At 37.9% G+C, this 143,153-nt stretch overlaps 10 protein-coding genes and 1 pseudogene across 13 annotated transcripts; 3 read left to right on the top strand and 8 right to left on the bottom strand.

Annotated features, from left to right (window-relative positions):
- Positions 1–1,195: 1,195 nt before the first annotated feature.
- On the top strand, positions 1,196–9,256 carry LOC104603648 (putative cinnamyl alcohol dehydrogenase 6). Its single transcript, XM_010267726.3, has 6 exons — positions 1,196–1,648; positions 1,852–1,965; positions 2,066–2,293; positions 8,065–8,353; positions 8,495–8,648; positions 8,781–9,256. The coding sequence occupies exons 1-6, from the start codon at positions 1,554–1,556 to the stop codon at positions 8,984–8,986; spliced, it is 1,086 nt and encodes a 361-aa protein (XP_010266028.1). The 5' UTR covers positions 1,196–1,553; the 3' UTR covers positions 8,987–9,256.
- Positions 9,257–13,107: 3,851 nt separating this feature from the next.
- On the top strand, positions 13,108–15,239 carry LOC104603649 (UPF0496 protein At1g20180-like). Of its 2 annotated transcripts, none has more exons than XM_010267727.3 (2): positions 13,108–13,299; positions 13,756–15,239. In XM_010267727.3, exons 1-2 carry the CDS (start codon positions 13,239–13,241, stop codon positions 14,841–14,843), a joined length of 1,149 nt encoding a protein of 382 aa, XP_010266029.1. In that variant the 5' UTR covers positions 13,108–13,238; the 3' UTR covers positions 14,844–15,239. The 2 variants fall into 2 exon arrangements, with proteins under 2 accessions (XP_010266029.1, XP_088744660.1); XM_088888534.1 differs by lacking the exon at positions 13,108–13,299 and adding an exon at positions 13,337–13,682.
- A 4,452-nt stretch (positions 15,240–19,691) lies between these two features.
- On the bottom strand, positions 19,692–28,505 carry LOC104603650 (uncharacterized). The gene is made up of 5 exons (XM_010267729.3): positions 28,169–28,505; positions 22,291–22,409; positions 20,625–20,682; positions 20,400–20,477; positions 19,692–20,045 (listed from the first exon to the last, which is right to left on the bottom strand). The coding sequence occupies exons 1-5, from the start codon at positions 28,380–28,382 to the stop codon at positions 19,852–19,854; spliced, it is 663 nt and encodes a 220-aa protein (XP_010266031.1). The 5' UTR covers positions 28,383–28,505; the 3' UTR covers positions 19,692–19,851.
- Positions 28,506–30,791: 2,286 nt separating this feature from the next.
- Positions 30,792–37,122, bottom strand: LOC104603651 (Single hybrid motif superfamily protein). The gene is made up of 6 exons (XM_010267730.3): positions 36,684–37,122; positions 36,527–36,575; positions 36,310–36,436; positions 33,893–33,963; positions 33,709–33,781; positions 30,792–31,347 (listed from the first exon to the last, which is right to left on the bottom strand). The coding sequence occupies exons 1-6, from the start codon at positions 36,877–36,879 to the stop codon at positions 31,234–31,236; spliced, it is 630 nt and encodes a 209-aa protein (XP_010266032.1). The 5' UTR covers positions 36,880–37,122; the 3' UTR covers positions 30,792–31,233.
- Positions 37,123–39,863: 2,741 nt separating this feature from the next.
- LOC148791189 (putative ubiquitin-conjugating enzyme E2 23) lies at positions 39,864–41,957 on the bottom strand (annotated as a pseudogene).
- Positions 41,958–44,283: 2,326 nt separating this feature from the next.
- On the bottom strand, positions 44,284–46,034 carry PER64 (Peroxidase superfamily protein). Its single transcript, XM_010267731.3, has 4 exons — positions 45,658–46,034; positions 45,355–45,543; positions 44,993–45,155; positions 44,284–44,890 (listed from the first exon to the last, which is right to left on the bottom strand). Exons 1-4 carry the CDS (start codon positions 45,859–45,861, stop codon positions 44,496–44,498), a joined length of 951 nt encoding a protein of 316 aa, XP_010266033.1. The 5' UTR covers positions 45,862–46,034; the 3' UTR covers positions 44,284–44,495.
- Positions 46,035–55,374: 9,340 nt separating this feature from the next.
- Positions 55,375–57,132, bottom strand: LOC104603653 (expansin-A11-like). The gene is made up of 3 exons (XM_010267732.3): positions 56,740–57,132; positions 56,272–56,593; positions 55,375–56,142 (listed from the first exon to the last, which is right to left on the bottom strand). The coding sequence occupies exons 1-3, from the start codon at positions 57,062–57,064 to the stop codon at positions 55,836–55,838; spliced, it is 954 nt and encodes a 317-aa protein (XP_010266034.1). The 5' UTR covers positions 57,065–57,132; the 3' UTR covers positions 55,375–55,835.
- Positions 57,133–60,398: 3,266 nt separating this feature from the next.
- Positions 60,399–75,135, bottom strand: LOC104603655 (putative 26S proteasome non-ATPase regulatory subunit 3). 2 transcript variants are annotated; one of them, XM_010267734.2, is made up of 9 exons: positions 74,995–75,135; positions 74,385–74,478; positions 74,099–74,289; positions 64,163–64,300; positions 63,866–64,002; positions 63,701–63,755; positions 63,510–63,620; positions 62,712–62,951; positions 60,399–61,094 (listed from the first exon to the last, which is right to left on the bottom strand). In XM_010267734.2, the coding sequence occupies exons 2-9, from the start codon at positions 74,461–74,463 to the stop codon at positions 60,579–60,581; spliced, it is 1,467 nt and encodes a 488-aa protein (XP_010266036.1). In that variant the 5' UTR covers positions 74,464–74,478; positions 74,995–75,135; the 3' UTR covers positions 60,399–60,578. The 2 variants fall into 2 exon arrangements, with proteins under 2 accessions (XP_010266036.1, XP_019054372.1); XM_019198827.2 differs by having other exon boundaries at positions 74,385–74,995.
- A 4,455-nt stretch (positions 75,136–79,590) lies between these two features.
- On the top strand, positions 79,591–94,367 carry LOC104603656 (pre-rRNA-processing ESF1-like protein). Its single transcript, XM_010267735.3, has 7 exons — positions 79,591–80,293; positions 80,462–80,536; positions 84,360–84,577; positions 85,660–85,822; positions 86,401–86,529; positions 91,974–92,683; positions 93,549–94,367. Exons 1-7 carry the CDS (start codon positions 79,676–79,678, stop codon positions 93,886–93,888), a joined length of 2,253 nt encoding a protein of 750 aa, XP_010266037.1. The 5' UTR covers positions 79,591–79,675; the 3' UTR covers positions 93,889–94,367.
- Positions 94,368–97,114: 2,747 nt separating this feature from the next.
- On the bottom strand, positions 97,115–124,965 carry LOC104603657 (uncharacterized). The gene is made up of 14 exons (XM_010267736.3): positions 124,824–124,965; positions 123,928–124,567; positions 115,655–115,736; positions 115,488–115,544; positions 114,074–114,129; positions 104,399–104,633; positions 100,420–100,506; positions 100,268–100,342; positions 98,743–98,826; positions 98,353–98,417; positions 98,024–98,273; positions 97,855–97,943; positions 97,577–97,691; positions 97,115–97,466 (listed from the first exon to the last, which is right to left on the bottom strand). Exons 2-14 carry the CDS (start codon positions 124,497–124,499, stop codon positions 97,425–97,427), a joined length of 1,809 nt encoding a protein of 602 aa, XP_010266038.1. The 5' UTR covers positions 124,500–124,567; positions 124,824–124,965; the 3' UTR covers positions 97,115–97,424.
- Positions 124,966–135,294: 10,329 nt separating this feature from the next.
- On the bottom strand, positions 135,295–140,755 carry LOC104603658 (aspartyl protease family protein 1-like). Of its 2 annotated transcripts, XM_088888410.1 has the most exons (11): positions 140,291–140,755; positions 139,977–140,115; positions 138,472–138,707; positions 137,844–138,068; positions 137,587–137,722; positions 137,429–137,502; positions 137,225–137,342; positions 137,074–137,131; positions 135,930–136,001; positions 135,584–135,828; positions 135,295–135,549 (listed from the first exon to the last, which is right to left on the bottom strand). In XM_088888410.1, exons 1-10 carry the CDS (start codon positions 140,593–140,595, stop codon positions 135,599–135,601), a joined length of 1,593 nt encoding a protein of 530 aa, XP_088744536.1. In that variant the 5' UTR covers positions 140,596–140,755; the 3' UTR covers positions 135,295–135,549; positions 135,584–135,598. The 2 variants fall into 2 exon arrangements, with proteins under 2 accessions (XP_088744536.1, XP_010266039.1); XM_010267737.3 differs by having other exon boundaries at positions 135,295–135,828.
- Between the last annotated feature and the right edge of the window lie 2,398 nt (positions 140,756–143,153).

Raw genomic sequence — 143,153 nt, 5'->3', positions numbered from 1 at the left:
GCATGAGAAGTATTATAACACAATGGTGTTTAGAAAATTAAAAGGCTTTTTCTGTCTATCGAGATAAAAATCTGATAAAATTTGCCTCTGCGTCCTCTCGTGGGTGAATCACGAATTTTGTCTCCCTTTGTCACTCGGAGTAAGTTTGAGTGGAAAAGCCTATTGCAGCTAAGTGCTGCCTCTGTTTTTTATTCGATGAGTTTCAGGGGTCGAAAATTGAAAAAGGGGAAAGAGGACCGAAATTGATGATTCTAAGTAAAAGTTTATTTTAGTAAAATTTCATGTAAAATCATTTATTGAAGGGTAAAATGGGTATTTTAATAAAATAATCCGTAAATCAAGCATTTTCTTTATGGATTAGTGACGGAAGGGAGGTATGTATTAGGTTTTTTAAAAGTTCAGGGGAAATTTTTGATAAAGTGAAACTCGAGAAAAAAGTTGCCAATACTTGGATGGGACAAAAATACCTTTTTAATAATGGAATTTGTATGACTAAGATTGTCATTGCCTTATTTACATGGAAAATACAATAACATGGGTAAATGTACTTGACCAAATAAGTCTTTCCTAGAAAACACTTATAAGTGAATAGGGCATAAATTATAAATCTGATTTTATTGGTCATCATGTAGCAATCCAGATTTTCTACTCACTTTTTCTACTGATGCACTACCCACTATATATTGCAGCCTGCATCTCACACAATACAAGATAGTGATGTGTGACACTGCAATTCATGGCAGATAGAGTGTGGGTAGAGAATAGTGGACAGGAAATCCGGATTTGAGTCCGAGACAAGCTACTTTGTGCAAAAAAATCTAGAGCAAGTGGAACCCAAGACTACTAATCAATTACCCCTTCCAAGACTTTAGCGACTGGGACCCCATTGCATAAATACAAAGGGTTTTTACGGTCCAATCCAACCCCTAAAAATCTAGAACTCCCTAATCCACTCTAGGGGGGGCAGAATGAATCCTAATCATGGATTGATGTTAAATCTACGGATTGCAGTCGAAAAATCCCTAAATATAATATAATGGCGATTAAAATGGGTTGGCTGGTACCTTCATGTATCCATCGGGAGCAACCCAACCCACAGGTCCCACACTAATCAAAGGCTTATGTCCTGTAAGTTTTCCTTTTCACTATGTAATAAAAGTATATCTATATGAGTGTGAATTGGTCAATTAAAACAGGGAACAAAAGACTACCTGAGTTGGAATTACAAAAACTGTTTCCGCATGAAAACATGATCTGTGACTCTGTGTTCTCAAATTTACTGAAACCCACCATGTATCAGATGTGTGGAAATAAATCATGTTAAAAGGTGTTTGAACGGTTTTTTTGTTGAGACTTGGGAGGAGATCCGGACTCAGACTATATACCAACTCCGATCAGTACTCACTACTTCTTATTTGGTGGGATGGGCCAACTACTCCATCGATATTATCGATATTAATTTGTTATTGTTATTAAAAGCTGGAAGGAAGGAGACGTTGGGGCCAACTGCATCGTTCCTGATTGTTTGTGCTGCTGCTCTCTCTGTCCAAAGAATGGCTCAAACTACCCCAAACCACACTCAAACTGTCTTTGGATGGGCAGCTCACGACTCCTCTGGCAAGATAACTCCCTTTACATTCAAGCGAAGGTAATAGAAAAGAAAAAAGTAGCAATCTTTCTCTTATATGTATATTTTTTGGTTATTTCAGTTGAAAAGCTCTGTTTTTCGGTAGTCTGTTCCTCTCTCCCACACAGTCACACACGGCCATGGCCCATAGGCACATAACCAGTGCCATCATCCATCAACTCTCTGAACCGTTGTTAAACAAATTGATAAATTAAATTGTTCAGGGAAAATGGCGTTGATGACGTTACGATTGAAATCCTGTACTGCGGAATGTGCCACACTGACCTGCACCATGTGAGGAATGACTGGGGGATCACCATGTATCCTGTGGTCCCTGGGTAAATCTTTTCTCTTCTTCTCCTTTCACTATTGTTCATTTGCTCAAATCCTTTTGTCGATCAGCTGTGTTTCTAAAAAATAAAAGTTTACGGCACGCAGACATGAAATTACCGGTGTGATAACCAAGGTGGGGAGTAACGTGACGCGTTTCAAGATGGGGGACCGAGTCGGTGTGGGATGCATTGCAGCGTCGTGCCTGGATTGTGAGTTCTGCAAGGAATCTCAGGAGAATTACTGTGACAAAGTTCAGTTTGTTTATAATGGCATTTTCTGGGATGGAAGCATCACCTATGGAGGCTACTCCAAAATGCTCGTAGCACACCAAAGGTACACCACACCCGTGCACCTTCTTCTTCTTCTTCTTCTTCCCTGTTTCATGTGTTTCTAATGAATCTCATATTCTTTTTCCTTATTTGATGCGTAATTGACACCATCTCTTGAATCTGTTCTCTTCTCAAGATCTTGAGAAGAGGTAGGTTCATCTTGAGAGCACATGTGCTACGACCGTGGTCGCATGACTCCCATGATGCACTCCAATTAAAGATGGACAGTCTAGCAATTGATTTTGTAAATAAAAATAAAAATCAGTTGGCGTGGCTTGAACCGCAGTTCGCGTGTTTCATGCTTTCATTGGAGGGTCGCAAGGAGTGCTGCCATCATAGTCAGAGTAGATGTGAGAAAATATAAAGAAGTTAATGGCTTTAATTATTCTCTTAATGAGTTGTGGGGATCCATCCACTGCTTTCCACCGAAGTGTGTCCGGATCTCCTGGGCAGGAGGCAAATACTTTATTGGTAATTAATGCAGATGATATCAAAGGGTTTCTAACTCAAACAAGCGGAATGATACTGTTTATCTTCTTTCTCTACCCTGTATTCATCCAAATACCCCGGATCTGATCCCATCAGAAAGAAAGTAATCCATCAAGGTTTTGGTAAATAGAATTATCCATTCTAATAGCCAAGTAAGAACCAATCCAAACTGGCCGAGTGAAGAAAGAATTTCAAATTACAAAAACCTGATGAATTGATTGAATATAAAGGGTCTGGAACACATCAAAGCGGGCGGTGCTAAGAGGTGAAAATAGATATTAGGAGGGTTTATTGAGATAGATGGACGCTGTTGAAAAGGTAAAAGATAAGTCAGGCCCAATAACTTCTCATCCGTCGGATAAAACCGGAAGCCCGGCGGCAACGCTAACTGGGAAGTAGGGTCTCTCTCTGACGTCACCATTGGGGTGTTCTTCCTTTCCTCGAAGATTGGCTGGGTTTATCTCTGTTTCGGCAGCTAGAGGGAGGAACAAGGAGAAGCAAATTGATTATTTTAATTTCTTTTTTTCTTCTTTGAGACTCAAGCTAAGAGGGGTTCTATATAAGATTTCTAGCAGAGGAAGACGATGAACAGTATTATTGTCTTTGATATTTTAAAAAAAATACCTTATTTTGACTATTTTATAAAAATATTATTTTTTATTGATATTCTAAGCAAAAAGGTGCCCTTTGTCCAGACTGGGGAGTGATTCGATCCAGTCCCATCGGCCATCTCATCTTTTGGAAAACGCCAAAAGGGAATGTGCCTTATCTTTTGGAAAAGCCCATCACCCTCCCCCTCCCCTCAATCCCCTTCACATCTTGGCGCAGTGGGATTTGATGTCAGCTCTCCACCTTCTCCACCTCCAACGAGTTAGAGTGGCTTACTTTTGCTTACGTTTGCTTCATATTTAACCTTGTTTTTGTTTTCTCTAGTGTTTTCATTCTATCATTCACCTCGCTGGTTGAACCGTTTAAATTGTCACGAGTTAAGATTTCGGATTTGATTTAATATGAAATCTGTCATTTGCTCACGAGTTACCGATCTTCTAGGTGGGTAAATAATCTTCCTACTTAGGGAAAGCTTCCAACACTTGAATGGCATAAAAATGTCCCTTTTACTAGTAGATTTTTATGACTAAAATGGTCATTTCTTTTTTTTTTTTTACTTAGAAAATAAAACAACATGGGTAAATACACTTACCTAGGTAAATGTTTCCTTACCCGGGTAAATAACTTACCAAAAAGTGAACGGGGCTTAATGTATGTATAAACTTCTGAAGACTAACCTTGTCCTACTATTTTCATAAAAAAAAAACCTATTTTTAGATCTCAAATCACAATTTTTAGCATTTTATAAATAAAAAAATTAATTAAAAAATATGAATTAAACATAAAAATAAGATATATATATATTACATCTAAGAAATAATTATACATTTTTTATTGATAAAATACATGCTTTATACTATAGACACACATTATGTAGAAACTAGTGTGTGTGTGTATGTTATTTGATGTATAAATTAGTGTTAGGGTATATTGCATGCGTGCAAGTAAAAGGAAAAGGTAGATATGAGTTAATATTATATAATCGAATTTAGCTTTTGTGACATGCACAAAACCAACACAAGTATACGATTTTATAATAGTATAGATATTATAACATGACACTATAATATATATCAAGGTTCAAAATATCGATATGTATTGTATCGGGAGATTTTTGATACACCCCTATAGAGGGTGTTTTGGGGTCTTGACCAGTTCAGAGGGTGGACGAACTTTAAAGTTTAAACCAGCCCCTCTGAACCAGATTCGGAAAAAACTAAAAATAAAAAATAAAAAAACCTACCAATACTGCCCAGTATGCCTTTATTCGCATATCAAGCATATTGATATTTTGATCTTGATATATATTTTTTAATGTTTTATATTATATAATGTATAAAATACATTTTATACACATTATATGACATAATATAAAATATTATATATTTAATATTTTATACATAAAAGCTATTAGCTTGAAACCAAGCACGAGCCAATATCAAATGTGCAAAGCCTAGCTCAGCCTGACTCATGATCACCTCTAATTTAAGGCTGAAAGTTGAGTTGCCAAATTTGAAGAATTTTGCTGATTACATCAAGCATGCATTGGTGTTTGATGTATCAATTTTTCGTGAAGTATCAGTTTTCTAGCTAAGTACCTCGTCATTTGGTCTGTTTTCAAGTGGTCGATGACTCAGAGGCTGAAGTGGAGAACTTTTGATGGATGAGGACCTGGATGCCGGGTTAACCAGGCCGAGCTGGGGGCAGATTAGGTGCCGAGCTGGACAGGTTAGGTGCCGAACTAACAGGGCCGAGTTGGGTAGGTTAGGTACCGAACTGACTGGGTCGAGCTACATATTAGGTGACGAGCGGACCCGAGGGCCGAGCTGCATATTAGGTGACGAGCTGACCAGAGGGCCGAGCTGCCTATTAGGTGTCGAGCTGATCAAAGTGCCAAGCAGCCTATTAGGTGTCGAGTTGACCAGAGTGCTGAGCTGACCAGAGGGCCGAGTTGCATATTAGGTGACGAGTAGACTTGTTCATGGGCCGGGACGGGCTGGGCTCGGACTGGGCTTTTACTGTGTATTAACAAATTTTTTAAGGCCCGAGCCCGACCATCGGGCCTACAACTTGGGCCCGAGCCCGGCCCTCATAAAAAGCCCGAAGCCCGAGCCTGGGCCCGGGCCCGAAATTTAGCCTATACTATTACTATTATTAATGTTGAAGCGACTGAATAGAGAGAGAGAGATTGAAATTATAAAGAAAAGAATAAAAATATATATATATTAAGTTATAAATATATATTTTAATAAATATTATATTATTTATATATTTTATATAATATATAAAATACATATTATATATTTTATAAAATATATAATACTGAGTTGGGCCGGGCTGGGCTTTTTTGACAAATCCCGAGCTCGGCCCGAAACACAGTCGGGCTTACTGTGTTAGGCCCGAGGTCAGGCCCGTAGGCCTAATTATATGACCAAGCCCGGCCGGGGTGCGGGCGGGCCGTCGGGCTACCCGGCCCATGAACAGGTCTAGGGACGAGTTGACTGGGACGAGCTGGGCTAGTTAGGTGTCGAACTGACTGGGCCGAGCTGGGCAGGTTAGGTGCCGAACTGACTGGGCCGAGCTGGGCATGTTAGGTGCCGAATTGACTGGGTCGAGCTGCATATTAGGTGACGAGCTGACCAGAGGGCCGAGCTGCATATTAGGTGACGAGCTGGGCAGGTTAGGTGCCGAACTGACTGGGCTGAGCTGGATTGATTGTTGTGCTTCGTAGTTCTTTAGAGACCTGCAAGGAATCAATGTCAGAGGACTCGGGGTGGCTAACCCGGCGATGTCGCTCCGATGCTTAAGTCAGTACTCTCATGGTAGACTGCGAGCTAAAAATCATAGAGTATGAGAGATAGAATATGCTTACTTGCCCCCCCCCCCCCCCCCCCCCCCATGCGATTGGGGTTGGTGCCTTTATATAGGCATTGTTTGGCGTGGGCTTCACGCACCATATCCGAGATTTCCGAGATGTCACCTAAGTGGTCCGAGATTCCCGAAGGCAACCACCATGCACGTTGACCACCCTCCAGATCGTTCGGTACGTGGGCCAACTTCCAAGGATCATGGGAGTGTTGGGATATGCATGCTGAATTCGTCGGCGAGCACGTCTCGCAAGTCTCCAGGTCGGCGCCTGTGCCAAATCGACAGCTGAGACACCATCATCTTGGCTAAAGCAAGTTGTTGCCTAAATGGTTTTGGATGTCACTTACTTATTCCGATATACCATGTGTCACAATCTCATTGGAGAGCCAAATCCGCCTTTATTAGTGTTCAAATCCATTGAAAATTTATCCAACTCCCAACTCAACTCTACCCAAATTGCACTCTATTGGGTTGGCAAATTAGGGTTTTATTTTTTGACATCACTCACGGTCCTTGCTAAGGTCCATTTCAGAGTTGGTCTTAGTTTGGCCCCTAACCTATTTAAGAGAAAAGTAGGGATCCAGTAGGGGACATAAGATGTTAAAAACACCGAGTATTGAAAGAGGACCTTTAATAATTTAATTTTAAAAATAATTAACCATATATGTAAAAAATGAGAGTGATCCGTATGAAATCTGTGGTGAGAGGACCTTTGAACTCCCCCACTTTCCTCTTTCTAATATATATAATTTTAAATTCGAAGGATAATATGTTTTAGTGCACGCATGTGCATCGGTCCCTACTATTATAATGTTGATACTTTGCGCGGAAGGTTAGAAGACAATTAAAATTTAAAAACTTACATCCATTTCAATACGTGAAGAGACCACATCACGCTACTTACTGTTGCATCCGGGCAACTTAATTATCAAATCAAGTGAATGGATGATGCCAAGTGCCAACTACCCGGGGGCGCCCACAACGTCTCACAGCGCATCTCGCTGTATATTGGGAATATTTCTCGATAATAACATCTTCATTTTTTATATTATGATAAGAGATGTTTTCCAATACATCATAGGGATGTACTATAGGCCCCATAGAAAACGAGCAAGTTTTGTTGTTTGGTGAAAATTTTGGAAACCGAAATCAAACTTTTGGAATACCATTTATAACATAAAGCTCAACTTGAGAGATTTCTGTGTCCTTTAAAACGCAAAGCCCTCCCAAACGGAGCCTTAAAACTCAGGTTATTGTCAGTTCTTTAATAGCATATTAAACACTAACTTAGACCTTCTATTTGATTGATGTATCATGGCGTGGCATTTTTCTGATCCTAATAAAGAGTCTAACTACGTGTATTTCCAAGTTTTAATGGCACAATACATGAAAGCTTCAAACTATCACATTAAAAATGTAACATAATTTATTTAATTTTTATTTGTACAAGTATAACAGAGTGCGTTTCACTATGATGTTATTATTTTATCATTGGTTCATTTATGTTTGAATTATATATGTTATAAATCCACATCAAAATATAAATAGCTCATGATAGTTCACAAGGTCTGTGTAAGAGGGGATCGGATCTTCAGACTGTATGGTTGGACAGAATTAGAATCTCATTCACATTTCTGTTGCAATGAAATCTCATTTCAATTCTCATCTGAATCAAACAAACTATGGGAATAGATCATTAATTTCAATTCCAACTATGAATCAAATAGACCCTAAAATCTTAATTAGAGCCGATGGAGCAACGGTTATTGTTTTGGACTCTGTTAAAAGTTAACTTGAATGGGTGGGCAGGTTTGTGGTGCATGTGCCGGAAAAGCTTCCAATGGATGGTGCAGCGCCTCTACTGTGTGCGGGGATAACGGTGTTCTGCCCTATGAAAGACAATAAAATGCTGGAATCACCTGGGAAAAAACTCGGGGTGGTAGGGCTAGGGGGTCTTGGACACGTGGCTATCAAGTTTGCTAAGGCATTTGGGCTCCACGTCACCGTCATCAGCACCTCTCCCTCCAAAGAGAAGGAAGCTAAAGACCGCCTCGGTGTAGATGACTTTCTTCTCAGTACCAATTCTGAACATATGCAGGTATGTATGGACCTTTTGGTATATATGATCCATTGATCAATACTTGCAGCTGCTAGCTTTCTTTACATCAATGGTTTATCAAATAATAATCTTGAAGTCTTGTTGTACATAAATATATGCATTTACACTTTAGAATTACAGGCAGCGAGGAGGAGTCTTGATTTCATAATAGACACAGTATCAGCCAAGCATTCTTTAGGACCCATCCTAGAACTGCTTAAAGTGAACGGAACTCTAGTGATGGTTGGTGCACCAGATAAGCCCGTGGAGCTGCCTTCTTTCCCTCTCATATTCGGTAAGGATCCTGAGGTCGGCAGCTATTGAATAGTGTGTGAATACTACTGATTTAATTAATTTTGTTTGGGTTTCGTTGGTTGGTTAAGTTTGTAGGTTTAATTTGGTTGATTAGAATGACTCATGACTGCAGGCAAGAGAGTGGTGAAGGGTAGCATGATTGGTGGAATGAAAGAGACACAAGAAATGTTGGAGCTCTGTGCCAAGCACAACATCACCTGCGACGTGGAGATCGTCACTCCAGATAAGATCAACGAGGCCATGGACCGGCTTGCTCGGAATGATGTTAGATATCGATTTGTGATTGACGTTGCCGGTCGGACACCTGAAAGTCGTTGAGCACATCCAACCGGGGGCTGGATGGTGTGTGACTTTGATTGATGTTTCACATGTTTATTGCACACTACACAACACCGACCTGTGTGAGAAGAAACCAAGAAAAATAAATTAAACCCATTTATATATGTTGTTAGGAGAAACAAAGTAAAAATTGACTAAATAAGTGTGTAGTTGCACTAGAACTTTCAGTTGATGGATTGTCCTCTTTTCATGTATTAGTTTGCCGCAATGCGGGGTAAAAAGAAAAAAGAAAAACCCTTTTATAACCAATATTTTATGTCACCAGGCCAGAGCTGACTCAATTATATTTTTTAAACATTTTAAGTGGTATTACAATTATATTTTATATTAAAAATATATTAATCTTGTAGGCCTGAAACCCTGGCCAGGCCCATGATCACCTTACTGGGCTGCGTTTGTGGTCAGTATGATATAGAAGGCAGACTGAGGTTGAGTCAACGTTGTGCACCAGTCTGGGCCTGAAGTGTTGGGCCCAGTTGCAAGTCCAGAAACTTGCGGGCCAAGCTTGTCTGGACGTACGGGCCAGGATAGAAATGATCACCCCATAGCCCCTGGGGTTCAATGCAATCCTAATAATTAGCATGAGGTGACCCTAGGTCAAAACCCAGGTCTGCGATCAGCCTAGACATTGAAAATCGAAGAAGCCCAAGTTAACAAGAACCATATGCACCTCGGCACCTCCCTTCACAAGTTGGGTTTAGTGAGGTCAGTCTTGGATTGAGACAGCCCAAGTTCCTGAAATGAATGAATTTTACATATCTTAAGGTTTCATCATCACTATTTTTTGACCAAACACCCCCCTAAACCAACAAAAAAAGAAGATCCGGAATTAACAAAATATTAATTAATGCCTTGGATCTGTCACAAATCTTGTGATTAATTGTTATTCAATTAAAGGTCCATGAAGTGAAACATATGCAGACTTGCATTGTCATGCAACTTATAAATTACATTGAAGACTTGAAATTTAATGGAGTATTTGATAACTAAATAGGGTAGGCTGCGTAAATATTTTGCCATTCTGTTCTATTAAACTATGAATGCTTAAATTTTTTTTTACTCTAACCCAAATCCTTTTCACTCTGCCCCCTAATGGTGTAAATTAATATGGTTTTTTTTTTTATCGATTCCCCAACCTCATAAATTTCTATTTGATTTATATAATTGAAAAATGATATAAATTTCATCAAAAGGCAATTAATACTCAAATATATACTATTTTAAAATGGATATTTTCCTTGCTTTTGATGTATATCACAAAAGTTAATTAATTTTAATTATATAATATTAACTTTAGATTATATTTTTACCCTTTATTTACACAAAATTGGCGTGACTCTTGTGTTGCTGCTGGGTTTGGGCCTATATCTTTATTCTTGGCAATTCAAGCTGAAGCATTAATAGCTATCAGGCAAGGTATTTTGTTAGCCAAGTGCTGTAGCTTTCACTAAGGTGGTCCTTGAGTCCGACTGCCAGAATACAATCAAGAGCATGAATCAGAAGATCTAGGAGTTTGGTCCCAGAGTCTTTTTTTTTTTTTTATTATTTGAATGATATTTTTGATGTAGCCTCTGATTTGAATCTCTCTTTTTTTATATGTTAGTAGAAAAAATAACACTACGGATCATGTTATAGCCAGGAGAGGCTTGATTGTGCTGATTGGTTAATTTCTTTGACACTTGGCTAACAAAATACCTTGAATCCTGATAGATAAATAGATAGATAACAGATCCTGTCAGCCTCTCCAGAATCCTGATTTGGCCATGTATGTTGTTTCCGCGTTTTGTTTTAATGGAAAAGTCCTGCCTCTTTGATTTAAAAAATAAATAAATCCAATCCGGACAGATCTTTCCATGCATGCATGGGTATCATCATGTCTGTAGCGTGTGGACCCAAGGGTTGTATGGACATATATATCAAAGCAAGGGGCGACTCTGGATCTCCGATCCATCAGATTCTGCCCATGTTAACCCAAAGCACATTATCTTTGTATAATATTATATAGGAGGATGAGATATTCTTCATGTGTGGTACAGAAAAGATCTGGATTCGAATTTTGTAATCAGCAAATCTGGACTCGTCCAACGCACACCGCACCAGGTCCGACGCATTCATTCTCGCAAAGTCACAACTCACAAGCGAAACAGTAGCAAGTAGTAACCAAGAACCAGAAGAAGAAAAGTACGCAATCCGCAATGCATTTTGTGACTCCATTAATTATTTCATTCCAAATCCATGATGATCCATGCATCCGCGCGTGCACGCATCCTCCCCCTCCCGTCGCCTGGTTTTCGTAAATAATGCCCGGCGATTTGATGAATTTGACCCTTAGAAAACATATATTACATTTTCTCATTCGAAATTGTTTAAAATTCTTCACTATTTTTGGCTCAGTTTGGAAGGAGTACATGTATTTTGCAAATATATATAATACAAGATTTTATACTCCTTTCAAATTCTCAATTTTTCAAAATATCCAGGAAAACCATATTAATGGCTTTTTGTTTTCCAAAACAGTTTCATATAAATTCGTCACATCAACCTTATTAAAACATATTTTTATGATCAAATACTGAATGGCATATCAATCTTATTAGAAATATTTTTATGTCAGCCTAATTTTTTTATTTAATACACCTTTGTTCTAACTGACATTTTTTTAAAGTGGACGTTGGGTCCTACAGTGCCATGTGTCATCTTCTTGACCATAAATCTTTTATTGATCTTGGTTCTTGTTGCATTTAAAATTAAAAGGGATCGATAAAGTGACAGGGCGCTAGATGAGTTTGATTTGATCAGAAGTATTTTTTTTTTTTTATTTAAAGCTCTTTTTACTTAAATATGTAAAATGGGCAGATTTTTTTTAGACTGAAATATTTGAGATATGTTTTTATTGTTTTTTATCAAAGTTTTGCTTTATTTTAACAAAACAAAGGTAAATAGTAATTTAACAACATCCCGTCAGTTTATTTAATGTCAACTTACTGATATGGGGTTTCATGAACATTTTGAAAAATTATGATAAATTTAGAAGAAACGCTAAAAAGTTATAATGGGTTTTATACAATTTTTCTTTCGACTCAGTTTGGAAGGAGTACAAATGCAAATATAAAAGAAAAAAACCTTATATTTTTGTATATATTTACATTATATATATATATATATATATATATATATATATATATATATATATATATATTTCTCCAAAACTGAGTTTGTATATATATTTTTACCCAGCGCCCAGGTGGGTGATATCATACAGTGTGGTCTCTGGTGGTATATTTATCATCTTATTATTTATGGAAGCTGAGATGATGGCAGACTATTCTCTTTTGTCATTCATTATAAAGGGATGGAGACAGATTGTAGTGGAGTGAGAGTCCGGACTTCTCTGTTTTTCCAACCATATTAGATATTAGAAGTTGTATTGCTGGTGTTTCATTTATTTCTTTTCAATATGCATGTTTCCAGATGAAGGGAAAAGGAAATGGTAGTACTGCTAGCATTCAACTCTTGGGTTGGGTTGGGTGGATGTTCCACCTCCAATCCCATCCATGGTTATCTAAAAATCTAGAAACCCTTCAATCCTTGCTACTCTACAAGGGGAAGGGGAAATCAATTAATATCCCAAAGCTTATTCCCATCCAACGGCTAAAACTCATTCATGCGTTGGCTGGCACGATCAATTATAGTTGATCATCATCTTTGGCAAGCAAAAATAGAAAGACAAAATTTATGGCACAGACACAGTTAATGATAAAGAGCCACCTGGATGGATAAAATATCTCCACGTGGGACCCCAAAACAAAATATCTGCCAAATGTGTGATTAATTGCGTCAATAACGTAAACAAGTTATGGGCCTTCATGGGAGAGGGAGATTAAGATAGATGGATATTGAGTGGAAGTCAGGATCACTTAAGCAATAAAGCGACCATCTTTGGACCTTAACATTTCATAAATGATTTTATTGAATAATGAATATATACACAATACACATTCTCCGTTCTGCACAAAAAGGATGTCTAATTAAGGAAGGCATTACGCCGCGGTTCGGTCCCACAAATACAATAAGCCGACGGACGATGTATATATAATAAACATTTAGAGTTCCATGTGGCAAACGAACAGGCTTATTCTCTTCAACCCAAATTATAACTCTTACTTGATTAGAGACACAAACACAAACATGCTTGCATGAACAGATGGTCCTGTTTTGATTAATTTGCAATATGTCTCAGGTCATCAGAAAGATTATGTGGCCCAAGTTGAGATCATCTCTTACGAAGACAGGTACGTGAGTCTGATCATTGATTATTCAGGGGGATCAGTTTAATTTGGACATGGTTAATTGAAGGTTTTACGTTTCTTCTTTAATTTGTCGTTATTTCAATCGATCGAATTGCTGTAAAGGGTTCTTTCGGTCTTAAGAAGATCTTCATGGGCTCAAATGTTCAATTCATTTCTTTACAGACAGATTTTACTAGTTTTTAGAGAAGAATTTAGGGACTTGAAAATTATTTGTTCATGGGTTTGTAATTAATCCAATAAAGAAAGAATGAAAGAAAGAAAGAAAGAAAGAAAACTGCAGCTTAATTAGGTTATTTGATTGAAATGTTATACGGGATCTTGGATGAGGATGATAGAAATGAAGTTCAAGAGATTGAAGCTATAAGGTTTGTCTGTCTGTCTGTTCACTGTTCTATATTGAGTCCAGCTGAATTGGTTTAATTTTCTCTTTTCTTTCAGGCAGTGGGGCTCCAATAATGCAACACGTCATGAGCAGCGTGCGAGGCAAGTTAAATGTAAACGAGGAATACATGAAAGCCTTTAGAACACAGTCTTACATGGAAATATGGAGCAAAGCCCAAGTCCAGCTGAGAAAAAAGGACGATGAAGAGAGAGTCTCTTCTTTGTCTCCTGTACCTTCCACCCCACATCTCTCTGATTTCTTGCTCGAACCCCAGCAAGATATCCTAACCGACATGATCAAAAACTCCAACCTACACCACCTTCTCATCGACTACTTCCAAGGCAGCATAGAAGCAAGCAAAATATGCGAGTTCCTCCTGAAAAGCATCGATCAAACAAGAGTCAACTATTGCATAATTCGAAGGATCCTCAACGAAACCAAAAGGCTACCTGCTGGCTCTTGTGATTACAGCGAAGATGAGTGCAAAACTATATTCCGTGATCTTGATTCATTTGCCAAGCTCAATAACCCTCTCTCCGGCTTTACTTCGATGCAATTCCGTCTAATTCATGACAGATACGGGTTGATGCTCAAACAATTGAGAACAGCACGTAAAAGGGTAACCAGGAGAAAGAAACTGATTGGTGTAAGCAAGAAGGCTGTTGGATTAAGCCTGGTGATCGGGTGCAGTGCACTTTCAGTAGTCACGCTAGCTCTTGCGGTGCATGCATTGGTGGGTCTTATAGCCGCACCGGGGTTAATCAGTTTCTCTCTGGGTGTCATGAAGAAGCAGATTAGGTCTGCCCGAGTTGGGCTGAAGACCAACATGCTCGCGAGGCTCAGCGCACAGCTTGATGCAGCAGCGAAAGGAGTGTACATTCTGGACAGGGATTTTGATACGATAAGTCGGCTTGTGGAGAGGTTGCAAGATGAGATAGAGCATGGTAGGGTGATAGCTAGGATGGGGGTGAGGAATCGGAAGATATTGAAGGAGGTGGTGAGGGAATTCCAAACCCATGAGTCTTGCTTCCTGGATCAGCTGGGGGAGCTTGAGGACCATGTTTACTTGTGCTTTCTCACCATTAACGCAGCTAGAAGGCTTGTCGTACACGAAATAATGGTGCAGCCCCAACAAAACACTTGAAGATATATAGATTCAATTAACTGCATGGAATTAGCAATCAAACACTGACGGTACGTTCTGATGCATGTATTGCTGATAGCAATCAAGATTCAAGATCACTCACAACTACAATCAGTGACTAGTGAAGCTTCTATTTTAGTTGTAGTCCGCAGGCCAGAAGCTCTGCAGAATTAGCTTTCCTCTGAATTAGTATACCAAAACCCAAAAGATGATGATGCAAAATACATGTAATACAATAATAGTTTTATTGTTGTTTCATTGCAATTCCTTGATTTATTATTTTATCCCCCCTCCCCCAGTTTGGACTCTCTTAATTAATTAGGTGATCTCTTTTTTCTTGAATGTAATTGATTTTTGAACAAATTGATCGAATATATGGAATACGCATAAAACAAATATGAGTTTTCCAAATTCTAATGCTCACTGAAAGAGCCAAATAATGACTAGAAAATAGAAACTACTGAGCAAGTGATCTCTATGAAGGGATTACAGCTGGAATAATGAGCAAGTATAAAAAACAACACTGGCCATGTTCATGCATGATGCAAGCACTAATTACTCATACAAGACAACTCAGTTATTAATGCATTTCCAACATTATAGATCCCTAAAACAATTTGATATTGAGATTGAACAAGGATAGGTGGAAATTGATTCTTGCTTGCCTCCCAAGCAAGAAAGAGAGAAACTTTGACATTAAATGAACACATGCATTCGGTTACGGGGCCCCTTTACCCCAAATTTTGTTAGATGGAGCCACTGAGGTGTTAGTTATAGGGCAAATCTCTTAAACTATCTCTAATTCTAGGAAATTGACTTACTAATCGTTAAATAGAAAGATGAAAAAGATTATTTTATCCTTAATTTTTTTTTTAATTTTCAAAATAAAAATATTTTATATATCTCTATTTCTACCTTTTTCAAAATGGAAGGGATAGCTACGAAACTCTTAACACATAAATAACATAAGTCTGTAAGCTATGGACGAGTGAGGAATCACCTATTGCAATCAATACATGAATTTGATTGCCATAGAGATCCATTTGTAAGCTTTGCTGGAGAGCTGAGATTGATGAAGAATTCCAAATGATGGAGATTTCGACCACAAAAGGGTAATATTGGGTTTAAAAAAAAATTATATATGGCTCGGCATCACATGTGAATTGATTGTGATGGAACATTAATGGACACAACGGGCAGAAGAAGATTTAGGGGTATTTTAAGAGATTTGCCCTTAACTTAATTTAGGAGAATAAGTCAATTTTCTAAAACTTAGAGGTGTTTTAAGAGATTTTCCCTTAATTATATTGATCAGGTATTATCAAACTTGTATTTAGCTCTCTTTTATTATTAATTAAGCCAAGATTTCCATGCAACCTTGTCTTTATATGGCTTCATATATACACACCGGGTACCGCAGTGCGTAAACTTCTCACCAGAATGATGAGTCTTCATTAGCATTTTATAAAAACGTGCAATTTCATAAAACTTAGGGGTGCATTAAGAGATTTGCCCTTAATTATGTTGATCAGGTAGTATCAAACTTGTATTTCGCTCTATTTTCTTGTTAATTAGGCCAAGATTCCCATGCAACCTTGTATTTATATGGTTTCATATATACATACCGGACACCGCAATGCGTAAAGTTCTCACCAGAATGAGTCCTCACTAGCATTTTCCTGGAACGTGCCTAGCTCCTTGTTGGCGAGGTTCGTTCAGATGCAATTACAATGTGACCAATCTAAACTTTATTAACATCCAATAGAGAATCCACGTTTAAATTTTAACCGTTCATGTCAATCCTCTAGACCATATTGATGGCATTTGCCTGATTTGGGGAAGTCGCGGAATCATCGAAAGATCCGTATGTCTTGATTCTTATCCACCACCCGATTATAATCCGCCAGGTACTTTGAAAGCTTGTTTAACTGATTTGAGCGCAAAGCAAGTCCATATGAATCTCAATTGGACTGGATTTGGTCCAATCCGGTCCAGTCTAATGTGAATCCATTACAAATAGACCAGGTCCAATCCAATCAAACAAATATTCTGGACCATTTTAGACCAGTCCAATTCAATGTCTGGACCGTTCAATCTGTTCAAATTCGTTTTAATTTAGATAGGTTTCAATCCAAATCCAGTTCAATGGACCAGATGTAAATTTATTACAGATAAACCAGGTCCAATCCAAACTAATAAATAATTTGGACTGAATTGGTCTAATCCAATATATCTTATTGGTCCATCCAATCTATCCAAATTAGTTTTGGACTGAATAAGGTCCAGACCAAAACCGATCCATTGACACTCTTCTAGGTTCCATTACCATATTAGGGAAAAAACTAAAAGCACCAAAATTCAATACCCATCATTGCACGCATGTACACCCAAAAAGAAAAGGCATAGCAGCTTAAAAATGGAAAGCCATAAGAAAACTGAAAACCTCCTACGCTAGTCCAAAGACTCCAAACCACTTGATCTCTGCAAAGTGCAAACATACCCGAGTTTATTTGTTCACCTGCCCTTTAGAGAAGGGCCCTAAACAACCTTGGAAATGGCAACATTCTTTTTTTTTTTTTTTTTCCTATCCCCAAAACCCATAATCCCCTACCCCCCAATGGTGCAGGCAGGATTCTGGTTTTCATACTCTCGAAAGGCTTATAACTTAAGCAACGTACAAATAGGGATATGACATGGGCTGATGCTGGGCATGTGTACATGTGAACAGTCAAATCGGAGAGATGGACAAGACGCTGTGTTTGGTTGCAATGCAAATAAATTTGCACTGATGCAAAATTATAGCAGTGTTTGGTTGCAATGCAAAATTATAGCAGTGCAAATGATTTTGATATAAATTTTGATCTATTTTTGTATCAAATTTAAATTTATTTTATTTGATTGCAGTACAAATGAAATAAATTAAGACATATAAAAGTAGAATAAAATTAAATGAAAATTTACATTTTTTTCATTTACACTCTCATGCATTTGCACTAGCACAAATAACATAGCACTGCAACCAATAAGAAAATAATTCTCTTATTGGTGGAAAACCCTTATTGGTGGAAAACTGTTGGGTCTACATATGATTTGGGCTCCATTTATGAAGCTTCTTTTAAAAGCAACATTTTCTGCATCACCAGCGACATATACATGATACATGTGTAAAGCACATAGACCACTTAACTATTGGATTTTAATCTCATAAGAGATTAAATCCAATGAGTTTGATTGGTCAATTATATGAGAAATTGCACCTACACATTTGATTGGAAAATTAGTTTCTCTTACAAAACCTAGTTTTGAACTTGTCCCACATTGGAAAATTATAAGCTTTGTTTTTAGTATTTTAATAGGAGTTGATTTGCACTTCTTAAAAATAGTAGAAAAGAGTATGGGGGTTTGATACCTCGCAACGCACGCACGCGTGTGGGCAGCGCAATGAGGCGCTTTAGAGGTGCACTTTGTTGATCGTTGATCACCGTTGATGAGATCAACGGTGGCGATTCGATTGGGTGTGATCAAGAGGCACAATTCAAAGTTAACAATCATTAACTATTAACTAATTGTGACTATTCGAGATGCCTTCTCTGAACTAATACCACTTTTTCTTCATACCTCTTCATAAACTATTTAAGGAGCATGAATCAGACTTCGAAAACACACTTTCGGAATCCTCTCTCTCTCTCTCTCTCTCTCTCCGGTCTACTACAGTCTCATAGAAGGTTTCTTCGAAGATTCTTCAACTTTGTTGGTTGCAGATTCTCGCCCAAGGCTCTGTTATATCCTAGGAACAGATTTACCTATAACCCAACAGCAAACTCAGTAAAACTAAGTGGAGGCAAATAACGTTCTAAAGACAATATCTTCAGACACGCCTCAGAGCTTCTCCTCCAAAGTTACAATGACCCCATTTCCCAACATTAACCACACAATTAAACATTTAAACATAAAACACAAAATGTTGCGGCTATTAGGAAACGCCCCTAAAAAAAGTCAAAAGCAATTAGACCACTTGGTATGAACCAAAGAAACAAGGCACCAAATATTTAGGTTGCAATTTCCCACTAATCTCAAATAGTACACAGAAAACTTTGCTTGCCCCGGTAATGTACCCTACCCTGTTTTGATGGAACCGAAACCTCTAATTGTCAATTCATAGCCAACCTTAAGGCTGTGTTTGGTTGAAAGAAAATAAGAAAGTTCTTAGGGAATTTTACAAATTTTATTAAGAACTTTCCTTCAACTTTCTATTTCTCTTATTTTCTGTCAAACCAAACATAGCCTGATAGGACACTACTGTTATGATATACTTGGTCCAACCTATCTCAAACTTTGGAAAATCAAGCCCAAGCCCCAAGATTGATACACACACAAAGAAAAAAATCTAGGGGGCTAAGATAACTTTCATTGCTTCGTAAGAAAAGTAATGCCCCCTACCTCATTACAGTTCTGTAATACAGTTACGGATCTAGAACAACCAGCAAAACTGTAGTCCAATGAGATATATTTAAGCCCCATTTGGTTTGCTGGAATAGGGGTCTGGAATCAGAATCGGAATAGGCTATTCCGATTCTAACTGTTTGGTTGGACTGAATCGGAATCACATTCCCATTCCTGCTGAAATGGCATTCCCCCATTTGAGGGAATGGTCATTCCCTACCCCTCCCTTAGGAATGAAATGTCATTCTTGCTAATTCCAATTCTCATTCCCATTCCTGTCTGAACCAAACAGACTATGGGAATGAACCATTCCGATTTCGATTCCAACTGTAAACCAAACAGACACTCAGAGAAAACAATGAAGCAAAGAACCACAAAGATGGAGAACAGACAGACGAACAAAAAGAAAGGAAACCTGTGGGGAACATAAAGCATGCGATAGTATCATGTATCCTATAGATTTATAGATTCACAAAATGAGACTAGTAACTTTTTACATGGAAGTAAGTAGTAGAGGTGAGTTCTCTCGAAAAAAAAAAAGTAAAGGTGAGTAGAGTAGCCACACTTAGAGTGGCAAAAGAAGCACAGGACATGGGATGAACTCAGCCAAGAGATTTGCATCAATGTGTTTCGAGTGGATGGATTCCATGCTTATCACTACCAAATCCAAATTCAAGTCATCAGCAACTTCACCTATGATGGCAGTTGGTTTGTTCCCCTCCCCTAGTCGCTCTATCAACTGGTATTCCTGGAATCCACCTAGTTAAAAGAGACCAGTTTGGTGTACAATAAGTTACTAAGAATTTGATAATTATATCCAAGTATAGAATCTAAAGAGGATGGTATGCATTTTTTTTTATGAATGATGTTATACCGTATGCATATAACTCTTAAACAGCCACCGGTGAACAGAGCTAACCGATTTAAGGTAAATCAAAATCAAATGGCTCTTGATTCCTAATGACTAGACTGGGTCAAAGTTGCTTAGGTGAGAAAAGCCACAGCTTCACTAGAGATTGTGCCAAAGCAATTGGTATCCGATACTAAGTTGTTTGTTCAAGCACGATAAAAATAAGAGGTAAGATCAACATCAAAAGGAAGTAAGGAACCAACCTTGAGAGAGATGCCACCTGATGCTAGATAGTTGGGTGTCATGCTCTGGAAACAATTCTTTTGGCTTTTCATCAATAACTGCAATAAACACCAAGTTTCCATATCTACTGAAATCCTGCACTCAAAAGGTCTAGTAACCAAAACAAGAAGTACTTCTACAGTTTATGTTTCATGTTTTCCATAACATGAAAGAGAAAAAAGTGCAGAATGAAGTTGCAAGTATACCAACTACTGTTATGTCTGCCCCATATTTCTTTGCCAAAGCAGCAGTAGTTGCCGTAGCCTGGCAACAGAAGATTGAAAATTATGGTAAGAAAGCAGTAAGAGTTATATGTCTAAAGGATACAGATCGTGTGGATACAAGTATAACCAACTCTAAACTCTTACACAGATAGTATATGTAAATCATAGACCTATTGTGTACACACTTTCCCTATGTAAATCATAGACCTATTGTGTACACGCTTTCCCCCAAATAGCAAACTCACTTGTTTTGAAAGTTGTCAGCACCAAACATGTCAACATATATTAAGACTATCTTCTAATAGGATTGCAAGTGTGCAACTTGGGTGGGCTTTGGTTGAGCTGAGTATTTGTTAAATTTGATATCATCCCCTCGTCTATACCAGAGAACTGTCAAAAGAAGACCTAAAAGATTTTTCGTTCTTTTTTTTTTTTGGAAGAAGAAGAAGAACTAAAAGATTGCTTTTGAAGAAAAAAAAGACCTAAAAGAATCACTCTGCTATTTCTTTTTTATTTTAGGCATTTTTTTATAAATATTTATTTTAGGCATTCTTATTCCATGCACCATTACCTAACCACATATGATCAGATATGACAAAGCAACTGTTGTTCATAACAATAGGTATGCCCACAACCGACTTATGGGTATTGATCAACTAGTTACTTGTGCAGTAGGTGTGCCCCTCAACTGACCAGTCAATTGACTAACCACCTTCTTTCCCGATGGTAGAATGAAGCTCTAAAAAGCATGGTTTAAAATGTCCATAAATTTCCTAATATTTCCACAATATATTTCCATTTCTGTGGATAGGTGACATGAAATTTTATTTGAATTGACATATTCCCCAATGAACACTACCAACACTATTTTCGAGCACAAGAGACAGTATTGTAACATAATTTGGTGACAATATTGTAGATATGTAGCGTAGCAATGTTATTACCTGCATAATGTACATAAGTACCACTTTGATCCAGCTCAATATTCATTTCAAACATGTTAAATATTAGTTTTTGTTTGTGTAATAGATTATTTGGTTGATCTATAAGAATCATTTGCTTTTCTATGAGCTTAAACTTTGCTTCAACTTATCTTAAGGTTTACAGGGCAACTTCGCAATGTATTATTTTGTTTATAACCCTATTTTTTAGCTTTGTTTAATGATTTGGAACAAGATAATAATTTAAAAGTGTGTCTATGCTTCCTTTACCATTTCATAAAATATCATCTATATTTTTGCATATTACCACCATGTCTATAATTTTTACAATATTTCTATCGATATTTCCAACATGTTTCCTATATTTGGATGACCGACATTACCACCAATACTGACATTTTAAACCTTGCTAAAAAGTAAAGGGTGAATGAAAATAAAATCATTTCATTCCAGGTGGCATGCAAACAGACTCTAAGTAATTCAGTTAATCATCTTCTTTAACAAGAACTTTAGGGAGATCCAAAATGTAAATTGGGAAGGAAAGTGCTAAAAAGATATATAAACTCAAATTTCATGGATAATGACAAACATCCTTCTAACAGGATCCATTTTTATACCAAAAAAAAATTAATTTTTTGATTGAACAATAGCAATTTACCAAGTAAAAATAAATATGACAGAAGCTGTGTTGATAAAGAAAGAAGCACCTGTCTTGTCCCATCAGAAAGATATGGATTCCGGTCAGTGATTGGAAGGAGCAGATGCTTGAAATTAGTAAAAGCATCTGCAGCTAAGCTTGTTTCAGATTCTTGCTCCTTTGCCCTTGCTGGAAACAATTGAAGCAGAGGGTGTTAGAAACAAGTCATTATTCAAGACAGAGAGTGCAATCACCAATTATTTATTTATTTATTTATTTGAGAAAGGGTAAAGTAACTTTATTAGAAAATGATCAAGAGATTACAACAGAAGTCCCAAAAGAGGAGCCAAATATACAAGATCAAAGCTCTAAATCACATTACAATTCTAGCAGATTTCTGGTCCTCAGCTGAGCCCCAAGAACTGAGGTTTGGAGAACTTTTGCAACCGCAATCCAAGAGACCAGCTTGCCAAAAGTATAAGAAATTAGACAGTCTGAATCTTTAATACTATTCTGGAAAATCCTTCTATTCCTTTCTGTCCAGATACTACTAATCACTGGTGCAGGAATAGCCAACCACACTTTTTGCCAGCTTAAACCTTGGAGCTCCCAACACCATAACAGGTCCAACACAGAATTCAGCATGACCCAAGATAAGCCCAAGGAAGATAAAAAAATGCCCCCAAATAGGAGAGGAGACAGTGCAATGGATGAACAGGTTATTGCAAATAAAAAACAAGGAAAAAGAACAACAAAGTTCAACCTGATAGGAGGCTGAGCATTGTAAACTACAGGTGGAAAATTATCTTTGCTATAATCTGTTTCATTCACTGCTTTTGACTCCATAAGTGAGATCAGAAGTTCTAATTGTCAACCATTCTCAAAATTAGCTGACCAAAGTCAAAATGAAATTTCAAGTAATGGTTGTATGCTAACCTTACTAGATGCTTAGAGCTTAAAGATAAGTTCTTTCAACATGTCGTTTTGCAAGCATTAACTCTGACTAGGAAATTTTGAATCATTTAGTTATTGTTACCTTGAATAAGAGCAATGCCGGCAATGTACCAAGTTCTGTCACACTCTCTTACCCCCATTACAAGTAGCCACAAAAACCATTATACCAGTTTGTTAGCAGCAGGGAAGTAGCATCAGTCAACCAGTATTGTAAGATTCAGACCGGACATAAAACCAGAATGCTCACTGGGTCACGGTTTTAACAGTTAACCAGATGGTTATCATGAAAATCATCATTTAACCAGGACCCAGAAAGGTCACTGGCTCACCAGGTTACAATTCAACTGTCCAATATGGTCTGAGTCTTACAACATTGCTAAAAACAGCTTTACTAGAGATGCAATCTCGTTTTTTGGAAAAAAGGTAATGTAATTTATTCAACACAAAAAAAGAGAATTAATACAGCAAAACCCAGACCACTAAGACTGTCTGGGTACAAATCAAATTACAAACTCATCCAGGACTGAGAACTAAACAAAAGAGCCAAATTCTGATGTTTGAACTCCTCAGTAACCGACACCCAAGAGATTAACTTGCCCACAGCTCTCTGCACTACTTCATCCGGACTTTTAAATTTACTACAGAAGATTCTGTTGTTTCTCTCAGCCCAAATGGACCACAACACAGCTGCAGGAATGGTACTCCATACAAGCTTTCCTTTCTTTCTGAGGCCCTCAGTTCTCCAACAGCCCAACACTCCTTCACCGATCTTGGCATAACCCAACTAATATCCAAAGCCTTTAGGAAGTGCCCCCAAACCATGAAGGAAATTGGGCAGTGAATACACAAATGCTCTGTAGTTTCTGCAAGAGATCCACACAAACCACAAGAAGGATCCAGAATCTGAATGCTACCCCTCCCCAGATTAGCTTTAGTCAGACATTTATCAAGAGCCATTGTCCAAACCAGAAAATTAACCTTGGAGGGACTAATTGGGTTCCAAATCTGGTTGGCAGGGAAATCCAATTGACCTGAACTGTTCAGCTTAAGGACCAGGGACTTTATAGAGAAGCAGCCGTCTGAATTCCATTTCCAGCTCCATTCATCCTCCAGACTCATATCTACTTCTGATTTTGAAGTTGCCCCAACAGCTCCACATACTCATCCAACTCCCAGTCAAACAAACTTCTCCTACAAAGAGGGGTCCAAACAATGGAACCACCAGAAGAATTAAAATTCTCAGCTACTGAAGATTCTTGATTCACAGAAATTTGGAAAAGGAGAGGGAAAGCATCTGCCAAGGAGCCCTCCAAAGAGATCTGCCCCAGCTTGGATGAAGTTCCCTAGATCTCCAATCACCCCACTCCACCGTATACTTCGCAGCAACAAGGTTTCTCCACCAAGCATTCCTTTCAGTAGCAAATCTCCATAACCATTTACTGAGAAGGACTGAGTTAAATTTCTTCAGATTTCTTATTTCCAGCCCACCAACTTCCTTAGGGAGACACACTTACTCCCACTTTACAAGGTGAATCTTCTTTTCATCTTCCCATCCCCTCCATAAAAAGTTCCTCTGAATTTGCTCGAGCCTATTTGCTATTTTGTTTGGGATGGAGAAAAAAGATAGAGAAAATAAGTGGGGAGGTTAGAAAGGGTACTCTTAATCAACGTCACTCTACCCCCAAATGACAAATATTTTGCCTTCCAAGAAGCCAATTTTTTTTTCTCCATTCTCTCAATAATTGAAACCCAAGTCAAGGAGGAAGAGCATTTTGCCCCGAAAGGCAGCCCCAAATACTTTACCGGGAGGAATTCGATTTAACAAGCTATCACTTCTGCACATTCTTCTAAATTTGAAACTTGGCCCACTAGGATAATCTGACTTTTACTTGGATTGACTTTGAGACCAGACACCACTTCAAACCAGCTCAGAATTCCAAGCACTGTTTCCAACTGAACCGGAGATGCATCAACAAAACATAGGGCATCATCTGCAAATTGGAGGATATTGACCTTTTCCTTATCAGGGGAGATTGCAAATCCTTCCCAATAACCAGAATCTGTTGCCTTCTTGCTAAAAAGAGTGAGGATTTCCAATAACACAGATGAACAACAAAGGAGAGAGGGGATCACCCTGTCTCAAGCCTCTGGAACTACCAAAAACCCTGTATTGCCCATTAATTAGGATTGAAAATTTAGGGGACTTAATACAAACTCTGATCCAGTTTCTCCATTGCTGCCCAAAATTCATTTTTAACAACACAAGATCCAGGCAATTCCAATTGACATGGTCATAGGCTTTCTCAACATCAAGTTTACAAATCACACCCGGAGTTCCCTCACTTCTTCTGGAATCTATCAGTTCATTAGCAATGAGAATTAAATCTACCATCTACCTCCCCGGAACAAATGCACTTTGGTTATTAGAAATTATACTGCCTAACACCCCTTTCATTCTTTCTGCCAAAACTTTAGCCAGGATCTTATAAAAACTGTGCAAGAGGCTAATAGGTCCAAAATCCTTGATATTCACAACCCCTTCAATCTTTGGAATAAGAGTAATAAATGTGGCATTCAAACTTCTTTGTAGAGAGGCATTTGAATGAAAAGCCTGAAACACATTCATCAAGTCTTTTTTCACAAAATCCCAGCATTTTAAGTAGAAAAGGTTTGTAAGACCATTCGGCCCTAGTGATTTATCACCTTCTAACTTCTTAATTGTTGTCCTAACTTCCTCCTCTGTGAAGGGTCTCTCAAGCCAAAGTTTTTGATCTTCACTCAGCTGCTTGAAAGGAAGGTCTATAGGAAAGGGTCTGTGGGTCCAATTTTCCTTATAGAGATTTTTTATAAAAGGATGTTGCCACTGACTTAATCTCTGCGATTGATTCCCCACTACTACCTTCCCACACCAGCTTGTTGACTGAGGAAGCTCTAAACACTGAGATGGATTCAATATTCCTCTTAATATTGATATCATCTTACTGAAAGTCCTAATTATGAATAATCTTGGATTAGGTTAGAAGAAGGCATGATAATCAAGACCCAATAATCACTACTGCAAGGGCCATTACCCTATATATATATATATATATATATATATATATATATATATATATATAAAGAGAGAGAGAGAGAGAGAGAGGGAAGTGATTTTACCCTATTTTTAATCTATATCTACCATATATGTACCTAAAAAAAATAGACCTTACCACTTGCCCACTAGAAAGCCTAAGACGATATGATCAGGTTTGACAGTCAAATAATCCACATGCAAGGGCTCTTTAACCTACATATGATGGAAGGCAAACTTAATATAGTTTCTAAAAGGCCTTAAATAATCTAAATAAATCATTTTGTAGTAAGGGGTTAAAAACAAGTGTCCCTTGGCAAAACTTAAAAGAAACATAGAAATGAGCCAGCATTTCCTTTTTTTCGCTTCATGGGGCTATGGGTACCCCATCCTCCATACCCAAACCTCCCAACCTGTGGTGGCAATGGGATCCGCTACACCAAGCCAGAGACCCTATCAACTGAACCACCGTCAGTTAGTAAAGAAATGGCCTAGTAGGGAATTAATTCTTACTTGAATCATATAAATTGTAAGCTCCATGAATCAAATGGCAGGATTCAAATAAAAACCCTTTGCATTCATGATGCAAATCATAAAATCATAAAATCATAAGATTTTAAGTAGGTTGGAAGAAAGATATGCGCATATTTTTAAGCTCTTCTCTCAACTCAAGGAGATGGTTCTAGGGAAACAGCAATCATGCACTCTTTGGCTGTCTGTCCACAAAAATTTTAGGAATATTGAGAATCACACTTTTCCTCTTTTTTTTCATGACACTTTTTTCAGCACAGAAGATAAAATTTGTTTTGAAATACCACAGTACATAGATTATCACCATACATGAGCTATACTTGCTCTTTGATATATTTCAATAAAGGGATGTCCTAAAAAAAACAACAACAAAAGAAAAGAAGAAAAAGGAAACATGAACTGTGAGTTTCTAGTCATAGATCAGGGCATGAAAATCAATTAGCAGACTTATAAACCCCAAAATTTTTCACTGTTTGCAGTAGATAATCCAAACGCCACAGTTTTTAAGTTTACTGGAGTAACTTTAAACTTAGAATATTCGACATCCCAAATGCACCACGGTTTTCACTTTTCTGTAGTATCTTAGTAGTTTGGATCAGCATCCGCTTGGTTTTACTAGTTTGAATCAACATTCGCCATTTTCAATTTATCTAAACAGTTCTGTCAACAAAAAGCAAGTGAAAAGTAGAAGCAGAAAGCCCTTAACTTTGGGACAATATGGCATTAAAGAGAACGGAATGGCGAAACAGGATTCACTGTGAGTTTCTAGTCATAGATCAGGGCATGAAAATCAATTAGCAGACTTATAAACCCCAAAATTTTTCACTGTTTGCAGTAGATAATCCAAACGCCACAGTTTTTAAGTTTACTGGAGTAACTTTAAACTTAGAATATTCGACATCCCAAATGCACCACGGTTTTCACTTTTCTGTAGTATCTTAGTAGTTTGGATCAGCATCCGCTTGGTTTTACTAGTTTGAATCAACATTCGCCATTTTCAATTTATCTAAACAGTTCTGTCAACAAAAAGCAAGTGAAAAGTAGAAGCAGAAAGCCCTTAACTTTGGGACAATATGGCATTAAAGAGAACGGAATGGCGAAACAGGATTCATGTAGCCGACCCCATATAGTTGGGATAAGGTTTGGATGATGATGACCTAAAAACCATTTCAAAGTATGATCAGAGGCCTGCCTAGTGCCAACCATTTCAACTTAAACCCACACTAATGACATAATACAGACAAAATCATGAAATCAAATCTCTAACTTTAAAGAACAAAAGAAACTAGCCTTAACTACCTCCATACATTGAAGATGAAACAGAAGATGGACAGTCCTCAGTTAAGAAAAAGACGAAGGAAGAAACGTGGTTACTGAAAGAGAAGAAGAGTACCTGCTGTAAGTGCGATTTTACTGAACCTAGAAAAGAGTGATAACTTGCGTTCTTTGGTCTTTGTCCGAAGAGAAGAAGAGAAATTATTCGAGAAGAGAGAAGCAGTATTGGCAGTGGAAGAAGCTGAATAACAAGAAGATGACATGAAAATCGATACTTTCGGAGGGTTTGAACCGTCCACGGACATGGCGAGTGAATGATGAGCAAATGCCATGGCAGAACCGGAATGGAATCTTCAAATGCTATTACTCACTAGTCACTACCACGAGAGAGAGAGATTCTCTGGTATTTTTATTGTTTTAATAACAGAGGAAGAGTGAAGACATTTCGAGAAGTGGGTGAAAAGAATTATTGTTTAAAGGCCCAGGGGTGCGTACATGCTCAAATGAGGATGTCGCATCTCGCAACTGGCATTGTCGCTGCTTTACAGTTTAGATACACGATTCCGGGCTTGGGCTTTAGGTTTCGTGGCTAGGCCCAGACCGTGCCAGGCCATAAATATATTATATATTGATTTATTTTTTTAATTTAGGAAGAATGATGGTTCAACCGAGGGTCAAAATTTGTAGGTTCAAAGTATATTTGGGGTAGGTGTCAGTTCGAAATTGATGTCAATTTACGGGAGGGTATGAATGCATAGAGTGTGGGTTTTAGATATTTTTATTGTTTATAATTCTGCAGTAGAAATCAGAAATCTGTATTGAATCTGTTCGCACGTTTAATTTAACTAGTAAATTATTTAGAATAAATTACAAAAAACCCCGCATACTTTATCATTATTGTTGGCACACAACAATAATTGAAAAAATATCTAATTTTCTAGACATATTTTTATGCTTCAAAGTAAAAATTAAGACCCTCAAACTCTGGAATGATGATAGAAGGACTTATTTATTCATACATACATATATATATATATATATATATATATATATAAAAGTAACTTTTCTTTATGATAATTTTCAGCCATTTTATAGGATAAAATATATTTTTTCTTTGGCCTTTTGAATTTATGCTTCTCCGGATTTGCAATAATAAAATGGGGACCATATTTTGAAAATTCCCTTTTAAATACCATTAATACCCACAAACTTATATTTTAAATGACTATTAATCCCTTACAAATTTTTAAAATCTGAATTAACCCTCCAATCATTTGTTAGTACTTTAAAATGACTAAAATGTCCTGAGTACTTCCTAAACCCAAATTTGTCCACTTGTTCCCATTGTGCTTGTCCATTTACAATAAAAATTATCCACAAACAAAAGCATTACCCATGGATAACTTTTAAACTATCAGATTAAACACTCTCAAACACTACCCAAGTGACACATCCCTTAATTACCCAAACAATATATTATATCTAATAAAAATTACGAATGGAACAAAGAAAAAAACTGGAAGCTCTTCTTTCCACAAATACATCACCCGATATTGGTCTCTTCTTCATCAAAGGTCATCCTCTTCAAACTTGAAATGGGGTTGACATGAAAAGAAAGTCAAAAGAGGCACCAACATCATGCACTGCCTTTGAAGCTCTTCTCCAATGTGAATTTTTTTCCCTTTTCGCAAAGTTCTAAAAACAAAGCAGAAACAACTGGATTGGATGCACATTGATTTTCAAAACAAAATTACAAAAAACATGTTATTGGTTTGTTTGTGTTTTTTGCTTCCATAAAATCATATTTCTATACTACTACAAATTTGTTTTTGTTTTAAAAACCATTATCTTCATAGTTTCAAAAACATGTTTTGTTTAGGCTTTGTGCTTTAGGGCTTCAAAATGCTTTGGCTTCAGATTATGATCGTTTTATTTTACATAAAACAATTCTGACAAATGAATGTGGTCTACAATGTGATTTTTTTTTTTTTTTTTTTGTTATTGTTGGTTTAAAAAAAATCAAAACCATCTTGCTTTAAAACAAATTGTTCTTTTTGTTTTCAAAACTAAAACCAAAAACATGTTCTTAATCTGGTTTCCAAAACATGTTTTCATTCATTATTCAACATCATGTTCCATAAATCATATAATCTATACTAAAAAAGTTGTATAGTCGTCTAGATATCATTTTCATTTTCTGTTCTCTTCTTTTTAATGCAGCTCCATTTGGTTTGCACCTAAGGCTGTGTTTGGTTGCAATGCAAAATTATGGCAGTGCAAATGATATGGATGCAATTTCTGATTTATTTTTATTTCAAAGCTTACCTTCTTTTATTTGATTGTAGTACAAATAAAGTAAAATAAGATCTGAAGCAGAATAAAGTAAAACCAAAACAAAATTAAACCAGAAATTGCATTCTTTTCATTTGCACTTCTTTGCAGTTGTGCCAGTGCAAATAAAATTGCACTGCAACCAAACACAGCCTAATGGGAAATAAAAATGAAAGATTTGTATAGTGCTTTCTTTTCTGTAATTATTAATTAAAGACTTCAGTGTCGGGTTTAATATAAAATGGCATTCGAGGGGTTTAATATAAAATGGCATTCGAAAGTTAATGCTTTTTAAGAAAATGAGTAGCGCCAGCGGTTGTAAGAAAATGATATTTCTTATAATTTTCCATAAAGTAAATTTTCAAATATAATGTTGGTCCTATACTTTTAAACCAAACAAGCAGAAAAACTAGGAAAATGGTTGTTTTCCTTCATTTCACATTTCACATGCAATTAAACACTGCCTGCGGTTGCCCACTTCATGCCACGTCTATGGAAAGTAAGGAACTCATAGAATACAACTTCCAAAGCATCTAAATAGAAAACAACGCAAGCAACATCAAATAAAATACAAACTATGAAAAGACTCCTAAATGACAATTCAAAATGGATAGGGGAAAGGTGAGTGAGACAGCATGAGAATTCCTGTAAATTTTGAGTTTTAAGATGAAACAGATTGTTGGAAACCAGGGATCAGAAATCAATTTTAAAAAATGGTTTATCCAGATCATTTAGCAACTTCAGTCAGATCCTTTATTGTACTCAACTCAGGATACTTTTACCCGAGCATTCCAACCCACAGATAGGTGAACCATTTATGTAGTGGTAGAGAAAATAACATCATCCGATTAATCAGGAAAGATCTTTCAACTTCTCGTAGTCTTCGAAGCTCAATAAAGAAGACTTGATTTTTGGCCAATCTGTTGGCTTCGGCATGATAATTGCAATGTATCCTTCTCTGGATGCCTGTGATGCAAATATAAAAATGCAGGAGAAAGTGAAACAAATGATTACCACTAAAACGTGAAATGATTATCATTCTAAATGGCTAAATTATTGTAATGCCATTCACTAGCTGGAAGGAAAGACAAAAGCCAACCCCTTGGTAGTGTCAAAGCAAGGTATACATGCAATGGGATCAGGATTTGGACATCAGAGAATTCTCCACTCATAATGTAGCAAGGATCCTGTAGATATACAAGGGGAAATAGATTCCATGCAGCCACTTCCAACACCTATTCTTAAAGTCAGTTAAGATTTGAGCCAGAAAAGTACAATGCACCCACTGCAGAATTCTGAATTCCACTGCAGACTTACAACAATTCAAAATGTCAAACCCCCCAGCCTAAACACCAATACCCACCCGTGTATTGGCATCAATTCCGAGCTGGCACCTACCCCAACTGTACAGTGGGGCTAAGAATTCTGATGGTGGGCTGAACAGTCATTCTCCCTAATTTCTTTTCACCACCTTTCTTTGGTGCATTCACCATATATTCTGAATCCTCAAAAGCACAAGCCAAATATTACTAGCAGTCTGACCTTTTTGGGTATATCTCGATAGATATGTGAGCGTGTGAAGAAACTATATTTATGGATAAAAAATATTACAATTGTTTTGGTCCTTTTTACTCTACAATAGTGATATATGACATGATGAGCAAAGTTCAAAATTTCGATACAATACGCCCCGTATTGGGCGTATCGTATCATATCGGTAGCTGTCCAAAACCCCAAATAAGGGGTGTTTTGGACTTTGACTATTTTCAGGGGGTAGGCATGCTTAAAACCGACCCCCTGATGCAATTTTGAAAAAAAAAAAAAACTTAAAATAACAAACTTATAAAGTAACGAAACACCTGATACACCTGTTCGTGCGTATCGGGTGTAACAATACTTTAAACCATGTTGATGAGTACTGTTCTGAGATAATGGTGTTATGTGAAGACCTTAATATCTATCAGCTGATAACTTCTTCTGTGTGTGTGTGTGTTTTCTTTCTTTCTTTCTTTCTTTCTTTTTTATTTTTTGATTAGTAATCAATCAATAACTTCTGATATCACAGTTATGCAATAACAGAGAAATGATCTCCATATGGCAAAGTTTGTATCTAGTATTAAGTCTGAGTATTTGAAGGTGGGCCTTTGCGCAACAGTTGGGTCGCTCCATTGCAACCTGGGTGACCAGGGTCCAAATCTTGGAAAAAAAAAAAAAGCCTCTCTGTATGCACAGGGGTAAGGCTGTGTACATCTGTCCCTCCCCAGACCCCACATTGGTGGGAGCCTCATGCACTGGGCTGTCCTTTTATTATGTCTGAGTACTTCTAGGTAGACCTGAACAGCCATCTACGGATGATGTTTTCTTGCAAATGTTAAAGAAAAATCAACTCTTCAAAGGAAAACCGTCCAAATTTGTTTCCAAAAAACAAACCATAGGAAACTGTGAGTATCTTCCAGCATTCCCAACACTTCTAAATGGATAATCCAAATCACATGGTCCCCCCCAAATGAACAGCTGAAGAGGCAATTCAAACAAATATAAGATGGGGGTCATATGGAGTTAATTAGGTTGCAATGCAATATTAAAAAGTTCTCTCTGAGTGAAAAGCCACCTAATCAATGTTGGAAGATTTGGACCATTTACCAAATGAGAAAGGCCATCAGGTCACAGGTCAAGTGGTCCGAACACTAGGTTGACGTAGTGACCCATGATGTCATATATATAAATATATAATATATTATATAACTTAACATGTATATTGGTTGTGGTTTAATGGTTATTTTTCTGATTTCCATAGATATAGATATTCTTTTATTGGTAACTTGTCAGCATTTTATTGATGTGAGAGAAATAATAAATTTACAATACAAAGATACAAGCAGGACCCAGCCGTTCACTACTACAAACAGCTTCCCCTTACCCAACCCTTCAGAATAAAAACAAATGGTGTTATAGCTTAATGGTAATATACAATCTTTTGTAAATAAGAGGTTATGAGTTCAACTCTTCTCATTGTCATTTTATAACATATGATGAAGCAGTGATCCGGAAGGGTTGTTAAGAACTGGCTAGGTTACTAAATAAAGGTGGTTTGCAAGGGTTTCCCCAAGTTAATAGCAGGTCAAACGGGTTTTGAAAAAATAAAAAAAAAAGTAAAAAGCAGAGCATTAAAAACTAAATTGCCCACCAGTTCTTGAGTCTGATGGTCCAACCATCTGTCAGTCTGATTGTTACAACACTGCTCCTGATTGAATTAAATCCATACTTTTTTGGTAACAAATTGAATTAAACCCATATGTTTATATGCATATATTGACTAATTCTTACCGATGAGTTAAGCAATCCAGGTTGCTTAATTAGCCTTTCATTCACTTCCAGTAAAGAGCCTTTTACACAACATCTGAAAAAAGCCACCAAAATTATTCAACATTAAAAACAACTTTCTGTCCCACTTTGTTTTTCTTTTTATATTTTATAGGTAAAATGAAAAGGAAAGAAAAAAGTATCTAACCTCACAATATAGAAATTATCGTTAGTACACACTTTACACAAAGCTGAGTTGGGTTCAAAGTGTTGTGCATTCTGCATAAGAACGTATCTATATATTAAGACCTCGTGGATGTTGAAATAAGGTTTCAGATCATCCATATGCATATAATATCACCAAAAAGTTGAAAAGAAAGGCTGTTAAATGATATCATGTCAAATATGAAATATTATTCTTTAAAACATGTCAAGCTTTCTGAATGCAAACTACTTCCATGCTTAACTCTACCATGTGCATTCATGTGCAATGTAGGTGTAAAAGTAATTAGTAGATGATATAGATCTGGCACAAAAATTTTGTGAAGACAAACAAGAACCAGCATCAAAAGAGACATGGAATTATTACAAAATGATCCAACATTAGTTATTAAATAATACATTATGAAAAAAGTGGCTCTCTAGATCACATGATAATCTGCAAAAGAGATTCTGGTTAATGGGATGGTTATAATATTAAAGTACATTCATCAAGGTCACAGCCTGTATCTCACTAGAAGGATACAATAGATGGAATTAACAATTAATCTACATCATTTTTTTGATAACAATGTTTCTTCCAAAGTAATGCTTATGCATAACAACTTTCCATCCTTGTTGCTCCAGTAAGGCCATGAAGAAAGATTTACTCATGGGTAGGCAGACTCATGCATGCTTTCTAAGTGATAATGGTCCTCTAGGAGACAGATTTTCCTTCAAGAAATAGTAAATGATATATACCCATACAGCATGATCGCTGTATTTCACTCAAAGTAAACGAAACTACCAGATTCTGGTTTCTTATCAGTCAAGTATTTCACTTTTGCTTTTGCTGTTAGGAAAAGTTAACACACTATGCCCATACAGCATAGTCGCTCCTATTCAACTTAATTGGAGTTATTTGAATAGGAATAAAATCAGAGATCAACAAAATTGTAAACTTCATTTCATCATGTATACTCAAAAAATAACAATTAACAAACACCAGAATCTGGTATTCTATCCTCACAACCATCAAATAATCACAAAGAACAAAAACAAAACTGTTTCAGCATGTAAATATCAGTCACTAACCTGTCCAAATGAAGGAGCAACATTCCTTTCCAATTGTAGATAAAAAATTTTAGCAGAAAAACTGAGTAATCACCATTCTCACACGTCATAATCTGCATAATCATTGTCTTTCTTGACTCATAACTAGCACATCAGACCAAATACCTCAATCCCTCTTTGTATTAGAACAAGGAAGAACAATCAGTTCACTATCACCTCACTTTGAGAGAAGAAAAACATCAAGAAAAATAGTGAGAAAACACTCACCATCACCATCATCCAAGCCTTGTCCCAACTATATGGGGTCAGCTACATGAATCTTGTTTTGCCAGTCCATTATGTTTAATGACATATTCATTGTTAATTATGAGTGCTTAAATCATTTCTTAATGCTTTAACCAATGTCCTTTTTGGTTTGCCCCTAACCCTGGGTGACCAAGGTTCAAATCTTGAAAACAGCCTCTCTGTATATCTGCCGGGGTAAGGCTACGTACATCTGTTCCTCCCCAGACCTGGCATTGGCAGGAGCCTAACACACTGGGCTGCACCCTTTCCTACTGTATCAGAGATCTCTAATGGCCTACTCCTTTTGTATTTTCTCACACCTGATAGACTGTCTTCTCTCAATAAAATCAGTGCATTTTAGCCCCCAAAAGAATTGTCAAATTTTAAACTTTAAAATAATAGAGGGCTCCTGACAAGCATTTCTCTTAACCCTTTTGGCCAAAAAAATTGGTCAACCGCTTGGGTTACAATTACAAAATGTCGAGTTGAAACTCATCAAGGCCATAAGGAGGGTGTCCTTCAATTAACTAAAAAAGAAAATGAAAATATGAAGGTAATAGGCATGGCAGTTATGTGCAGTGTAAAGCACCCTTCTTCAGTTACTATCACTAACTATGGCAGGTTGTCATAACCAGCCATTTCTGACCGCGAAGCACCCTAGTGTAGTTCTCTGATCAAAAATTGGAGTTCTGAAACTCACAAGGAAACTTAGTTCGAACACAAGCACACTGTCTCAGAATTCCATATATCGACTGTTTGAGAGGTTGTCTACAAAATTAATGTATGAGGCAAAACTCACCTAATATGGAACTAATGGAGTCATTGAAATAGAAATATGCACAGATCGATTCATTCAGACAATCCAGAAGATTAAACCCTAAACCCTACACCTGTAAACTAACTTAAGAAGTTCATCAAGTTATATTTGCCACCACGAGAATCAGAAAAATAAGGAAACAAAAACAAGATTATGCCATGAAATTAGTATTTCAATATTTCCGTTTTGTTGTCTACTGCAAAATCGTCAAACATTCAGAGGACAATCAAAAGAAGAAGAAAAGAGGGTACCTTTTTACGCTTCCCGGTAACCTTGATCGCGCTTCGGTCTGACTTCCCAACATTGAAATCGATAGCCGTAACTCCGCCTTCCTCCTTCAAGGCCACATGCGTCGGAGCCAAACCAATCACGCATAGCCTTTAGATCAAAACGAAAGCCCAAAAAAGAGAATTTAGAAAGAAAAGGGCTACATCAAAGACGGACAACCAGGAAAGATCAAAACTTTACCCGTTAGCGTGGCGATATACGTACTGGTCGTGTCCTGGCTTGATAAAATCTGCAAGTACAAGACAATGAGAAAAAAAAAAAAAAAATCTATAGGAGAGAGAGAGAGAGAGGTGAAGTTTGTCCATAATAGGTCCTATATAGTTGTTTATGGAGAAACCTGGAGCAAAGAAGCTAACGTAGTTGGAATCGACCACAGAGGGAGGAGTCAGAGGGAGGTCTCGAATATCCGGGACCAGAAGCTTATGCAGTTCTTCTTCTTCTTCTTTCACCACCTCTTGTTCTTCTTTTACCTTCTCTTGCTGGTCGGAATAAGGGGGTGAAGATGAATTTCCAGTGTTTATTTCTTCTTCCATCACGGCCAACTTAACAAGCAGCAGAGAGAGCGGTCGTACGCCAAATAGTATTCCCCGGAGTGTAGTATTCCATCTCGGCAAAATCTCGGGACTGGGGAGCACATACACGGCAGCTAACAGCCTGACGCCGTGACGCAGATGGACCCAATTGCCAGTTATCAGTCAAATTTTACAATCACTCGAAAATCAGGGCCCTTTGTTGTGAGATCACATGTTATTGGAAACATCTTCCGATGATGAGATGTGCAGTGGGGCGTCGTGGGGCGGAGATGTAAACTCCTTCATTGTAGGGGTGAGAAAAAAATCGAAAAATCAAACTAATCGAAAAAACCGATCCAAATCAAATCAAAAAACGATTAATTGAATCAGTCGATTTGATTTCGGTTTGATATTATTAAAAAATCATTAATTCTGGTTTGATTTCGGTTAATCTATTAAAAACCGACGGTTAATTGAATGACCGATATATATTAATAATATATATATTTGATAAAAAGCCATTATCTAATGTTGACTTATGAGGGTGTCTAATCACCTTGATGGGTGTAGGGGTGAGCACAATTTGGTTAAAATCGAAAAACTGAACCAAAATTTTGGTTTCGGTTAATTGATTTTTTATTCACTTTCAGTTTCTAAAATCAGTTTTTCCATATTTCGGTTTTTTGTTTTGGTTGTCATGGTTCACAAACCGGTTAACCGGAAAAAAAAAACGATTTATTTTTAAAGTTATATAATTTTTTAATATTATTGATATTTTCTATAATTTGATACGTCAATCAATGCATGGGGTTAATAGAAACTAGAAACTTTCCGATCCAATACAAGAAAACTTAAATGTCTACACCATATAAAGTCTAACTAAAAAGGAAAAACTAAAAAGAGTAAGTTTCAAGTTTCCTTTTCCTTCTCGAACACTTCAGTGAACCCTCTTGCTTCTTCTTTTCTTCTCTGTTTTGGATTTCTATTTTGGTTTTTAACCAAAATAACCGAATAAAATTTTGGTTCGATTTGATCAGTTCCAACCAATTTTGGTTTTGGTTCGGTTTTAGCCTACAATAGATCGGTTATAAAAAAATCGGTTTTTCAGTTTGATTTTGAACCAAACAAACCAAATGCTCATCCCTAGATGGGAATGTTGTTGCTTTAAGTGAAGGCCCCTAAAACCTATACATAGTACAGAAATTTAAGGACTTAAACATGCTTGTAAATATGAACTTACATCCAAGATTTTACCAAAAGCATAATGCCCAAGATTTACTAAACATGATTGCATAATTTATGAAAGATCTTAAAAGGACAAAAAGAGTGATTTGAAATGAAGAAACATATTAAACACAAAACATAGGGGTGTTCTACAACATACATAAATGTTTTTGTTTTCATTTGCTTTTGGAATTGCCACATCAGCTAAAAAACAAAAACATGTTCTTAAACTTTGTTTTTATTTTCAAAGGGAAAAATAAGATGGTTTTGTTTCAAAAAACATACATGTTGAAAGGGAAAAATAAGATGGTTTTGGAACCGACAAAATATTGGTTTTTAAAACAAAAACAAAATTTTTAGTATTATATGATTTATGGAATATGATGTTGAATAATCAGATGAAAACATGTTTTTGAAACCAGATTCAAGAACATGTTTTTTGTGTTTTTTGTTTTAAGAAACACTGTTTTCAAACAAGATGATTTCATTTTTTTTTTTTTTTTTGAACTGGCAACAATAAAAACAATTCACATTATAGTGTTTACCAAAACACTTGCACCAATAATTTAATGGCCCAAAGGATCTTTAGCAGTATCAAAACGTTTAAAACTAAAATTAAGCATCGTTCCCACATGCTTTCATGCTGATAGAATTGCTATCTTCATGCCTTAAGTTGATAACGTATCTACCACATCCAATTCAGTTGTATCCACAGCCATAACCACAAGGCAATGTTCCACTGCATTCTCATTAGTAGATTCTGGATCATAAGTTCATAACCATCAACTATACCAGACCCAGCCAGAGATACAGAGATACAGAATCACAATTAGTTGATCTTCTGTAAGAATTATCTATTTTCCTCTCTGATTCAAGTTCACTTTCACCTCCACAATCTGGATGCTAAGGATACATTTGTTTCCTTGCATGCGAAAACAATTCAGTGGCCAATCTTGTAACGAATCCAAGGGTAGCTAGGGAAATGGAAACTGGTGCACCTTGTCCAGAATTACTCTCTTATGAATGAATATTTGTGTTGTATTCTCCTTTCCGGATTGTTATCTGTCTCTTTCTGTTGTGCAATTTCATGAACATCATTGATTCATAATTCGATCATTCATAGAAATGGAAAAACAAAAAGACAAGGGGATTAATTAGAGTCCAGGAGCACAACTGGTAAACTGAAAGATACAACTAGTCAACACTACTGACAGTCTGTGGCATGGCAACACATATGGAATGCACAGAAGCGTGGAAGGAACCATCTAATGAATTCCACACATGAGATATCCTATGACAAGGAAGGTTATTCAGGTTTTCAGTGAATAAATGTTTTTGGTGCATGAGGTATCCTACATGGCATCCATTGTAAGTCTCCCACCCCACAGGTATTAAATTCATTGATGTCCAATACACCATCCTCTCCAGGAGGAATTCTAGACTTTCTCATAATGTGTCAAAAGTAACACTCTTAAAATGTACCCACCTCTTTAACATTCTCTAGGGCATCCTTTCATTTTCATCAACCGTTTCCTAACCATCAACCATCATCATCATCTCAATCAACCAAATCTGTTATTGGAAAAATGTAGTAACTCCCCTAGAAGAATGAACTGTCATTTTATGCTCATGATTATGAATATTAAAATAGAATTTGTCATCAAGTTCTCCCCTTTCTTCTTTCTTCTTTTTTAGTTTTTTGTTAGAGGGATCATTAAGTTGTATGAGAGATGAGTGAACAATTTTTTATTGTTAAAACTTGAATTAAGCAATGAAAATTTTCAAGCAAATGGGCAATGCATACACCATTGGAAATTTGGAACCTTCCCATCAGTCCATGTGATTTCAATATTACCATCTTTAGGACCTATAATATTACCAACCCAAGAAAGGTCTAAGAAGTGTATAGGTTTCACCATTGGAGACATTGTCTTCTTTCAGACCTGCAAATGCTTTTCTAAATCACTTTTAGCTTCTTTTGAAGCAACCTGCTGCTTTGCCTCCTCAATAGGATTCCTAGAATCAGATGACTGAAGGAGAAACAAGGGAAAGCCAAACTACCACATCCCCATAACAATAGTCATAATCTGGATACCCCTCCAATTCATAAACACTTAATACTTCCTCCTTACCAAACTCTCAGGGGTCTTCTGGCATGGAAACAGGCTTTAACCACCTCACAATGGCCATCCGCTCCTTTGCATTCTCCCTTCACAACCCCAGCACACTTCAGTACTTCACATCACAAGCACCATCATTATCATCAGATGCCTTCTCCATCATATATTGTTCAGCAACAAATTCATGACCACTAGGAGTATCAATTGGAATTGAAGTGGCTGAATCTAGTCCAAATTCCTTACTTCCGTCCTGCCAAGACACATCAACTATTGTCTTGATCTATTTAATCAGAAGAGCTTGTTCAAAATTTTCCTCTTCTCTCTGAACATTATTGTCTTTCCTAACCTCGACTCTATGGATCCTTTTCCAATGAATAGGCTAACTTTCATGCACAAGTTCCATTGAAACTGGCATGGAACTAGTACAAGAACAGCATTCTAGTGAAACATTGTTTTCCACATTTCCATTATTTTCATCTAAATTAGGAACTCTGTCAAGGCCCATTGCTTCAATGTTGTCGACTGAAATGAAATTGTAACTTAATTTCTCCTTATCAACCGGCCACTTCCAAATGAGAAGAAACTATTGTGGCCTCAACAAGATCATCGGATTTTTCTTTTCCTAAATCTTTGTTCATTGGAACAGAAGATGATAGAGAAGGCACTGGAAAAAAACACTAGTCACCCAACTGCCAATTTGTATGTGAACAACAAGATAATAGTTTTAGACTCTTCGGACTTTGCTCTTCAGCTAGGGTAGTTGCAGATTCAGAACCGTATAGAGAGGCAGTAGAGGCAATCCAATAGATAAAAACTGATTCAACAATAACTTTTGTAACAGTACCCTCTAACAGGCTGGCTTGGGTATGGGAAACACCCATCTTCAAAAATGTTCTTGGAAACTGGCTTTAGCAGCAATGAATCAGCCTTCATGACTTTACACATCAACCCATCATCAAATGAAAGTACAAAACCATAACATTGTCAAGATATCATCAATTCTTCCTAGCCAAGATCCAAGTACTACATAATTGCTAATACAGAAACCTCACATTGTCTCAAATCCCTGGAGGATGCATCTTTTATAGGGGACCCATCGGCTGCTAATAGATCAACAAATATTTTGACATCCACCACCACACCCACTTATCCTGTTGGATCCAAAGCAGATACAACAACATCCCCATGCAAGAGTCCTCTATCTACAACTCTTACAGCAGTAAGATTGTGTGTTGTCTCATTGTTATATTACTCTAATTTGGTCAACTGGAAGAGGAGCACTCTTGTAACCATTGGCATTCCCACTGGTGTTAGGATTGAGATCATTATCACCACTAGAATCATTGTTATCTCCATCATCATCAGTAATGCAGCTGCCTAAATCCAAGTAGCCGGCAGATTCTGTCGCAACCCCACTCCGACTTGCATCTTTGATGCAACTCATAACATCCTGTCTTTAAATATATGGCACACTATGCAGGTTTGCCTCAACATCTGGTGGTTTGATTGCTCCCCCATTGTCAGAACCTTCAATTGACCCAGAAATAAGCCCATTCATTGCGCAATTCATTACATTCATTGTTCTATTATCATGTAGGATTGAGTGGCGTCAGAAATGTTGATATTGTCATTTTGGCACTCATTTGCATTATTGAAAATTCAAAAGAACAATCCTGAGAGAAAATGAGGCACAACCGCACAAATGAATATGTTAAATCCCATAGTTGGGATAGAAAGCAGATTAACAGGACACATCACTTCTGAATTAGAACTAGCATAGAATGTGTACCAGCAAGACGCGGGATGAGTTGGTTGATATCTACTTTATCAATTTCACAAAAGAAAGAAAATAAAAAGAGTCAATTTGAATTTTTCCCTCGGATAGTTCTCTGATTATTTTGAAATTGAATAAGAAACCTCCAACACTCCGTTCAAGAAAATGCAAGACTAGTAAAATCAAGATAAAATCCAATTGGGATCAAGAAAGGAAAAAATGAAATCACATAACATAAATCTATAAACAACTACATTGTTTCTTAGTTCACATTAGATTAAGATTTCCCCTCTTTGGATCATATAGTCGGCAATCTGTCCAAACAAACAGTAGGCATTCCAATAAAGTTCGTGAGGGTAGATATCGAATATTCTATAAAAGAACTCCTTCATCTCCAGGGCACACATACATTCAACATTCAAGTAGCTATACCAATTGAAAAGCTTTGAGCATTAAAATAAATATTAATTCGCTAATACAAGAAAATGGTTATCACTATCTTTCTTTTTTCTTCCTTTTGAGAAGTGAATAAACGATTGTAAGACTACAAAGGTTGCAATGGTTAGATTGAAGACCGATAATCCATATATCAAAACAAGCATAAAATCTTTCACCAAGTGGCTCCATCCATCGAAAGATTTTGATAGCAGATAAAAATCACGAGGTTAACTTCTAAGAGCAACACTTTCATTGCAGGCATAAAATCTTAAGATAGCACCTTATTACCCTCATGAGGAGAAAGAGGGGTCTCTTCGAACAAACGGCTCTGATGACCCCGTTTGGCATTTCTTTTCACGCGGGCTGTGGCTTTTTAGAAGCAGGCGGTTTGCATTTTCATCTTTTCTCGTTTGGTTGGAAAAAGATCTAACCGTCGAAAGTCATAACTCTAAAAATTCATTTGAGCTATTTTTAATAAGTTTCAAATGGAGTTTTTCGCATTTTTTTTTCAACTCATTTTCGCATGGAAAGACACGTCTTAATCAAATTACATCGTCTTTTGACCAAATTTCAAAGTATCTACACATGCCGGTGGGCATATTACCTTGTATCGGTACTTTTTTTAGCTTTTATTTTTTTTTTTGAAATCGGTTCAAAGGGGTCAATTTAAGGCCTGACCACCCTCTGAACCAGTGTTGACCCAATACAACCCCTGGAGGGGCGTATTGGGAAGCTATCAGCACGATACATGTTGACCGATACGGGTCGATACATATCAATACTTTGAACCTTACTTTTGACTATCAAAGCTTCCAGAAAATCTTTCAAAAAAGACTTGCCAAACGCCCTGACTCATCACTTATCACTTAAATAAATGAGTTTTTTATTGGCGCCCTATAAATATCTATGGTATTTGTCATGGGGAGATGTTCCCAGTACATGATCGAGATATAATGTGGGGGTGCCATGCGAATTTCATTCCAAACAAAGGAGGGAACCGGAATAAGGAAGAAGTTTGTAATTACAGTTAGTAACTTTATTATTTATGAATTTAATAATCCCCACATTGATAGCATAGGCCAACCCAACAGACCAAACGGCGTACCGCATAAAGACAGGAAACTTAATATAAAGCTTTTTTATCTTCGGTTGCTTTGGACTTTTGTGAACTTTTTGAGGTGTTGCCAAAGTAAGGGGACAAGAGGTGGCTCAATTGGTATATTGGTTGATTTGTTCTGATATTTGGGGAGGGGTTATTAGTGGTGCAAACACACTTTTGGAGGTGTTGGTCTTTCTATCTTCCCGTTTTTTTCATTGTGTAGCCGAAATTTCGATCATTTTAAAAAACCTAAAAATAAAACACCGCATATAAATACTTTTCAAATCTCAAACGCACCCTTGGTTAATTTACAATTGGATCTATGAAATCACCCCAGGTTATTATGTATCAACCCCGGAGGGCCTGCACTCCGAACTCCAAAATCCAAATGCGAGTAGATTCGAATTTGGACCGGGTCAGGTTATACCCACCTTTTTTATTCTTGATCTAATTAGAAAGACTCAAAGTGAGACCATTTCTCCCTTACAGCCCATGCTTCCCAACGTTATTAGATCTAATCTGCATAGACAGAGTGGCACCCAAATTACTTACATGACATTTTATTGTTAGCGCTGACTGCTGAGACCCATCATGGAATGGGTCAGTGTTTACACCTATGGGCTATGGCCTATGGGAGGCGTTTCTGGGCTGCTTAAGCTTTATGATTTCTCACGTCCAAGGGTGGGCTCGGCCTATTTTGGCCCCAGCCCATTTTCACTACCAAGTCCCAAGTCCCAACATGAATTGATGTAATTTTGCAAATTAACAGATGAAAACTAAAACCAAGCCTTCAATTAACATGCTTGAGCTTTGTTGCTACAGCATCTATGATGATCTCAAAAGCAAACACGCAGATCTACTTATTTCTTCACTTGCCAAAATAAATAAGAAAAACAGAAGCAACCACTTTCAGAGGTTGCTCCATTGACATACTCTTAAATTTACTTATTAAAAAAAATCATATATATAATATAGGCTTCACCTAATTAACCACTCTGCAATCCAACCTAACCTCTTGTCCACCAGCGAGGCTACTCATCTTGATCATAGACTTGACAAAAGCCTTATTGAAGTCCGCCTGGGAGCTAGCAAACTTGGACACAAGCGATTTGGTTTTTGAGGTAGTGAGCAAAGCTTGGTCCGAAGAGAATAGACTCTTCCCCTGGAGGAGTAGCTTGTAATATGTGTTGTCGAATGTGGTGACACTAGAATCCATGGTAGAACCAGCATTCTTTACCTTGTTGTGTGCGGGACAGACAATTCTCAGACTCGTCGCGAAGGCCTGGTTCATCGAAGGATCTATATCACTATTGGGGCTGAAGTTGTGGATTCTGTTCTGGAAGGATGAACAATGAGCGAATCCAAGGGTGTGACCTCCTGCAATTTATTGTCAAATAGTTACTCTAGCCTGCAGGGAACCTGTTGGTCCAACCCCATTTAACCACTGATTGACCGGTACAACATATGTAATTAAATTACCTGAAAGAGCGACCAGGTCTGCCATGGATAAACCTCTCTGAGAGAAGCTTTGCTGCAATTGAGATATGTTGAAGGTGGGAGCTGGCAATTGTCTGGTTTCACTGGCTTTTGAAACTCTTCCATCTTTTCTTCCTTTGGGCACTTCCCAAGTAGGACCTCCAGACTGAGAAAGAAATATTAAATACCATGCATTAAACCATCACTGCTACTCTATGAAATGAATATATACACACACACATATATATATATATAAGCAATGTGTAGTCTGCATTCCACACAGAATCAGTTTCAAGTTTCACTCTTCAGTCCAACCTCAATGAAGAAAACAATTAAAGAGCGAGCAGTGTGGTGTTTGGACTTACTAGAGCAACTGCATCTCTTGCAGCTAGAGCCAAGATATCTGCACAGGAGACGACACCGGGGCACACCGACTCTATTGCTTTCTTTGCATTGTCAATGACATAAAATGCATGCAAGGAAATGTTAGGAGGGCCATCCTTTTCAGCTTGGTTGTTTCCTACAGATTTCAACAGCACCGAGCCATCGCAACCCTTCAAAAAACAAAACAGGAATTAATTCAATTCAACTGGACGAAGTAGTTCTGGGCTGCTGGCTGATTAAAATACATATTATTTGAAAAAATAAATAAATAAGAAGAAGATTACCCTTATGAAGCAATCATGGAAATGCATCCGAAGTAGTGCTGCCGGCACTGTATTATCATTCGTCATCGCCTTCTTCACAACATTGGTGATGGTTGACTCAGCTTGTGGACATGTTTTGTCGTAGTAGTCTAAGCTGAGGGCATCCCCAGGAGAAGAAACTGAGAAGACGAAGAGTGTGCACAGAAGTGCAACAATGGCTGCCATGCCGGCCAATATAGATTCTCTGGTATATCTACTTATCTTTCTTTCGCTCTAATTCTGTGCTAAGTGGAGATGAGAACAAGGGTATTTATAGAAGAGATGAGGAGAAGGAAACAAATGGAGATGTTAATGGAAGAAACGAAAAGTGGTGGTTATAGTAATTAACATATGCATTTGGTGAGCAAGATTTGCAAGAAGGAATCTACATTACATAATGGAGTAGCTAAAAAAGAGAGAATCCGCATAATGGAGTAGTGTGTTTGAAGCATCCCCATAAGAGGACAAATATTTTTATCTCCTATCAATAAACTGGATCAGTTCAATCTGACCCAATCTAATATAAAACCATTACAGATTGACCAGATCCAGTCCAATCCAATAAATAGTTTGGACCAATTAAATCTGGATTAATCCAATTCAATATGTCTTCTCGGTACATTTAATATTTATTCAAATTGATCTTGATTTCAACTAGATCCAACCCAAAACCGGTCCATTGACACCGCTACTTGTGTTGCCCATCACCAAAAGTTGAATTAAATTTAAATTACAAATAACTTTATTTTCCTATTTGTTTTAATGCAAGTGAAGTTTTTTTTTTTTTTTTTTATAATGCAAAAAAAATGTGCAACACATAAGGATAAGCATATTGACTAAGCGTCAACATCTCAGTTAATTGGCGTAGTCTAATCACAGTTAGTTATCTTTACTGAATCCCACTAAAAAAAAACATTGAAAGGAAAAAAAAAAAAGGAATCTTCAGTTCTTCACCATTGGTCCATCCGGATCAAATCCGCCTGCACATGATTCAAGCATTGCCGTCGAGGAAATAGTAGCCGGAGCAGGTCTTTCTGAGCGGTCCACAATCAGATCCCGCCCTGGATGGCCCCATCTGAGAAATTGCCGACACGAAGATGGACAGAACCAGAATTCTGGATGTTATTTCACTTTTAGTGTGTACTGTGTGTTAGGTGTAAATAATTTGATTGATCATTTGTTCAAGAACCTGCCGTTAAGGGGTCCCACATAAGATATTGTTGGTGCATATGAGACTAATTCAGTCCTCACAAAGCTGCGAAGTGTTAAAGACCAAATCCGGATTGGCATAAGACTATTATAATTCATATCAGTCTAACCACCTGCCCAATTTATTACCTCTAGATTGACACGGATTTTTTTTTTTTTTTTGAAGCCTAAATATTCATTCAACTTTCAACAAGATTACATCTCAAAATGGAGTATCGACCTTACAAATGAAGGAGGTGATACCCAAGTTTTGAAAACATGATACTGATTAGCATAGGTAACAAGTTTGTGAACTAATCGATTACAACTTCAAGATGCAAAGAGTACTAAAGCTTAAGAAAAACAAGACAATAAAGATGTACACTCCATAATTATATGGTGTAATCTTCAGGGAGGATCTATCTGGGAATTGAGCAGATCCACAATAGTTTTGGCATCACTCTCAATATGAAAAGTTTGTAAACCCCCCAAACTTGGAGCCATCAATAAACCTTCCATTATGGCAAGAGCTTCCTTCTATTTCTTCTGTAGAGAAGATTGAACTGGATGAACCCGACCGACCAAATAGGAAGTGGCCTGTTGAATCACGGATAGCAACACCGATGATGGCTGCTTAAGATTGATGCCAAGCACCAATGGATGTTATGACACGGATTGTGATCTAACAAAAATTTTCCCTTCATGACCATCCATTCTCTCCTTTTTAGCGCAACACATGATTGAAAACGAGGAACCCATTGATTTATTAGTTATGGGATTTGTGATCATGCATCATTATAAGGTGTGATTGACTGAATGTTACATTTTATTAAATATACAGCCAATATTAATTTATACAACGCAATTAAACTCTTATTATTTTCCCTTTTCTCTGAAGTTTTGATGTCTGGATAGTGAGTAGACGACTAAGACTGTCGCCCGTCAAAAGAATTGATATTTCACGTGGTCCAGCTGTTGCGCTTTCTTAGCCCGACTCAGACTCCCCTCCCCTTTCAATCAATTAAGAAGGCAAACTCGTGACAGAAAGTGATATATCAACAAGAATGTGTCATATTATATAAAGCGATTAGTGGAGCAAAAACAAAGCCAAACCGGATTAATCTCTTCCTATCAGAACAAAAAACACTTACTATTTTGGTTAAGATTTTATTAAACCATCAAATAGGGTTGTTACTTTTATCTCTATACTATGTGGTGGTGGTTAGGGCTCAACTGTAGAAAGGCGTTAAAGATGCTTGCATGGCTTATTTTACAAGCCTCCAACTTTTATTTTCGTGATGGGTCTGTTGAAGTGTTGAAAACTTGGATTGGATTCAGATTTGAGGGCAACCACCTTTGTCGCCTGTGGACTATATCTGAATAAAGTTCACTACTATTAGTCTATTATTACTAGTAGTAGAGGTTGAGTGGTTAATTGTCTTCTCAATATTGGTCAATCTAACCAATACTCTTGCTAGAGTTGAAAACCAACTAATTACCAACCAAATTATGATTCCCTTTTGACTTCTTTCAGAGGGTTGCTCAATTATTTGACTACACACTGTACACTTATGGAATATTGGTGGTGCAAATCTTAAAAATTTATCAAATGCTCAACCCACGCCTATCCAAGTTGTACAGCTCTGGAACTGGATGCCATTATTTGCCCTTAAGGCCCTTCAGCCACAACAATGGACCGGAATTGGAATCCACCGGCCGACTGGCGCATGTAGGACCATGTTAAAGGTTTCAAGTTAGGGGTGATCATGCGCCGGGCCCTAGGTCTATACTCAGGCCCCAGCACAGGTTTCTGGCCTACGACTTTTATGATAAATATTAAGTATCACATAATACTTTGTATATCATATATATGTCTATAAAATTTATTCTACATATTAGATAATATAAAATAATGTTTTCAAAACCGGCCAGACCGAAAAAATCAGGAATTGGTCACCTGATTGGTTCCATTTTACCCCAGAACCGTCTTTTGGCCAAAAACCGTTGATTTGGTCAGCAAATTGCTGATCCAATCAGTTGAACCGTTTGAATTGTTCAATGATTGTAGACCATTTTTTTTTATCAGAATGGGCCATCTGTTCGGCTCGCACGGTCAGACCATTCGACCCAAGAACTGGACCCTGTACAATTTATTGCCTATTTCATTTTTTAATATTTTATATTATTATACATAATATATTATTTATTCAACTATAATACCAGAAAAACTTGCAATTAATCAACCAGTCATCATAAAAGTAATAATCAGTTTGGTGGAATTTATCAAAATTCACAACAAAAGGTTTTGCTCGGTCAAAGCTCTTCCGAGTTCATATTTTTCTGGTAATATATATTTTTATTATATATTATAATTATCATGTTATAATATTCATATATAACATGTAATATATGGATTTTGGGTCCAAGCTCGAGCTAAGACTGAGCATACATAAAAGCTAATGAAATAATGGCGTAGAATAAGTTTTATACGTTATTAAAGTAAACAATTTTCGCATTGTCAACAATTAAAAAAAAAAAGCACAAAATTAACAGGCTTTTCACAAAGATCTGGAAGAATTGAGAATAGTTGAATTGCAAAAGAGCAAGTAAAAGAAGAATATTAATTGCGGATTGGGAACTCGAGATGAAAATTATGATGACAATCACCTGAGATCAAGATGACTTTTGGTCTTTGCAAATAAAGAGAGGTTGACCTGTTAATTAATGTGGACCGATGCTTTGATCCTGTACTAAAGCTTTTATTCTCTTGTGTCTCTTAAGAAGAGTTGTTGCTTTGCAAATAAAGACTCTTGGGTCCTTTTGGTTCGTCGTCCAAATTTAAATTGGAATCAGAATCAGAATAGTCTATTCCTGTTTGATTTAAATAGAAATTGGAATGAAAATTAAAATAAACTGGAATAGGATTGCATTCTCAAGAGAGGGAGAGAGAATAGGCATTCCCTCAAATGAGAAAATGCCATTCCATCCGTCCAATCAAATACTTGAAAGCATAATTGTTCATTCCAATTCCAATTCCAGACCCCTATTTCCGTGAATCAAACGGCCCCTACATTTTTTCCCAAGTATCTATTTTGGGCACTACAGGACAAAGCTATTGATATGGAATATGCGTCAGATCCACCAATCCCTGCCAGTTTTCTGGGTTCCAAGCTTTGACGAATTTTAGGTATGTATCTACTCCACCCAATTGCAAATTAAACACCCAATATAAACTTCAACATACGTAATGCTTAATCAAGAAAGCCACTTAAATCACATAACATCTGAATCTTATATTGATTATTATATTCTGGGTTCTTAATTATCATATTACAAGTTGATTTATTTGCCTTTCTTTTGTTGTTGAGGCTTCCCATTTTGGATATCACCAAGACACCAAGGGAATGCATCTAAAGTAGACATAACTTATTTTCATGAATGGAAACAAGTTAAATATTTATCTCAAGATTTGAAGTCAGGTGAATCCTTATTAGATGAAAACTGATGCAGCCCTACACCCATTAAGATATGGAAGCAAGGGAATGGGTTCACAGAAAACAAAGAAAAAAAAAACATTATAGACGTATTTCTGGACTTTTCTGCCCCATAAACAAGCTCAAATAAGCCTACCCCTAGAGGCCATGTCATTGAGTGATCTAGGAATCTATCTGAATGAGCTGCTCACCCTAGAAGCCAAAACCTTTGTTTCTTTGATATGATGCCTGAGGAGCCATGGACCATCTGATGTAGCTGATACCCACCCAATCACCACTTGGCAATCTTCTTCAGTTTTTGAACTTGATGAAAAAGCCTATTTAAGGTCATGCTACAGTACTAAAATCTCAGTTTTTAGGGAGTTCCTTCTCCAGACAGTCCAATTTAACTCAATAGAATATAATTTGATGCATCTTTAGAAACACCACCCCAGCCCTCAAGGGCCTGGGTTACCTAGGGCTAACATCTATAATACCCTCTTCTGGGGCCACCCATCATTCATAATGTTATTCATTCTCTCCCTCAGGTATTTGATCCCTTTCGGCCATGTCCTGCTTCAGCATTACACAAAAAAAGTGGGTCAATACTCAACACTGTTGCTTCCAGTAAATAACATGTATATTGTGTACCAAGCCATCAGTTTGTTTGACTTTGTTGTAGGTCCTCTTGGTGTTCATTCAATTGGTTAAACTAAGGTGTGTATCAGATGTTATTACTTATTAGCTAGAGCAACCGGTGCAAGAAAGTTTCTTTGAATTGGGCTTTAGCCACTTACTAAGAAGGTAGAAAATGTCAAAATTAGCTAGAGAAAGACACAAGTTTTGTTTTGTTGTGTTTTTTCGGTTAAAATGTGAAAATGACTGCAGTCTAATCCTCCAAGAAACAGATTTATTGTCTTCTCATGCAGGTTACAATAAAGAAATTCTGTTTTATAGATACAAGTATGGGACAATATGAGACCAAAAAAAGCATGCTCAGTCGATTTTTGTTGTTTTCTTTGTGAATACTTTGCCTATCAAACTTTGTAATGCACTAATGAGTTGACATTTGATTCAATACAAGTTCTATCTTCTATACTTTTTTCGTCACATAAACAGCTGCGCAGAAGGTTCAGAGAGATCTCAAGATCAGCCATTGCTTTAGCTGGTAGTTTTGGAAGAGGCCAAATAGAATAATTTGTTTTGGGGGAAATAGGCTTGGGTTTATCTTTTCCCTTCATAGCCATTGATTTGCTTGTTGGTTCTTGGTTCTGTATTCCCCTGTTTGATCAGAAAATAGGGGATGTGACAGAGCGGTGCGGGAAAGAAAACTAATTGCTTTTCATTCATGAAACGTGTAATATACATAATTACATGTATTTGAATTCTAGAAGGTTCACATTTAAGTTAGTCTCTAACTAATTGTGCCAGCTAGTTAACGAACTCCAACACCCCCTCCCCCGGCCCCTCAAGTTGGAGCAGGAAGAGACTAGATGCCCAACTTGCATATGAGTCATGTGAATTGGTCTCAACCCAAAGCTTCGGTTAGAAGATCCACATGTTGGTTCTCACTAGCAATATGATGTGTCTGAATTATTTTGTTTGAGATATGTTGCCTGATGAAATGGCAATCTATCTCAATATGCTTGGTGCACTCATGATATACTTGATTGTTAGTAATGTGTAGAGCTGTTTGACTGTCGCAAAATATATGCATGGATTGATAGATGGACACACCAAGATCAAGTAGGATTTGTTTGAGCCAAAATAGTTTCGATTTAGCAACTGCCATAACACGATACTCAGCTTCTGCAAAGGAGTGAGAGACAGTAGCTTGTTTCTTTGTCTTCCAAGAGAGCAACAAGTCATCGAGCATGGTGATGTAGCCAGTAGTTGAGCGACAAGTGAGGGGGCAAGTAGCCCAATCAAAGTCACAATATGCCTTGAGATTGAGTTGACTTGATGACAACAAGAAAATTCCTTGATCTGGTGAAGACCATAGATAACGCATGATGTGCATGGCAGCATTCATGTGTTCTTCATGTGGCTCATGTAGGAACTGACTAAGTGTATGTACTGAATAACTAAGTTCCGGTCTTGTAACTATGAGATAGACCAAACGACCCACTAACCATCTGTACTATGATGGATCTGATAGCAGTGGGCTGTCTTTATTATGAAACTAGCATTGTTGTTCCATAGGAATGGGGCTAGGCCTAAAATGGATCATGCCAGTATCTTTCAAAAGATCAAGCACATATTTATGTTGGCTTAGAAAAATTCCGAATGATGAGCGGTTCACTTCATTCCCCATAAAATATGTGAGGGATCCAAGATCTCTGATACGAAAACAAGTGTGAAGGTAGGTGAATAATTCCTCAATATGTTTGGAGTTGTCACCGGTGACTATTATATCATCAACATACACCAACATTGTTGTGAAATATCCATCACGATGGGAAGTGAATAAAGAATAGTCAGCTATGGACTGTTGGAAACCATGCTCCTTAAGTGTAATTGTGGTTTTTTCAGACCACATATGAGAGGCCTATTTAAGGCCATATAAGGACTTGTGTAATCGACACACTTTATTGGAAGAGCCTTTTTCAAATCCTTGTAGTATGCACATGTAAACCTCTTTATGAAGGTCTCCGTTCATGAAAGCATTGTTAATGTCCAATTTCCAAAGCGACCAGCATTTGATTGATGCAACTACTAATAAACATTGTACAGTCACTATCTTGGCCATAGGAGCATATGTATCAGTGTAATTGAGGCCCTCAATTTGATTGTAGCCTTTAGCTACTAGGCGGGCTTTATATCGCTCAATGATTCCGCCAACCCAATATTTGACTTTTTAAATCCACTTAGAGACAATGGCCCGTTTTTCTGGTGGAAGATCTACAATGGACCATGTGTTATTTCGCTCCAATGCCTCAATTTCTTCAGTCATAGCTTGTAGCCAACAAGGGTCATGTGCTACTTCCACAAAATTCTTTGGTTTACAAGATGCACTGTTGTCACAATTTTTTGTTTGAACTCTAGACAATATTGAATGGGGAAAGTCACAAATATAGTTATTGAGATGAACGAGAGGTTTGCGGATGCGGGTAGGTCTTGTAATAGGATGGTGAGTTGAGGTGTTGAGGTTCAAGGGCCAAGGTTCACAAGTGGTGGGTTCATGGTGATCATCTAGCTATGTTAACAGTATTACTGGTTCTAATTGGGGCCGATGGGCTTGGAATTGGAAAGGGAAATGGGACTCATAAAATACAACGTCCCATGAGGTGAAAATTGATTTTGACTCCAAGTCATACACCCTGTAACCTTTTTGCGCATATGGATAACCCACAAATATGCATTTGTGTGCTTATGACATGAATTTGTCTCAAGAGGGTGAGATGTCTCGGGCAAAGCATAGGCAGCCAAATATTCTGAGATGCAAATAGGATGAAGGTTTCTGCAATAATACCTTAATAGGCATTTTGCCTACTGAAACTGATGTAGGCATGTAGTTGATAAGATAAGTTGCAATTAACATGCACTCACCCCAAAATGTAATAGGAAGAGCAGCTTGAAATCAAAGGGCGCGAACAACCTCCAACAAATGTCTATGTTTGCGCTCAACAATTCTGTTTTTGTTGCAGAGTGTCAATACATGATCTCTCATGAACAATTCCATGACTCAAATAGAACTGCTGCATTAGCCCAGAGAGAAACTCTAAGCCAATGTCAGAATGGATGCGTTTAACAGAAGAGTTGAATTATGTCTTGATCATTTCACAAAAGGTAATAAGACAATTGTATGTCTCTGATTTATGATGCATAAAAAAAACCCAAGTACATCTATTGTAATCGTCTACGATTGTGAGAAGAAAATGATCTCCCGTATGAGAGGGTGTGCGATAACCACCCCAAATGTCGCAATGTAAAAGCTCAAAAGAAGCAGCAACTCGAGAATGATTAACTGGGAAATGCAAGCTGGTGAGCTTAGCTCTGTGGAAAACTTCACAACAATGACCATGTTTCGAAGGAGTACTACTAAAGATGGATGAAATGTGTTGGGAAGAGGCATGTCCTAGACGCTAGTGCCATAGCATGTAATCAAACGAAGGAAGAGGAACAACAGAGGCGTGGACGATGGCATGGCATGTAGGTCAGATACTCAAATTTTACAAGTGTTTGACATGTTTGTTGATCTTCTAATGTCAGTAATGCTAGTGGCTTCCATTTGCATTGAAGGCTCAATCTGTAAGCTGAAGCTAATCAAGGATGGTCGCCATTCTTGTGTTTAGTATGGATCCTTTTTGCAAAACTGTAGCCTTGTGTTCTTCCAGGAGTTACTAATGCACTTTTCCTGTTAATTAGCACCTCTACTTTACATCTCCATTTGCTAGCCAAGGAAATATGAATGAGATAGAAATTTTCAATTTTCTTGAAAGCATTGTCTGGAAGAGAAAAAAAGAAAAGAAAAGCTTCTGCTTTTATCCTTCAAGCATGCAGCCAATTGTGTTTTGCCCATTCAGAAGCCCAGATACCGCAATATGAAGAACATTCTTCGTTTCTAAAAGTGAAAAAAGCTTTCAAAAACTGAAAACAAGTTGACACCGCGAGGAACATTCTTGGTTTATAACATGGCCATTTTTCTGACAATCCCTGATATAATAATGCCAGAGCCACAGCCTCTTAGATTAACCGCATAATTTAACTGAACTAAAACAAGTATGTTTTTTTATGAATATATATGATTGTATATTTCGGTTGAATTGAAAATTTTTAATCATCTCGTTATAGTTTTTCTCCCAGGGAGCAAGTTCACTCTTTAGAATCGATCCATTACTGAGTTAGAAGAAAAGGGGGAAGATCAAATAAATTAAATGGACAATCTTTAACCTAGCATGCATACCCCAATTAAGTTTCTTAAATATAAATCCTAAATCTCATTTCTGCACCTCCGAATATTTCATATGCAAAAAGAAGCTAGCTAGTAAAATAATATATGCAACAAAACTGAACCCAAACAGAAATTCAGAAAATATTTGTGAGAGAACAGTCATGAGTCACCGAGTCTCATGACTTGGAAGTCTTATTGTTACTTTGGTTTGGGTTAATAGGACATTACAACAGTAGAAATAATATATGAAATCTACAATTATGCATATACTTGAAATAAAACCTACCTCCATACGCAGTGACTGTGACTCCACTTCTGGGGTCAAGCCTTATCTCTCTCTCTCTCTACATATGGTACTTAATTGACACAAGAGTCCAGTCTCAGCTCACATCGGGCTCGGAGTTTGTCAATTGATTACGTTCAAAGGCTTAAACAAGGAAAGGGTAGAGAAAATTGCCATCATTAACCTCACTTACATCTATATATCCACTGATGGAGCTAGCACAGGGGATGGCGGGCTGCTTTAGCAAAACAACAAGCACGCCTCAGCCAAATTAATTAATTAAACCCGGTCCAGAACCCTGAGCTTACAACGATGGAGCTTATTAGAACTGTTGGGAGCTAGAGAAGGTCTGGCCGAAGCTCCAATTTGCCGGGACAATGTCCATAAAGAGACGAATCTCTCCATCTGTGGTGGTAACCTGAAAGGAGAGGGATTGGCCATTCAGATAGGAGTTGGATTGCCAATTAGCACCCCAGTTCCTGGACATTGCCATCCAACCTGTGCGAGAGCCCTTGATCGACACGGATTGAATCGACCCAGCCCCTCCCACATTGCTTATAAGCACCAGTTCGAAGTAGTCTCTCCCATTGATGGTGAACCTCACTCCTCCATGTTTCTTGCATGGAACCCTGCAATATTAAAAGAAGAAACACCATGCATGAGCGAGTGCCAGTAGTCTAACTATCGTCTGATATTGAAGAAGAGATTGAACGACGACTGACGAGTTAAAGTAAGGACTAATTAAGAAGAAGAACAACCTTTGGTACAGAACTGGAATGATTCCACCTCGATAAATGCCGATTTTTTCCCATGCTGGCTGAGCCATATCGAAGTGCTGAAGCGGTGGGTTGCACCACCCGCCATCGTTATTGGGAAGAGCATAATTTGGAGGACAGAAATTAGTGGCCGTAACCGTGACAGACACCCCTTTCAAGCACCACTGAGGATCCGTCTTATAATCGCAGATGATCTTATAGCATTGCCCACATGAAGCTCCGTCGTTAAACAAAGCAGTGCTTAGAGCTGCTGTTCGAGTTCCATATCCAGTTGCATACAAGTTGCCATACCCACAAGCTCCCCCTGTGACCAATCGTCGTCTCTTATAAGATTCAGAATATCAAAACAATCACGAAGAAACTTAAAAAAATAAAAATAAAAAAAATAATAATAATAATTTGGCTATTTGATGATTGATGAAAAGCAAAAAGAACTAATCAGGCCTATACCCATCGTTCCGGAGGCGTCGCTACCACCATAAAAAGTAGCGTGGGCCTTAGTCCAACCAGAAGGCGTAAAACTCTCGACCTGCTGAACGGACTGAGAACCGAATCCAAGCACGGCTATGAATGTGAAAACGATGCTCAACGCCATTAAATTCCTCTCCGCGTAACTCACGATACAAAATACCAAAGGAGAAGGAAGAAGAAGAAGAAGAAGAAAACAACTCCGAGGAGAGAAAGATGACTTCTGGCCTCTGGGGACTGAATTGACCTGCTTACATTTAGTAGCTTCTCTGAACAAGTAAGGACCTCCACTATAAATAGAGAACATAGTCCCTCGTAACGCAACAACCTCACTCACATGTGATCACTGCAATTAAAAAGAAATTTGTATGTAGTTTGATTAATCAAATAATCAATGCATTCATCTGGCTACCATTTAGTTAATAGTATTTACGAGCCTCATTCGAAATAATTATTACCAGGCACGTTATCCTCTCTTCTCATCAGTCCTGGATGGATCAATACTCTTAATTAACCCACAGTTATTCTTTAGATTAATTCATTTTCTTTCAATGTTCTTTCTTCCCATCTGAAGCAAAATTCACCATCATCCACGGATTTGGTGACGGATGCTAAATCCATGTGATACACCTCACATGGTCTTCCTATTGACCCATCTGATCAGAACCCATATGAGTAAGAAATTGGGTTTCATGCACATGGCCCCATTTGACCTTAGTGTCCATTGCTGCGTCTCTCTCTCTCTCTCTCTCAACATGGTTATAGGAATCACCTGAGGTCCAGGTGCTATATATATATATATATATATATATATATATATATATATATATATATATATATATATAATTCAGATTATCTCTAGGGACTGTCTCCATCCTGATCAAATATCTGTCGATGCCCTGCCTTTTCAGGACTAGAATGAAATCGTTTCCCCCAATCAAACCGTCCATATTAACATTTAGTTTGAGCCTGAATGTGTAGGAACATTGTAATACATCGTACTAATTGACAGAGTAGATGAGATTACGCCTTCCGAACCTACAGTTGATCAAATTGGCCACAAGCCCAGAACCCAAACTTGGGTTTCGTTTTTGTGATCCTACCCAATACCCACTAATCAATCACATTTGGGGGATCCTCCCAAGAAATACAACCACCACCAAAAGATGGGCCGAACACGTTGTCACTGATTATAAAACTCAACATGATTGAATGACAACCGGAGTATGCATTATTCATACCATGATACCAAACCTTCAAATAGTTTAGATTTACTTCCCCCAGAACATTTGTACTCCATTTGAACGGTCATGATGGTTGGCAGACTGGTCAAAAAACAAAAATGGTACAAATCTTTTTGCTTTGATTGTCTCTTTAAAATTAGTCTAATTCCAGTGTGATGTGATGTGGAACATTTTTAAAGCAAGAGCCTTGGGAAAGCTTCCCATCCCATGTCCCTGTTCATGAATGTGAAGCCAGAACGGAACAGAGATCATAGGCCAGTGGTTATATATACTGATACTCAATATACGAGACTGGGAAGTTGATAAAAACAATCTTTAAATGATTGGTGTCATGTCTCCATTAAAATATCATAGATTGCGAACTACCCAATAAATCCAACTTATCGTTTGAGAAATAATAACCCATTGTAGCATCATGCACGTGATGGTGAGATAAGAGACACATCTCTTTGTCTCTGTTTAATTCAGTTGGATTAGAAAATGGAGAAGGAATCTCTTGATATTTGCAAATTTCTTCATAAACAAAGCTATTGATCGCATGTCCACACTTTGTGTTAAATCATTCATAGGCTTTGGCACATTCTATCACATGCCGACTCCATACAATATGCATTTGTAGCCAGTAATATATTAGAGAGGAATCAAATGGTAAGACTGATATGAACTGTTTCAGTTGGAACTTGGAACCCTATAGCATAGGTTAACAGGAGGATACAAGACCATCAATCATGGACTTGCACGTTAGCCTAATTATATTGGGACCCATGTCTGCAGAGCAGAAGAGTTAAAGAGTTAAAAGAGCTGGAATCCTTGACTGGGCATGCCAAAGCTAATGTCCTTGTGTTTCCCGGTCCCCAGTTAAAAGAGGGCAGTCCGATGCACAAAGCTCCTGTCAATGCGGGTTCTGAGAAGGGATATAGGATCGATGTATGTAGCTTTACCTCTATATACATACAGATAAAGAGGCTGTTTTCAAGATTTGAACCTTAATGGCTCTTAGTCATTCACTCCAAAGCCCACCTTCTTCATGATTAAAATTCGAAATGTGGCAGCCAAGTTAAATCCGGTCATTCCTGATGAATTTGGATGGTTGCGAATCAGTGGATTCAAATATTTGTGAGAATTTATGACAATTTCGACGTGCACCCACCAATTTTCTGGATTTTTCTATTGGGTTTTTTCTAGTGAATTCAGATCTGCTGACCATAAGACGCTAGTCATGGCACTTTACAGCCACATCGGAAACATTTCTTGTGCTTTTTATTGTCATTCATGCGCGGAGGATGTGCGGCTACGGTGTCTTATGCAAAGTATGTGGTAAGCAGATCAGAACTCTTTTTTAGTGACCAAACAAATATATCATTTTATGATAATTATAGGATGCTTGCTTTTGACTCAGTTTGAAAAGAGCACAAATACAAATATGTACAGTACAAATACATAAAAATAATACAAAATACATGGTTTTGCACTCTACATGTTTGTATCTGTACTCTTTTCAAACTGAGCCTTTGTATCTCTTTCCGTCAACTTTTTATTCCTCTTACTTTCTATTAATAATCAAACCAAAACCCAATCTGAAGGAGAGAAGATTAAGCATTCACACCTGGGTTCGATATCTTTTGAGAAAAAATTGGCTGTTTGGGAAAAACACCCTGAGCTGTTTGGAAGCTTCTCGTGCGTGACACGGTTAACATTATGTGTGTTGGACAAAGGAGTAATTAAAATCTTAGTTAAAAAGACAAAGGACCGAATGGGATAACGTGCCATACACAGCTCCAAAGCAATCCAAGTTGTCTTTCCCAAACAGCAAAGAGCCAACTGCCAAAGTTTTACCGTCTCTGATATGCTCCCACCACCGCTTTCAACATTGCCTTCTGAGAGAGAGAAGAGCTGAGACAGCGAGACACTGAGCCTCCCAATCCGCTTCCATCGGCCCTTAAGAGGAGTAGCTGTGTCAAAAATTGGTACCATAAGTCAAACCATGACAATCTGACCGGTTCAGGGGATGGAGGGGTCCTAGACCGACTCCCCTAATCCAGTTTTGAAAAAAAATAAAAATAAAAATAAAAAGTAAAAAAACAAGTAACAAAATGCCCGATACGCCCCTACCGGCATATCGGACGTATCCATATTTTGAACCTTGTTCACGACAACTTGTCAAAGCATCAAAGTATCTATGGTGGGTACTTTATTTCAGTTAATGTTAAAATCATGTTCGAGTAGTATTTTTATATTTTACATTTTTACTTGATATATGCTTATGAAGATTAGAAAAACTAAAGGTCAGCTCTGAGTCAATAGCACATAGCGTGACTAAACCATTTAGCCAAAAATAAAAAGACTAAACCAGACTCAACCTCCAAAAGACTCCGGGCATCTGGGAGGAATACGGAATACCAGAAACAGCATAAAGAATAGTCACTATAAAACAGAAAAAGCAATAAGAACAGTAATTCGATAGGATCAGTTATCAATTCAAGAAAATTAATAACATCCCGATATGACATTTTAACAAAGCAACAAATACAAGAAATGACAGTTGCTACCAATAGATTGGACAGAGCAAAACTGAAGTCAAAATTCATCGTCGTCTTCCTCGGCAATATGCTTAGCAAGTTCCTGCTCCTGTTGTTGCCTCTCTCTCCTCTTCTCAGCACTTTCCTTTTCCTTTTTGTGGGAATTGGGTGGGAACCTCAGAGCACGCACCGCCTCATTATGCATGTTAAGGCAGAAGGCTATCCTTGAATTGAATGCAAATTGGGGCTCATTTGTAGAGTAAATATCTCCGGTCTCCTTTGATACCATACACCCATTTGCATGATCCACTGTAGCATCAATAGCACCATCTCGGATTGCCTTAGATACAATACTCTCAGCATCAGCAACAGGATTTGTGGAGTCCAACCTCAATTTTTTCGCAACATCTGCCAATGAGATACGAGAGTAAGAGATGCTAATGTTGCGTAATCCAGTCCTTATAACATTATGACGGAGCCTCACAATCAAATTGTGGGTCCGATCTGAACTAAAAGTATCTGTGAACTTCTCAGCAACAGTCCTGAACAATTCCAGATCCCCAATCCGAACAGCCTAAAAAAACAGCTAGCAGTGTCAGTCTATATACACACAGATAAGATGACAGGACATCTGTCATTATGCATAACAGAAACAAGGTTCAAAATATGGATATGTATTGTAACGTATAGTATGATGTGTATCAGTTTTTGGGCCTGCCAATTTGCTATATTATGAGTATTTCATGAATCTTGAATGTCTTTTTTTGGTGGTCATGAATCTTCAATGTCTAAAGAATGCCAAAAGGCTTACATGTGGCCCGACTTACATTTATTAAAACTTTAAAAAAAGAACCGTACCGATTGTTATAATGGCTCGATACTTGAAAAGAAAAAATAAAGTATTGAATGTGCCGATAGATACACCTTGAACCTTGAATAGAAAGAGATAAAGCATGCCCAAATGAACAAAAAATTGTGTGAACCTTTTTTATGTTTTCATATAATGAAATCTTTTTTTTTATCAGTAACAAAAAACTTTATTAATGATGTGAAGCTTTGTGAAACTTTAATTATAATGGGGGAGGTAAAATGTCTTAACTCCCCACCAACAGGATACAAAGGAAGAAAGTTAAAAATTAGCCCAAATGAACAATCTAAAGTTGAAAAAACCTGCATCTACAGTATTTGCACCAACCAAATGAACAATCTTAAAGTTGAAAAAACCAAAATTAGAAAAGCTGAAGCGTTAACATGAAGGTGCCAAATACATGAAATATCTGATAGTGTCACAAGTACAAACCATAATTTAGAACTCTGAATGGCTCCAACATATGCAGCCATGTAAGCAAAGTTGGTTCCTGAAATTAAACTTTGATGGAAGCAGCTTTGGGAATCCAGGTCCATCTGGAATTGGAGGGGTTTTAAGAAGTGAAAGTGGAGTGATTATGGGTATGTACTCAGGCCCCATTGGATTGTGTAATTCTGTAACAGCAGAACTGAACTGAATGCAGTGCTCTATGGGATGCAGAAAGCTATGGAGATGGGGGTGACAAAGCTAGTAGTTGAAGGTGACTCCAAAATAGTGATAAGCTGGCTGAAACAGAATGAGAAGACTTCTTTGTTTCTCAGAAAAGAAATCAAAAAATTCAGGAGGTTCTCAAGGGACCCGGACATGCAGCCGAAAATTCAATGGACTCCATGGTCAGCAAATGGTCTAGCTGACCAATTAGCAAAGCAAGGGATAAATAGGGCACAGTGTTTTTGGGCTCAGTTGTAAGATTAAAATATTAAATTGTTACCGTATTCTCTGGGAGGTAGCCGAGGCTGCCTTTGATTTGTATATTCCTCTTTCTTTAAGTAATAAATTTTGATTTTGGTGCTGATCAATAAAAAAAAAAGTTAGCAGGCACACCATGACCACTGATGATCTCATATTTGGCTATCCCATATAGTTGCTTTTTTATCCTTTAATTTTTTCCAAACATCAAAAGGAAAAAAGCAAAAGACACAATCACGATCATCTTTCTAAATCCCTGCACATGAGATCCATGTAAAAAGTTTAAAGCATGTAATTGGGAAAACCTACTCGACATTTTGTAACCTGACCAAAGAAGGAAAATAGGTGGTGGAAGAAATAATGCAGCATAATGGTAATGGAATGGATCTTCAAAATTCAGTTAATTATACTGACATTTGTAAGCTCAAAGTATGGCCTCAAGGCCTTCTGCATCCCTTTCTGCATAAACACAGTGCGCTCAGGAATCTCCCCAAGTAGTAAGCGGACTATGACAGCCCACTTGTTGCATTGAACACGGAAGCCACGGGCTGCGACAGGGGCTTTTCTGGCAGCCTGCAGGAGACTCTCCTTTGCGTCTGTATATTCCAACTGAATTGTCCTGATCTTTCCTAGGTAGAAGAGGTATCTACAAAACTGCAGCATGTACACTGTTAGAATGCCCAAAGTCATAATTCTCAGAATAACAGCCCAGGTCATTCCCAATTTTCCAATTACTAGATGCCAAAATTACTGCTTCCACTAAAACTAACCAAGGGATCCAATCGAATTGAAAGGGGTTGATTTAGGGTCTTAGTAAGACAAAAAAAACTGCCTATGAATTCATAAACTCAACCCATTGGATTAATGCAAAATGCTTGAATTAATAGCCATGCATCTAGGATAAATTTTATGAGTGTCAAAACCACAAATAGTGCCAAGTGTTATGATCATCCAATATACTCAAGGTGCAAAAGAGTTCCTACATAGGTCTCAAAAACTGAATAAGGTAAACTGCTCCCTTTCATGTATGCCACTGTCCAGATATAACCACAATTTCAGCATGCCTTTCCATGCATGAATAGGCAAGCTAAAAAGTCTGTAACTGTATGATAAGATATCTAAAGTACATCATGTTTCAGACATGAGCCGATCCTAAAGAGAGTGAAAATCAGATGGTGTAAAGTAGTCAAGTCAAACAGAAATGAGGATTACCTGCTGATTTGAGTGTGCTTCAAAACGTGGTGCCTTTGACCTTAGTTTCTCTGCCTGATCATACAAGTTGTAATGCAAGTAGTTGCGAAGTAACAGGTTGAGAAGGGTTTCCTGCATCAAACCATTATGTTTAGTATGAAAATAAAACCATCAAATAATATGACTTTATATTTTAGAAGGTCAAAACCAACCTGACCCAGTTCATCATGGCGTAATGTGGCAATCCGATGCAAAGCAAGGAGATTGCTGAAAAGAGGAAACTTTTCAAGTCAGACAGAAAAATAAGAATTAAGAACAATATTGACCTTAATCAGCACTCAGCTTCCTTTTTTTAGTTCATAAATGCAGGTGCTCACCCACGTATTTCAGCAAGATCTCCTGTCAGTTCATAGCTGAAGGAGTAATAGAAGTACAGCCTGGATGCCAGAACATCAACAGTTCTCCTATTCAAGTTCTTTAGGCGAGCAATGCTTGCAGAAGAACAAGACTTCGCCTGAAAGACAAGCCAAGACACTAGTTAAATTAAGAAGTAGAATTTACTTCAGTATATAAAAGAGGATTTGGAGATCTATTCAAAAAGTTAAAACTTAAAAGGAAAAAAAAAAAAAAAAGTGGTCGATTTGAAGCCATTGATAATAGAGAGCCCATCTAACCTCATTATATCTTTTCTGATCAATCAGAAATATTAACACAAGCAAGTAACAGTAAATCTCAAGCTCTGGCAAGGAGTGCTTGACAGGAGTTTGAGTTGTGGAAGGGGCAGTATCAACTTCCATGGCATGCTCATCTCCCTGCAACCAAAAGGTAAAAAAGATGTTTCAGATTTTCATTAAGAAATTGGTCATACTCCAACAAGATTAAAATTTGACATCAAAATATATTTGTGAGCAGTATTTGTGAAATCATAATTTCAAAGCCTAATGGTGTTACCAATATTGTGAAGCAATGACTAGTTGTTTTGGCCTCTCCAGTCAATGCAATGACTGGTCAGTGCCTACTCGATAAAAAAGACTTCTAAATTTAAGATATTAATACAGTTTCATAAATAAGTTAATATAGACTACAATTATGCAAAAAAAAAAATGATATTGAACATTAATTGAGTCTTTGTTTTGCAAACAAATAAAAAGTTAGGCTGGATAGGCTAGGATAAGTAGCCATAGGCTCACAGCCTTTGTTTTCTAAAGAAGAGTAGAACATAGAATATTTGATGTGTCCTTTGCTTATGGCAACTCTGTACTAACACAACACTGATCAGAAGAAAACTTAAAAGAACTCCACTGCCATCTTTTATCTTAAGCTTTTTTTCTATTTTATATACAATCATTGAATCATGCTCCATTACAAATATTTAAGGCAACAACATTAATTTAATATTTTATATTGTTTCAAATGATTAGAGATACAAACATGCAAATAAAATTTTCAAATGGCTTTGTGGTTGACTAGGTTGACTAGCAGACAATCAGTCAACCTTGTCAATGCTTAGTTGTCCTAGACAAGTAGATCATGAGTATCAACCAACCAGTTAGTGATTCAGTCAGTCTGACCAACAACTGACTAGTCAATGCTTTTGATAAAACTGACTTAAATCACTGCATCAAGACGGGCACTAGAGTTTATGTGTTAAATCCATGGTTTTCAAAACCGGAACGGAAAAACCGCTAACCGGTCAGCCTCGGGTCCGGTTTTACTAAAAACCAGAATTTGTTAAAAAACGTTGAAAAGGTCAGAAAACCGCTGACCCGGGCAGTCGGACCGCTAAACCGTTCGACCCGGGCAGCGGTTTGCGGGTTAGTATTTTTATTTTAAATGTTTTAAATAAAAAAAATAAAATTCCTATTATATCCCAACACAGTTCGAATCCCTTATTCCCTTTAGCTTTAGGGTTAGAATTCTAACCCTTCCCGAGTTCCCTCCTCAGTCCTCTCAACCCTCACACCCTACAGACCAACCACCTGCTGCGGCCATCACCTCCGGCATCCGATGGCGACACACACCGACGGCGACCGGCGAGCTTGCAGCAGCGAAAAGAGTCACCCTCACCAACACTTGCAGCAGCGTCCAACGGCAAAAAGATTCACGAACACTTGCAGCGGTGGACGGCGAGCTTGCAGCGGCACTCGGCATTGGGCATTGGCAAGCAAGCCCAACGTCAACTTCTTGGAGCAGCACTTCCAGGCTTGCAGCGGCAACTTGCCTGCGACCAAGCCCGACTGCACTGGGAGGATCCGCAGACATTTGTAACTGCACTGAAAAAGGTTGAAGCCTGGATTTTCTCCCAAATAATTGAATCTGTGTGGTGGCAGGTCAATTCCAAGTGTTTTCCACCTCTCCCCTAATTTAACGTTTCAGATTTTTCTAGATTAAGCATCCTGAATTACTGCTAGCTTTCGGACCTGGCTTTCTGTTCGTTTCTCCAGACTCTAACACCATATATGCAGTCTGCCACCGGGATAGCAAATGATAAAGTAATGGCATCAAACTCAGGGAGTTTGGGTGACCAAGAACAGGCGAACTTTTCTTTACACCTTTGGAAAGAAGCTTTCAGGGATGCTCGTGAAAAGCTTTGCCCTGTTCGAGCTGGAGGCCATGAGTGTGGTTGTTTGCCTGTGCTGGCTAGACTGGTAGTCTATATTTTCATTATCTGTTACTAGTGTACTTGCACCAATCAAGTGCCCCAGCTGCCATTTGTAATTGGCCTTTATTATCTGGTGATAATCTGGGTGCATAAGCATTAACCATTGTATGGATTGACCATTGCATGGATGCTGTTAAGTGATAGTGTAAGCATGGACCCTTTTTTTTTATGAATACATGAACCCTTTTACATGTAGAGTGAACATGTAATTCCTTTATAAGTAGCCCCTTTTTTTATATGTTTCTAGAGTTCACTTCCTATATCATACTCATGTATCAGTCTTTCTGCAATGATATTCTAGTAGCTGTTCTCCTTTGCCCTATCAATATATAGTCAGGTCCAAGTTCTAAATATGACATGGCAATCTTTTTTTCTCGATATCCAGGTGATGGAGCAATGCATGAATAGATTAGATGTGGCTATGTTTAACGCTATTCTTCATGAATCAGCTGATGAGATTCCAACAGATCCTGTCTCTGACCCATTAGTGATTCCAAAGTTCTTCCTATCCCAGCTGGAAAATCAAGCTTTGGTAATGGTGCACAACTGCAAAATGCTGTAAGTAATTCACATGTTGCACAAGTTCATGTTCTATGACTGGACATTACATATTTTTTCTATGTTCTTTGGAAATTTTTCTATATTTTTTGGAAATTTTTCTGTATTTTCTGTATTTTATTATTTTTATATTTAGATATTTTTATTTTTTTCATATGTTGTTCTTTTTCCTGTATTTTTTGTATTTTATTTAAATTTCTATGGTATTTTTTATTATATATAAATATTTTTTGTTTTTTATTTATTTATGACGTCACAGGACCGTTTGGCCCAGACGATTGAATCGCCAAATCGGAAAACAGTGCCCAGAATGGTTCTGTTTCTGGGTCGGTTTTAAAAACCTTGGTTAAAATCTTATTAAAGTGATTAACTTCAAAATTGTGCGCCTATTGCATAGGGACAGGGTAAAAAAAAAGGAATCCAGGACATGTAACTTTACCTGACACACAAGATATTTGGAATGCTGCAAAACCCAAAATATCAATAACACATCTGTGTCATGTGGAATAACAATTGAACTACAACCACATTTATTGATTTGTTGCAAATTTTTTTACCAGGTCTGCTCTCATGACATAGCCTTCTACCAATAGTGTGTCATTCCCAACTATATGCCTATGTTGATACATCCCTTGAATAGGGGTGGCAATGAGCCGAGCTTTTCACGAGCTGCTCGAGCTCAGCTCGGCTCGGTTTCAACCGAGCTCCAGCTCGAGCTCGAGCCCAATTCAGTGGCTCAATTATTAAACGAGCCAAGCTCAAGCCTACTAGAGCCCGGCTATTCTTAATTTTTAAATACAAAATAATTTTTTATATATAATTTTTATTTTTATAAAATATTTTTTCTCAAAATCGAGCTTGAGCTTATGAATTTTTTACTCGAGCCGAGCTCGAGCTTAAGGTTCTAGCTCGAACCGAGCTCGAGCTCGAGCCTTGTAGAACAGACTTGAGCCGAGCTCGAGCCTTGTAGAACAGACTTGAGCCGAGCTCGAGCCTGGTACTATTCGGCTCGGCTCGACTCGAATCCACACCTACCCTTGAGTACCATCCTTAGAACCTATTTTTTGATTGGTCCATCCTTGGAGCCTGTTCCTCTTCACATTATGTTGGACAGTTGGAGTTTTTGGAAAGAAATGGATAGGTGAACCTTTTTACAACAAAAGTCCCCTTAGAGACCGCCAGGGTTAAAATGGAGAGATAATTGTTTCAGCTCCATCCTCAGAGATTTTAAATGCCTTGATTTTGATAATTTTAGGCATCAATAGTTAAAAGAAACATGTTTTATCATCCTTTTGATGTATAGGGAATTATACATTTAATTGTCCCCTCTTTAACCATGTAGAGCTCTTGTAAATACTCAAGAAGTTTTCTCCCTTTTTGCAAATATAATAATATCCTCATCACCTTTATAAATAAAAAAGGAAAAATGTTATTAGCAAATCAACATAAGATCCAGTTTTTTAGATGCTTCATGAAAAAGCATTCAGCAGATTTCATTGTCTTTTTCCTTTTATTTCATTTTTTACTTAGAGTCCCTAAATAAGCTTATCATTAATTCAAAGGATGTGTCTTCTCTTAGTCTTGCATGGTATCCTTCATTATGATAATAAAAAGAACCAAAGCACATAATTTTTCAACTCCTCCCCACAAGCAGAAACAAATATATTACCAGGACAGAAAAAGAAAACATAAATAGCAAGATGAAACCATAGATCAAGGAGTCAGTTACCATTTAAGTCAGGCAAGGAAGTTTGAATCCAACAGAAGAAAACATGTTTTGAATGTAAAGTTACACTTTTGCTAATTACTATCCATGAATTATTAATAGGAAAAGATGGTATTCATTATGTACGCTAGATATTCATTCATGTAAAGATACAAGGAAAAAAAACAATATGTTAGTGTCACTAAAGAATACACAAATGTTGGTAACCCAGACAGCTTTGTGATATTTACATTTCCTTTAAGAGAGTACATGCAATACATCTTACCTAAACATATGATGAAATCTATATCCCACTTGTCTATGAAGCTCCATTTACTGGTTGACCATGTATAGTGATAATAGTCACAAATTTTCAGTTGGTATCTAAGCCAGAAAGCCAGTGTAGTTAGCCAAGGGTTTAGGCATTTTGGGCTGGCCAGACAAAGTGGTATCCTAGGCAATCAACAGGTTAATGCCTAGGCAACAAAAAAAAATAAAACATATCTATATACATATAATTATTTTTGGTAAATGGTAATAAAAGAAAAGAATTTCACTAAAATAAAAGAGAGTACAAAGGAAAGTGACCAGAGATCATCCAAGGGAAGAAAAAATGAAAATAATACCCTATTTCTCCAAGACTCCAGTCTCCAGTCACTTCACCAAACCTTAAAAGCAAGATTCAGACCCCTTGAACTAGGACTCCACCACACCAACAGAGATTCAGACAAAGAAACCATCATACCAAAGCTTAAAGAGAAGAAACTCTACTTTTATGAACGTTCTTCACCTTCTTAGTGGACCCAATTCCAAACAAACCCCCTTTCAGACATACAAAGACTCTTGAGACCTGAACTGTTCGATAATTTTTCTGGTTACTAAATCTTCTTACCGCATTCTGCTTCCTAATCTTTTGACACTCATTGATTCTTTCCAGCTCCAAAACTACATTTCTCTCAAACAACATAGCAGACGTTAACTAACCATCCTCTCTACAAACCACTCCAAAACCTTTTGCATCACTTAAATTTTTGTGGTTTAAATCTAAATCTGAACAGACATCCAACTATACAAGATCCTCATTCATAATTCCTTATTTCCTTTCTCTGGATGCTTAGGCATTTGCAACATCTTAACTCTCTAAACAAACTTCTTGTACACTTTTCCCCTCCAATAACAAGAATTCCCAAGGCTTTGCCAACCTCCAGTCTAGTTCCACTACCTTCTCCAGATCAATTCTCCCCTCAACTTCATGAGTTCCATCCATAATGGCATTGTCTTTAATAGAACTAATTTCCTCTCCTTCCTCCTCCTTGTAGCTTAAACATCAATTAAATCCTGCAGAAGGCCAAGTAAGATCTCCCCTTTTCCTTTTATAAGTCTTGGAGAACAAAGAAGCCAGACCCATAGTTGTCAAGGTGACACCTAGGCAGGCGCCCTTTGAGGCTCACCTCACCTAATCGCCAAGCATTTTTTTACTGTCTATTATAAAATACTTTGTTCATTCTTTTTTGAGATTATAATTATAAAATAGACATTATTAAACTAAAATAATCATTTTATGTGTTTATATACCAATTTCTTTTTATTATTTTCTTATTTATTAGGGTTTAATCAACACAAACATTGCTAAATGCTGTATTGAACCCTCAAAGACTTCAAAACCTGAACCAATAAGGAAGAACTTAAAAGTTTTGTCTAATCAGCACATTTTCTTCTTCCATATATTCTTCTACTTCTACTACTACAACTACCAATACTTTTTCTTTTCTTCTTTTCCTATAACAAAAATAAGGGTTCCCAATCTCACATCTTTGCATTGTCGGGGAACTAGTACCCTCAGTTTTGATCTTGAACAAAACCTTCTCCCACTCCTTTATCACTCAAATTGCAGTTCTGTCACCTGCTCCCCTTTCGAATGGAGCTCCAGTCACATTTAGGGAAGATGAAGACACACCGTCTAAACAGTCTAATATTTGATGATCATGCTTCAACTTCACATGAGTGTTAATTAACTCACATGCCTCCTCCCAATTGGACCCAAATAAATTGGAATGCCCAAACTTCTTAAGACCAAGAGACCTACCTTCAAAACTTCTACTTGACCCACGTTTCAGCCCACCTGATTGTAATAAAGAACTTCCTTCAAGATTATCCTTCCCATAAAAATTTACCACCCTAATCTCTTCATATAACTCCCCCCTCCACATGCACTTCTGTACCCATGCAGTTCAGCCGCAATAAACTTTTCACTTCCCAAAATACCCTTATCATCAATGTCTGCACTTCCATTATCCTGACATTTCAACTCCCCCCTTCCCCTACTCGACAAATAGTCTCTTGCTTTCGATCAAGCACCACCGCCAGCATCTCATCAAACCAATGCAATGGGATACACCCTTCAACCACTAATCTTAGGTCAAAACCATTCCCCAATAAAATTTAGAGCCAAATTCAACGAAACCAAGTGGGTTTCCTCGACTTCAACCAAAATACATGCCATAATCACATTCTTCAATCTATTTGTATGAGGGACAACCTTTCTAAAACTCCCATAGGCATTCCCACAGCACAAAATGTTTGTAAGTTCTAGGCATGGAGAGGAATCCCAGAAACATTGATCCACACAAGACTTTTAATTCCCACTTCTCAGGTTGCACCAACCAACAGATTCCATCTTTCCAGGCTGAGATCCAGCATCCTTATTTTAATAGACTCTTGTTTTAAAACTTCCTCAGCTTCCTCTATGCTGTTTAGAACGAATAGGAAAAAAAACCTGCATTCAGTCTTCTAGTTTGAACATTTCCTTTCAACCCCCAATCCGAACAAACCCATTTCAGAATCTCCTCCTAAACAGGTTCGAAGTTAACAAAGCAACCAACTAAACAATTACCAAACCACCTCAAACTTTCAAAACTATCATCACTTGGCTTTACAAAGATTTCCTTCATTATGACCAATCTTTAACAAAGAAAAGCTTGGATGCAAACATCATCTAACAAAGCAAAGATTTCCTTCATGATGACTGATCTTTAACAAAGTTGAGATTGAGGTGGAGGGCATCAACTATATAACCAATGAAGTTAAGGACTTTAGACCCATCAACTTGCTAGCCATCCTGTAGAAAATAGTGGCAAAAGTGCTAACATTGTCACCAATTCCTAGAGTGCTTTATCGATGGAAGACAAATTGTATGGATTGGATCCTTAATGGCTAATGAAGTGGCTGAGGAGAGAAGAGTACAGGCTCTCATGGGGTGGTCTTTAAAATTGACTTAGAAAAAGCCCATGAGATAAGTTAATTGGAACTACTAATGGAATATCATGAAATTAAAAGGCTTTGGAAATAGGTGCACTAATGGTCTGTTTGGTTCGCGCGACCGGGATGAGAAAATAGGAATATTTGCTGAATATTCCTATTTTCTCATATTTGTTTTGGGCAACATACTAGGATGCAACAAGAATACCCTTCTCAAAATATGGGACACGGGGTCTCACCAAATAGGTGCAACCCCATTGAGAAACAAAAGTGGCATGATGATAGTAGAAAAAAAGTTGTCAGGGCGCACTGTTCTCATCTCCCACCCCCTACAATGGTTCGAGCTCCAACCACCTGTGTCCTTCATCTCCGACGAAGTTTACGGCCTCCGGTAAGCACTTCCATCCTGTTTCACGCCGTTTAAAGGTTATTTGATATTTTATTCAACTAAAAATCTCATTCCCTCTCTCCCTCAAGTCGAGTTCAGATCCCCAGCCGACAAGGAGACAAATTATCATCTTCTTCTTCTCCAGCAAAGGTAACATTGTAGAGGTGTTTTGTTTGCATCATTCGTATTATTTTGCATTTCTTTATCAAGAACTCTGTGTTGTCATCGTATGTAGGAAGAGTGGGAGCGCAGAGAAGAGAAGGACATGCTTCTATGTTGTCGCTCGGGGCAAACCCTAGAGAGCACGCGAAGAACAATTCTTCTTAGGCTCTGTCAGCAATGCTTCCCTTTGTTGTCACTACAACAGCAGTTGCTGCTCTTGTTCAACCTACAATTTTTTCTTGGTGAGAATTTGCTTCTTTTTTTTCCCTTCCTATTTATTGTTTATTGGAGTTGGATTTCTACTTTGAGTACAAATACTGAATCTTAGATTGTTGATTACTGTTTCCCACAGTTCTTTTTTAATTATTTTTTGTTAGGTTTTTCTTCATTGATGCGATTTTCTGAGTTTTTATAGATAGAGATTTAGCATAAGAAAAACGGTCTATATACTACTTGTGGTTTCTCTAGTGGAATTTCTGTTTCCTTTTCCTCTTTGAGTACAATTAGAATGGAAATTCAAACTTTTTCTTTAATTTTTTGAGTTTTCATATTTTCAGGATATTTGTGGATTATCATCTTGAATTTTAGCTCTTGTGGATTAATAAGTACCACTATCTTGATATGAGTATATATAGCAAAATTTGCCTAAAATCAAAAATCCTGCAAAATTTGCTCATCAACCAAACACTGGAAAGCAAATTCTATGGGATAATAGGTCTCAGCAAACAAACACAGTACCAAAATTGAGAAAATAAAATTTCCTTTTCTCATTCCATCCCTTCCCATCCCATTGTTTCCCGACAACCAAACAGACCATAAGTAGATGAGAAGTTGCATTCAATCAGCCTCTTACTCCATTCTCATTAATGGCATTCCTCACAGCCTCCCTTTCCCTCCTCCTCCTTACCTTTTTTTTTTATAAGTTCTCTTTACCTTGATTGTTGGCATCCTTGATTCCGTCTTTGATAAAGCATCCAGTCTTGATATGATTCAAGGTTTCTTGGAAGGTAAAGAAAACTTACATATATCACACCTCCAATATGCAGATAATACGATTATCTTATTGGAAGGGGAAAAAGATCTTATCAGCAACTTGAAGAAGTTTTTGAAATGCTTTGAGGTAGTCGCAGGCTGGAAACCAACTTATAAAAGAGTAGTCTTATGAAGTATCTGTCTTCCAAACTCCTAGAGCTGAATGAGGTGCTTGGATGCAAGCTAGAGAGTTGGCCAATCGTTGGGGGTAACTCAAGATCTACTGGCTTCTGGGACCCTGTCACTGAGAGCTCTGAAAGAAGATAAGATGCCTGGAAAAGGAAATTTTTGTCTAAGGGAGGTAGAATCAAGCTCATTAATCCCCACTTACTTTTTGTCTGTTTTCAAAGCTCCAGCCAAGGTGAGAATGACAATTGAAAAATTACAATGTAATTTCCTGTGGGGTGAGGTGGTAAAAGAAGAGAGTATTTAGTGAATCGGAAGCTGGTTTGTACGCGAAAAGAGGACTGTGGCTTGGGCATTGACCATGCCCATGTGTTGGAAAGAAATATTGCTCTGTTTGGTTGTTGATCAAAAAAAATATATATTGCTTCGCTTGGCAAATGACTTTAGTGGATCCCCTTGAACATCCATTTAAAAAATAAATAAATAAAGGCGTGTTTTCTCTGCAATTATTCGCCCAAAAAAGTATAAACCGGGAATTGTTAAAACTTTAAATCCAGAAGGAATATGACAGCCCCACTGTGTTTTTGTTCTTGCAACTTGATAGCACGGTATTCTTGCAAGTTGCAATATGGACCCAACAAAGAAATCGGAAGAAAAAAAATGTGCCAGCTTTACGTGCGTCCACAAGAACCTAATTTGCACAAGAGTTCACAAGTTACCTTAGGAAGATATGAAGACAACCGAATGTGAGCTTCAGAACCTGGGACAAGCGCAAAATTGAGGAATGCGGATAGCACCGGTGCCTTAAGCCTCCGCCTCAATGCCATTGTAAGGCGAACAGCTCGCACGATTCGACGAACCTCTCTAGCATAGGCACCTGTCTCGATAAGTGATGTTATCTCCTTCAAATCTGAAAATCCCAGATAGAAAAAAAGAAAATATAAGCAGATAAATCGTACATTCAAAATCAAATAGGAAAAACTAGGGCTTTATGTATTATCTTACGCTGCAACGTTGGCGGAACAGTAGAAGAAACAAAATTCGAAGGAGCTGGAAGCTCTTTCATCTCTACATCCTGAGTCATCTTGCAGTAACTAAACTATAAAATAACAGAACCGAAAAAAAGAAATGATCAGGAGGAAAAGTACGAAGTTGGGGATTATAAAGCGAGAACAGTTCAAAACAACTCCGTTCCAAATAAATAAAAAACACTCAAACAAATTCACTTGAACTGCCAGGTGAAGAACTCAAACTAAAACTGATCGCGGATCTAGAGTGATCCGAGAGGAAAAGCTAGGGTTTCCGCCGAGTTTAGTTGGTATCTCTCTTTTCTTTCTGTACAAGTTAATGGCTTAAAAAGTTGTCTCTAAGATTCTAACATGCGCCTGGTGCGCGATATTTAGGGGCATTGTGGAAATTGGAGAGGGGCCTAGAAAAATCAGACAACGTAGAATGGTAGATGCAATGACAGAGGGAACCAGACCCCAAAAAAGAAAGATAAAAAACATCAAACTGCTAGAGAAGAGAACCATAAATTAGTAGGGTTCCTCAAGTCTTCAAATTCCCCAATCAATGGAGAGAGAGTGGAGAAGAAAGTGAGCGAGAAAGGGAGTACCTTCAGGCTTCAGTGGTTCAGCGCTGTAAAGTCACCACCTTTACCTGTTTTTTTCTTATGCTTTTCCCATTCTAGCAGCTTATTCAATATTTATTCGGCTGTTTCTGCTCCTCTGCTACTCGAGTCACCAAAAAGATTATCGTGTCTGTTCCGGAGGAATGTTAATAAACAACAAGTTTACGTAATGCATATTTACCTTACCCCAAGAAACAAAATGGGACCCATCAAAAGCCGAGATCTTCTCAAGTAGAAAACCTCGGCACATGAGATGCAAACATCCAGCCGCACATTCACAGATATCTATCTATATAGTAAATTGAGAGTAGATGATCCCAATGTGTGGCTGAACTCCATAAAGTGTGTGTGTAGAGTTAGTTAGTTCTTGCTCTTGTTTTCAGGGAATTACGTCCTTACCAGAGCAGAGACGTCTAATAATCTTTTGTTTTTAACATACCGTGCTGTGGGTTCCGCCGATTTTGCTGAAAGCATAATGATTCAGCTCCACATTTAAAAACATCTATTTTATATATAGGATAAATTTCTTAAACTACCTACCCTGATAGTTTTGTGAATTGAATAAGTGTATTTTTACTTTTTGAAAATTGACTAAGGCTATGCGTTTTTTGACAATTCACTAATATTTCCTTTATTGTTGACATTCTTAATTTTTCATTAACAATAAGATAAAAAGACTATTTTACCCTTTAGACATATTTTTGCTTAACAATCATTGCCCTGAGCGGAATTGTTATGCCAGTTCTCTTTCTTCCACCATTGTAAAGCCAGTAAACCCCTCTTTTCTGGTGGTTGCAAAACCCTTATTTCTCTCTCTCTCCTTTTTCCATCGTTATTGGATAGAGTAACAAAACATGAGAGCTTCAACAACCATTAAATGTTGCAGTGGTCACTAGCTTTTGGAGAGCTTCAACAAGACGAACGGGAGAGACCCGCTGCTACTCTCTGCCACTTGGTCCAACCAAAACTAAGGGTGGCAACGAACCGAGCTTTTCACGAGCTGCTCGAGCTCGACTTGACTCGGTTTCAACCGAGCTCGAGCTCATTTCAGTGGCTCGATTAATAAACGAGCCAGCTCGAGCCTACTAGATCTCGGCTCGCGAGCCAGCTCGAATATATAATATATATAATAAATTATAGAAAATATAAAATATATAATATATAATAAATATTTTTATAAAATATAAAAACGAGCCAAAATCAAGCTTATGAACTTTTGACTCGAGCCTTATAGAATAGTCTCGAGCCGAGCTCAAACCTGGTACTATTCAGCTCGGCTCGGCTAGAATCCACCCCTAACCAAAACACACAGAAAAGAGAGAGAGTGTGTGTGAGAAGAAGGAGAGGAGGAGAGAGAGTGAGAGATTAGCTTCTCTTTCGTCATTAGCAAAATAGCACAACTGTGAAGACTTGGATCCCAAGAACGAGCCATGGTTGGGATTCCTGCAACGAGAAAACATCTCATCAAAGATATTTGACAACACTTCCCTATAAAATCTTAAACCAATGGTTGGAATCTGCGTCTGCATGGACGGTCTTCAATCCCCGTCAATTGCAATAAAACGCTCGACTTCAACTGCATCTGGGATTTTTCACAATAGCTACATCTAGCATTGCTAAACGCTCAATCCCCATCAATTGCAATAAATGGTCTTCGTAAGATGATTTTCTCCTTGTCGGTGAGACTAAAAGTGGTGACAGGGGTAGAGGGTGGAACACTATAACCACGGATTTTCACGGTAGTTGCATCTGGCAGAGACCTAGAGTCCTTGGTGGGGCTTTGTTTGGCAACTATTGCAGCTTTGGTGAGCATGTTTTTGGTTTTGTAACTGGTGTAGAGCGTTGTAGACGAGCTCTGATAAGAGCATAACACAAAAGATGAGCGACCGCTTCTGATAGCCATCGGTAACACGTCATTGAAGACGATTGGAAAACCAAAATGTCGCTGAAGTCGTGGAAGAGATCATCGGTGTAGCCACCAACATTGAAGACAAGCGTCGCGCGCGTGGTGTCAGATTTGATAGGAATCTATGAAGGGCTTGGAGGTGAGGGTGAACTCTTTGATGCCTGGATTCGCCGTTGCTCTTTGATGCCTGGATTCGCCGTTGCTCTTTGATGCCTAAGATGATGCTATCATTTTCAATTCATCGTCTTCCGTCTCAGATCAACTATTCATCTACGGAGGGCTCGGAGGTCAGTGGTTCAACTATTCATCATCTTCCGTTTCAGATCAATCGTTCAGTTCTCTCTCCCCATCAACTAATGAGTTATTCGGTAAAATTTCTTTTTCGTGAAAAAGAAAACATTACCCATAGATGGAGATTAACAAGTTGATCAAACTCCATTAGTCTCTTGGTTTCTGACTATCTCTAATGTCTGTAAAGGTTATAGGGATGGTATTTTAGGAATACATGTGGTATTTTTAGGAATGGAGGTGGGAAGGGTATTTTCAGATTTTTTGATAAATATATTAGTCACATTATACCACATGTAATGGAAAGTTAACAGACGCTAACAGTAAGGGTAGAGTTAGTTAATTGTCAAAAACAATAGGAATAGCGTTAGTCAATTTTCAAACAGTAAGAGTACACTTAGTCAATTAGCTAAATCATAAGGGTAGTTTAAGAAATTTACCCTTTTATATATTAGTAATTAAGCATGTAGTTGTTGTATGTATGGAATTTTATTCATATTAATTACTTCAATTTTAGATATATCATAGTTAAGATATAAATTAAAAATCAATAAAAGTAACAATATGGCTAAAAATAAACTTTAATACTTGTACTAAATGTGCATGTGTAGAAATTTTAAATTACAATTACAATTATTATTATTATTATTATTGTTATCATTATTATTACATTACTAAATTTCGTGTTTCATTTCTGTCTTAAATAAATATAATTTTTATTTTAACAAATATTTTCATTTAATATGATGATTACATAACATTAGAAGTGCTTCCAAATGTTATTGACAAAACTCAGTACTTTTTTATTTTTTGTGCTTATTATTTTTTTTAATATTTATTATTTAATTATGACATAACGGATTTTATTAAAAAGTTGGATCATTGACCCATCATTTTAGATAATAAAATAGCTTTGCTTTCATATCAGTTTTAAATTATATATTCTATCTACATTATATAAATTATTTTTACTTATCATATCATCGATTAACCCATCATTTAGATAATAAATAGCTTTTTAATAGTTATTATTTAACTATCATATCATCGATTTTGAAACAAAAATAGGTCAGAATTTACACTCAAATAATTTGCATTGCCATGATTTTTAATTAGTGCAAATTTATTTGCATTGCAACCAAACACAGTCTTATACTTAATTTTGAAAGAGTACAAATACAAACAAAATAATACAAAATGCAAAATTTTGCATTCTACATATTTGTATTTGTACTCCTTCCAAGCATAGCCTTAAGCTCTAAAGAGTTGGAAAGCAAATAAAAAAAATGTTGCAAAAAGTTTTGGACTTTTGTTTTTCTTTTTTGCACGCGCTAAGCCGCTAAAGAAGAAAAGACAAAGAGAGAGAACTGTTCTTGACCTTAAGGGTCCATTTTGAAGGAGTACAAATATAAATGTGTAGAGTGCAAAACCTTGCAAGAAACCTTGTATTTTGTATTATTTTGTTTGTATTTATACTTTATATATTTGTATTTGTGCTCCTTTCAAATTGAGCCCAAAACATATACAAAAGGGTAAAAGAGAGCAGAGAAATTGTTCTAGCCTCTTTATGCCATATAGCACCATCTTTAAAGATATACGAAAAAAGTTTTTGAAAAAATAAATATTGGGTATATACGAGTACTTTCCTCAAATTCAAGGTATATATAAATTATTAACCCGAAAAATAATTCTTTGTGTTCGTACCACATGCTTTTACATTAGTCTATCAAAAAAGGATAAAAACCTCATTATTGTCATATTTAAAAATGATATATATATATAAAGAGAGAGCAAGGTCCATGAGCTTTTGAGCTGAACTTTTTTATTACCTTAACGAAAGTTCGAATAACTAATATAGCTTATTTCAAAATTTAGACTTGATTTGAACTCAATTAGAATTAAACTTGAATCGAACCAAATCGAATTTGTGCCCAAACTTCAATTGGAGCTTAATTCAATTGTAACCCTAAAAGCAATCCCTTGTTGGCACATTCAAGTTATGAAAATTTGAATAGTAATGAAGGATACAATAGATATTTTAACCAAAAAGGGTAAAACTAGGATTTAGAAAAATTATATTAATCACGTTGATATTAGATATGAACGGATGGATTGTAACAATGCACTAACACTTAGAGGGATATTTGAAGACATTTTTTAAATAATAGGGTAAGCTTTATTCCATTTAGTAAAAACATAGGGATAATGAAATAGTTCATCCGATAAAAAAATTGATATTGGGTTCGGATTAACCCAGCCCATGTTACACGCATGTTACTAACGGATCGGATTGGTCCCAGCCACCCAGGTACATCCGTTTCGTTATGATCCCTGGTAGCGCGTGGCGTTGGTTCGGATTAGGGCAGGGAAATACGAGTGACCCAAACACATTGGTTTAACGCCCTAAACCTAACGTATACATCCCGTAGAGAAAGAAGGTCGTGGACTCTGCAGCTGCAATCCCACTCGTTTATGCTCGAATCCTCCGTCCTTTACCGCTCGAAGCTACATCACGAGAGGGAAATGGAATCGAAAAACAAAACTAGCGAGAATGGCAAGAAGAAGAAGCAGAAGAATAGGAATGAGGAGAACAAGGACGAAGCAGCAACCCCCGCTGTAGCGGGTGCGCAGGATAACGATAACCATGGCAGGAAGAAGGTCATCACAGATGCTCGTTTCTCATCTGTGCACTTTGACCCTAGATTCCAAAAGGTGCCGAAAAATCAAGCGAAGGTTTCGATAGACTCCCGCTTTAATCGCATGTTCTCTGATAAGAGATTTACGTCGTCTTCTGCTCGCGTTGACAAAAGAGGAAAACTTAAGAGTGAAACATCAGGAAACCCCCTCCGCCATTACTATCGGTTCGAAGAAGAAGATAAGGCAAAGCGAGAGGACGACGAAGAAAGCGAAGAGAGTGATAATGGCGATTTGCAAAAACCCAGTCAAGCATCATCGGACTCTGAATCTAGTAGCGATTCCGAGCTTTCTAAATCTTCAGAAGAATCTGAAAGTGATACTTCTTCGTCCACTTCTGACACGGATGACAGGGATAGAATTTTGTCGGACGATGAAAAGGAGCTCACTATCCAGGTGAGTTCCCAATTGATTGTGATTTATGAATGTTCTTATTCAGTTGATTTGAGGCATTACGAATAAGTTAGATATGGAAGAGCCAAAGTAAAATTAAAACCAAACTTCATTGAGGTTTCATTTTTTCCCTATTATAGATTGCTTTAACTCATTTATATGAGGGAACAGGAGGAGAACATACCGGTTATCGAAAAAGAAACCCACAGACTGGCCGTTTTGAATATGGATTGGAGTCAAGTCAAGGTGCGTGATACTATTTCAATTTGAATTCTTGCCGTCTCTTACTGGCGTTTTAGTGTTTAAGAACTGAAGGGGAACTCTTGTTTCATGCTTTAGGTTCTTTTCCCCTAATATATATGCTCCTTTTTTCTACAAAAAGTATTATTGGGTTGGATCTAGTTTCCTTCTGGTGCAAAATCTGCAGATGATAACTGGAATGGCAATGCAAAGTATCTCTCTCTGTTTTCTTTCTTCCATCTCTTGCGTTTTCTTGTTCTCGATGATACCTTATTGTCATTGATGAACCGTTGAATGATGCTGAGCAATCAAAGCATGCCGGCATGCATATGATATCTATATTTTCATTGGACTGCTTAAAGCATGTTCATCGCACTTGTGAGATGTTCTATGCTTGTAATGGAAATGGTATTTAGCTACTTAATTATGAACATTCTAATGATAATACTTTTGTTCATTACACCATTGCCAGTTAAGCGCCATTTATTTCAATGTAAAATGGGCCGACTTTTTTTTTCAAGTTGAAATATTTGAGATATCATTTTGCCCCTTTGTTTTGTTTTTCACAATAAAAGTTGGTGTAAATGATAGCTGGAATATTTCAGTCTAAAAAATTATGGGTCCATCTTACAGACAAGCAAATTCAACCTTCATGGGATATCTGTTATTCTGTTATATGGTTTGGCGCCAATAGATTTCATGACCAATTCAGAGAACAAATAAGATCAAGGTTGCTAAGTTTGAATTTCATGAATGAGCAGGACAAATGAGTAATCTAGATTCAGTCTTATGAAAACTGACCTTAGTGTGGTAAGGATATATGTTAAACTGGATGTATTCTCTATTCCTCTTCTTGTGCTCAAGAGGCTTATGCTCATGTTCTGAACTACGCCTCACACTTTTGGTAGTGGAACACCTCATGTCACACCTCCGCATTTCCCTTGGGCTCAGGTCATTTCATTTCACCCCCTCTCACTGTAGAATGTTTTATTAACTTATCTGATGTAGGACGGAAAGGACAACAGTTCTACCAGGGTGTTTTGTTGTGTTAAGAAGAGAGATGACTTGTTAATATGAAAATAGAGATTGTAGTAGAACATATAAAAGTGAACGATAGAAGAAAGTGTAAAGAGAAAAAATGATAAAAAAAGAGAGAAAAAGATGTACCTTAGAATATCCAAACTTCAAATTCTTATCAGATTCAGTTAATTTATATAATTCTATTATAATTGTGGGGTCTTTTATAGAGATGTAATCAGGCCATCCCTTACAGTAGATTCATCAAAAGAAACAATAAGCTTTAATTCATTTTCAGACAAATCCACAAAAGTACCAAGCTGTCCTAAATTTGCAATCCAGTTTGCTGCTTGGTTTGCCTCATTGTAAATGTGCTTATAACTATCTTTAACTTGTCTTCTTCTGCAATATTGTGACAATCTTTGATCAACATATTGATACTCCAGGGTATCTTGCACTTCCTATGTTAACTTTTTTTTTGGGCAAAGGTAAAGTATATTTGTATTAATCAAAATCCTTCAACTATCAACTTGGAATCTCCTTCTATAATGATGTTACAATCTCCCCACTCTTTTTTTTTTTGTTTTTGATAAATAAAGAATCATATTCCATTAATTCAAAGATTAGTTGCATGAAAATTCCCTTAGAGAGGCGTGAGGTGCCGCCTCTCCAAACAGAAAGCACATAAACTACATCCAAGAGTACATGAATGTTAAAACAAAAGTTACAGTTGCGCCCAAAACAATGTTTCCCTATTTGTCCCTTGTTTTGCCAAGATATCAACAAATGCATTAACTGATCTCCCAACCCACTGTACTGTTATAGACATATTCCTTGTCAGCCATTTGAATTTCTTTAACTCATTTTTGTAGCCCCATGTGACATCCTCCAGATTATTTAACCAGTCCACCACTGTCTTAGAGTCCTCTTCAATCAGAAGCTGCTCCACATCCATTTCTTTTGCAAGAAGTATTCCTTGTATTTTGCAGCTAACAACTCTGCCTGAATAGAGTTTCCAACACCTAATGGGCCCGAGTAGAGTAGGACAACCTTGCCAGCCTCATTCCTCAGTACACCTCCCAACCTAGAGGGACCCAAGTTACCTTGGCTACACCCATCAAAATTCAGCTTCAATGAACTGTGAGGAGGGGGGACCTAGCTAGTCAATACCCTTACCTTGGAGGAGGAACAGCTTGCTACTGATAACCAATCCCTCCAACAATAAGTCAAGGAGAAATGGTTAAACAATTCCAGAGTCTTTAACCAATGTATTGACCTGTACATAATGCAGTCCTTCAAGGCTTGATTGGTCCTTCCCTTTGTCTTGGAAGATCCTGACATTCCTTTCTTCCCAAACTGTCCATATCAAGGCATCTCACGCACACCGCTACATTTTCCTTTATGGGCCAAGAGAACATGGAAGGCTTAAAGATTGTGCTTACTTCTATTGGCACATCCCAACTACACCCAAACAAAGATAGAAGCCAAACCTAGAGCTCTGCAGTGGCACTACAAGATAAAAATAAGTGATTAAAATCTCTCCACTCTTTGGCCATGACATGAGCTTCTCTAGATACTAATGCTTTTGCTACATTGATAGATGCTCTTCCTGTTGCCAGAGCAATTGCATGAACAATCTTGCCCTTGACATTCCTGGCAATGCAACCAATTGCAATGTCTCCATTGTCATTTCTTGATGCATCAAAATTTATTTTGATAGAATGGTGTTTAGGGGGAGACCAAGTAACCCAAATTTGACTCCCTCCTAGATTGCTCACTTGGATTGATTTGAGATTACTCCAAGAACTCCTTGAGTCGGATCTAGGCTCTTTCAATGATATGGATAGGACCCGCAAATTTGTTTTGCTATGTGTTCTCATTACTACTCTTCCAAATGGACCATAGGATAAACACACATTTCTCCAAAAGGTTTGAATAGCTTTGATAGGTATTGAGATTTTGGAGTCTTTCCCATCAATCTCTTAATGATTCAGATTGTTTTGGCTCTGGACAGATGTCACAGATAGTGGCCCAAGTTTGGCTTGCAATGGGGCAATAAAGAAACATGTGACCTAAATCTTCTACTTCACTGCAATTCAATCTTGTCAATCACTAACACCCTAAATAAATGGCCATAACTTTCCTAATTTGCACTGTATTGTTTGACAAGATCTTGGTGTCTGGTAGGCAATTGAAAAACATTTTCAAAGATACCAAGATCAAGCAAATCTGACAAGTTCTGAATTTTGAGAAGTAGCCCTAATGAAAAGCGATGCGATTCCAACTTATGTCCAAGAAAACTGTTGACCCCACAAGACAACCACTAAACAGTCCCTAAAACTTCTAGATACCCTAAAATACACCTAAGCTCATTGACATATACTAAAGTTTAAAATTAGAATGCTATTGTAACTCAATATCTTGCATGCTACTTATCATATTTTCACCAAAGACCATCTTTAGGTGCCTTTGGGATTGCCTGGTTTGTGGGGCTATACCATGTGCACCACAGCTGAAAAACCCCGTCTTTATTCAGAAGATTTCAGATTAACTTCTTCTTCCTCTGCGTTTGTTTCATTTCCAAAAAGGATTGCTTTTTTGCTTCCTGTTCTTTCCCTTATATTGAATTGTTACAAAATGCAAACATCAAGTATAAATGTTTGAGCTTTTGATGCTGCTTTTCTCTTGTTAAATTGAAGACATTTGTTTATAATTATGCATTGTATTTTGTATAGTGGTTAGAACATTTTCTCATGGTAGAGTGTTTCATAGTTGGTGTAGCCTTGGCTAATGTTTTCGTCATGTTCTTTAGGCTGTTGATTTATATGTGGTATTGAGCTCATTTCTCCCTAAAGGCGGACAAATTTTGTCCGTGGCTGTTTATCCATCTGAATTTGGACTTAAGCGTATGGAGGAAGAAGCAGTTCATGGACCTGTTAGTCTTTTTGGCAATGACAAAGAGCAGAGTGATGATGATGATGATGAAATTGACAATGAAAAGTTGCGTGCATATGAAATGAGTAGGCTAAGGTGATTGAATAGAAATCATAAAATTCTTCTTTATGATTACTTTTCATTTCCCATTTTGCAGTTCTTGTCTTAGTATCAGTGAGAAGGTCAAAAGGGAACAAATTAGGCTATCTGTTTCTTATTTGGGTTCGTATTTGAATTTGATATTTATGAAAATAAATTGAGGGGCATACAGTTTGTTCTGGCAAAAGATCTTCTGAAGTTATATTTAGTACATAATTCGGTATCCTTTTTTAGTTAACATTTGACAATTACAGAAAAAAAATGTTTCTTTTTAATCAAAATGGACTCTTTTGCCAAATTTTATACATCTGCCTTCCTGATTCTTTACAAGTGTATTCTCCATTTATTGGAATCTACACTCTTTTGGGTCATCTAAGTGGTATTGGTTTTACTCAGGACCTTCTAGGACTGCTGGCTTTATATTTGCAATGTGTATGATAGCTGTTTTTTAACCTCTCATTTTCTATTGAATTGCTTTTTACTTTTCAATTTTTGTTCAAAGGCTTCATCTCAAGCAGCAATTGACTTGCATATGCTAATCTGTTATAATTTTCTTATCTGAGTCTTGCTTCACTACATCAAAGCCTTGCAACTCATACTTGTTAATAATGATCAGCGTACTGTAATTATTATTATTATTATTTGAAATGGTAATGATTGCAGTACACTGATCATTGCTAACAGGCATGAGTTGTATATGCTAACCAACATACTGTAATTACGAATGTTTCAGAACCTTTTGGACTCTGGTTTAAAAATGTTGACTCAAAAGGCATGATGATTATAGTATTTGGTCAGTTTCATGGATACACATTATTAAGCTTAGCAGCCTTCATTTTCTTTTTTGAAAAAGATGAAACTGAATTTAGGTATTAGATGCTCTATATCTCACCATTCGCAACCATCTCTCCTTTTACAACTTTTATAATTGACCATATGATTAACAGTGTACATTTAAGCATTGCAAAATGGCAGTTCACTTTCCATACTACATTTTGTCAGCAAGAAGCTTTTGCTTTTGTCCCTGATATTTTCAACACTTTGTTTCACATTGCATTTTCTATTTTTTATTATTTCAGATATTATTATGCAGTTGTGGAGTGTGATTCTAGTGCTACCGCAGATTACCTTTATAAAGCTTGTGATGGAGTTGAGTTTGAGCGATCATCAAATGTGTTGGATTTGCGTTTTATTCCTGATTCTGTGGAATTTAAACATCCTCCTCGTGACATTGCAACAGAGGTTTTTCTCTAACTCATTTTGTATAACTATTAAGCACATGATATTGCATCAGTTAGAACATTAGGAATATTTTTCTTTAATTACAACTACAAGTACAGTGTGCTAAGAGCTGCTTATAAGAAGTGAACTTATTGGTTATTAACAGTAAAAAGGTATGCACAAAGTAGAAATAAAACTTTCGCTATCTATCCAAGCAACTACCCTATTAATAATGGCCATGGGTGTTTGGGAAATGTTATCTTCTTAGGAGTTTTTGCCAGTTCATTATAAGATACACCTTCTTTGTTCCCAGTCTAAGAAGTGTCTTCTCAGGAATTTTTGCTTTAGATATAAGGCAAAAAGAGAAAAAAAGAACTTTGTTTTTAGTCAAAGTATACGACTTCAGTTGAAATATCTTCAATTTCCAGTTCATAAATTTCCTAACATCTTCAGTTATTGATAAAAAGAAAATTCCTATCATCTTTGTGGTATATCCTAAAACTTTAACATTAGGATGTTAGAGATTTTTGTGAACTATGATAAATGGTTAAGGATGTCTATTTATTGGGCACATCACTTATTTTCCCCATTTTCTTCAGGCACCAACAAACTATCAAGGGTTAGATTTCCATACACGTGCACTACAACAAAGTAAAGTCCATCTTTCTTGGGATGAGGATGAGCCTCAGCGTTTGAAGACCTTAAGACGGAAATTAAATGATGATCAGGTATGTGAACTCATACACCTTTTTTCTTTTGCCATCTATGCTACCACTTGTTCTTTTCTATGGACTATAATCTATGTCTATGGTTTCACTATTTTGTGTACTGGAGTTTATGGGGAGAATAACAAGTTATTTTGGAAATACTAAACACGCTTATACCACCTTAGGGACTTAGTAGAAGGTTGAAAGCATTTTGTCAAGCTACTTAAATGGTGCAACTGCTGTTACCTTAAAAATTTGTTTCCTTTATTTTTTTCATTGTCTTTCTCTTCCCAAACCCTGGGACTTCGAGCAGATTATCCAATTTGAGAATGATAAGAAAAGTCATTGTAATATGGGTTGGGTGGCTTGCCTTGTATTGGGCATGCTCCTTGTTCACAACTACTTGTCGTATCTTCTACTTTAAATCATTAATGAATTTTTCTTGTTGATTGCTGTTTGCTGATAAAAGTGATAAGAAAAGTCAAAATTTTTATAAAATTATGTCCTTACTGGCTATATAACTCTGCTGGAGAAGTTAGCAACATGGAAATCTGTATATTTGTCCAAAGGGGGCAAATGTACAATTACTATCGCGAATTCAACCCTGTCCTCTTTGCCATTGTATCTTATGTCTCTATCAGATTCCAACAATTTTCATGGAACTGGGCTGGGCATAAAACCAGAAAAGTGAGAGGTTCAACCACGGTCAAACTGGAGGTTGAATCGTAATGACATAACATATAATATATTTATTGCAGATCATGTAAATACTATATATAATACATTTTACAAATAATAACGCACTTGAGTGTGGTGGATAGATGGTCTCTGATAATTGAACTTTGAAGGTGGTTGTTCGACTGAGATAACTGAGACTGAGTTGAAGGCCTGAACTTGATGATCCAAGAAGAACCTGGGGGCTGTGAGGGGTTCTGAACTTTGCCGTTCGAGACTTCGATTGAGTCGTGAATTCCTTCTTTCAAATTTGCCATACCATATCCCAATATTTTGGTACATAAAAATAATATATATACGATTATAATCATCTATAAAAGTAAATTTAAAAACAAAAAAGGGCAACTTAAATAGGGGCTTGCCTGGACCACCTGGCGCCTGGCCTGAGGCGCATGCCTTAGGCGCAGAGGTGAGCGCCTTCCTAAAGTCTGGCCGCCTTGATCCATGCAAGGCACCTACTCTGGAATGCGCCTCGCCTTGCGCCTCAGGCGCGCCTTTTAAAACAATGGATATTTTTTTTTCAAAATATGATTCAATTCTAGATAGAAAAATCAGGCCAACAAGTTATTTCTCAGAAGTGAAAAGTTTTCACTTCTAAGAAGTGGATTCTCGCTACAATGCTTTTAAAATAACAAACCGTGTGAAAAGTCATACGTGAGAGGGAGAGCACTAATGTAACTTCTTGCACTAAACATAACATCACTCAAAAAATCCTAGGTTCCATCCATTTCTTAGTCTATCATGTTCGGTCTCTCAATGGCTTTCCATCTCTTGAAGAAACAAGGTCTAGAGTTCTTTGGACATCAGTGGTTAGTCTAAGTTCTTCGTTTCACATCATCCATTTTTTTATCTCAGTTCTTTGTTTATCTTGTTCTGTGCCTCAGTTCTTCATCTATCCTGTTTTTCGATCTCAGATTGAAATATTCCAGGCATCAGATCTTTATTACTTTCCTTGTTCCTAAAAGGGTATTCAATCTCAGTTTGAAATAACCTGATTTTTGTTTGAGCATTACATGAGTAGTCGAATACCCATTTTTGTATGCTTTCTGTTAAGAATCTGTTTTGGATTGTTGAAGTTGTGCTTCTAGAAATTTTATAGGAAAGTTGAGAGCATTCTGGAGCATATGCTCTGAGCTGAATGATTACTTTGACTGTTACCCAGTTTGGAGGATCTTATTCTTGATGATTTTATTAACCACTTCCATTGTGTACAAGAGCTAGTAATTGCAGAAAGAGTTAGCAGTTTGGAATCAGGTGAATTGGGTAGAGAAAATGACTGCATCATAAACTGAGAAACGGATAGAGCAAAAACCTAAGAAAACATTTCTATGCATTTGGTTTAGCATTCTTCTCTCTCTGGGTTTTAATTGGTAGTGTGTTGGCTCATACAGAAAATTTTCTACATAATTGTTTATTCTATTACTCCTTTTCTTGTTTCAATTTCTAGTTATTGCTTCGATAGTTGGAATCATGATACGGTAGCATTGGATCAGGTTGAGGGCTCAATTAGTCAATTCCAGCTGAGCCATTTATCCCTATTCTGTTTTTTTCTGATCTCATTGTCACTATCCAGTATCCACCTCAGTTCTCATAGTAATGTCCTCAGAACCCATGTCATTTTCTGTAACACAAGGCAAATCAAGTGGATCGTTATTATACCCATGACAACCTTCAGCTCCTATCTCATGGCCACTGTCCACTTTTGTTTAATCCAGAATTGAATCCAAAAATTGTGCTCATTTTTTCAATATTTTCTGCCATAACTGCTAATACTAGTTAGGCTTTGTTTTGTTATTCCTTGTGATAATCATGCTCTGTTTCAGATCAACAATTTTTTTGGATGAATATTTCCAAATGCTTTGGTGAAACAATTCAAACAGAGAAGAAAATGTCATTCTGGTCTCCCCAATAGACTTTGAACAGAGTAGTAAATCTAATTTAAACAGGAGGAGAGGTGTGGTGGCCAAACGCCATTCTGGTCTTTCTGGATTCTGAGAAACATGAAGTGCCAAACACCTACATTATTTCTTTAGAATCAGGAAAGTCCAGAGTTCATTCTTGTAAACAGTAATGGATTGTTGATGCCAAACAAGGCCCGAGAGGCTGTTTAATGGCAAATTGATTTAATTTTCATTTTTGTAAACAGTAATGGATTGTTGTACAGAGACCTGTTGTACAGTGGCTTTTTCCTGACATGAGATGTATACTCTTGTTGTACATGAGATATCATATAGGGTATACTGACATGAGATGTATACTCTTGTTGTACAGGGACTTTTTCGTTTTTACATTTTAATGACATTATTTTTTTATCTGTAAAGGTAAATTTTATTAAGAATTTTATCAAACTTGAGGTTACAAATTTGTGAGTAAGTTACCTGCATCCATAGAAATAATCAAATACAACTAGAACTGCAGTCCCCAAACCCAGCCTTACAATTTAGCCCAAAATAGTTGATGCCTATTTGCCCCCTGTTTAGCTAAAGCATCATCCATGCCATTTGCAGTTCTTCTCACCCATTTAAAAGTAACATTTAATTCACTTGTTAAGCTTTCAATTATTTTACCTTCTGAAAAAAAGAAAAGAAAATTTTGACTAAAACATATTCATGAGGTTTCGTGGTGCTTGTTTGCCGATGACATAGCACTAATTGATAAAACTAATGAAAGATTAAATGCAAAATTAGGTTTATGAACAAATACCTTGGAAACAAGAGGTTTTAAAATTAGGACTCAATTGGAATATATGGTGCATAGTTTCAATAATGATAGTAATGCAAATCAAGGTGCCGTTAGGATTAGAGACCAAGAGATAACTCAGTGAACTTTTATGTTATCTTGGTCCAATAATCCATAGTAAGGGAGAGATTGAGGAGAATGTTGCCATAGAAGTAGAGCTGGATGGGAAAAATGGAGGGGGCATATGGTTGTTTTTTTTTTTTTTGTGATGGGTGCATTCCACTTAGGCTAAAGGGAAAACTTTATAAATTGGTTTGCAAGGCCAGCAAAGATATATGGAGCACAGTATTTTACAGTCAAGAAACAACACATCCGGAAAGTGAGTATAGCAGAAATGTGAATGCTGAGATGGATGAGTGGAAAGACTTGAGAGGACAGGGTGGATGAGTGGAAAAACTAGAAAGTAGACTGAGATGGTCTGGTGATGTGAATAGAAGACCATCTTTAGCACCCATAAGAAAAAAGATCTGTTACAAGCGAAAGGGGCTATTTAGTGTGTATAGATACTGTGTTTCATATTTACTGTCTATTTGTTCCTTTTACATGAAAATAATCAATCATGTCCATTTAAAATTAACACCTTTTGGATGTGCCTCTGTCTCAAGTATCATACATGGTGAATGGTCCAAACTGACTACTCTACAACTATTAGCATCCACCCATTACTTATTTTCTTTGAATAATTGATAGTTTGATACGACATTTGGCTGTTGTTGGTGCATGAGATGGAGTTAATACTTGTTGGTTCACTCGTAGTAATATGATTAATATCTCCCATGCAAAGGTCTTCTCTTACGGTTGTTTTAATTAGATAGCATTTTTAAGTATAACTGACTAACCCCCATTTCTTGCAGACTGGAGTAATGTACATTGTCTGTGTAGAAAAAATGCCATGCCTGTTTGTTGAAGTTTCAGTTCTGATTATTATTCTCCTTTTAACTCAGTTTTGATCAATTTTATGTGGTCTTAAGTGCATTTTGTATTCATGTAGCAGATGCATGCCTCATGACACTTTTACCTATCAAGTTTAACTAACAATACATTAAAAGGAGTTTTGACTGGTTTTGGTTTGGTGTGCAAAACAAAACAATGGATAAACCAGTCTGCAGAGATTTGGTGTAATTTGAATATTCTAGAAAGAGTCGAGGAACCAGTTAAAGGGCTTGGTAATTTGTTTCACACAGGAAAAGGGGTTTGGTATTATATTCTTTAACTAAGCACTTTGTTTTGTGCAGAATGGTGGTTGAACAGGGTTTATGCATCAAAATCCATGAGATAGATGATGGAGTCTATACTTTTCATTATTATATGTTCTGCATATATTTTTTTTGACACATGCACCTTGTCCCTCATTTCTTTCTTAATTGTGCAATTTTGTTGAACTAAACTGTTTTTAAGGTTGATGACTTTTTTGTTGAACATATATTAGGACTCTCTTCAAGTAGCCAACCCTATTTTTTGTCAACTAAATTCTTAATTCTTTCTGACTATTTTTAGAGTTGGTACTTGAAGCCTGTTTTCCCTCTATCCTTTGTAAAATTAAGACCCTCTTCAGATCTTTGTGTAATACAAACCCATGTACTCGCCTCTCTTTATCCTTTTACACTTCCATTACAGTTGATCTTACAGGCATTGTTGGTTTGAACTGCTTTGCATATTACTAGAGTTCACTTTCCTTGTTTGTTCTCTCCTAGATTCTGTTGGAGTCTTGCAATTCATAAATTGCAACATCCTCATCTTTGTTAATAGTTGTAAATTTAAATTAATAATAGGAACGCATTTTATAATCTATCAACTATGCAAGTGTACATGCTTTTAGAGTTTCAAATGGTTGTTTTGTCAGACAATTTGCATCAGTTCTGAACACTTGATAATGTATTTGGTTTGTGGATCATGTGTTGGAATGTTTACATGAATCTTTCTTAATCTCTTGTTTGTACCTTCCCTCAGCTTCCTTACTGGTATTGTTTCTGGTGTTTTGTCTGCTGAAGCTAGCTGACTTGGAACTAAAGGAGTATTTGGCTTCTGATGATGATGAAACCGATGATGATGAGAATAATGAATCTATGGATGGTGATTCAAAAAAGAAGCTTGATAAGCGCGATATGTATCGTGCTCTTGTACATTCTGGAGATGGTTCAGACGAAGATGGTGAGGAGGATGACAAGGATATGGAAGTCACTTTCAACACTGGCTTAGAGGACCTAAGTAAGCGTATTCTTGAGAAGAAGGACAATAAATCAGAGACAGTTTGGGAGGCTTACCTGAGAAAGCAACGAGAGAAGAAGGCAGCTAGAAAGAAAAATTCCAAGTATTCATCAGGTGATGAGAGCAGTGATAGTGATCAAGAAGTACCTGAACAGCCTGATGACTTTTTTGTTGAAGAGCCATCAGTGCATGGTAAAAAAGCAGTTCGAAGTAAAAACCCTCAAAAGGAAAAGCAGCAGCAGGAAACTTACAAGGAACAAGAAGTAAGCCAAGCAGAGCTTGAGTTATTGCTTGCTGATGATCAGACAACAGAGCATAATCTTAAGGGATATAATTTGAAACCCAAAAAAGCCAAGGGCAAAAAGGGCAAAAAGGCGAAGGATGTGCCAATGGAGGGAAAGCTACCATCTGTCGACTACGATGATCCACGATTTTCACAACTTTTTACTTCTCCTCTCTTTGCCTTGGACCCAACAGACCCACAGTTTAAAAGGTATATTTCAAGAAGCAATCCATCACCAAATTGATTGTTCCAGTTCAGGAAAGGTCCCGAGTCTTGAAACATGGAGGGCCATAATTTCATTCTCTTGAAGAGATGGTAATCTTGTACGTGTTTAGCCCTTACAACACCTCCTAAATGTGGCATCTGCCTCGGTAAGGATGGAGAGGATGGCTCTATAGGGTTGCAGAGGGTGTCTCATTTAGGGTGTTGTAAAGGCTACACTCTATAGGCATGTAAAATTAACAGTCCTCGTAGAACGTAAAAATTTAAAATTGAGGGAGAGTGTTGCTATGGGAATAGCTGGATATCTCCATTTGCAACAATTACCTTGGGGATAAAAAATTTCAGCCTTAAATGTATCTATGACTTGCATATGGACCTAACCCCTTGTTTAGATACTCCTAGAAAATTGTGTATAGAAGATATAATTGGATCATTGGGGGCATCCAATAGATGTGATAGTTTTAGTGCATGCAATAGATTGATTATGCTTATCTTGATAAAGGCTGGGAAATTCTTGTGCATGCAATATTGCAATGTACACCTAGACAAGGTTTAAAGTTCTGATATTAATGGATGGTACTGTGCTTAATGGTATTGAAGGTCATCCTGACAAGTCCATCTGTGATTTTTTCACTGAAAAACAGTGTTGATCATTCGAGACACATGATGCACATTTTTTTTCCTTGATTTCTTTTTTTTTTTTTTTGTTTTTATGCATGCTCATATTTTAAACCTTGCTCATGGAGATCCATACAAAGCACAACCGTTTGTATTCCAGTGCTTCCTGTGCATCTCAGTTGCATTCAGAGTTTGTTTTTTGACTACTACTGAGGAATGAATTCTGATCTTGCAGGAGTGCAGCTTACATTCGGCAATTGGCACAGAAAAATAAAAAAGGTGATCATGAAGATGTAGCAGATAAAGGACCGGAAGAAAAACAAACTCAAATGCCATCTGATAGCATGTCTATCGAGCAAGCACGTTCTGATAATGTGTCACTAAAGAAAGAAAAGCATGAACTCTCATCCTTGGTTCGATCAGTGAAGAAAAAATCCCAACAAACTCAAATGCAAACAAAGGATAAGAAGACGAAGAAAGAGCAGAAATTGCAATCTGATTCCATGTGTAGGAAGAGAGAAAAACCTGAGCTTAGTGAATTGGTTCGGTCACTAGAGAAAAAGCGCAGAAACTAGCGAAACTCCTTTCCTTTAGAGGGCAAGTGAAAATATATGGTGGAAAATCTATAACCAAGCATCTTTTAGATGCTGTCTATTTTATTGGATTTAGTGCCTGGCTATAGAAGATACGTGATGCTCACTAGAGCCTAGAAGTGAACCAGGTTTTGTCAAGGCTTATCAGCAAAGAACTTGAGAGTGCAAACACAAGGTTTCGAAAGTGCAAATGTGATCATGCGTGACTCCATTCTCATAGAGGAAAAGTTCGCCATGGTTAGAGGTGCACTGAAGTAAAGCTGAAGTTTTATCTCAAATTTTTGTAGAAATAATTTGGCTGCCTAAATTCTATACAATAAAATTAAGCTGTAATAATAGAAATCGGTGCTGCATACATTACGTTGTTGGATGAACTAACGTGTCACGCAGGGGCAGACTTTTGGCAAAGTTTTATCTGTTTGGATTTTGGTTTGGAATTTGTGATTGACACTTTTGCCGAATCACTTTACTTGCTTGTATCTGGTTGTCTATAAGTCACTATTTTAATTCACTGTACTGTACCATCTTCAATATGCAAAATCGATACAGATACTCGTTAAATGCTAACAACGACCATCCAAAGGAGCCTGGGTCACTTGAAAGCAACGAGAATGCGAACACAAGCTAAAAGGAGTATTTTTTTCCTCCTATGTATTTTTTGAGTAAATCACCCTCTTTTTTGGATCATTTGCATAGGCAACAGTTGTAGTTTGACATGGTAAAAGAATCAACCGTATTTCTTACTGTAAGAAATGATGTTTTTGATATGGAAAACAAGAACGCTGGTATTACCGTATTACCCATGACATGAATGTTATATATGAGTGTCAAAGAAACCTTTTAAACAAAAGACCTGGGTGCGCTTTCGTATTTATTTCTATTCGTTTTAAGAGCTCACATGACCATATTTTCAAATAAAAATTACATTCTTGATGGAAGACCAATTAAGTGGTTGAAAATTATAAACATGGTTCTAATGGTTGTTAATGTTAAAAATCTCGGGCTCGGCTTGCTAAATATTCCAACTTGCTTAAAGTAATTGAGATCGAGTCAGGCTTGGCTCGAGTAGTTGGTCGAGCCAAATTCAAGCTTCACAATACCCGGCTCAAGTGGTTTGTAAGCCTACCGGGTTCATAATAAAATACTATTTTTAAATATATTTATATTTATAATATAAATAAACATTAATTTTTATATCAAATTATTTTCAATATTTTTAATATACTTAATATTAATATGCTTATAACTTTTAATACTAATTTATATATAATCTGCTCAAGTCAAATCGATCAATTACACCTAGTACCAACATCCTTCAAACATGATCTAACACCATACATCACGAGATTGGGGTCACCATAAAATTATCTACCATGTATGAGAGTACATGTTCATGGGTAGGGTCGGGCCAGGTTCAGGCTGGACTTTGCCTCTTTATAAACAGATAATCACCAGGCCCAACCATCGGGCCTAAATCCCAGCCCGGGTCTGAAGCCTGACTTTGACATGTATATTATAATATATTAATTATATAATATTAATAGTAGATTATATATTATATAATATTTTATTCAATTAATAATTTAATATATATATAATACTTTTTGCTATTAATTTTACTATTATATAATATATATTATGTTATTAAGACATCATATTTCTATATATTTAATATTATTGGGCTGGACTTATTTGGGTAAGCCTGAGCCCAAGTTGAAAAAGTCGGATATGATATTTAGAGCATGCAGGCTTAAAGTTTTGTTCAAACCTGACATAGGACAGGCCGGTCTGGGCCAGTTCATCGGGCTACCCGGCCCATGAACAGGTCTATATGAGTAGACCTGTTCATGGGCTGGGCCGGGCCGGGCCGGGCTTGTATAAGTATCAATAGAATACACTCAGGCCTGAGCTTGAGCCCGACCCGACCATCGGGCCTAGGTCTTGAGCCCGAGTCTGGGCCTCATATAAAGCCCGAAGCCTGGGCCCGGCTAGAAATTTGAGAATAGATTTTTTTTTCTTTTTTTGTTCAATAGACGTGTTTTATTTAAATTAAAAACTTTCAAAACTAAAAAATAATAAACATCTCACTATTATTTGGAAAAAAGAGAACAAAGAACCAATATTGTATATGTATATATCATTAAATAGGAAAAATCTATGATGCGGGAAAGACATGATATCGGAAAAATTTTGACCAATCAAAATCCACCTATGAATTTTGATAAATAACACCTAATTGGCCATCACATTTACGGTTCTGGCTAACTGGTCAGATATTTTTCAAATATCATATCTTTTCCATATCATAGTGGAACCCTATTAAATAAAATATATTTTTATTATTTAATACATAGTATCAATTATCAAGTCAGGCTCAGGTTTAGGCCAAGCTTTTTTGAGAAAGCCTGAGCCCAACCCAAAAAAGTCGGGCCTAGTGCGTTAGGCCTGAACCTGAGCTGCGGGCCTAAAATTATGATCAAGCCTGATTTATAATGGGCCGGGCTACCCAGCCCATGAACAGGTCTACATATGAGATATGCAGTCAGATTATGTTGGAAGTGTTGAAAGTAGTTGGCAGAACCGAACTCTGTTAAATAGTAGTTTCTTAGTGAGACTGAGTCCAGCCTTCCCCCCAAAATAAACAACTTTTCAACATGATCTGAATACGCACATCTCATACATGATGGGTCCCAATCTTACGGTGAGAAGTGCGGCGTATATCATGTGGGGACAGGTTTTGTTAGGAGATCCCAATACAAATAGTGATAGGAGTTAAACTATTTTAAGCCTTTCATGTAAAAATGCATTTCTTGACTTTTTAATTTTCAGGAGAAAATCCTGCAAGAATAAAAGGTAAGGAAAATATTTGAAAATAAAACTCCATTAGCAGGGGGTATTGGGCAATCTTTTGTTGTTCAAAACAGAAACTGCCTCAATAGCAAAATTATATTGTTTCAACTTTTAATTGACGGAACCCCTGTTTTGGTTTTGAATATCAAACACGCACACATTTTAGCAAACAATCCCCGGTAACACTAACGAGCACCACGCCAGATGTAAGAATGAATCTGGCTAGGGGAATGCATGACAATGCGGCAAATTGTAATTTAAGGATATTCAGACCGAAGTTAGAATTACCTGATGATGGAGGTTTTCTGCATCTCACACTGCTCGATATGCATTTTAAAAACCAATAGGCAAGCCTCAATAAAAGTGCAATAAATGAAGACTAGTCAAACACATTTAGTATTAACAATTAAGTACAAATATGTAACCAATTTCTCTGTAGTGTATGCTCTCCTATACTCGTATCCTTCCCGTTGATCTAAAGAAAACACAGAACCCTCCAAAAATGGGCTATAAACCAAGCCACAGATATGAGACCAAGATCATTCCCATTGTTACATAAAATAACTTCAAGCCACCCTTAGTTGACACTGAAGAAGCAACAAATTTAATCCATAGGAGTTGAATGCTTTTATTTGTAAAACTTCCACTTGATACATCATGAAGCAAATCTATCTACTGTCTGGGAATTTGGCCTCGTAGTTTTGGGGCAGCTGTATAAATGTAAAAAGGAAAAAAAAAAAACACAATCAAATGCATAATCAACATAACTCTTTAGTAAATACAACTTCGAAAAAGAGAACAATGAGCTAGAGAGAATGACCATAAACGTTGCTGTTATCATCTTTCCTGCAAACCACCTCCCATGGAGTGACCGTTGTGCATTCATAGCAGATTGAGCATTTTCAAAGCGTAAATATACATAGCCAGCACTATTCCTGTTATTGAACCACAAGCAGAATGATCAGATCATATAAAATATAAATGTAGAAACAAACATTCAGGCATCAAAAGGATGGTCCATATATTGGGTTTAATCAAAATAACCAAGAAACATTTCAATTCCGTTGGATTAAGAGTTTATGATGCAAAACTACTTACTTGTCCACATAGATATGCTTTACAGTTCCGAACTTTGAACATTCATCTTGGACATCCTCTTTGATATCCAAATCAAAATCTGGTTCTGTCTGCAGCACAGCAAACTATTTTAGCATGCATAGTAACAGAGACAAGCCCAGTGAGCAAAGAAAACTACATGGGAACCAACCTCAACTTTTGGGTCAAACATATTTTTCAGTAACAGGCATTCACTCGGTGCGCCCAAAGTATCTATTGCAGGCGCAGTTACAGCTGGAACTGGAAGGGATGCACCTGCCAATCCAGAAAATGTGGGCACAGATGCCTGTCCAAGGGGAGAAACAAGGGGAGCAACCACAGGTGCAGCACCAAGAACTGATGTTCCTGGTAGAGTAAGGCTAGCGCCATTCACAACAGGTGTGCTAATTGAACCAGCAATGCTGCGGACAAATGAAGCAGAGGTTAAATGAAGCTATAATAAACAAATACATTTAAATACGAAAACCCAGTAGAAGCAACCTTGATGCTGTGCCACTCCGATCCAGCTTTTGCATTAGAAGAGCCCTGGAGCGAGCATTCAGAGACTGCAAACCCAGAAAAATATCTTATGCTAGCTGGCATGGAATCAAGACAACAGATGCAGTAGACACTAGACACTAGACACTAGACACTAGCCATTGAAAAGTATTTAACAGTGCAAAGAAGAATTCACATCTATTCATCAAAAAAAAGAATTCACATCTGCACCCACAGCACATCTCAACCATGTATTGAGAACATCTCCCAATGACAAGTACGGGAGATGTCCCCAGTGCAATGCTGAGATGTGCTGTGGGGCGCCACCCTCTGTGGGGCACAGATGTGAACTCTGCAAGGAAATGGCTACAAAATAAGGGCAATATTGCATACCAAGCCTCCGCCATCGTCATCGTCAAAATCACCAGCATTTCCCCCAACATCTTGCATCCCAACTTGATCAGAAACAGCAGATACCTACAAACAAACAAACAAATAAAAAACAAGATATGTCAATTATAAATTTACAAATAACAATTTTAGTGAGGCTTATGCAGTAGATGACTCTTCTCACACATTTCACTGAACCTATTCAGAAGATCCGTTGACAAAGATAACCTTGTATTTTACAAGTGGTCTATAGGTGCATAACCCTAATGGCCTGTTCTCTGTTTCTTCCTTATCTTTGTGTTGCCAAACTCCCATAAACCCCTCCCCTTTTAAAGCTGTTTGTCAAGGTCCAATCCCACCAAAAGTGAAGTTTTGATGTTAGGAAGCAGTAAATCAAATCATTAACACCTAAAAGAGGCTTCAAAGAAAAAGAAAAAATTGGTGTCTTCCCCTTAAGTATGTATTCTATGCTTGAGGAGTGGAGAAAATATTAACCATCTTCTCTTAAGTTGTCATTATGCTACTCAGGTGTGGAATTATTTTGCTCAAGCCTCGTAGGTGTGTGGTCAGCTCCAGATATTGCCATGGAATGTTTCAGAATAGGTTTGCAGTCCGTCGTACAAAAAGGGAGAAGATCCACAGGAAAGGGTACAAGAGCTACGTTTTTGTGGGAACCATGGGGTGATTTAGTGATGAATTTAGTATTGCACATTGGGTGATGATTAGCGATGAATTTAAAAACAGTATCTTTGACTGGCCCATTAGAAGGGAATAATGGGAAGCACCGGCAAAAAGAACCCTGAAGCTAAACTTTGATGGGTATTGTGAAATCCGGAAGCTTCAGTAATTGGAGGTGAAATAAAGGACTGAAGTAGTAGTAGCATTCCTATGAGCTTTTCAGGGCCAATAGAATAAACAGATCCCTAGAAGCTGAGCTGGGCTTTAATATAAGGGATGAAGTTGACTGTAATGAAGGGATGGACCAAGATTGATAACAGAAGGGGGCTGCCAGACAATCATATCCTGGATGGAGGATAGAGAGGATATACCCTGGACATTTACACCTTTAGTGAGACAGGCACATCTAGGCAGCCCAGTGCATGAGGCTCAACCAATGCAGGGACTGGAGAGGGACAGATGTTTGCAGCCTTACCCCTGCACACACAAAGATGATGTTTCCAATATTTGAAGCCTGGTCACCCAGGTCACAATGGAAACCCAACCATTGCACCAAGGCCCACCCTCAGGCTCATCTGCTAGGTTGAAATTTGAATACCTCTTTCAAGTGGATCCCTAGAAGTGCAAATAACCTGGATGATGCATTAGCTAAGGCTGGACCAGCTAAGGAATTTCTGAAATGAGGATAACCAGGGCATGGAATCACTTTATGACATATAATGTAATGAAATTTTTGACAAGTAATGAAAAATTTCCCTTCTCTTGGTGGGATAACTAGCAGAATATACTGTTGCTTCCATCTGTTTCAACCACAGCCAAATAGGAATAGATGAAAAATATAGCAGGTTACCTTGATTATACGGCCAGCAATGTCTAATTGTCCATTTAAACTCTGAGCAGCTCTAGCATCTTCAAGACGTGCAAACTGAAACAACACAGTTAAAAAACATTAGAATATAATTTTCAACGGTACGAATTACTCTTTATGACTGTCAGACTCACTTGGACAAAGCCAAAACCTTTGCATTGCCCAGTTTCCGGATCAAGGGGCAACTGCACCAACTCCACAGCACCAAATGGTTCAAAAACCTGGAAATACACATGAACATTCAGCAAATTCATCCGCACATATATTTAGAATAAGCAGGATTAAAGCATCTGAAAAATCCTTAGTAATTCTTCAGTTTCTGCTATTGCATAATTATCATATCAATGGAAAGGTCCATATAAGTGAGATGAGGTCAACAAAAAACATCCAAACTGTTTTTTAATCCTGTTGAGAGATAGTGCAAGTCAATGATATATTACCCAGGTAAATGACAGTGATACCCATCTTTGGGAAGTGGGGCAATGTTTGTGGAAGAAACGCAAAGCACCCTTTTAGTTAAAAAGGGAAACCGGGTTTGCTACATAAACAAATGCTCCATCATATGAAATTAGAGACATTTTCGTTCTAGTTAATAAATTTGAAACTTATCAAGAAAAAAATGTATACAAACTGCACATTCCTATTGTAGTCAAAAGGAGCTAAGGAAATCGAGATTCAACAGCAATAGCAATGATATAGGCAATCCATGCCCAATTTATCACATTCCACCAAAAGATGAAAATATAAATATGAAAAAGAAAATTGGCAATCAAGTTCACCAATATCAAGTCATCTACCAGGCCATGGTTACCCCACTTCAACACAAGAAATCTCAATGTACTTTTTCATGACCAATGACCGAAGGGCAGTATTGGTTTTGAGGCCTCTTCAATGTTATGGGTACTGTTTACTGGGCGAGTGGAATTGGTGGTTTTGAGGCCTCTTCAATATTGGTTTTTTTATTTTTTTTGAATTTTCCGACATTTTTTATTATTTTTTAGCATTTTTTTATAATATTGCGCGTTGCTTTAAAAAGGCGCGCACCTCGCCTTGCGCCTTGCACCTCAGGCGCAAATTGACCCCTGCGCCTTTTTTGTGCCTTGCACTTTGAGAACACTGGTCAGATGACAAGCCCAGTATCCCAATCCTGCTGGAAATGTATCATGAAGAACCTGGCTTCCTTTTCTTCATGGTGTTCATTTAAAGTCAGAAATGGGGAAAAGATCTGTTTCTGGGATGATAAACGTATGGTGTGGTTCTTCATCCTTGGCAACTTCCTTGCCCCACATTTATCAGTTGTCAGGTGACAAAGATGTTGGGGTACAAAGCAGTTACAATATGCTGGAAAATCAGGTGGTATGGACCCCAAGTCTTAGAAGTAGTATTCAGGAATGAAAAGCTGAGGAGTTAAGCTCATTACTACAGCGAATCAATTCCACTTCTCCAAATCCTGGTGGGATTGATAGGAGTTGATGGACAAGGGCACAAGGATGGGGTTTTCATGGTAAATCCATGTCTCTGTAGCCCTTGGAAGTGGATTGGAAAGCTGGAGTCCCATCCAAGGTGAGCTTCATCATATGGGCTGCCATTCTGAACAAAATACAAACCTGATGGCCAGAGGCATGCTTTTGGTCAATCATGGTCAGCCATCTATTACTTCATTTCCCCTTTTACATAGCTGTGTGATCGTATTTTATTAAGACTTTTAGCAAGGCTTGGGCTCCTCCAAGTGATATTGGCACTCTGTTCTCTGCATAGGCTGGAGATGGTTTCACTAGGAGTGGGAGACTGCTTTGGCTAGCATCCCTGATAGTCATCTGCTGGGTGATTTGGAGGAAGGAACAATTGCATTTTCAGGGGTATGCTACTCGGTTGGAAGCGGTGATGAGTGATGGATGATAGGGCAGAAAGACTTTTGTTCAAGTGGGTGTCCATAAAGAAAGAGGTCTGAAGCCTATTTCCCCCCATGTTTGTGATCAATGGAACCAAATAATTGGTCTTCTACCCCCTTTTCAAGAGCTTCATTTTTTGTATATGATGAGTAAAGCTTATACTGAACATTCCCTCCACATGGGGGCTTTTGTTTATAGTCCTCTCACTGAAAGAGAAGACTATAAACAAGCCCAAGCATCTCTAAATGTTATAAAAATGCTGTGTAATATATCCACATACGGTTAAAGGTATTCCAAGTGATACCAAGCCATTTTGGCTCCTCCATTCAGAAACATTGCAAGGTAGTTCATATGAGATACATAGGAGGTGAAAGCTAAATATTAAATCATATTACAAGCTCCTAAATTTATTTTATGCACAAAGCAAGTTATTTAAGAAATGTAACAACTGAAAGAGCAGCCTAAAACAAGGCCTTGCATTCCAACTGAAACTCTATATAAAGTCCATGCATCTCTAAATGTCATAAAAATGCTGCGTATTATATCCACATACAGTTAAATATTAAACAATAAAGATAAATCATATTAACAGCTCTTAAATTTTATTTCATGCATAAAGCAAGTGATAGAGATTATTTCAGAAATGTAACATATTTCCAGTCCAAATAATATTGTCAGGAACTCTCAAATACATTTCTGCATTAGATTTTAAATATATACCATATTTATTGTAGCCCACTTGAGAGCCAAAAGGACAATAGTTATGTGACGGTTATATTAGAGCAACAATCTAGAGATGATCTAAAATCCACACGGCCAGTCAGACTGGTAACCTAGTCACAATCCCAGTTCAGGTTAACCTCTAGCCTGCTAAGTTACAAAACACAAATCAGTCAACAACCCAACCCAGACAGTGGCACCATTGACCCATCTGACTCATTCCATGGGTTACCATTTTTGTATTATTTTATTTTTGAAATTCTTATATTGGTGACATCAATATAATGCCAAAGGCTAGGACCGTATCCACTATCCAGCCCACCCCAGATAGCTGGTATGACATCAAGGGTTGAATCATTGACTCAGACAGTTAGCCAGCTGAAAATCATCTCTTTCTTTCTTTTCTTTTCTTTTCTTTCTTTCATTTTTTTGAGAAGAGGGGGGGTAACAGGAAGAAAGGAAGGCCAGGTCATTCCAGATTTGGTCTCCTGTTATTGTATCTCTACATAAATGAAGATACATATGGTGATTAATAAATAAATGAAGATACATACATCAATATTTTGAGTAGTTACCCCATTGACTAGTTCCTTTAGCCCTTTTTAGTTTCTAAGCAATCACCTTTTAGCCACCAACCGGCTAGATCTTGATAAAGGCACTAGGTGTCTACTGGCATTAGAAAATGAGTTATCCAGTGGATTAAAATGGGTATTTGAATTCATGGGGGTTTAGCTGTCCTCTCAAAGAGATGACATCCTTGACATCCAAACTAAACTCTTAGTTCTGCTAGGTTCCGAGAACACCAACTTAGTGTCACTGTCATTCATAGAGCTAAGAAGGCCCCTCCATCTTTTCGGAGTCTACAGAACCTGTATCTTATTCTCCTATAGCAGTCTAGCTCAATACAAAATTAGTTTGATTGCACTAGGAAATCCATCAATAAAAAGAAATTCAGTAATAGATCCAATCTGCAAATCATTAGGAAATGACATGCGGTATGCATAGAGAATTCTCTCCACTGGCAAAAGGTGGGTTTTATATACATGGGAAAATGCAAGTCATCAACAAGGTATTCTACCTTTTTTTATTTCTTTTGAAGGGCTACACAACAGGGGGTAGCCCATCCCCCAACCCATAACCCCCCCCCCAACCCAGGTGCAGTTGGGATTCAATCCCAAGTCTCCGCTGCAACCAGCAGTAGACCTTACCAACCAGCTGGTTGGCACCTTGCCAACAAGGTATTCTATCTTGTATCATGTGCCTTGCATATATTGGTCAAATTAAGTTGTGCTAGCATGTTTTGGAACTTTGACACACCAAATTAACATGCATTCCTGAAGTTAAAATAGTGGTGAAGGTAAACAATAGCCATGGTATCATGCTCAACAAATAAAAGACATTCTTCCACCAAGGAAAAAGCAAGAAAGACAAAATTATCTGAGCTTGATCATCAAGCACTATGAATCTGAAATCTAGAAAGTACCATTCCAGATCTTATTACCTGACGAAGTTGGTCTTCTGTGATATTGAAATGCAGATTGCCAACATACAACCTTCTAGCTCCTCCTGAATAGGGTCCAATAAGACCACCCACTCCTCCAACTACAGTTGTATTTGACTGGACCAGATTCTTCTCAGCCTCTGATGGCTTAACCATCACTGGTTGACCAAGAAGTGGTTGACCCGAGAGTGCTATTGCCATAGGGACAGACATTGCATCATAAAATTCAATATACCTGAAAAAAGGCCAGTCAAAGATCAAGTACCTATATGCAACATGTAATCCAAAATTAAACATCAAAAGCTCATCTAAATATGAAAAAGCAGATATTGCAGAAAGTCTATAATATCCATTTCTATGCACAAATGTACAAGAAACAAATTTTACTCAAGTAGGGCTCAACTATTAGTTTTTTTTTTTTTGATAAATAATATCACATTTCATTAAGATCAAGAGAAAGATACAGTCCCTTGGAGAGGCACGAGATGCTGGCATGCCACCTCTCCAACACTGGAAACCAGAAAAACAAAACTATAAAACTATAACAAGGAGTACATGAGTGCTAATCCAAGATTGCAATTAAGCCCAAAACAATGTTTCCCTATTTGTCCCTTATTTTGCCAAAAGTATCAGCGAGAGCGTTCGCCGATCTTCCCACCCACTGTACTGTAACAGACATGTTTCTTGTCAGCCATTTATACTTCTTTAGCTCATTCTTGTAAATCCATGCAACCTATGAATTATTTAACCACCCCACTACTATCTTAGACCCTCCTCAATCAGCATCTTCTCCACACCAATTCTTTTGCAAGAAGGCCTCCTTGTATGGCGGCTAACAATTCTGCCCTAACAGAATTCCCTACTCCCAACGGGCCAGAGTAGAGAAGGATAACCTCTCCAGCCTCATTTCTTAAAACTCCTCCTAGCCCAGGGGGCCTTGGGTTGCCCTGGCTGCTCCCATCAAATTTCAGTTTCAGAAAACCTTGTGGAGGGGGGGCCCCAGATTGTAGAAACCCTGTCCTTTATGGAAGAGCAGCTTGCTACTGCTGTCCAGTTCCTCCATAGGTCATTAAAAGAGAAGGAATGAAATAGTTTCATAGATTTTAACCAATGTATTGCCATGTTTAAAATGCAATCCTTCAATGCTTGGCTGCTTCTTCCCTTCTCTTGGAATAATCTTGAATTCCTTTCTTCCCACACTGTCCAGATCAATGTTGCTCTTGCACACCTCCATTCTTCTTCCTCTTTTATGGGGCCATGAGAAGGTAGATGAATTGAACAGCAAACTTAAATCTGTTGGCATCTCCCACCTACACCGAAATAGAGAGAAAAGCCATGCCAAAGCTCTGCAGTGACATCACAGGATAGAAATAAATGATACCAGTCCTCACCATGAGATCTGCAAAGGGTACACTAGTTAGGAGAGATACAAATAAAGGGTCTTCTCTTTTGTAGGTTATCCATGGTGTTGCCTTTCCCATGGCACACTTCCCAAGAAAGTCATTACCTTAGGGGGGACCGGCCTACACCAGACTTCTTTGGAAGGGAAAGCCCGTTGAGGGGAGGTAATACAAAGTGACTTAAACAAGGAACCACAGGAAAATAACCCTTTGGGGTGAGGGGCCCAAATCCTCTTGTCTGGCAAAGAAGGATCCAACCACACTTTTTCAAGGAGGCAAAGCAAATTAGCCAAGCAAACAGCTTCCTCATCCCTTAACCCTCGATGAAAACCCCAATCCCAAGACAAGGCCGACGGATTTAACGGAGAAGGAAGGAACTTTGAAATTGCCTCATTTTTAAACCAAGAAACAGAAAACAAGGAAGCAAAAAGATCTTTAAGAGGGAGATCCCCAACCTAAGTGTCTTCCAAAAAACGAACAGAAGTCCCGGAACAATTATCATACCTGACACAATTAGGAAACTTTGGGAGAATTTTGTGGATTGCCTTCCAAGGAGTTGCCATGTTAGACCTTCTTGATGCACCAACATCTCATCCATTCTCTGAGCATCCATGAATACTCTTCACCACTTCATGCCAAAGCCTCTCTTCCTCCAAAGGCCATCTCCATAACCACTTCCCTAGAAAAGCCAAATTCCTGTTAATCAAATTTCCTAAACCTAATCCCCCTCCCACTTTGCTTCTACCCACAACCTCTCCTGGCTCACAAAGGAAGTCTCTCATCAATTTTTCTAATTTCTTCGCTTCCCTAGGCGGTATCCTAAAGACCGAGCGGTAATAAGTAGGTAGGTTTGTAAGAGTAGCTCTTATCAATGTTATCCTTCCACCCAACGAGATGTAGTTTTTCTTCCACACCGCTAACCTCTTCTCAAACTTCTCTATGACTGGAGTCCAAAACCTACGCTCCCTAGGATTTGCCCCTAATGGAAGCCCAAAGTAGGACATAGGCCAAGAGGAAGTAGAGCATTCAAGGCAATGTGCATTAGCCTCAATCTCCTCATTCTCCAAATTAATCCCCGCCATGCAGCTCTTTTCTAAGTTGATTTTCAAGTTGGAAATTTCTTTGAAGGTCTTAATCAACTCCTTTAAGTTTCCCACCTTCTCACTAAAGCCTCCATAAAAAAATATCATTAAATCATCTTCAAACTGAAGATGGGTAACTGGAACTTGGTTTCTGCCTATTCTCCAATCCCTTATGACCCCTTTCCTATCAGCCCTAGTGATAATTCAACTAAAAGCATCAGCTACCAAGGTAAAGAGAAAAGGTGAAAGAGGAACCCCTTGCCTAATGCCCCTACAGGCTGGAAAGAAGACCCTAACCACTCCGTTTACTAGGATGGAAAAATGACAATTACTGACACAACCCATCATCCAACTGCACCACCTTTCCCTAAACCCACAATTCCTAATCACCTTTAACAGAAACTGCCAATCCACCGAATCAAAGGCTTTCTCTAGGTCCAGAGCTTGCAAACAAAACCTCTTTTCCTAGATCTCTTCATTTCCTCCACGCACTCATTTGCAATCAAAATCTGATCAATTATCTGATGTCCTTGAATGAAGGCCCCTTGGGCTTGACTAATGATGGATGGGAGGGCTCAACTATTAGTTATAACCAAGTTTTATAAACAATATCCAAGAGACACGCCATGTGAGAGAGAAGTGAACAGTAAATGCATAAAGCAAGGTTCAAAGTATCAAAATGTATTAGGGTGTATCTGTCGATACATAGCACGTATCAGCAACCCCCGATACGCCCTTAAAGTGGGAGTTTTGGGATCTGAGCTGGTTCAGGGTGTAGATGGGTTTTAAACCGACCCCTTGAACAAGTTTAAAAAAAAAAAAACCGCAGCTCTATACAGGCCGATACAACCCAACCAGCATACCGGTCTGTATTGATATTTAGAACCTTGGTATAAAGGATCACTACTCAGGCACAACACATAAAATTTACATTTTTTCACTTATGGCAAAATGTATTTAAATATAGCTAAATCCTGAAACCAGCAAATTTGGTAAAAAGGTAGTGGCGAGTTGGTTAAAGAAAATTGGCTGAGTTCTGTGGCAGTAACTCATGAGCGAAGCCAAGCAATGAATGGGAGAGGTGGGTATATCCAAATGAGTTTACAAATCAGCAAACAGCTTGGCCATGCAAAGGGTGAATGGGGAACAAATGTTTTGGGAGTTACTCTTGTACATATTTACTATTATTTTCATTAATCAATAAAGCTGCACAGTTACTTTTCAAAAATAACAAAAAAAAAGAAATTTGGCATCAACAAAGTATATGACATGTAAATTTAGTAATAATAGTAGTGTAAACCAGCATACACTTATGGAAAGCAAGAAATAACTCAATGTGACCATTTCCAGTACCTTGGTTCAATAATTCATAACAAGGGACAAATGGTGGGGCACCTCTGGACTATTGTATGATAGGAGAATATCACGTAAATTGAAAGGAAAATTCTATAAAACAGTTGTAGTGCTAGCTGTCTAGAGCAGGGTGTTGGGCAGCCAAGAAACAACATGTCCAGAAAATGAGTGGCAGAAATGTGAATGCTAATATGGATGAGTGGAAAAACTAGAAAGCATACGATCAGGAATGAAGCCATCCATAGAAACCTAGGAGTAGCTCCAATAAGTAATAAAATGTGTGTGAGAGAGAGAGAGAGAGAGACTGAGAGTGTAGGCTAAGATGGTTTGATCACGTGCATAGAAGACCACCAACAGGTCCAGTTAGAAGAAGTGATTTGTTACAAGTGGAAGGGGCTAGAAGAGTTGGGGGAAGACCAAAATGATTTTAAATAGAGCGGATTGGCGAAACAGGATTAATGTAGCTGACAAGTGACAACATATAGTTGGGATAAAGCATGGATGATGCCAGCTAATGGGTGTCAATTCTTTTTTAGGCCTTACAACCATTTGTCGCCTGTTAGCAACTAAATTCCAGTGATTCTAGTCCTACCCCCGTCCTACCAGGTATGGGTGTCAATTCTTTTTTAAGTACTGACTTGTGTGCGATGCCTGTAACAGATATGCCAGCTTCCCATCCAGGAGGTTCTGATGCAAGAGAGAGGGTGATGGAAGGAAGTAGTAAGGGGGAGGCGAACAGAATTTGGGAGTTGATCTGTACAATGATGGAGGAACTAAAAAAAGGAAGAATTCTCAGAGAGATGTTGTAGCCAAAATAAGTGTGAGCAGGGTAAAATTCTTCCTCAAACATTGGCTGGAAAGGGTGGAGAAAAGAAAGAGGATGATTGTTGTATTAGGAAGGGGGGGGGGGAGAGGAACAAAGAAGAAAAAAAGATCTGAAGTGGAAAGGCTAATCTCAGACATTGAGGGAGATTCAGGATTTAGTGGTAGAGGGGATAGGAGGAAGGGCCTAAAATGAGGAGATTATGGCCTTTTCATGGGTGTTTTTGCTATTTTGTCTCGATGAAAATTATTAGCTGGAATGTAAGAGGGTTAGGGAGTGCAAGAAAGAGAAGGGTGATCGAAGACCTACTCCGAAGGGGAAAACCCGTATTGTGTTGTTACAAGAATCCAAAATGATAAAATTAGATGGGAGATGGGTGAGGAGTTTTTGGAGGCCTAGAGGTTTAGGTTGGAGCTCGTCTCCTTCTTGGGGAGCCTCGGGGGGGATCGTAACACTGTGGAGGGAGGATGTGGTGGAAGTAGTGGAAGAATTGATAGGCAGATTCTCAGTTTCCATTAAGTGTAAGGATGTAGAGGATGGGTGTGGCCCTAATTCCTATAGAGAGGAATGAGATGGGGGAGGAACTATATGCAATCAAGGGGCTATGGTAATGGCCCTTGGTGCCTAGGCGGGGATTTTAATGTCATTAGATTCTCTGATGAAACCAGTAATCCCCAACAGGTAATTACAACAAGCATGAGGAAATTTAATGGTTTTATTGAAGAATGCGTATTGAAGGAAACGCCTCTGCTGCAAGCCAGTTACACTTGGTCCAACCTTCAGGAAACCCCTTTGTGTTCGAAGTTGGACAGGTTCTTATTTAACCTTGCCTGGGAGAATAGTTTGGAAAACTTGGTTGCTAGAGCGTTACCCAGGGTCACTCCGATCACTGTCCTATCCAGATAGGTACCGAGTTTTTTCCTACAAGACCCAAACCTTTTAGATTCGAAAATATGTGGCTTACCCATCCAGATTCTGTGAAAAAAGTGAAGGAATGGTGGGGTGAAGAGGAGAGGGGGGTAAGATGGAAGGGGATCAAGTTTCATAAGAATTTAAAAAGGTTGAGAGCCAAAATAAAAGAGTGGAATAGAGATCATTTTGGTAGAATTGAGGAGCAAAAATTGTGCCTAATCTCTCGAATAGAAAACTTAGATGTAAAGGAATCTCAAAATGGGTTGACTGAGGAGGACAGAGTGTTAAGGAGACAATTGAAAAAGGATTTGGAAGAAGTGTTACTGAGGGAAGAAATCAGTTGGAGACAAAAATCTAGACACAAGTGGATTAAGGAAGGCGATTGGAACACTAGATTTTTCCATGATTTGGAAACTGGGAGACGAAGAAAGAATCTTGTGACCAAGCAAAAGATAGGAGAGGAGGTGATTACCAACCAGGATGACATAGCCAGAAAATTTGTGGACCACTTCAAATCAATTTATAGAAGACCTTTGAGTGAGAGAGCAGTCGTGAAAGGGGTGGAATGGCCAAGAATTGATGATGGAGTGGCAAGGTGGCTGGAAAGGGGTTTAGAGGAAGAAGAGATTAAGAAAGTTGTCTTTCTAAAGGATAGATCCAAGGCTCCAGGTCCAAATGGCTTTACAATGGGTTTTTATCAAGACTGTTGGGAGGTGTCGAAAGAGGATTTAGTTGAAGAATTTAAGGAATTTGCAGACAATCACATTATAAGCCCTATAACTAATGCAACCTTTTTGGCCTTGATACCTAAGAAGAATGATGACAACCATCCAAAAGATTATAAGCCTATTAGTTTGGTGACAAGCATCTATAAAATTTTGGCTAAAGTGCTCTCGTTGAGGATTAAAACAATCCTCCCTTCTATCATTAGTGAAACCCAGGGGGCTTCCATTCAAGGGTGACAAATAACAGATCAGATCTTAATTGCGAATGAGTGTGTGGAGGAAACGAAAAGGTCTAGGAAGAGAGGTTTCATTTGTAAATTGGATCTTGAAAAGGCCTATGATTTGGTGGACTGGGAGTTTCTATTAGAGGTTATGCGAAACTGTGGATTTGGGGACAAGTGGTGTAGTTGGATTTTTGGGTGTATCAGTACTTATCACTACCCTATTCTGGTAAATGGTGTGGTGAGGGACTTTTTTCCAGCTTGCAGGGGTGTCAGGCAAGGGGATCCACTCTCACCCTTCCTTTTTACCTCAGTAGCTGATGTAATTAGTAGGATCATTACTAAGGCTGACAGCTAAGATGCCATTAGGGGTTGGAGAATAGGGAGACACCAAGTCCCCATCACCCACCTTCAGTTTGCAGATGACCTAATGATCTTTTGTGAATGAGCTTTTAGCGAAAAGTTAGCAAACCTAAAGGAGCTAATCAAAGGATTTGAAAGTATTTCTAATTTGAGAATAAATTTGGAAAAGAGTTGCATAGCGGGTATAAATTTGGTGGTAGGGGAGGTCGAGGCTATTGCGGAGTGTCTTGAGTGTTCCACCTCTGCTTGGCCTATGTCATACTTAGGGCTTCCTTTGGGGGCAAATCCTAGGGAGAGTAGATTTTGGACCCCAGTGATAGAAAAGTTTGAGAAGAGATTAGCCTCATGGAAGAGGAATTAAGTCTCTTTAAGAGGGAGAATTACCCTAATAAGAGCTACCTTGGCTAACTTACCTACCTATTTTTTGTCTGTTTTTAGGATACCAGTTAGGGAAGCTAGGAAACTAGAGAAGTTGATGAGAGATTTCTTATGGGAGTCGGGACAAGAAAAAAAGGATCACTTGGTTAGAAATTATGTGCAGAAGTAAAGAAGAGGGGGGTTTGGGACTTGAGAGGGTAACTAGAAAAAATCAAGCTCTGTTAGGGAAATGATTGTGGCGATGACCATTGGAAAGAGAGAGATTGTGGCATGAGGTGGTGGGAAGCATTCATGGGAGGTCAGAGAATGGATGGGATGCTGATGTATCAAGGCAAGCTAACCTAGCAGCACCTTGGAGGGCCATTCACAACACCCTTCCTCAATTTCTCAATTTTATCAGGTATGAAGTTTGTTCTGGCAACACTGTTCATTTTTGGGAGGATATTTGGATAGGAGACACACCTTTAAAAGATCTGTTCCCTTCGCTATTTTCTGTTTCCTTGTACAAAAAAGAGGTGGTCTCGAAATTTGTCTCACCTTTGAAAGCACCCTTAGATCCTACTTGAGATTTTGGGTTTCGTAGAGGACTTAGGGATGATGAAATTGAATCTCTGTCTGTCTTGCTTGGTTGTCTTAATCAGGTTTGTTTGGATCCCTCCAAGCCAGATAAGAGGGTATGGACTCCTAGACCCAATGGAAGCTTCACTTGTGCTTCTTTCTTCAAGTCTATCTCTCAACTTTCTACTCACCAACCCTTTCCGTCAAAAGAAATTTGGTGCAGGCCAGTTCCCCAAAAAATTATGGCGTTTTGTTGGGAAGTATTCCATGGGAAAGTAAACACTCTAGATAACCTACAAAAGAGAAGACCTTTCCTCTGTATTTCTCCTAATTGGTGTATCCTCTGTAGAGCTCACGGTGAGGATTGTTACCACCTATTAATATCTTGTCCCTTTTCTGCAGACCTTTGGGCTTGGCTACTTTCGTTGTTTGGGAGTAGTTGGAGTCTACCAGAAGAAGTTCACATGCTCTTCAACAATTCTACCTTTTATTGGCCTACAAAAATAGGGAGAATTATGTGGAGATGTGCTTGTGCTGCCTTGATTTGGACTCTTTGGGAAGAAAGGAATGTTAGAATTTTTCAAGAAAAAGAAAGGAGCAGTCAGAAATTGAAAGACTGTGTTAAATAGGGCAATACCTTGGCTGAAGACCTTATAAATCTTCAATCAATTCTCCTTTAATGACCTTTGGAGAAATTGGTCAGCAGTAGTGAGGTGTTCATCCCTAAAGGACAAATCAATTACAAGCTGGTCTCCTCCATCCGAAGGCTCACTGAAGTTGAATTTTGATGGAAGTAGCATGGGTAATCCAGGATTATCCGGAATGGGGGGTGCTTCGAGAAATGAGAAGGGAGAGATTTTGTTGCTCTACTCAGGTCCCTTGGGAATTGGGGACTCCATCAGGAAAGAACTTTTAGCTGTTGTACAAGGGGTGCAATTTGCAAACCAGCTAGGGGTACAACACCTAACAATCGAGGGGGATTCCAAAGTGGTGGTGGGTTGGTTGAAAAATCCTGAAGAGGCCATGTGGCATTACAAGAATGAAATGAAGAAATTTAGTTGGTTGACAAGGAATATGTTGGTCACTGTACAGTGGGTAGGGAGATCAGCAAATACTTTGTCAGATGTGTTAGCTAAGCAAGGTGTAAATAGGGAAGAATTGTTTTGGGCTCAGTTGTGATTCTTGCTTTTCTTTCCTAGTTTACTTGTAAGATTCAAGGAGGGGCTGTAGCTCGCACCTCTCCTTGGGATGTTGTATGAACTCACTCTAAATCTGCTTTTGAATTAATAAATTTATTATCATTCATCAAAAAAAAAGATAAAGCATGGATGATGATGATGATGAAATTTGGCATCAACACTTCAACGAGTCAACAAATCAAACCCAACCACAGGCACTGAAAACTTTCTATCATGAACTTTATGAAATATTCTAATCAAGAAACAAGGTTTTTTTTGTAATAACTCGTTTCCTTTGTTCTACATGCAATCAAGCCTTAAAAAGAAAGGAAAAAAATACAGATGAGTGAACCAAATGCCAACCTCACTGTTACATAAAATTCATTTCTAACAATGAGCTACATCAACCCATATTTGTCTGAAGAAAAGGTTCAGCTTACCTAGAATATATGTATACATACTAAGTTATTATTAATATAAACCAAGCCATAAATTAAAAAAAAAAACATTCATTTGCAGATTTTCTATGACATGGAATCCCACAAAGCATTCCAGGTTCATATGTCATTCTTATAAACTTATAACTGTGTGATCAAAATTAAATTAATAAGGCCCACAATTAACAATTCTTTTAAATGAAATTTTCAAAAATATCACATAACAATGGAGAAGAAAAAATTACCCAACTCCCTTTGAACGCCTTGAATTGCGATCCATTATGAGACGCACATCCCGCACCTGAAAACGGTAAACATAGTGTTGTTAACAAGATAATAGATGGACAACTATGATAACATATACAAAATGTTCAACTTACAAAAGACAATCTCCTGACAAGATAACTTTATAGTTTAATCATTGGCACCATGAAAGGCAGCCTATATGATTGCCTGTCACGTTTTAAGTGCACCATTAAACTCACTAAATGCAAAAAAAAAAAAGCACAAAAAGAACCAATAAAAGAATGCTTCATGGAAGACACGAAATAACACAATGAGAAGTAAAAATAATGAAATATTGCATCTCGATCTTAATAATACACAACTTTCATAATAGAAGCAACATGCAAAATAATATGGGAAACCAAAGTAAAGTGAAGGATTTGGTACATCCAGTTTTAGTCCTTCATTTTTCTAATTCTATTAGAACAGGAAAGAGTGATTTTAGTATCAATTTGTCAATGTTCGATTATATAAATAAATTCAAATTCAGTTATAATTTTTAAATACCCATCAGACATCAAATCACCATATCTCTAGTCAAATTCGAATCTTGCTTGATTTGCTTCAAACTCACTCCACTTACAGGACTAACTGTGATAATGCAGGTTCAAGTCTGAGAGCAGCCACTTCATGCAAGAAAAAGCCAAAGCAAGACCTGTATCAAGGCCACCTCTTTCAAGATGCTGGATACGAGGGACCAATATTGGTAATGGTTTGACCCCTTGGCCATAGGCATTTTATAGGTTGATTGGAAATAGTCTAGGGACAGTGTTGTACTTTATCCCTGATTATTAATAAAATTGTCTTTATAGTTACCAATAAAAAAATAGTCTAGGGAATGTGTAGAAAATTGCAATAAATAAACATGCATGATATGTACATTAAATAGTGTATTGCATTTATCCCTCTATTGACAGTCAAACTGGGCATTTTATTCATTCATTTACTGATCCATTCCCCATTAAAGATTTACAACTTTTTGCATGTTTTTAGAACCAGAGCTTCCCTACAGTTGGTAGGTCTCATCCAGTCTGCTGGTTAGTGTTTATCGAATAGTCCTAGAATTGCCAAATAAACCTAGCATTTAAATTGCCTGGTTCTATGCTTTCTGTGGTTCTTTTTATCAGAAACTCCTTTTATGTGTGGACCTGATTGTCCTGGGCCACTTTCTTGAAAAGGCAAACATGTTCAAGAGAATATTCCTTTTTCATGGGGGTGGGGATTGATAAGTAACCCAATAGAAGACATTCAAATATAGCATAATGCAACAACAAAATGCACTCAAAACTCAAAAGAATAGGGTGCAAGAAAAACAGAAAAAAAGGTAATAAATATGGCCAGATAAGAATTTTTGTGTATGAGAGAGAGATAGACCTTGCCGGCCCTTGAAAAGAATTCATATACATCCCTTTCATCTGCCTTCAAACAAATCTGCTCAAATCACTGAAAATAGCAATTAGCAACAATTCATGCCTTGGGGGGGGGGGGGGATTTGGTGAATAAAATATTGAAAATGACACCATAAAAGGAAATTTTGTGACCTGATAAGCAAATACAGTCCTTTGATCTCGTTCAGGATCAGCCTCTGGCTCTGCCACTTCCTCCTTTTTCTCTTTATATCGCCTGCAACATAGAAATCTCAAATATCAACCAGACATGATGAATCACTGCTCTGTATATTTATCATCTAAAAAGTACATCATTTTCACAAAAACTAAAGCAAGATGATAAGGTCATCCATAAAGCAACCTCCAAATAAACAAAGCATTCCATATGACAAGATACAGAATATTTTCAAAACGAAAATTCCTGTAACAGCGGCATGTTTCTTTCTCTGACAGCACATCACAACTTATGGTGACATGACCTATGTAACAAATGTAAATGAATAGTTTCTGACTTGCAGAATATATAAACAACTAACCTGAACATGAACATTAATTAATATCAGTAACTGAAATATCAAGATTCTGGTATCTAACTACTGTAAGTGTAAAATCTAGAATAAATCAATGAAGAAGTAACAGTTATTTCCCACCTTTTCCCTGTTTGACTAAGAAGTCTGAAAACAGCAAACATATGACAGTTATTAACACCAGATTATGCCAACTACAATACTGAGCAAAAAACTCTAGTTTATCACATCTGCCATCAGTTTGGAGCATGAGCTGTGTTGCAGTAAAACAAGAGATATTCCAGGAAAACAGAGAGAGACGGAAACTATATTGTTATGGTCTAACTATATGTTGACTAATGAGCATAGCACAATCACATCATCATTTTGATCACCATGGATATAAACATGTATTTGACTGGTTCTACTAGACCAAAATGTTTAATAGTCAAGATATAGTTAAAAGAAGGAAACACACCAAGGAGAAACCAAGCAAGCACATGTAAGAAGCTACTAGCCATTTTGTATGCAGCAAAATTTTTAGAGATAAAAAGTGTGAGAACAAAGGAATAAAACAGAGTCAAGAGAAAAATATGTAAAATGGATATAGTGGAGAAAATGAAAGGCAAATGGAATTGCCAAGGAACCTAGCATAGCAAGAACCTAAAAATGCCCCCAAATAAGTAAGGACTTCAGAAAACAACTCGCCTATCAGTTGCATGCTGAAAATCTTGACTTGCGTATGGCACAGAACCTACAAATAATGAAATTTGACAGCTGCCAAAGGACCTTAGTTGAGCTACAGGCAGCCCAAAATCCTATATCTTTGTGAACAATTATCAATAGAAGTAATAGTCATTTATAATATTTTATCGAGCACAAGTTTTATCAAAGATCTGGCAGCCAATTGAACACCAATTTTCCACACAACCATCAGAGGACGCAGTATTTCTGTAAAGCAGAGCCCTTTACTCCCTCACCCGCATTTCTGCAACAGAATAAATATAATTAAGCTGTTGTGTTCTGAGCTGGATGATAACCAAATCATAACATACATCACCGACTCCTTGTCAAAAACCTCGAAATGCTTAAGACTCCAATCTTGCAACACAAGCTTCTAAACTGTGATAAGTTAAGGAAAAAAGAAATTTTAAGACCCATGACCTGAATTCCTGAGCCTGGCTCAGTTTCCAGAAAGACCATCTGAAGATTGCTCTAGCATATCTGCGAATTTCACAATCTACTTTTCAATATTCAAAATTTCCAGCACTGATAAACAGCACAAGTAACAATATGAAACTTGAGCATCACTTTTGCCAGAATAAGTGCAAGAAAAAAATAATAATTTCGTTGAGATTTAAAAAAAAAAAAAAAAAAAAAAAGATTTCAAGTGAAAAGATTTTTAACAAGAAAACTGATAGATTTTAAAGGGCCTCCAGCCAGGAGGAGGCAAAAGAAGTGCTAGTGATACTTGGTTCATCTCATATGGTGTCTGTATCAACTTGGATGGAAAATAGACCATGAACAGAAATTTACTAAATATATACCAGAATTTGGACATTAAAGAATCCAAAAAGAAAAGGTATAGATAAGAGAAGAATGAAAAAAATTTCAAGGACAGAAAAGCATCTAGTAATTTGGATTCTCTTGTTTCAATTACATTGGGCAGCAACAACTTGAGAGACCTGTGACATTGATCATAGCATTTTTTTAGAAAGGTAAAGTATGAGAAAATTGTAATTGTAGGTTTGATATCTGTTTAGGGGTTGTTTGCAGTGTGGGAGCATTCTTTTAGGGCAGAAGAGAGTTGTCATCTTGTTACTAGCATTTTACTGTATGTATCACCATAATCTTCTTTGGTTTTAATGGACACTTATGATTGCCTTTTCCCATGGGCATAAGCAAAGTGCTAGATTATATAAGTTTTGTATTTGCTATTTGTTTTTTTAATTTACTTTTCAAACATAGTAATGAATGTGGTCAATACATCGATGGATATTCCTTCATGAAATAAAAAAAAAAAAGAAAAAAACATACCATTTCCATTGATCATTTTTAATTAATGAAAATAAGTCAAATTATTGTAATGAGGTAGTACTTGGTTTTCTCAAAACAAGTAAGTCATCATCTAAGCCTTATCCTAACTATATAGACTCAACTACATGAATCCAGTTTTCCCATTCTTTTCTGTTTAATGTCATATTCATTATAAATTGTGAACACTTAAATCATTTCCCACCTCTTCAACTTGTAACAGATAACTATATTCTTAAGAGTGCTGTAAGATGATCTTCTATGCACGTGACTGAACTTCTGGCCCTACTTCATAGTTTTTCCACTCATCCATCTCAGCACACACATTTTTTCCAGTCATTTGTTGGACATGTTGTTCCCTGATTGCCCAACACTCAGTTCCATACAGTATTGCTGGGCATACGACTGCTTTATACAAATTTCCTTTTTAATTGAAGTGGTATTTGCCTATCACATAGGACTCCAGATGCACCCCCTCCAATTTTGCCCATCTTGCTCTAATTATATGGGCCACATCCTCCTCTATCCCTCCCTTGTTATGAATTATCAAACCAAGGTGCCAAAAAAGGTCAAATAAATAATATTAAGTGAAAAACAAAATTTTGCTTTTGAATTTAACAACTTTTGCTTTCCAGTGGACTATTTGGAAAGAGAGAAAATAGCGAGGGTAATATGAAAAAAGTAATACTTATCAAAATATATATATATGAAAAAAGTAACGCACATATCATGCAGGAAATTATGAAAACATAATAGCTTCCTCCAATGATGTCAGTCATTTAACCAACCAACCACATGATTCTTTTTTATTGGAAACAGTTAACTTTCATTAATACAGAAGTTTAAAGAGTACACCTGTCAACCACCTGCAACAAGTGTTGACCCAAAGTTTTCTAAAACATTACAACATAGCCCAAATTAAATTGTTTCTAAGGGTCCCTTGCTTTGCCAAGGTGTCAGCTAAACCATTAGCTAACCTCTTGGTCCATTGAAGGTTGCCCCAGCTTCCTTTGCTAAGCAAGAAATTTCCCTCATTTGCTGTCTGTATGTCCAAACTCTCAAACTCTTTATTTGCAGCCAGCCTATTAGCAGTTTAGAGTCTCCTTCAAACTCAAGATTGTAAAGTCCCCATTGCTTAGCTAGTCTCAAGACTTTGAATAGTGCCCAGTGTTTTAAAAGCACAAGGCGCAAAAAAAGCGCAAGGGCCAATTTGCGCCTGAGGCGCAAGGTGAGGCGCATGCCTTTCTGAAGCAAGACGCAAATATGCAAAAAAAAAATGCTAAAAAGTTAAAAAAAAAGTCAGAAAATTCAAAAAATATTAAACATAATATTAATAGAAAAATATAAATTTTAATTTTAAAATAAATGTTTTAAAAAACCTATTATCAAAAATTAAAATACATAAACATAACATGTAAAGCGTATTCAAATGAAAATTTAAAAATAAAAGCATTTTCAAGCATGTAAAACCCACAATCTCTTTTTCCTCAATTGCAATACTTCAAGTAGCTAATGTATATTGCATTCTTGATTCTATGAGTCGCCTTTGTACCACACCCCTTGAAGCAAGCCCAAACAAGCCCATGTTAGGGTCTTAAATTCTTATTTCTCACATAAAAAAATAATGATTTTATAACTCTAATTGCCTTTTAAGAAGATATTTTATTGGCTAATGTTGTTCATTCATTCATTCCAATGAAATATCTTCTTAAAAGACAATTGAAGTTATAAAATCATTATTTTTATGTGAGAAATAAGAATTTAAGACCCTAACATGGATTTGTTCGGGCTTGCCTCGAGGGGCATGGCCGGGGGAGCGAAGCCCCTGGCCCAGCCGTTAGGCTCAAAAAAAGCAAAAAATGCTGAATTTTAAAAAGGCACACGCCTGGGCTGAGGCGCCTAGGACTTGGGCCTGTGCACCTAGGACCTAGACCTAGGTTACCCAAGGAGATTCCGTCAAAATTGGACTTCACTCTTTGTTCCATTGAAGGAATCCATTGCTCCTGGATCACATTCTTTGTACTTGTAGAATTTTCCACTACAAACCATCCTCTAGAGATGTCCTCAACTAAGTAGTCTTTAAATAGCTAAGTCGGTTTCAACCAATGTATGACCTTAATAGTTATGCAAGCAATACTTGCTCCTTAGATCTTCCAATCCCTTGAAAATTTGTATCATTTCTTTCTTCCCAAATTGACCAAAGGATAGCTGCTCTTGTGGTTCCCCACATCACTCTTCCCCTATTCTTCGATAGTCTAAAAAACTTGGGTCAAAAAAGCTTGCCACATCCGGGGGAGGAGTCCACCTACAACCAAAGAGAGTTTGATAACCAATTCCAAACAAAAGAAGCAAAAGGACAAGACAATAGTAGGTGTGTAATTGTCTCACCAAAACTTAAGCATAAGCTACAAACATGAGGTGACAAGCAGCAATTTGACCTTCTTCTTTGAAGCTTGTCTAAAGTGTTAATTTTTTGGAGCATTACCTCCCAACAGAAAACCCTTATTTGGGGGGGTAAAGGGTTATGCCAGACTTCCTTCATTGGAAAGGGACATGCCAAATTAGAAGACTAAAGAAGAGCAGTGAAGGAGGAACAAAGTAAAGGAACAAGAAGGGGACACTAACCAAACTGGCAAATCCTACTGTCCAAATAAGCATGATCTAGAAACACGAAACTGAGAAGAGATATAAGGTCATCCACCATCCCCATTTCAAATTCCCTTAAGGCCTTAACCCTCTCCTCAAACCCAAATCCCAAGAATTATCATTCCCATAGATAAAGGATATTACTCACCCTTTATTTTGGGAGAGAGAATAAATAACTGGAAATCTATCTTTAAGGGAGGTATCCCTAAACCAAACGTCTTCCCAAAAGAGCACTTTAGTACTTGCACAAGCATCATACCTGATGTACAAAAGGAAGGCAATATACCAATATACTATGGTTTGTTTTCCAAGAAGACGACCGCAATGCCCTAGGGTCAAGAGTAGCATCCTAACCATTATCTTCCATGCCATGGATACTCAAAATTACTTTATGAGTTTATCATATTCTAAAGGCAATCTCCATAACCATTTCCCCAAAAAAACCAGGTTTCTAAGTCTAAGATTTCCTATACAAAGGCCCCCACTGTCCCTACTTCTAGACACCACCTCCCATTTCACCAAATGATCCTTCTTTGTGTCCTTCGACTCCCATAGGAAATCTCTCATTATTTTCTCCAATTGATTTTCCACTCTTGTAGGGATTTTAAAGTGGATAAGAAATAAACTAGTAGGTTAGTCAAGGTTGACTTTACTAAGTTTATTCTTCCTCCTAAAGAAATGTAATTTCTCTTCCACCCTACAAGCCTCTTTGAGAATCTTTCCAAAATTGGGTACTAGAAGCTTTCAGAGTTTGGGTTCCCCCCAAACGGAAACCCAAATACAGTAGCGACCAATCCCCTACCTCACAACCCAACAAGCTAGCAAGGTTTTCCACCTCTTCTCCCTCTTTATTTAACCAATCACATGATTCTTTTGCACAGGAAAATGATAAAACACAATCATTGAGATAGTTATCTACCACCTAAGTATCAAAGGATATATGGGCTTGCTACATTACAAGGAATGCAAGCTAGTTCTTATGTTGCCCCCTTATTTTTGGCATTTTCTTCTTTTTCCTTTTTAAAAGGTCCTCTTTTAATGTCCTCCTCCCTCAGATCTCTAATACTGCAACAGCACCTCCAAGGTGGTAGAAATAGTGGTGGGTATGGAGATGGAAAACTAGCAAAGTTCTTTTTCCATCTTGTATCTCCCCACTTCTTTTGCAACTCTATGACAGAACCCTTGTTTTATGCACAGGCAAGAGATTATAGAGTGAAAGTGTTGATATTCATTGTGTTGCATGTTCGGTTATCGTTCTTTTCTGATTGGTAACAATCAGAATTATTGTTGATTATGAAAAAAGAATGATGCGTAAATAAACATAATGTGCCAAGAAAACCTTAACATAGGCTAGCATGTGCTAACCATTAATTATTGTTGATTATGAAAAAAGAATGATGCGCAAACAAACATAATGTGCCAAGAAAACCTTAACATAGGCTAGCATGTGCTAACCATTCCATTGTATCATGCTATCATTTTATTTACAGACACTCCCCTGGGGGTTGTCCCCCAAAACAAATGATATTTTTAAAGGTCCCAAAAACAAATGATTTCTATTTACCTCTTGCCTTGTCAAACCATCAATCATACTGTTAGCTGATCTTCAAATGCAATTAAACGTTGCACTTAACCCCCTTGCCAAAGATATTAATCCCCTCATAACATGTCTATATTTCCAATACCCTATAGTGCCGTTTTCAAGCCAACCCACCACCACATTCAAATCCACTTCTACCAATTATCCACTCTTATAAAATCTCATTAGCCTATAGGTCCAGAAGATGTGACCATTGTGACACCAAGACAATTTCTGATAATTCCCCCAATTCCTGACCAGCCTGGATTTCCCAAGCTGCATCCATCAAAATTTGGCTTAACCACATCATGGATCAAGGGAGACCAAAGTGGGGATGTATAAGATCTGGCTGAAGAGGAAGAAAGTAATCATCTGCCACCCTTTGAAAAAAAAAAAAAAAAAAAAAACATTGATATAGAATGGGGAGAAGATTGGTGCGATTTTTATCTACCATTCCATCCTTGCATTGGTGCTTTAAATTGGCACTTTTTCATTCGTATTAATACACATTAAAATAGTATGGACAAAAGGAAAGAGAGGCAAATCATAACATCTAAAGGAGGACACAATGCCACTAAGAGCAAAATATCACACCTTTAACAAAAAACACTTTATGCACTAAAGAACTTATCACTAAAGTTCATATCTTACATCTCAAAGTGCTCCTAAATTTATTTCTATTCAAGGAAAATGCCATGAAACTCAACTTTAATGCATAAAAAGCTCCAAGCAAAATGTCTCAAGGCTCACCTTTACAAGCTCATCCCTAGATCTTGAGTGTGCCTCACAAGAAAGTGGTCTTGAAAGATTATTTGTCTAGATTGATACCTAAATATATAATTCACTATAGTCATAAACTTGGGTCTTTTTAATGTTTAAACACTTGTAATGTTGTACTTCATACTGAATGTTTGTCTAGGAAGGGTTGAGAGTTTGCAGTTGCTGATCTGTAATTTAGGTTTTAATATCCCCACCACCACCACCACCACCCCCCCTAAAAAATCCAACTTCTTATTTGTAGCCGTTTCCTAGAAGAAAAAAAATATATATCTAGATTCTGTTACAGATCATTAGAAATTGGTGGTAGCATCATTATTTTCAAGTATGTAAACGAAGGAAGAAGGAAATCTTAATTGAGGCATGTAAAATGCACATGCACATATATGCCCTTTATGTAGCTCTTGTCTTTTAATTCTCAACTCTTCTCAAGTTTATTTATTTTAATGCTAAAATCAAATGAGGGCTTGTGAAGTTTAAGCCTCACCCACATTATGGCTTAAAGAAGTTGTAAGCTTCCCCCAAGACATTGATATTAATATTATTGTCCTTGGATCAAAAGCTCTGCTCAAGGCTACAAGTGCACCATCTCAAGATACTTTTAGACCATTCTCAAGCATCAATATATGCATGAATTCCTCAAATACACAGTATTGGACACTAAAAATGCATCATACATGATCAAACCCACCAACTTCTCATGTACAGATAGTGTGAGCTACGCTAAGAAACTTTCAAGATCGAGAACAATTTGCTAGAAGCTTCCAAATGCCTCCATTTGAACATTTAATGGACAAACAAATGCCATAATATTACACAACGTGCATAATTCAGCAGTTACATTCGAGAATATCCTCACCAGTATGAAGGGACCAAAAGAGTACCTGCTATCTCGATCCCTTTCTCTCGACTCCCTCTCCTTTTCTCTTTCCCTGAACTCTCTGTCTCTCTCGCGCTCTGCATCCCTATCACGGTCAATGCGGTGCCTTTCCGAGTGGCTCCTGCTCCTACGTGATCGTTCACGTTCTTTCTCCCTATCTCGTTCGCTTTCACGATCACGCTCTCTTACCCTATCGCGGTCTCGGTCTCGGTCTCGGTCCCGGTCTCTTTCCTTGCCACTCCTCTCCTCCCTATCCCTGTCTTCCCTGCTGTTTCTATGTCGTTCCTTCTCGCTCCGCTCCCCATCCCTAGAGCGGTGGTCAGGAGACGAACGGTGACGTGAGGAACCTCTGTCTCTGTGCCTGTCGCGATCACGGGTGTCGTCTCCGGATCTTGCCCGCTTCGAACGGCTATCCAGATCATCATTGTTATCGTCGCTCCGATGCTTAGAGCTTCGGCTCCGATCTTTTTCTCCTGATTTAACCGCCCGGTCGTCACCATTCACTATTTCCTTGTCCTTTGGCCCTTCCGGATTCTCAACTGTTTTTTCTAAATAATCATACTCGTCGAACTCCATTCTATGATCTTCGAATAAAACAAGGCCGTTAAACGACCTTGTCCAAAACCCTAAAAGTTGTTAAGAATCTGCAGCAGACGATAAATTCATCAAAAGGAAAAAGAAAAAAGTAGAAACTGGAATTGGAACATGAAAAACACAAAGGGGAAAAAATCAAATATGAACTTGAACTAAGGGGTCAAGAGACAAATTAAAAAATAAATTAAGAAACCCTAGAAATGAGAATGAAACAAGAGACAATTAAAAGAAAGGAGCGAGATGATGGAACACTGGTTATAAGGAAGCAGAGCAAAGTGTCTGTGACTGTGAGTTTGCAAGGTTCACCTGTCTAGGGCCAGGGGAGAGCAAATACTGAAGTAGAGTTTAGCTCAGAGTGACAAAGGCCGAAGCAGATGAACATGAACACGATTCACCGAGCGAACGGAAAGATGGGCTTCTTAATTTTAGTGGGACAAATCCAAACAAGTAAAACCTAGCGATAGTTCTCACTTCTCACCATCACGTGATATGCAATGGGCCTCGGATCAGACCTGGATTCGATCCCCGGTCTCCGCTACAACTGAGCCGATCGGCAGTTGACGCTAGGCCGGCTAGGGTCTCTAATCGGGTCAGTGGGGCGAGGGGAAAAAAGGAAAAAGCTCATTGGACCTTTTTTTTAGTTGTAAATTACAAAGACCCTTATATTATAGGGTAGGATCAATTATGTTTACCCTTTTAACTTTCTTTTGTGACAAAGCCTCTTCAACTTTCACTTTGCAACAAATACCTCATAGCAGTTTAGTGAGAAGATTGAATGTGTTAAATTACCGAAACATCCACTTAAACTTTTCTTATCTTCATTTTCTTGCCCTTTTCTCAATTGATCCAAAAATATCTTTCATTTTCTCCAAACTAGCTAAAGTAACAGAAATCATTCAGTATTATACAAAAACAAGTTTCTTTAAATTATGGTTTATTTCATTGTCATTAAAGTATCTCTTCATCCTAAAATATAAAAAGCTATCCACTCCTTTCTCCAATAAATCAAGAAAACCAAACGAAATTTTAAATTTATATTTATCAAAAAGAAACCTCTATCATATCATTTGAATATTAAATCTAATAAAAATTGCAAAGATTTATTAGAGCAACTAAGAGGGTTTCAATATTATATTTATAAAACTAATCGAATCATAGATCATTCAAATAATTAAGAAAATAATAGTTTGGGGATTTAAATTTTTTTAAATATCTTAATTTTACTCTAATAGATGAGGTATTTGTCACAAAGTAAAAGTTTATGGTTTTTCTTTTTTTTTGGCAAATGGAAGTTCAAGGGGGTAATTGTCACTGACCCCAAAGTACATGGGTAAATTACAAAGACCCCTTACGTGACAATTACCCCTTCAACTTTCACTTTGGCTTAGTTTGAAATGAGTACAAATACAAATATGTATAGTGCAAAACCTTGTATTTTATAATATTTTATATGCATTTATACTATACATATTTATATTTATACTCTTACAAAGTGAGCCTTTACAACGAATACACCTGGCCATAGAACCAAAATATCCACATGAACTTTATTCATTTTTCTTTTCATTGCCCATTTTATCTTAAACACACACACAAAACTTAATTGTCGTGCGTGCCTCCATTGCTTCCCGTTGGATGTTGGAAAATACATTTGTCACTTTACCAACAAAGAACTTTGTGCTATGCCATTAGGGGTGTTCACGGTTCACTTAACCGAATCATGGGGTGATTTTCTGGACCGAATCAATTTGTTTAATTTTTACATTTAACCAAATCGATGCAATCAGTTAACCGGCCGATCGGTTAATCGTGGTTCGGTTTTTCGGTTTTTTTATGCCCTCAAAATATAAAAAAAAAAAAGGGAACTACAAGACAGGGAGAGTGGGAGTCTGAGAGAATGTCGCCGAAGCAGGAGGAATCGCTTTCGACATCAGAGGGCGAAGTGTTGAAGGCTGTCGGTGTCAGCCCGTTGGGGAAGAACGAAGAGAACAGGGAGAGTGGGAGTCTAAGAGAGTGAGAATCCGAAAGAGAGAGAGCTCATATAGAGAGAGGGAAAGGTGTCAGGTTGTTGTGGAAGTAGGAAGGATCACCATTTGCCAATGTCATCGAAGCAAGAGGGATCGTCGGAGGCTGTCAACGATTTGATCGGAGGCAGAGCACTGAAGGACATTGCCCATCGGTTCATTGGGGAATAACTGGGAATGGGAGAGACCAGAGAGTGGGAGTCTAAGAGAGACAGAGAGTGAGAGTCGAGAGAGCTCAAAGAGAGGGAAAGAAAGGGAAAAGCCAAAAATGGTTGTTCGGCAGACTAGCGAACTGAAAATCTAATAAATGTGAATTGAAAAATCTCATTTCACATTTATTAGATTTTCAAAAGCAAAACAAAATGTAATATATAATATTAATATAATATATATAATACTATATAAATATATATTATTGTATATATATTGGTCGGTTCGATTAACTGCTGGTTTTTTTAAATGGTTAATCAAAACCGAACCAACCGATTCGATTAACCGATATTTCAGTTCGGTTTCGATCGGTTTTTTCGGTGGTTCAGTTTTTTTGCCTATATGCCACTAAAGGAAAAAATTACAGCAAGAAAAACCTTATTCGCATCTATTGCGCCATCATCAAAGAAGTAATCTGATGAGGGTGGATTTGGCCCTCCAATGACATTGTGACACGTGGCATCTCGGAACAACTAGGTGACACCCGGAACCACTTAGGCAACAACATAGCCAAGATGATGGTGTCCCAAACTGGCGACCTGGCATAGGCGCCGAACTGGCAACTGGCACAGGCGCCAATTTGGTAACCTGGTACAGGCGCTGACCTGGCGACTTGGCATAGGTGCCGAACTAGCGACCTGGTACACGCGCTGACCTGGCGACCTAGACCACAATTCAAGTTGGCTAGAAGCACCTCGTCCAGGGCCGACCTGCAGCACCTCATCACTAGCCAAAGTGACTTTGACGCAAGGAGCGACCTCCCTCGAGGGCGTGTCGGCCTGATTGAGGTCCAGGTGGTGATTTGCGAAACGTGCTCGTCGATAAATTCGGCATGCATATCCCAACACTCCGACGGTCCTTGGAAGTTGGCCCACGTACCGAACGTTCCAGAGGGTGGTCAACGTGCATGAAAGTTGCCTCCGGGAATCTCGAACCACTTAAACGACCTCGCAGAAATCTCGGATGCGGTGCATGAAGCCCAGGCCAAACAATGCCTATATAAAGACACCAACCCCAATGGCATAGGGGGGGGGGGCAAGTAAGCATATTCTAGCTCTCATACTTTGTGATTTTTAACTCGCAGTCTACTATGAGAGTATTGACTTAAGCATCGGAGCGACCTCGTTGGGTTAGCCACCCCGGGTCCTCCGACATTGATTCTTTGCAGGTCTAAAGAATTACGATGCTCAACAATCAATCCAGCTCTGCACCTAATATGCAACTTGGCCCTCTGGTCAGTTCAACACCTAATATGCAGCTCGGCCCTTTGGTCAGCTCAGCACCTAATATGCAACTCGGCCCTTTGGTCAGCTCGATGCCTAATATGTAGCTCGGCCCTCTGGTCATCTCGACGCCTAATATGCAACTCGGCCCTCTGGTCAGCTCGACACCTAATATGCAGCTCGACACCTAATATGCAGCTCGGCACCTAGTCCACTCCCAGCTCGGCATCCAAGTCCTCACCCAGCAAAATTCTCCAATTCGGCCTCTGAGTCATCGGCCACTTGGAAGCAGATCGAATGACGAGGTACTTAGCACAAAAAATTGATTCATCAATTAGCGCGCCATCCGACTTGAAGCTAGATCATCCTCCAACAAGGAGTAGTCAGATCGCGCAACATCAATTGGCGCCGTCAGTGGGAAACGCTACAAAAAGGTAAGTTATCATCTTCTGAAAGGCTATCTTCCAGAAAGCTAAGTTCTCACATTTTAGAAACTAAAGCTCTCACTTTCTAATTTCCATTTTTGATGAACTCAAAGACTAAGCAGGAAGTTGATGGCCAACAGACTAAGCAGCTCTGCCGACTTTATTTCAACTTGGATAAAGCCTTATTAATCCTTTTCGCGAGGTACCCTCTACAAGATGAGCTTTTTGTGGCTTCCGCGGGAGTTGGCAGCCAACGAACTGCATGGACGCCCTTGCTGATCGAGCCTTCAAGGGCTCCCGCACGAGCTGGTGACCTAAAGTCAGTAGTGTTGCTCCCGTAGGTCGAGCTCCCAGTAGCTTTTTGTAGGAGTGGGTGATCGGCGTCACTAACGAGGCGGATGCAGCGCAACGTAACTCTAAAGTGTCGAACTGATAAAAGACCTCGGCACCACATAAGACCCATTCACCTCTTTGGCATGGGCAAAATCAAGGGTAAGGAGAGTGGACTGCGAGTCACTCCCAGGGCCTAAGGGCTAAAGTGCCGAATAGATAAAAGACCTCGGCGCCACATAAGACCTAGTCGCCTCTTCAGCATGGGCAAAATCAAGGGTAAGGAGAGTGGACTGCGAGTCACTCTTAGAGCCTAAGGGCTAAAGTACTGAGCTGACAAAAGACCCCAGCACCACGTGAGACCCAGTTACCTCTTTGCATGGACGAAATATAAAGCAGTTCGCATCCAGCATGAGAAAACAAAGGAAATACTAGTTTGCTCTCAACACCATGATGGATGCAAACTTGATTTCTTCATAGCCGACCTCCACCTCGGTTGCAAGCTCCGCATCAAACTCACTGCTGGGACTAGCTTGAAGGACGCTGCGTCGAAGTCTACCTAGGTGGAGCGACCTGATAGAGCAGTCACACAGAACCCCCTCTTAAGGACGACATGATGAGATTCACTATTGAGGTACTTAGCTAGATCGCAGAACATCTTGATGGTCACATTCCTAATAAGGTAGATGTCCTCAGGGTACTTGCTCCACCTCTCATCGAGTAGATGAATTCTCTCTCGGGTCCCGAAAATTAATATGGCAAGGTCCTGCACAAGGCTGCAAACACTTGGACTCTTCCGACTTGAGAAGCAAATTGGATCGACGCTTACGAGCTGATGTGTGTGCATGCTACACATTGTTTTTATTGCTTTATACATGGTTTTGATGATGATTCTTAACGGTTTTTACTCTAATTGAGCGGAATATCAGGAAACTAGGAATTTGAGACAGTTTAAGGTTAAGAGAGCATAAAGGCATGTTGATATGGCGGCAAGGGGAGCACTTCGGCCCATCAAGAAGAGAGGCCCAGCCGCAGCCTTATGGGAGGCTCCAAGAGGCGGCTAGCTTTAGCAAAGTTCGAAGGGGAGTAGGACTCTTAACCAAAAGTTGAAAGAAAGAGTATAAAAGAAAAAGAAAAATAAGAAATTAGGGTTCGACCCCTTGACACAAGAAGGAAAAAGAGAAGTGCTAGGAGAAGGACCACAAGGCTGCCGAAGGAGAATTGGAAGGAGATCGAAGATTGATGCAAAACTTCTGAGTTGTCTTCTTCTTTAATTCAACGATTTCGGTAACCTAGGTTCAACTAGGGTTTTTCTTTGTTTGAATCTTTCTTTCTTTCTACTATTGGTGTTAATTCAGATCTGTAATTAATCTTTTAAGCTAATCCGATTGATAGTGATTCAGTCTTGGGATTTCTTGATTAGGGTTTTCGATAATAAGAGTAATTTTGGCCGAACTACTCTTATTTCTTGTATTACTTAAATCGTTGAAAAAGGGTTTAGGAAATCAAATCAACTGATCACGAAAACGGATTAAATGTATCTTATAGATAACTTGCATGATTCGTTTGGCATTCATTCATCAATAATTGACTTCCTTCGATTTCCTTGTCTTTAATGCATCTATAGCAATTAAATTCTTGATAGAAATATAAGAGTTGTTGCTTGTAGATAGATGGGTATGTGCTCGAAAGAGGCTATTCATGCAATTAGGAAATAGCCAACCCATAGCTGAAATCAACTTCGGTTGGATAGCTTAATGATATAATTGTTGAATCGGTTTTGCTAGCATTTTTGTGAAACACTTTCTCTAATTCCTTAAGGTGGTCTAATCCGAGAATACCTGGGATAGCTCGTTAATTAGGAAATCAGTCTTTAGATTTCGGACTGTCAGATAACATAAGGCAGATCTAGTACTAGTAGTTGTTGGATTAATCCCTGTGGGAATGATACTCTACTCATCAGTATATTACTTGATCGGCTAGTGCACTTGCTAGTGTAATCTAAACGCATCACGAGCTCATCGAATTAGTCATTCCAGGCCAAAAGGAGCAATCTACTCCCTTTGCCGAGTTACTTTCAGCTCGGGAGTGGGGGGCAATTGATGAGGGTGGATTTGGCCCTCGAATGACATTGTGACACGTGGCATATCGGAACAACTAGGTGACACCCGAAACCACTTAGGCAACAACTTAGCCAAGATGATGGTGTCCCGAACTGGTGACCTAGCATAGGCGCCGAACTAGCGACCTGGCGACCTGGCACAGGCGCCGAACTAGCGACCTGGTGACTTGGCACAGGTGCTGACTTGGACCACAATTTAGGTCGGCTAGAAGCACCTCGTCCAGGGCCGACCTACAACACCTCATCACTAGCCGAAGTGACCTCGACGCAAGGAGCGACCTCCTTCGAGGGTGTGTTGGCTTGATTGAGGTCCAGGTGGTGATTTGCGAAGTGTGCTCGTCGATAAATTTGGCATGCATATCCCAACACTCCGATGATCCTTGGAAGTTGGCCCGCATACCAAACGTTCCAGAGGGTGGTCAACGTGCATGGTGGTTGCCTCCGGGAATCTCGAACCACTTAGACGACCTCGCAGAAATCTCGGATGTGGTGCATGAAGCCCAGGCCAAACAATGCCTATATAAAGACACCAACCCCAATGGCATAGGGGGGGGGGGGGAAGTAAGCATATTCTAGCTCTCATACTTTGTGATTTTTAACTCGCAGTCTACTATGAGAGTATTGACTTAAGCATCGGAGCGACCTCGCTGGGTTAGCCACCCCAGGTTCTCTGACATTGATTCCTTGCAGGTCTAAAGAATTATGAAGCTCAACAATCAATCCAGCTCACCACCGGTCAACTCGACACCTAATATGCAGCCCGACCCTCTGGTTAGCTCGGCACCTAATATGCAGCTCGGCCCTCGATCCTCTGGTCAGCTCGGCACCTAGTCCACTCCCAACTCGGCCTGCTCAACTCGACATTTAGGTCCTCAGCCAGCAAAATTCTCCACTTCGGCCTCTGAATCATCGACCACTTGGAAGTAGACCGAATAACGATGTAATTAGCACAAAAAATTGATTCATCATAATCTACTGTTTCTTCGCTTTTCTATTTGGAGCTGATCGTGGCTCATAAACAAGTTTGACATCTAAGATGACCGAAGTGCTAAAATAGTGTTATACTTCTACATTATCAAGGAAAAAAAGTATCTCCACCTATTTTTTTACTAATTTATTTAGTGTTTATTTTACTTGTATCCAAAGTGATGGAATATAGTGTTAAGTGAACTTATGCCCCCACCCCTTCCCTCAAAACACATGGATTAACAATCAAGAATTTAAAGAAACTTATTATTTTTCTATGTTGATGAAATAACTCTTATTAGTTTTAGCTAGTTTTGTTTGGAGAAGGTGCATGTCTCTCTCTAGAGAATTAATAGTAACCATTAGTTGTTTTCTTCATTGATTTTTTGCCTTTTTCTCCTTCGCTCAACATCCAATGGCTTCTACAATATAGCAACTTCACTATATCACTTTCTCTGAACATGTGCACAGTGCCTTTCAATCTAATCTAAAGTGAAAATTATAAAATCAGTTCAATCAGTTTGAGGGAGAGGAAGCTCTCTGCTCATGTCACCAATTTTGTACAGTCACTTTGTCCGATCCGGGTATTAGTTAATGATTAGTCAAAACAAAAGTATTATTTCAATGTATTGCCAATTTCTTGAGGTGCTGGAAGGTTCGTTGTTTAATCGATCATCAGTTTCCATACTTCTTTTCTAAACAAGCAATTTATATTAGGGTAAATTTTTTGTTTAAAATTTCTCTTATATCACACTTCATTCACATGTGAAGGTGATTTTGGTATTCTTGTCGCTGGTGATGGCGGCCACTGCAACTTACCAACGGCAAAAGTTTGGTGAGAAGCTAAGCCTCCCAAGAAAAATGAAGCTTCTGTTCTGTTCTGAGTCCACGACGAATTCAACATCGGAATTCGTGAATGCATGAAGCACTCGAGGATTTGCATCGTAAAACTTCACTTTATTGACCCGATCAATCAAAGCAGCGAAAGAACATTTATGATTTGAATATATACGTTTTTCCTTATTTAACGAGAATATGAAGCCAGGGCCGACGTCAGAGAGAAACTATGGACGAAACAAGGGAGAGAGAACGGAAGGGATGAAGAACTTGCTTTCAGTTCCTTTCCTGATTCTGTATCCCAACATCAGAGAGAAACTATGAAGCCAGGGCCGACATCAGAGAGAAATTATATACGAGACGACGTTTGATAGGTGACGGAGACGCCGCTGCTGAATCAACATTTTGGTGAAGCCTGGCATCTTTCCTCTTCGTCAAGAGGCTGTGGGTGGTGTACTGGAGTGTGGAGGTGTAAATGAATTGAATTGGGCCCAACTAGTCTCGTCGACTTCCCTTCTTCAGCAAAATCTCAAACACTGTAATATCTACTTTTGGATGTAATGTAGAATCAAAAGCAGCTGTACATGGTTAGAAGAGTGGGAGAAAAGACATTGGGTTGCAATTAATGTGGCTCAAGCTAAGAGAAACTTGTCAAATAACATAAAGAGAAAGCTGAGGTATCGGGAACTTGGCTAAAGACATCTTCTCTACGGCTTCTCTCTAATGGTGGGGTTGTTGCAGAAGAAAACCAGCAAAACAGGAGATACCGAGAGAGAGAAAGAGAGAGGCGTCAGTTGGTTGCAAGGACGACAACGCAGGCTAATGGTGGTAGAGGTTGATGGTAACCAGTGGGGAGAGCAGAGGGTAAAGGAAGGGAAATAGAAGAGGTGAAGAGTTGTTAGGGGAGAAACCGGCGGAGAATACCATAATCCAGCCACACAAGGACCTCCTCACAGGCCGGGTTTGGGCTCGACTTCCATTCAAATTTTTCCAAAAGCCAAGCCCGAGCCTGGTCCATAAACAAGGTGGGATCTGCTCTTCACACAGGGCGTGTGAGCTCTGGAGCAGATTGCTTTTTGAGCCAGTTAAAGAAGTAGAAGAAAATATGAAGATGGATGATGGTTGATAAAGAAGCTTTTCAAACAATATAAGAGTAGAAGCTTTCCAGAGAGAGAGCACGAATGTGAAGGCTGCTATTTGTCATGGCAGAGGCGATAAAAGTGAAAGCTGGTGGCGGTGGGAGAGGATGGGTACTTTGCACAAAGCTGAGAGCCGAGGTCTATACAAATTTTTGTAAACAACCTACGGTGTGGAAGAACAACAACGGTGGCATCTGGACGAGATTTAACATTGGAAATCACGAATGAATCCTTCTATACAGTCAGTTGAGTTTTATTTTAAAATTTTGATAAGTTGTGAAGTGCAAATTTGACGTTTTATTTCCTTCTATTAGTACTTGCTGATGATGACAATTGTTAGAAAACTAAAGGGTACAGCAAGACAATATCTAAGAAGTAAGAGTACAGTTTGTCAATTTCATGAATAATAGAGATAGTTTAAGAGATTTACCCTTTATATTAATTATGAAATACATCAAATGAATTGTGATTTTAACCCTTCCCGATTAAGATGCATCTCAATATGCAACCAATTCATTGTCCCAAAAAAAATATAATGAGAAGTTTTTATACGGGGGTTTTGAAAATTGGCCGAAAGAATTCTTTTGTTACTTCGGTTGTCTTCAAATATTGTGATACTTCTCAATGGTATATTGTTTAGTTAACCATTTGAGTGGCTATGGGTGGAACTTTCATATCATCCAGTGTGGAAGTCCTGTGTGCTTGCCTTCTCATGAGAAATCTTTGTGCTAGTTATTATGAAAAACAAGTCAAAAGTCACCGTCAGTATGCATCCCCACCAAACATGATATATATTTTTGGGTGTTTTTTCAACAAACAGGCAAACCAAAACGATTGTAAATTGGGAATGCCTGTGAAATGCGAGTCTTGTGAAACACATTGGTGCCAAACATCTTGCATGCCAATCAACCCATCAGCCAAGCACCGTTTATCCCTTTTCCACTTGGCTAGTTAAGTGGGAGTCTGAAATCAGAATTGAAATGGGAGTCTGATTTCAACTATTTGACTAGACAGAATCGAAATCCCATTTCCATTCATGGTGGAATGACCATTCCCTTCCCCGGGAATGAAATCCCACCCCAGCTGATTCCACTTCCTGTCTGAACCACACAGAATGGGAATAAAACCATTTCCATTCCGATTCTGAAAGATTTTGATTCTGATTCGAATTCAGATCCGGATTGCAAACCAAGCAGACCCTGATAGTGTGATAAAATACATAGCCGACCAAAAAGCTAACATTACACAAGGACGGCTAAAAAGTCAACAGTGAACAAGTGGCTTTGGGATTTCTAACCACGCACTGATCCGCAGAGACCTATAGTCTGCTTCGACGTATGTTTCAGATCAAGCATATTCCATGTTGCAAAGCCAACTGAATTGTTTTTGTCATAACCTATTCTAACGGGCAGATATTCAGGTTTCAGCAAAGAAAATGGAGCAACCACCATGAAGAATGAAAGGGAAAAAAGCAGACAATTATAGACCTGCGACATTCAAATTCAACACTTAAAACAGTCCAATACTTACTCACGTGAAACTTGTTTTATAAATACAAGGAACTCATTATTAATCATATTTACAACAAATACTTCAAAACAATCTGGCGGGAAGGAAAGTGATTCAATGAACCAATACTCCTCGAATCACAATTCTACCCAGAAAGAAAAGGGCATGACAACCAGAAATGCCCCTATACTGGTTTGAAATTGGAACTTTGGGGAGACCTATAAATAAATATGGTACACTGCCTCGCCTAAAAACATACAATGAAATAATCTGAGTATAGCCTAATGAAAGAATGATTAAAGAATGGGAAAGGATGGAAGATGAAACAAGAAAGCACAACTGAAGAGGCTCAGAAATAAAGCTCCGCTCCATATAGGTGGTGATGCCCCTGAAGTATTTGCACCAATTCCAGTGTTTCTTGTGGCTTCAGGAGTGAAGCTACCTGGTTCAACAGCAATAGCAGGAGGCACTACAGTAGAGTTTCGAGTATTTGCTAGTGAGGTGTTGGATTCCTCAACATCGTAACCTGGGGGACAATGTAATTATATATTGTTATTAGTTAGAACTGTACAAACATCCACATTTAGGCACAGAGAAATGATACTGCAACAACAGAACAATACTTACAATTGGACTTTCTCCAACCTAAAACCAACTTCTCACGGTCAAATACTACACGGTACCCAGTCATGAAATTTTCTGCATGAAGATCAATATTCCTGTGTAAGGCTATGAACAGTTCCTAATGGAAACATTGGTATAAGATATTAAAGTGCTTGAAAGTACACAAAATTTTCTGCATTAAGATCAATATTACTATGCAAGGCTTCTTGTTGATTATCAAAAAAAAAAAAAACTATGTAAGGCTATGAACAGTTCTTAATGGAAATATTGGTGCAAGATATTGAAGTGCTTGGAAGTACAAACTCAAAAAAACCAGCCAACTACTAATATGAAGCAGAAAAGCATATCAAGCAACTAATAATTATCTGTGACAAAATAAAAGTTTATACTATTATAGGAGTGGTGAAGCATGAGGTTCAGTGAAAGTTCAACTAGGGTGACACAGTTGGCAACAAAACAGCATGGATAAGACCAGCAATAACATTGCCAAAAACAGATCAATGGTGAAACGTTATCAGGATGCCTAGGTAACAGGTGACTTGGGCACTTGAGATTTCAATATTTCTCCTTCTCCAATGTTTTTCTAAATAACAAAGTTTAAAAACTCCCAATGCAAATGTACTACTTTTGCTGTCATAATGGCATATAATCCATCTTCATGATCAAAATTGTATAAAACAATTCATTATAAGTCTATATTTAACACTTTGCACTACCAATGAATCACATAACCAAAAAGGATTCTCATTTAACAAAGCATAACCAGCATGACAGGGAACTTCACACCATTTCATTGATGTCCTGTTGGGAGGGAGCTAGTGATAACCAAAAAAATTTTGAAGAGCTAGCTTGTAATTAATAAGAAAATATTTAGTGGTTAGCTTGTAATATAGCACATATAGAGTTTTGCATAAAATGTTTTTTTTCCTCCCCCTTTTGAGGGAATTTTTTTTTTTTGGGGGGGGTCACCCCCTTGGCCACCATCTTGCTCTGATCCTGTCAGTACTCAGTGGTCCAATGATATTATTCACATCTAAGCAATATCTGGAATCAACATTTACAACCAAACTCCTGGTTTTCATCCTTAAGCAATCTTTAGAATATTTATAGCAAGTATGTGAGCATGATTTACAACAGGAATACTTACGACCAATGATATTCACATCTGAGCTCTTTACAACACCCAAACAATAATAAACCATATTCTGCACATCATGAGAATGAAATTATAAGTATTTTATGAGTTAGCTACAAGCCTACAACATATGGTAGTGTTGTAACGGCAAATGATGCCTTACCTGGGATGAGACAAGAACTATGGGTTTGAAAACAGGAAACTGGCTTCCACCTTTCATGGTTAGAGTTACATTTGGTATTGCAATATTTGTCGATGGTGTGATACTTGTAACATCCAAACTACATATTGATTGAGAGAGTCAAGATTCGGGTTGTACAATATGGATACCAGTTAAATATTCAGGCAAAGAGTCTGGATGATTTACCTAGTATCATAACAGTAGTCAAATGGCGTTTGTGAATCAGATTGATGCCGCTTATCTTGGACCTGAGCATCAAACTGTGCAAGAGCAAAAGTTGCATTTATGTAACTAAGCTAGGGGCCATGGGCTTAATGATAAAACTCATTATTTGGAATACTTACACTTTTAGTAAGATGTGTGTAAGCTGGATCATTCAAGTATGTAAATGAAGTACCAGAGTCAAAAATTGCACTAAAATTGATATTGATAGCATCTTTCCCAATGATTAATTGAGTCATACTGATATTATATGTTGGGCTGGCAATAAATTCCATGAGAAGTCAGTATGGCCATCATGTTATCTAATGAATGCTAATATTTAAATGAAGTGTATGGCATATGCCATGAGCACAATGCAAACAAATAAAAGACCACTCACTGTGATTGGTGAATATTGAATGGAGTTTCTTCTTGATCTGTGCTACCTTTGTCTCCAAAACTGATTCTTCCAATCCCATCAGGTCCAAAACACATGGAAAAAGAATTTGCAATAAGGTCTGCACTTGATAAAACGCTAGGAACTGATAATTTATCCATACCAAGCCCAAATAATCCATTGGGTGCTGCACCATCCGAGAAAGACCCTGTTTGAACCTGACCACAACTGCACGATCCAAGTGACACTATCAGACAGACATTGGTAACTAGCAAAAAGAGTATAAGACAGACAGGATAACAGTGGAAAAAAGGTGAGGAAGGGATGTCTAAAACTAGATAAGTTCCTAAAGTATGGAAACCAAAAAGGAACACCACCCCGGCTACCAGGGCCTTGGGAAGTGTGGACTGGATATGGGCATAACCTTTGGCATTTTCATACTAAGTGGCCGCTCTCAGACCTGAACCCATGTTCCCACACTTGTCCACCCAAGATTTTACCATTACACCAAGCAATGGACCTTAAGGTATTTTAAAGAAAGATAGACAAACCATCCCATTAAAAAATGAAGGTGAATCCCAATAGGAACTTTTCAGCAGACAGTAGTGAACAAATGGGAACATTAACCTACCCAAATGTGATCCGTGCATCAACAACTTCTGGATGGGTATTGTCTGTTGTCAAGTGCAAAACATCTTCCACCAAATAGCCAGCAGATGAAGTACCGTTAGAAAGATACACAACTTCATAAGGACAACTGTTTGGTGTTCCAGAGCACCCCCTTGCGTTTTCACACAAACCGCTGTTGCAGGAAATGCTTTTGCTTGTTGTTGATGTATTTGGGCTGTAAATGTTGAACTTTAGCACCTGTTGTCATACAAGTTAATTAGGGAAGACAGCACTGTGGTTACAGAATAGTGAATTTTAAAGAGTAGAATCTATTTGGCACTATTCTTATTGGTTGTGAATCTAGTTGGAAAAAGGAAAACCAGCATTAGAGCTAGCTTTCAATGCAGAATTATAATAAATAAAACTGTTTACTGGCTGTGAATTATTTGGTGCTCTTGTGAGAAATTGAGATTGAATGCAGTGTATTAGGCAAATTTACCACTTCCCATAAAAATAAAATAAAATAAAATAAAATATAGAGACCAATCACATTGAAAGAACATAGAACTACTTCTCAAAGAATTTATTTCATTTCATTGGTTTCTACATGTGACCTGTCCCATTATTTAGATGTACACTATTTTGAAATGCAAAAATTGATGCATCCAAGCATATCTTCATGGCTACCCAAAGCCACATATGGAGAAATAATCACCATGTACATGGTATCAAGCCCTCAAAGATGTATACACTCCATTATTAAGGTGCTTAATTCTGTGAATATCCAGTTGTATGGGACTTTGCCCATGTTTGGGAGTGCTTATTTGAATAAGCACTTATTTTGGGTCGGGACCACACTTATTCAAGAAGCCCACATTTTGAACTTATTTTTAAGCGCTTATTTCCTTTTTGGCCCATCTTGGTCCACCATGTCATTTTGAAAATACCTATCCTACCCCGTTTGAAATATTCTTTTTCACCAAACACTCTTAAGTGCTTATTAAGATGTGCACTTATTTATCAAATAAACACTCCCAAACAGGGATATCATATGACTAAAAGAGAATAAAAGCATTCTGCCATGGCAGTTCATACAATTGATAGTACGGGCGATGGCTTTAGCCTTGGATGGGAGATAAGTACTCAAACATTGGAATTGAATATAAACAAATCCAGTATCTCTATAAAAATTAGTTTAATACACATTAAATTTTGTTTTCGAAGTTTGTTAAATACTTGGGCCAAGGTAAACCATGATTTACTTAAGATCATAAACACAAATGTCATCCTTGAGCAGAATAAATCTTATCCAGAAATCAGGGGAAAGGCTTGTGAAGTGAAGAAACAGTATCAGGTATTCGAACAAGAGGAACTGATGAAACTTTATCCGGTTTTCAGACAAGTCAAAAACTTATTAGAACAATCCAGCTTTATCCCCATTTCTAAATTGTCTACCTCTCCCTAAAAAAGTCATCGGTCTGTAATATATCGATGGAACAGAAGTAGCAGGAAGATAGAACAACATACAGTTCCGGACGATCTGAAGATCAATTCATCAACGCAGCTGACACAATCACATGGAACCCAAAACAGATCACTCCCCGTGTCAAGTGCGACCAGATATGACAAACTCGGCGTCCCCAATGAAACATTGGCATAATGCAAACTGGAATTCCAAAACACATTAAAGAACCAATAAGCAAATTTTCTTAATTAAAAAAAAAAAGAACTTGGAGGCTTAGACGACCAAACTATTACTAAATTATCAACGCATCAAAGGGACTGAGAATTGTGGATTAAGCAGAGAAAACAAACTGAATAAGGGGATGGAGAAGGCATACAATCCCAAGGAACTTATACGAAAGGTGGTGTTCCCGTTGACGAAAGTGAGAGATTGATTATCGTTGCTAGCAAGTCCACGACCTCTAATGAAGCGGTCTCGATGGGTCAAGGCGGAGTAGTACTCGAGACTTCCCGTCTCTGGCAAGTCGTCGACGGGGAGAATTTCTTTGACGGCATCGGAGAACCTGTGATGAATATCGAAGCCGAAGGTCCCGAAGCCATGACAAGTCTGCGAACCGAGCGCGAAGATCAACAAAAACAACAACAACAACAATAAAAATTTACAGGTAGAGAAAGAAGCCATGGCTTAGGGGAGCCTTGTCGGGAAAGAAACTACTAAATAAGTCTTCAAGAACCCTGGAAAGCAGACATCCGACGAAGGAGAGGAAGGAAAGAAAGAAACCCTAGTAAACTATAGGGTAGAAGACTTTAAGTAATAGAAGAGATGAAGAAATGAAACTCGTTCGCACCTGGAGAAGAAACAACACAGGGAGTTGAACTGTTGAAGGATGGTCGACGACTTTTGTAGCTCACCAGTCCATTCAAGGTCCGCTATGAATGTGAAGACGAAAGCGTGGCAGTTGTAGGTATGGTTAGTTGGCAAGCCAGGCTCCACTTTCACACGACTTTCCATTTTTAATATATTTATATCTATCTCTATACATTTTCTTTTTTTCCCCTCAAGTGTGTATTCCATTTCCATCAACGTTCTTGAATATACGGTTCGCTCAACCAACCAACGCCCGTTGGTTCGGATTTGCTAGCTAGGCACGTCAACGTTTTTGTGCCACCTATGTACGATACATTACGCGCCTAACAAGTGTACACGCTGGGATGGGAGACCTAATCTGCTCCTCAGGGCGCCTCACACCGATTTCACAGGTACATACCACCGTATATTGAAAACATTTTCAGTATTTATATGTTATTATTTATGTAAGATGTTTTCAATGTATCGTGGGATGTGGCTATGATGTCGTTGCGAAGTGCCTAGTGTGAGGAGTAGATTCCAGTCGACTTATTGCGAGTGGGATGCGATCTGTGAGGCGCCTATGCAAATTTGTTCTTGACACTTGGCAACTGATCCACACGGGAGAATTAAGAGAGAGACAGTTTTACTCTTACATGAAATGGACGGTGTAGAAGTAGAACTGTGTCCAGATGGCACGCAACGCAAGGAATAGGATAAAGAAGTATCTTAATAGGTTACGCGTTAGTTGGAAAGACGTTGGAAGTTGTTGTGGCTTGCGCGTTGATGACATTAGGGCACTCCAGGTAGAGACTAGAGATTTAGAGACCTCGGGTTCATTTTCTTTGTAAGCCTTTTTTAGGTGATGTTTGGTATCGTTTATTGATGTTATCTCATCATTTTTTTTTTGCTTTTTTGCATATATCAAAAATGTAAAAATTGAATTTTGATTTATGTGCATGCCAGTCATTTATAGAAATTACTTTTGAAGCTTTCACAAACAGTCAAGCGTTTATTCACTGTTATGTTGAAATGGCATTATCCAGGCGTTTATTCACTTTTTATGTTGAAGTGGCCTCATCCAGGCGTTTATTCACTGTTACAAGAAGTAGCGTTTAATGGCGCTCAATTGTTATAAAAAGGGTGCAATTATTGCATTTTTCGGTTGTACTTTATCAATAAATAAAGTACAAACATTTATTCAATAAATATAAACAATACCAAACACATACTTAAAAGATGCTAGGACGTGAATTTTTGTATTAAGATATTAGCTCTTAGCTGTTTGAACCATTTAGTTAAGACGTGTTTTTTTCAATATAAATATATAATATAAAAGTTAAAAAAATTCGAGATTAACTTAAAAATGGGCTTCATGCATTTTTTTCGAAACATCATGTTTTAACAGTTAAACCTTTTCATAACCATATGAAAAAAGACATACCAAACGAGGCCTTGTTTTTCTGATCGTCCGATGGTCAAGAGAAGGACCGAGGGCGTATATACGCGTTGCTCACTAGATATAGGAAGCTTTCTGTACTCTGTGGAAGTGTTGATGTTTAAGTGCGAAAGACACGCCAAAATGCGGTCTTGCGTTCGGGACCCACTGCCCATCAGCCCGTGCCAAATATTAGACATGGTCCAATTCAATGGATCCCACTTGGAGGTTGACTGGATAAAAATTCAGCTCTAAAAATGTGATTTTCAAGTAAAATATGTGGACGGTGGTCTGAAGTTCCACCTATAATCCAAAGAACTCTAATGTTATGTGGGCCTGGGCCTCAATTAAATCTGTCATGGCTGTGGGCCTTAAAACGAAGTTGCTTCGTGCTTGTTTTTTTATTAATTAATCTCCAAATTTTTCAACTTTGAACTTTTATTAATAGCTCTACGACTAGCGTCCGACGCAAGTAAATCAAATTTCAATCCACGGTGCCATTAAAAATTGACTTGGGGAGAAGTTGTTGAATTTAAACACTTTGTGCTTTGTTTTTTTACTTGTTAAAATAATTAAATGATGAAAATTTTTAAGGATATAGAATTTAACTCTTGAAGGTTATTTATTAAATATTAACCTTAAATTTAAATCTGTGTTTGGTTTAATAGAAAACAAAAGAAAAATAGAAGGTTGCAGAACTAGAAAATTTCTAAGGATATTTGCTCTGGAGTCTGGTCAATGGAATAGAGGATCCAGATGAATCCGGACATTGACATATCGTGTCGTTGAAGATTCTGAAAACTGAAATGGCACTGTTTGTAAAGTAAATGTAATTCGCTCATTTTACGCCCCCTGTTGTGGCTTGTGGCTAAAGAGCTATATATTCTCCAGATTCGATCGATTGATACATGGTAAAAGTCGTCTTCTCCCGTCAATTCCCTTGGCAGGTAAACGA

The sequence above is a fragment of the Nelumbo nucifera genome, chromosome 5 (genome assembly GCF_055504915.1).
Source record: "Nelumbo nucifera cultivar China Antique chromosome 5, China Antique-T2T, whole genome shotgun sequence".
NCBI classification, from domain to species: Eukaryota; Viridiplantae; Streptophyta; class Magnoliopsida; order Proteales; family Nelumbonaceae; genus Nelumbo; species Nelumbo nucifera.
The sequence above is the reverse complement of the archived record's forward strand: the minus strand, read 5'-3'. Positions and strand labels throughout refer to the sequence as shown.

Coding starts and splice junctions, on each gene's coding strand:
- LOC104603655 (XM_010267734.2), bottom strand. CDS start 74,463: ATGACTCAGGATGTAGAGATGAAAGAGCTTCCAGCTCCTTCGAATTTT. Junction 63,756..63,865: donor GATCTTGCTGAAATACGTGG/GTGAGCACCTGC, acceptor TCCTCTTTTCAG/CAATCTCCTTGCTTTGCATC. Junction 61,095..62,711: donor CATACTTTGAGCTTACAAAT/GTCAGTATAATT, acceptor CTGTTTTTTTAG/GCTGTTCGGATTGGGGATCT.
- LOC104603656 (XM_010267735.3), top strand. CDS start 79,676: ATGCTCGAATCCTCCGTCCTTTACCGCTCGAAGCTACATCACGAGAGG. Junction 85,823..86,400: donor CTCGTGACATTGCAACAGAG/GTTTTTCTCTAA, acceptor CATTTTCTTCAG/GCACCAACAAACTATCAAGG. Junction 86,530..91,973: donor GGAAATTAAATGATGATCAG/GTATGTGAACTC, acceptor TGTCTGCTGAAG/CTAGCTGACTTGGAACTAAA.
- LOC104603657 (XM_010267736.3), bottom strand. CDS start 124,499: ATGGAGTTCGACGAGTATGATTATTTAGAAAAAACAGTTGAGAATCCG. Junction 115,737..123,927: donor GAAAGGGATCGAGATAGCAG/GTACTCTTTTGG, acceptor TCTATGTTGCAG/GCGATATAAAGAGAAAAAGG. Junction 98,827..100,267: donor TTGCTGGCCGTATAATCAAG/GTAACCTGCTAT, acceptor GTTTGTTTGTAG/GTATCTGCTGTTTCTGATCA.
- LOC104603658 (XM_010267737.3), bottom strand. CDS start 140,595: ATGGCTTCTTTCTCTACCTGTAAATTTTTATTGTTGTTGTTGTTGTTT. Junction 140,116..140,290: donor CGTATAAGTTCCTTGGGATT/GTATGCCTTCTC, acceptor TTGGAATTCCAG/TTTGCATTATGCCAATGTTT. Junction 138,708..139,976: donor TCTTCAGATCGTCCGGAACT/GTATGTTGTTCT, acceptor GTATGACAACAG/GTGCTAAAGTTCAACATTTA.
- LOC104603649 (XM_010267727.3), top strand. CDS start 13,239: ATGTCTCAGGTCATCAGAAAGATTATGTGGCCCAAGTTGAGATCATCT. Junction 13,300..13,755: donor ATCATCTCTTACGAAGACAG/GTACGTGAGTCT, acceptor CTTTTCTTTCAG/GCAGTGGGGCTCCAATAATG.
- LOC104603651 (XM_010267730.3), bottom strand. CDS start 36,879: ATGGAAGAAGAAATAAACACTGGAAATTCATCTTCACCCCCTTATTCC. Junction 36,437..36,526: donor GTATATCGCCACGCTAACGG/GTAAAGTTTTGA, acceptor TTTGATCTAAAG/GCTATGCGTGATTGGTTTGG. Junction 31,348..33,708: donor CTGGATTGCTTAACTCATCG/GTAAGAATTAGT, acceptor TTTGCATCACAG/GCATCCAGAGAAGGATACAT.
- LOC104603650 (XM_010267729.3), bottom strand. CDS start 28,382: ATGGCATTTGCTCATCATTCACTCGCCATGTCCGTGGACGGTTCAAAC. Junction 22,410..28,168: donor TAAAATCGCACTTACAGCAG/GTACTCTTCTTC, acceptor AATTGTTTCCAG/CAAGGGCAAAGGAGCAAGAA. Junction 20,683..22,290: donor TTTCTGATGGGACAAGACAG/GTGCTTCTTTCT, acceptor TTCTGTTGCCAG/GCTACGGCAACTACTGCTGC.
- PER64 (XM_010267731.3), bottom strand. CDS start 45,861: ATGGCAGCCATTGTTGCACTTCTGTGCACACTCTTCGTCTTCTCAGTT. Junction 45,544..45,657: donor TCCATGATTGCTTCATAAGG/GTAATCTTCTTC, acceptor TGTTTTTTGAAG/GGTTGCGATGGCTCGGTGCT. Junction 45,156..45,354: donor CAAGAGATGCAGTTGCTCTA/GTAAGTCCAAAC, acceptor TTTCTTTCTCAG/TCTGGAGGTCCTACTTGGGA.
- LOC104603653 (XM_010267732.3), bottom strand. CDS start 57,064: ATGTTCTCTATTTATAGTGGAGGTCCTTACTTGTTCAGAGAAGCTACT. Junction 56,594..56,739: donor CGACGCCTCCGGAACGATGG/GTATAGGCCTGA, acceptor GATTGGTCACAG/GGGGAGCTTGTGGGTATGGC. Junction 56,143..56,271: donor ATTCCAGTTCTGTACCAAAG/GTTGTTCTTCTT, acceptor TTAATATTGCAG/GGTTCCATGCAAGAAACATG.
- LOC104603648 (XM_010267726.3), top strand. CDS start 1,554: ATGGCTCAAACTACCCCAAACCACACTCAAACTGTCTTTGGATGGGCA. Junction 2,294..8,064: donor ATGCTCGTAGCACACCAAAG/GTACACCACACC, acceptor ATGGGTGGGCAG/GTTTGTGGTGCATGTGCCGG. Junction 8,649..8,780: donor TTCTTTCCCTCTCATATTCG/GTAAGGATCCTG, acceptor TCATGACTGCAG/GCAAGAGAGTGGTGAAGGGT.